The sequence below is a fragment of the Adiantum capillus-veneris genome, chromosome 19, assembly GCF_014529385.1.
Source record: "Adiantum capillus-veneris isolate H3 chromosome 19, ASM1452938v2, whole genome shotgun sequence".
Taxonomy (NCBI): Eukaryota; Viridiplantae; Streptophyta; class Polypodiopsida; order Polypodiales; family Pteridaceae; genus Adiantum; species Adiantum capillus-veneris.
Window position 1 is genome coordinate 103,437,403 of NC_140949.1, and position 144,179 is coordinate 103,581,581.

At 43.1% G+C, this 144,179-nt stretch overlaps 2 protein-coding genes across 3 annotated transcripts in view; one reads left to right on the forward strand and one right to left on the reverse strand.

Moving 5' to 3' along the window:
* Window positions 1-9,703, forward strand: part of LOC147434577 (ABC transporter G family member 1-like) — a 9,819-nt gene extending 116 nt beyond the window's left edge. The window contains exons 1-12 of the mRNA XM_086491037.1: window positions 1-293; window positions 4,298-4,377; window positions 4,465-4,614; window positions 4,679-4,818; window positions 5,157-5,328; window positions 5,933-6,019; window positions 6,560-6,700; window positions 7,470-7,664; window positions 7,757-7,843; window positions 7,957-8,229; window positions 8,332-8,439; window positions 8,838-9,703. The exon at window positions 1-293 is cut by the window's left edge and continues 116 nt beyond it. Coding sequence (XP_086347163.1) covers window positions 101-293; window positions 4,298-4,377; window positions 4,465-4,614; window positions 4,679-4,818; window positions 5,157-5,328; window positions 5,933-6,019; window positions 6,560-6,700; window positions 7,470-7,664; window positions 7,757-7,843; window positions 7,957-8,229; window positions 8,332-8,439; window positions 8,838-9,251 — 2,040 coding nt within the window. The 5' untranslated portion in view covers window positions 1-100 and the 3' untranslated portion in view covers window positions 9,252-9,703. The remainder of the gene's footprint in view (window positions 294-4,297; window positions 4,378-4,464; window positions 4,615-4,678; window positions 4,819-5,156; window positions 5,329-5,932; window positions 6,020-6,559; window positions 6,701-7,469; window positions 7,665-7,756; window positions 7,844-7,956; window positions 8,230-8,331; window positions 8,440-8,837) is intronic.
* A 37,330-nt stretch (window positions 9,704-47,033) lies between these two features.
* LOC147434578 (protein MANNAN SYNTHESIS-RELATED 1-like) lies at window positions 47,034-94,321 on the reverse strand. Of its 2 annotated transcripts, none has more exons than XM_086491039.1 (6): window positions 93,998-94,321; window positions 93,758-93,889; window positions 93,561-93,631; window positions 48,528-48,613; window positions 47,853-48,435; window positions 47,034-47,633 (listed from the first exon to the last, which is right to left on the reverse strand). In XM_086491039.1, the coding sequence occupies exons 2-6, from the start codon at window positions 93,870-93,872 to the stop codon at window positions 47,325-47,327; spliced, it is 1,164 nt and encodes a 387-aa protein (XP_086347165.1). In that variant the 5' UTR covers window positions 93,873-93,889; window positions 93,998-94,321; the 3' UTR covers window positions 47,034-47,324. The 2 variants fall into 2 exon arrangements, with proteins under 2 accessions (XP_086347165.1, XP_086347164.1); XM_086491038.1 differs by having other exon boundaries at window positions 93,758-93,908; window positions 93,998-94,319.
* Between the last annotated feature and the right edge of the window lie 49,858 nt (window positions 94,322-144,179).

The following is a 144,179-nucleotide window of genomic DNA, read 5'->3' on the forward strand; positions in this document are numbered from 1 at the left end:
AACGTGCAGGTTTTTAGGTGATAGAGGAGTGGAGAGAGAGAGAGAGAGAGAGAGGCGGTGTTTTTGCGTGTGTCTTTGTGCATTGAGAGGAAGAGGAGTAATGGAGGAGGAGGAGGCGAAGTGGGCGCGCGTGTTTCTGAGCTGGAGGGATGTGAGTGTGAAGGTGAAGGTGGCGCTGGGCAACTCGCGCTTCCTGCTGCAGGACGTGAGTGGCTACGCTGACCCCGGCTCCCTCGTCGCCATCATGGGCTCCTCTGGTTGCGGCAAAACCACCCTCCTCAATACTCTTGCAGGTAAACCCCTCCGCGCCCCCCCTTTTTCCTTACTTCCTTCCTTCTCTCTCTCTCTCTCTCTCTCACTCTCTCACACACACACACACACCTTGAATTTTAATTGCTAGCTGTGAGCACATTTGTGACCACAATGTTAAATTTTTAGGGCTAGTGCTTGCGTAGCACTAGTGATTGCCTTTGATCTTTTGAAAGGCAAGCACTAGTGCCCCGCAAGCACTAACGCTAGAAAAATATCATCTTCCCAATTGTCGTTGTATTGGCTAACCACTCTTTGCTAGTGGTTTGTCGATCCCTGTGCCTACTTGGTGTCCCGTTCGTAGCATTGGCCATAGAGAAGCCCATTTTTAGCAATACTAGTATGGCTTTAGGTCGCCCCCCCCCCCTCTCTCTCTCTCTCTCTCTCTCTCTCTGTGTGCAATCGCTGTCCTTTTCTCTTTGAGCGCACTCAGCTGCAGACCACACTGCTGGAGGTGGTCGGATGAAGCCACGTGTGTTGGGGGGGGGGGGGGGGGGGGGAGAAAACTTTTTTTTTTTTGCAAGTTGCTTCTAGAGTTTGCCTTGGGGAATTCATTTGTAAAAAATAAGAAGATGTCTCATGCATGCACCAATTTCCCCTCTACCGCCCAATTTTACAAGACTATGCCTTGTAATTTGCCATCACTTTTGTGAACACAATAATTGGGTTGCCAAAAGTTGGCAATTCACTGTGGCTATAGATAAATAGTTTCCTCTTCATTTGAGTGTCAAATGCATGAAAGTAGGACTTCTTATGCACATGAACACGACAGGAAGAACTTTATCTTTAATGGCTTATTGAGCATGCTAATAACCAGCAAAAATGCCCTATTGTCCTGTTGGTGCGCCCACTTCTAATTCCTTAGGCGCTTGATACTTTGGTTGAGATATGGAGATAAATACTCACACGTTGCACAATCAATTGAATTCATCAATCAGCTCTCCTTGGGAAGCAAGGGAGCATCGCAAAGATTATCTAAGGAAGTGGGCTAGAGTTTCAATGTTCTTAGATAATCAATGCCACATTACATGATGCTATGCACCTCCTCAATGGTTTACGTTGCCAAGGAAGTAGTTTTCAACAAAGGTGAAGAGGGAAAATGCTCGTATGAAATTAAGAAGGTATAAGTCCCATTATAGTTTCCTTTTATCTAATTTTGAGTCAATCAATTTATGACTTCAACAAGCTTTACTTTGACAGCTATGCCGATTGCATGTGCCACAGTAAGGGCCTCACACATGTACGTACAATCACCCACTCCCATCTTTGAGAGAAAGTGAACTTGAAGTCCATTGGGATGCCCAACAATTTGAAGATTTTTCTATCTTCTAACACCTGACATCCAGCTACAACAATTATTTGAGGTGTGGGTTATAAAGATACCTTTTATCCAGTTTTGATATGATTGGTAGTAGACCCACTGGCCAAGTAGAATATGTAAAGACATTCCCAGAACTTGTGAACTGATCGACTGTTCTTAGAAAGAATTGCATTGGTATCATCTGCAAACTGTAGGACTACAAGATTTTTAGTTGCACCTAGAATTTGAATTCCCAGTATACTGCCACAATTAATAACATCTTAGATAAACCAGCCCAAAGCATTTGAACATAGCATATAATAGAGGGAAAATTGGACAACCTTGCCTGATAAATCTTCTCAGAGGGAAAGGGCTAGTCAGATCCCCATTAACATATATTTTAGCAAAGGCATTGCCAAACAAAATGTGTACATACTTTATGATTTTTTTTTCCAAATCCAATGCCATGCAAAGATTGGAATATAAAATCCCATTCTATTATATCATATGCTTTATCAAAATCTATTTTAAAGAAGACAAATTCTTACTCACTTTCCTGTGCATAATCCATAGCTTCCCACAAGGAAATTATTGCATCCAAAATAAATCTGCCCCTGATGAAACCTTTCTGCTCTGGTAATATAATCATGTGCATTATTGGGTTAATCCTTTTGGCTAGAGAGAGAGGGCAAAAGTTCTGTAATCAGAAGTCGGACAAGAAATGGGCCTCCAATTGTCTATGTCCTCCTTTACCCCCCTCTTATGTATCAGTTTGATAACTCCAGTTGACAGAGGTTGGAAGAGCTCCTATTCTAAGTGCCTCTTTCCATATATATGGCCAAGAGATATGGGGCCAGAAAATCCTTATATTCATGAAAGGACTCATTAGGCAGTCCATCCAAACCAGGAAATTTTCCTTTTATTAAAGAAGAAATAGCATCCTTGAGTTCCCCCTCAGATAAGGGTTGATCCAACACTTTAGCTAACTGAGCAGGAACACTTTGTTTCCTTATTCTTGCAATAGTTGCTCTAGCTTTTGTGTGATCGGCTCCTCTCAGAGGAGGGGCCTCAAAGATATCAAATAAGTATTCTTTAACAGTTTCCATGCTTTCTTTATGGCTTGCAGCCATTGAGCCATCTTTCTTTTTGAGGCAAGGGATGAAGTCCTTAACCATTTTTCTTTTAGGGAGAGAAAACATGTTTTTATCTGGTCTATCTAACTTTGTAGCCAAATTCCCTAGTCCATAGGATAGAGGTCTTAGTAAAAAGGAGCTCTTCCTTCGTAAGTCTTGTTTTCAGCTCAATGAGAGCAGGGTCAAGAGGACTAGAAGGGTCAATAGAAGCCCCAAGCTCAAATATTTTCTTTTGTATCATCATTCTTCTGTTTACTCAAATCTCTCTAGCCTTCTTTTTGTAGTCATTCATTAATCTTTCAACATCTTTGACTGCAATATCCCAAGCTTTGAAGGTGAAATCAAAAGAATTGAAAGATTTAACAAATGTATCCATGACCTTCTCTTTTATTACTTGAATAGGAATAGGGGATCTAGGTGAAGCTAACCAGACTTAAACATACATTCTTTTTGTAACTCAAAAACCACAGGAGAATGATCTGAGAGTAACATAGATGCATCTTTGCTACAATTAACAAGTCAAAAATTTGATAACAACCTTGAGTTCATGGAAACCCTGTTAAGCCTGGATGATTTGTAACACTCACCGTACTGTTTATTGCTCCAACTGAAACCAGTGTTTGCAGAAATGTCAAGCAGCTGTAGCTTATTTGCCATCTGATCCCAAGCCTTTTTTTTAATCCAGAAATTATTTGACCCAAGTGATTCCATCTATCAGAAATGTCCTCAACCATGTTGAAGTCTCCTGAGACAACACAAGGGTTAGAGAGCATAGACATCTCTTCCCATATTTGAGTCCTTTCAGAGAAAGAATTAGGAGCATATCCAGAGACTACTGTGTAGCTGAATGGAATGTCCAAAGTTACTGGAACCCCGCATCCTTTAGTTAATAAATGTACTTTACTCACCAAATGACTGTAATTTTGAGATACCACTAGCATCTCCACCTTTTCCTGGACTGTGGTTAGTAGTAAACCATTTGTAGTCTAAGCCTAGTCTGCGCAAGTTAGAGTGAAGGGAGTTGCCTGCTGTTTTGATTTCCGGTCTATCAAATTTCTCCATCCCTTTCAATATCCCTCATGCACAAGTTTACATATCCACATGTTAGAGTGCCTTATTGGGTAGCATTGAGCAGCCTCATTTTCAGCACTTTTGTCCTTTTTTTTGGAAACTCACAGGACACTCACATGTATGTGCTTTGTCTCATAGGTTGACTTTGCACTTTAGAAGACGTTAACAAAGCGCTCTCTCTCTCTCTCTCTCTCTCTCTCTCTCTCTCTCACACACACACACACACACACACACACACATATATATATATATATATATATATATATATAGAGAGAGAGAGAGAGAGAGAGAGCTCTCACACACACACACACACACACATATATATATATATATATATATAGAGAGAGAGAGAGAGAGAGACATTGAATATTCTCTTCTTTTTCTTTTCTCTCTCTCTCCCCGCCTTTCCTAAATAAAATTTTAAAAAAAACAATAGAGGGTGATAATTTTGAATATGGGTGATTATTTGTGCAATATTTGATAGGGCGTCTGGGGAATGCAAGTCTGGTGAGGGGTGAGATTCTGGCTAACGGCAGGCGGCAGCGGCTGGCCTATGGAAACTTGGTTGGCAACTCTTCTTTGTTTTATTTTACTATATTTCCATTACCTTTGATTTTTTTCAAATGATGACGTGGGGTGGTGTGCATGCAGGCGTACGTGACACAGGATGAGTCGCTGATTCCGACGCTAAGCGTTTTTGAGACGATGATGTATGCTGCGCATTTGCAGCTGCCTTCCTCCATGTCGTCCTACGACAAGCAGGTCCAGGTCCACCGAGTCATCCGCGAGATGGGCTTGCAGGTCATTCTCTCTCTCTCTCTCTCTCTCTCTCTCTTATGATAATGCATTTCTTGCTTTGCTACAGGGATGTGTGAATACACGTGTGGGAGGTTGGTACACACAGGGCCTTAGTGGAGGCGAAAAGAGGCGGCTTAGCATTGCCATTGAGACTATCAAACAGCCTCCTTTGCTCTTCTTGGATGAACCTACCAGCGGCCTTGACAGGTAGCTCATTATAAATTGCATCAGAGGACATGAACTTCTTCATCTGATGAAGCAGAAAGTTAGCTTATCTTGTCTTCTTCATAAATAGGAAATAAAGGATGACTTATTTCATCAAAGTGTAGTCACTGTGGGCTTGCATGTCTACATTTTCTAGTAGGGGTGGCTTGCTAATGGCATTCTTGCTACTGCTTTTTTTTTAATCATGTTTTATGTACTAGGTAATTTGCAATATATTGCTTTTTTTATTATAACTTCATGCTTAGGATTCATCAATTCATGTTTATGTACTAAACTAATGGAAGCTGGAGACCATTTAATTGAACCCCTTTTTTATGCAGTGCTGCTTCCATTCATGTGATGAAGAGGCTTAAAGCCCTCGCAAAGACGGGGAGGACGGTCATTATCTCCATTCATCAGCCAAGCAGTGAGTCATTTGAGTTGATAGACTTGCTTGCTTTGCTCTATCGCGGACGAACAGTGTTTTTCGGTGCAAGGGCAGAAACAAAAAGGGTTAGCCTCCTCTTACCTTTTTGTAAAACCAGGAAAAATCTAATGTAATTTTTGTACAATCACTTGTTTTCTGTTGTGCCACACAAATATACATGCTTGTAGTTGATCACATGTACATTTCACAGGCGTGTTTTCTACTCGTCTATTCATAGCATTTGAAGACAGCATTTGCTGTGAGGCTGACCAATAGTTATGGGAAGCAGGAAAAATAGAAACAGTAATGGGAATGGAAATGGGACAATGTAAATAGGCCATATATTTTTCATGGACTAAGATTTATGATTGTTATTTGGGTTTTTAAAATGGAACTTTATTTAAGGCAAGTAGGGAAATGGAAGTGGCAATAGTATTGGGAATGGAAAAATGGGAAAAAGTAGAGGTTTGGGAGTTTCAGGTTACCATTCAAGCTCTTTGGGATTTCCCTCTGAGATGACATTACTAGAGGTTTCAAAGGGTACCAATGCTAACGATCCGATGCTTTTTTCCATTTCCATGGTATCGCCATGACATCACGTTCGTTTCTTGATAAAGATATTGTTACTATTTATAATTGCCTAGAGTTTATCTCAATATTCCTGCCCTGACAATTATGAATGGCATGCAGTTTTACGAGACTGCAGGCTTTCCGTGTCCAACTTTCAGGAATCCGTCAGATCATTTTCTTTGGGTCATCAATTCTGATTTTGATCAGGTAACAGCTGATATCACATGTATATTGATAAGCTCCGAGTTTGAGATGAAGCAAAGGGACATTCCTCTTTTATGTTACTAATAACCTCATTGAATGCTTGTGAGTAACATTGCAATATAATGAGTGATGTCCCACCCAAAGAGCGTAGCTCGGTTGCTTGAGCCTTCTTGATGTAACCCCAAGGTTGAGGGTTCGAGGCTCATGGGCTACGGTTGGGGATGGGTGTTACCAACTTCTCCATTGGGGAAGTCGTTCCCACGGTATGGTCCCTTGTGGGTGTGAGTGCATATAGCAAGTCTGGTTGTAAATACATAGATATTTTACAAAAAAGTTCTCCCTACTACTTTCCGCCAGGCTGGTGGGGGAAAAAAAAAGAGTGAAGTCCCAAGTAGTTTTTCTTGTTCTAGGTCGTATGTTGCAATAGCTCAAGCATGAGGGGCAGATTTTATGTATGTTTGGGGTCATATTGAGTACATTTTCTGCATTGTTTTTGCATTTCTTTCTGAAACTTGATGTCTGACTCAATTGATGAATTTCCAGCAACATTATCAAGATCCAGACGGTGAAGAGAGCTCCACAGCTCCAAATAGAGCACAGAATGCTCAAACTCTCATCAAATGCTATAAGGAGTCGAATTCTCATACTTTCGTTAATGCCAAACTACGGCATGCTTTGGGAAAGGTGAAAATTTTCTTCACCAGCTTTTGCTACCAATCAAATCTGCATCTCTATTTTCTTGATGCATTCTACACCTGGTGTGCCAATTAGGTGTTGGCTTCCCTTTAGTTTGTGTAATTTCATTGCCTTGATCACATCTCAGGTGTACGAATGTGAGAGTAGTTATGACTAAAGCATACCCAACTGATCCTGGTTCTTTAGAGCAGTTACATTGCATATTATTGATAGTAGAGTTGTATACTGTGAAAGTCATTTCTAAAAAAGAAGCTAGGTTTAGGGTAATCCCACCTACAACCTAGGCCTCTTGACATCCTGTGTGGCCATCTGGCCCTCTTTTGGACTCCACCTTCAAGCTCTATGCACCGGCTGCAGTGTGCTCTACGCACTCTATTTGCGTATGCCATGTGTGCTCCATGCGCTCCTACGGATGATGTAGCAAACCCTCTAAGAACAACATTAAAAGGCCACAAAAAATCCAGAATCCCTCAACTCCCAAAGAGAAGGCGAAAACAAGAGATAACCTTCCAAACTCTCAATAGCGGGAGTAAAGCCTGAGGATATGGGACCACAGATGCAGTATATATCTAGCAGCACCAGGGAATGAGATCGCAGTAACACCTCTCATAGGCAAGGTTTGCTTCCGGGCACGAGGAGGACTCCTACCGCCTCTCTATTTATAGCTTTGACATACCTGTAATATGCGAGTGCTTTGCGAATTTAGCTAATTCAAATAAAGGAAAAGCTGAGGTAGAAGTGTGTTGTGCAATGGCAGGAATCTGAGGTACTAAGATGCTCAAGTAGAGGACCTGACTTCTGGACACAAGCATATTATCTAACATCTAGATCGTTCAAGCACATGTGCCGGGACTTGACGTACTACTGGTTCAGGCTGTGTGTCTATGTGATGCTCTCCATTGTTTTAGGGACTATTTATTTCAAGGTCGGCTTAACCTACAATGCAATTCAGGTAAAATCTCATCATTCATACACCCTTGTCCATTCTCCAAAAGCTACTGCATGCCAAAATTATTGATGCATGTTTTTTATGTTTCGACGCAGGCAAGGGCTGCCCTTCTTATGTTTCTCACTGCCTTTTTAAGTCTCATGGGAGTGATGAGCTTTCCTTCCTTCATAGAGGACATGAAGGTAATAGAGTAGCGGCTCATCAAAGTGTACAAGCCTCTTTTATCAATCTAATGAAGTTTTTTCAAGCCCTAACTGTGTGAATCATATGGTGATATTTTTGAACATGTACAAAGATTTTCACGCGCGAAAGGCTGAACGGTCACTACGGAGTTGCGGCATTTGCTGTTGCAAACACATTGTCATCCTTTCCGTTCATTGTTCTTATCTCTCTTCTCCCAGGCTCATTAGTATACGTGCTTGCGGGATTACATCCGGGGCTGGACCACTTCATTTTCTTTTTTGCCTCATTGCTGGCTTGTCTCGGGGCTACTGAGGGCCTCCTCATGTCGGTTGCTAGCCTAGTACCGGATTATCTCTCTGGGATGATGGCAGGGTGTGGCATTATGGTAAGCAAGAAGTAGGTTGCCCCAAAGGTGTCTCTTTTGCCTTAAATTAAGCAACTCAAATATATCATAAGCTTATGTACCGAGTTCATTTTGTTATGGCAGGGCATTTATTCTCTCACTGGCGGCTTCTTCCGCTTTCATGATGAGTTGCCCAAGCCTATTTGGCGTTACCCAGTGTCATACATCTCTTTCAACACATGGTCCAACAGAGTAAGGGAACATTTATATGCCTCTGATTGTCCTTTTTTATATGTTCACTTTCATAGCAGTGTGCTTGAGCTTAATGGCCACTTTAATAGCAGTGTGCTTGAGCTTAATGGCCACTTTAAACTTGTGGGGGCTTTTACAAGGTGATTCCTATTTGTGGAGGAGATATACCACAATAGTAGGAATCACTGTTGATTTTTGCTATGTGTGTACACGGTGATGTATGACATTAAAGGAATCTGAGCTTTTCTTTGGACAGCTATGTACTCTCAAAGTTCTCGGTCGTGAGACTATTACTATTGATTGGGGATGCCGATCAGTGGCTCCAAGTGCATGTCCTTATTAGGATTTTGTGTGTGTATGTGTGTGGAATAACATGTTTGTGTCCTCAACTTGTCCAGGCTCTCTACAACAATGACTTCCATGGTCTTTACTTTGATAACGTTGTGGCCGGAGCCCCCCTGATCCCAGGGGATGAGATTGTCCAAATCAGGTTTCACATGGGCATTTCTTATTCAAAGTGGTGGGCAACATTTGTGCTGGCCTGCATGGCAGTATTCTATAGGGTCCTTTTCTTCTTTGCAATGAAGCTAAGAGAGAATCTACCAAGAATAAGGCATAAGCTGAGGCATCGGAAAGTGGTGGTGATGACGGAGAAGGCATTTTCAGGTAGGCTGGTGGCATTCTCCGGGATTTTGGTACCCTTTTCAGGGAAAATTGTGACGCCGAGTGATGCTGAATGTGAGGCAGATGATGTTGAAATGGTGAGTAGCACATCAATTTGTGGGTCAGCAGCAGGAGATCAGAAAGCCTGAGACAATGGCATGAGTTTTCCACATAATTCTCGAGCAAGCCGAAGCCGAGAGTTTGTATTGTAGTTGGAAGGCACCTATCATGTACTAGAAAGTTTTGTGGTATATGACTATGCAGCCTGGCTTCTATGTCGCAATAGCACTGACCCGGTCGTCCAAGACCTATGATCAGAATTCAGTGGAATTGCACATTACAAGCTTAGCCCAACAAGCACAGATAGAATTACATTGAGATCACTGTACAGCAATATCCGCGTCCGCAGCACCGCACCGAAGGCAAAATATTATCTACATTTGTCATCCATGACTTGCAGTATCAGAGCCCCTTCCATATTTTATGCAGTGATATAATGCATGGTTGGAGCATCTCTTATCGAACAGCAATTCAACGACGCAATAGATGAGCTTTATCTTGTACATTCTACCTCAGTATAACCCCTTATTTGCATTCTCTACCCTTTCCTCTCAGCTGATCTCTCTCTCTCTCTCTCTCTCTCTCTCTCTCTCACACACACACACACACACAAAGGGCTTGTATCCTTGATGATATAACCACTTCCAAGGTTAAACCAGTCGTGACAAAAAACCCTCAAGTTCTATGGGAAGCAGAGAGGTAAGGACATGAATCAACAAGAAAAAAAAAAAAGTAGTATATATGATGGGGAGGATAGAAATCTGAAGAAGAAAATAACTTTCGGATAGGGTGACCTACCTCTCTCTCTCTCTCTCTCTCTCTCTCTCTTGTTTTTCAACGCACAAGAGGGCCCACAAGGCGAGGTGTTTATCCCTTCCAACTTCCAAGTGTTAGACATGAAACATGGTCAGGCAAGGTCCGCGTACCATCGGGCAATAGCCACACGTAGGAATCACCATGGCACCTAATTGATGCACCACGGTTGAAATCTCAAGAAGAATATAACTTTTGGATAGGGTGACATCTCTCTCTCTCTCTCTCTCTCTCACACACACACACACACATGTGCATACGCACACCCCCTTGCATGCACACACTTTTTTTGGCCTGCCCAAACGTCAAGGCTATAGTGACGCATTCTCTTTTTTATGATTAAAATAGAGAATCAATTGAGTTATATTTTCAAGCGATTTTTTGATAGATTAAATAAGATGATTGGTTGAAATAAGAAATCAGACACTCATTTAAATGAAGAAAATGTAAATCTAATGACACAAATGTCTTGGGTTTTGAAATATGAATGAATGCTCATTTATTAAGGCAAGGATTTTGGGCTACCTTAGAAAGCATGAAACGTTGAGAGCCTTAGAGGTTAAATGATAAAGCCTTAGAGGTGTTAGTGCCCGATTTATCAAGGCAGTCAGGCTATTACTTTTTGAACTATAACTAAAGACCTTTAACTTTTGAACCTTAGGGAAATGTGGACATTAGTACTTATATTTTTGGGTAGTTGTGAATGTGTCTCGTGGTGTCTCAGGACGAGGGGCAGTTATGGGCATTCCTGTCGATGCAGTTCTCTCTCTCTCCTGATCTCGTATTACTGATTACTCTCTGTAATTGGGTGATGATGATGAAGATAATCTGATGGCAGTCTCTCTTCCTCTTCTTTATGGTGTTCTTTACTTATTTACTTTGCAGTATTGTGTATGAATACTCAGTGTATTGTTCCTGTTTCCTGAATAACTGCATGTTACTTGCATTGAATACCTGTTAGGGCTGTGTGCCCCTAACATTTGGCGATCCTGCAATTGGTTCGAATTTCGCCTAAAACCATATGGGTGCTAAGGAATGAATCACAGCGGCGACCTGTTCCCTGATAGTGACCATTTGCGAGATTTTGCGAATTGGAAAACACAGGGGGAAGAGTCTTAGGAGTATGCAGCAGACTTCTTGAAAGAATTCTACCCACAACTGCCCAGCGAAGTCAGAATTCTCATTCTCGAAAAAGGTAGTTACAAAACTGTTACCCTTTGGAGCCTGTAATTTACCTTCAAACTACAATGTGCATAATCAAAGAATGCTAGTACAATATTCTAGACAAGGGAGAAGCAGCAATGCATGAGTGAATCAGGGCAGGGATCCTATGTACCACAAAATTCATATGGAACAAGGCTTATATTAAGAAGGGAGTTCTCTGCAAGAGGAAGACGAGGAGAAGAGTCAGGTAATGATGACCAAGAAGAACCAGTAGGAGAACTTACTGCAGGGGCAGAAATTGTTGGGGAGGGGACTGAACTGCATGAACCTGAAAACAAGCTGCAGGAAACCCTACCTGCAAACCAAGAAGGCAAACAAACAACTCATCCCACATCAGACTCACTTTTGGGACCATTGGTCAATGTATTGTTAGCCCAAACAGTTTTGAAGTCTCTGTATAGTTTCTGTGCAAATTATGTGCAGTTTGTTGCAGAATTCAGTTTCAATTTTTCAATTTACAGAATACAGTTTCAGGTATTTCAATTTGCAATGCAGTTTAAGCAGTTTCAGGGTTTAAAGAGGTACAAATGCTCTCTATTCTTTTGATGGGTGATTAATGGCAAAGAAGAAGAAGAAAAAGTGTACTATTTGTCAAAAAGATGGGCACTCTGCAAAGCAATGTCCTTACGTGTGCAAGCCTTGTCAAAAGGAAGATGTATGTGTCAAATACTGTATGCATAAACTGTGCAAGAAGTTGTATCGAATTGCCAGATCTTTTCGAGATGCATCAGATCATGAGGAACTATGTGATGCACAAGAGGATTTGGATGATTTTTCTAATCTTCTTGACAAGCCAGAAGACTCGCATGAAGGTCGTGAAGGAAAAAGAAGAAAGTCGTGCTCTAGTATGCGTAGGATACAGGTGTTACAAGAAGCAATTGAAGTCTTGACAGAGAAGTATGAAGATCAGTTTCAGGAGGAAGACGAAAGTGATGATGACTGGGGAGTTACAACACCAATGTTCCCCTTGGTTGGGAACAATCAGGTACAATCATGTTTAACTTCTCCAAATGCACTTGTTGAAAGTCCCAAATCAATGAAAGAAGCTCAAGCACAAAGCCAACCTGAAGAAGTCAAGAAGGTGATGTTGGAAAGGGCAGAAGAAAAGGAGCATCCTGAGAGCCAAAGAAGCCAAAAGGAGCACTTAGTATCCCAAAACCACACTCCAAATAAACTCAAGGGTTTGCACAATGTTGATGTACCAACAATTTTTCAGGCACCTGTTGTTTCAAAAACTGAAGTTTCAAAGCCTGAATTTGAATTTTCAGCACCTGAAGTTTTTCAACCTGATTTTGATGTTCTTGAATATGGGATCAAAGTTGTAGATACTCAGATTATTGAAGAGAAGAAGTTGATTCAGGAAGGAGAGTTTGTTCAATGCAAGGGAGATATAGTCCAAAAGATGATGAAGGAAGAAGGAGGAAGCCAGGAGCAACTCATGAGCCAAAGGAGCCAAGAGGATTGCCAGCTATCCCCAAACCTCACATCGAAGAGACTCACCTCTTTGCAGGAAGAGAAGGACAGTTGCCCAAAAGAAGAATTATTGGTTGAAAAGAAGGGAATACAAGTGGGAGTGAGCGAGAGAAGCCACCAATATCCCATACAAACCCATATACCAACATTTGACATCAATCTTGAAGATGTTGAAATTCAGGGAGACATCAGATTTCAGTGTAATGCAGTGGAAGATCCGAAGATACATAAAGACATAATGTGTGCTACTGATGAGGATGATGTGATGAATCAGTTTTTGATGAATCTTGATGAGGAATATTCGACAGGTGACAGTTCGAAAGGTGTTTGTGTTGATGGAAAAGAGTTTTTTGGAGTTTTGAAGAGTGAAAGCCAATTTCCGAGAGTGGATATGAATTATTCAGGTTGTGAAGACAAGGATCTTCGATTTCAAATCCCTGAATTACCAGTTTTGATACCAAAGGTTCCTGATTTGCAAAGTTTCAGAATTCAGGTTCATGATCCGCAGATTCTTGATTTGCAAAGAAGTTATGTACCTGAACTTGCTGAATTTCAAAGTCTTTTTCTTTCTCAAGTGAAGATGATCAATAATCTCTCATTAGAGCTAGAGAATGAGAGGCATTCAAGTATGGTTGCAGCAAATGAAGCGTTTTTCAAAATCAGTCAACTGCAAGAAGAGAAGGCATCATTGATGGTGGAGATTTCTCAGGTTCAATCTGAAGCCGACTTGCATATTTCTTACTGTTATGAAGTTCATGATGCTCTTAAGCAAGTTGTTTTGAACAAGGATAATCAAATTGAGGACTTGAAGCTTCAACTTACTCAAATCAAGAATGTGGAGTTTTCTTCAAATCTTGATGTTACATAAGGTTTCTTGAATGATAATGTTGTTATCAATTATCTGTATGATGTTGGTTCTTTTACAAATTCAGTCAAGAATATTGGAAGTTCATCTGTTTTCAAGGAAGTTCACTTTCTTGATGATTTATACCAAGTTTCTGATGTCAATGGTTTTGTTGATGCTGAGGAGATGGTTTAGACTGATGATTATGCAAGTTTTTTGGAAGTTCTTGATGCTGGTGAAGTGGATTTTCTTGGAGATTGTTCTACATTTCTATGTGATGTTGTTGATGGAAGAGATGATGTTGATATTCTTATATCTCATTGGTTTTATATCTTCATGCTTTATGACATAAGGGAAGTTTTTCAAGGAGCAGAAGTCAAAAGTTTTCAGTTTCAGGGAGATATCACTGATTGGACAGTTTTGCAGCTACAAAGTGGATTTCTTTATGTTTTTGATAAGGAATGTGAGGAAGCCATCTTGGTGGTGTTTTCTATGTGTAAAGAAGAGTTCACTTTGTTATTTTTAAGCCTTGAATCAAATCAGTTTGATGAAGAAGCAGATCAATTTTGGTTTTTCTTGAATCAAGATTTTCAAGGAAATCAATTGATTTGGCATGCGGAGTCTAAATCAGGTCTTCGAGTGTTGCATCTACATGCAGAGATATTGGATGTGTTCAAGAGACAGTGTCTAATGGTTGCAAAGTTTGCATCCTACCTTGAATCTTTCTTCATTCTTCTTGAAGGGAAACCTGAACCTAAACCTAACCCTAACCCTACTACTGAATTTGGATATTCACTTGAATATGAAAATGGGCCTAAAGACCTGAAATCACTTGAAGAAGAGGAGATTTTTCTACTTTGTAGAAGGTATCTCAATTCAACAGTTGTGGAGAAAATGAAGACTGAAGTGATGGAGTACATGAAGAGAGTTTGGGAGAAAATGAAAGTCATGGTGTATGATGTGGTGAGTAAACCATATCAGATGTTTGCAGAGGAGGAGATGAAGGAGGAAAACTTGTTTATGGTGAAGCAGAATGTTGAACTGAAGCAGCAGTATACTGGCCTGAAAGAGCAGTTTGAGGATCTGAAGATGCAGTTGCAGCAACAAGAAGGCCAACAATCTGAGCAGGTGTTTGTTAAAAAGAATTCTGAAGTGTTTGCAGGAACTGATGTGGCAGCAGAAGTGCAGGAGCATATTACTGAAGACACAAGGAAAGGTGCAGTTGCAGGACAGGCTAAAGATGTTGCAGAGGAGGACACAGAAGCTGTAGGAGGAATTCACAACTTAGATGATCCAGTGCAAATGATTGTGGATGAGAAACTCTGTCAGGAGACTGAAAGTACTAAGGAGACAGTTACAGTTCAAGTGGATGCAGAGGTTGAAGAGTTTGACAAGGAAACTCCAACTACAACAGCAGTTTCACAACAAACTGAATTCAAGGTTCAGCTGGTGGATGAATTTTTTGATCAAGGGATATTGTGGGTTCTCACAAGGTTTGAGAAACCTTGCCCACCAGGTGTGCCAGGTGTTAGTGCCTGATTTATCAGGGCTTTCAGGGTAGTCAGGCTATTACTTTTTGAACTATAACTAAAGACCTTTAACTTTTGAACCTTAGGGATATGTGGACATTAGTACTTATATTTTTGGGTAGTTGTGAATGTGTCTCGTGGTGTCTCAAGACGAGGGGCAGTTATGGGCATTCCTGTCGATGCAGTTCTCTCTCTCCTGATCTCGTACTACTGTTTACTCTCTGTAATTGGGTGATGATGATGAAGATAATCTAATGGCAGTCTCTCTTCCTCTTCCTTATGGTGTTCTTTACTTATTTACTTTGCAGTATTGTGTATGAATACTCAGTGTACTGTTCCTGTTTCCTGAATAATTGCATGTTACTGGCATTGAATACCTGTTAGGGCTGTGTGTCCCTAACAAGAGGCTCCACAAATCCCAAGAGTCACCTTTTCATTTTGAAAAGTTCTTTAGGGGCTTGAAACTTGAGGTGATACACTAAAGTTATCATTTTTGTGAGTTCAAACTTTAAAAAAGCATCTCTCCTCTAGAGCTTTAATATGTAGAGATTTTTTATTTTTATTTCTAGAGATTTTAAAGCTAAGTCTAGAACTCAAGGATGTAGAACTTTTAAAGTAAGGTCTTCAATGATCCAATGAGGACCTATATTTTTTTTAAAAGAAGGTAAAACTTTGCATTAAAAAAAGTGAAGGTTACATGGACCACATGTAGGACCACGTATAGGGGGAGGGTCACTCTCAAACATTAGAGTTTTAGGACTTAGAACTTTAGATCTATTAAAAAAAGTGAAGGTTACATGGACCACGTGTAGGACCACGTATAGGGGGAGGCTTACTCTCAGACTTTAGAGTTTTAGGACTTAGAACTTTAGATCTATTAAAGTGAGATTTACAGCTTATAGATCTAAAGTTTTAAATTTGTAAAAAGGGTTCTAGAGCTTAAAGATGTAGAATTTTTAAAGTGGGATTTAAAGCATAGGGCTCTAAAGCTTAGGTTGTAGTGCTTGAGGGTGCTTTTTTAATTCAATTCTCTGTGTTTATGTTTTTTTAAGAGAAAAGCTTAGAGATTTTGAGATTTTAAAGTGGAATCTAGACTCAGAACAAGGCTTGAAATTGACGCCTATTTTTTTTGTCAAGGGCTATTAGGTCTCCCCAATCTCCAAAAAAATAAAATAAAATTCTTTCAAAACATATCAAATCCATAAGTAAAAGGTGAGTTTATGAAATGAAAAGACAAATGAAGCTCGAAAGTCAAAAGACAATTGAAGGTGGAAACTCAAAAGACATTTTGTGTCCATATAAATAGGTGTTTCTCTTCTCATTCATTTTTCCTTTGACGTTTTCTTCTCTTCTATACTAGATATAATTGAGCTTAAAATTTTTAAAGAAGGAGAGGGTATCCATGTGTCACTCTCTTCTTCATTTCAAGACCTTAAAAAACATTTGGTTTAAAGAAATCATTTGGTTTAAAATGTAAAAGTGAATGGTAAGTAGCAAGTACATTGATATTAAAAACCGAAAAGACTTAGTTTTGACTTCTAAGTTTGTCAAAAAGTCACAATACTTAATATTATATGTATATCTTCTATACTCTTTATAATGGAGCTTAAAATTTTTGAGCTAAGGAGAACGCATCCACATGTCACACTCTGCTGCATTTTCAAAGGAAACCTTAAGAAATGCAAAAATGAAAGGTAAAAAATGACAAGACTTATGAGTCCTAAAAATGTAAAGTATAAAACTTAGTACTTTGTCTATATTTATAATAGTTTTAGTTCTTAGGAAGGCCATGGAATTTCACTTAGGCAGTGACTACTTTTGCTTTTTAAAGCCATTTGAAGAGTGGGTTTACTTTGCATTTTTAAAGAACTTCCTTCCATGTGTCATGTAAGGCTATGGTCATGCGAAGCTTAGTGGTTTGTTACATCAGCCGAAAATTTTTATTAGTGTGTAGACTTTTATCGGCTTACTATGCCTAATAGAGCATAATTTTCAAACTACGTCGGTTTCTTGCCGATCAATCCTCTTTTTCCCTCTCTATTGTTTATGTCTCACTCTCCCTCGCTACTTGCTGCTACCCGTGACGTTTTGGACTATCGAGCCTGTCTTAGTTAAAATTTTTGAGGCTTATAGACAACTAAGCTTTGTGTGGCCATGTCCTAATGAACCTCCCTTTGTAGGATTGCACAAACCTTCCATGTCATAAATGATCCCTCTCTAGCCTTACTGCTCAAAGCTCAATAGTTGCATTCATGTATCTGTGTTTTGTGTGTGTGTGTGTGTGTGTGTGTGTGAGAGAGAGAGAGAGAGAGAGAGAGAGAGAGACCCGTTGCCTTTGTGTGTGTGTGTGTGTGTGTGTGTGTGTGTGTGTGTGTGTGTGTGTGTGTGAGAGAGAGAGAGAGAGAGAGAGAGACAGAGTTGACATGCCATTTCGTTGAGGTGTTGGAGCGTTACAAGAAGGCCTTCCACATTTGCATTGCAATACTGAAGTGCAGCGAGCTCAATGATTCAACAATAGGAGTCGAATGATTTTTTGTGGATGTCTAGCATGCATTGTGTGTGTGTGTGTGTGTGTGTATGAGAGAGAGAGAGAGAGAGGGAGAGAGAGAATGCAACGTTATTGATTGCAAGATTTTGTGTGTGCTCAGAAATAGAGAATGGTCCATGTGATTCATCATGTGTGTGTGTGTGTGTGTGTGTGTGTGTGTGTGTGTGAGAGAGAGAGAGAGAGAGAGAGAGAGAGAGAGAGAGAGGCTATCACACCAGCATGAGAGAGAGAGGGGGAGGGAGAATAAGTATTGGTCTTACAATTAGCAATTAACAAAGTGACGATCAACAGAATCCACAATCAAGAATCATGAATCAACATTGATATCTACAAAATAGAGAAGTAACGTAATTGAAAAATTTTGATCTGACAAGTCCAAGGCAGAAGGCGTGTAAGCCCAAGGCAAGAGCGGACCTCAACAGATAGCAAAGGCGGACAACAAGAGACAACTCTGAAAAATCTTGGCTATTTTTGAGGTCTTTATGCTAGATTTCTTGCTCTTGCCGTGGATTGACTTAAAATTCAAAGGTGAATCTCAAAAGTCATAGGTGGGATTGCATAAGCTTAGGTTTTTGCAAGTGCTTAAAGACAAATTAGGTTTTTTGAAGCAAATCTCAAAAATTTGTAAGGGAGGTTGCACTAAATCAAGGTGAGGCACAATACTTTCTCCCAAAAAACTCAAAAAGCTTACATATGAGAAATTTTAGGGGCAACTTTATTATATTTGAAGGCTATTACACTCAATTTCTTTACTTTGTAGGTTTTCTCACCTTCAAATCTAAAATTTAGAGATAAATTTCAAAATCTGTAGGCGGGATTACACTAAAGCGAGGACTTTTCAATCATTCAGCTATACTATGTTTTTTCCAAAAACTTTACAAGCAAATTTACTATATTTTATGGCTATTGCACTAACCTTCTTTGTAGCTTCTCTAAACTTTAATTTAGGTTCTTTGAACTTTGGAGATATTCTCACCTTGAATTTAAAATTTAAAGTTGTGATGTTACTTTGTTAGCCTTTTTGCATCCGTGGCTTTTTTGGAGCATGGGGATGTTGTATATTTTATGTTTCTAATTCATTATAACTCACTTTGACAAGTGATAAGTGAGTGCTGGAAAAAAAAATGTTTTAAAAAAAATTAGAGGTAATTTGTAGGTGGGATTATACTAAACCTATGTTTTTTCCTCCAATTGTTGTGGGTGTCCTAACCTTCAAATTATATCTTACGAGTGGATGGACACATAGACACACACACACACACACACACACACACACACACACACACACACACATACCCTTTTCTTTGCGTCCGATCCACTCTCTTTCTTGCTTTGTCTTGGTCTCCAACTCTCATCCCCTCGAAGCCCTTTCCTTATGTCACGTTGCAGGGGCCTCCAAGGTGTATTAGATATAGTCAAGGAATTTGTAGGTGGGATGACACTAAACCTAGGTTTTTCTCGAGCACTTCCGTACGCCATAGTTTTGTGCTATTATTCAATAGTCCATTGTCTATAATCTTTATAATGGAGCTTGAAAAATTAGAGGAAGGTGAGGGTCTCCACGTCACCTTTTGGTTGATTTGCACGGCATGTTGGATCAACACCAAAATTGAGTTGTTGAGTCCCTATTGGTTGTCCTCCTTGCTATAGACACATTAAAGAGCCTTCAAAAATTACATGAAGTACTCCAGGTTCAATGCAAATTAATTCTTTCCCACACGGTGATGGTCACAGACACACACAGTGCACACACGTATGCGTACACACACACGCAAGCTGTGAGGTGTACAATTTTGGGTACTATAGTTTGCACGTTATTGAAAAATGGTGGATTTGCTCTCTCTCTCTCTCTCTCTCTCACACACACACACACACAAGTTAACACGATGTCAGGTGCACGATTATGACTATTTCAAATTTGTAGGTGGGATTACACTAAACCTAGGTTTTTCTCAAGCCCTTGTATACACAATAATTTTTTGCTATTATTCAATAGTCCATTATCTATACTCTTTATAATGGAGCTTGAAAAATTAGACGAAGGTGAGGATCTCCACATGTCGCTTTCTGGTTGATTTGCACGGCATGTTGGATCAACACCGAAATTGAGTTGTTAAGTCCCTGTTGGTTGTCCTCCTTTTTATAGACACATTAAAGAGCCTTCAAAACTTACATGAAATACTCCAAATTCAATGCAAATCAATTCTTTCCCAATGGCTTGAAATAGTCAAAATTGTACACCTGACATTGTGTTAACCTGTGTGTGTATATGTGTGTGTGTGTGTGTGTGTGTGTGTGAGAGAGAGAGAGAGAGAGAGAGAGAGAGAGTGAGTGAAAATCCACCATTTTTCAACAACGTGCAAACTATAGTACCCAAAATTGTACGCCTGACAACTTGTGTGTGTGTATACACGTGTGCGTGCGTGTGTGTGTGCGCGTGTCACCATCACCGTGTGTGTCAAAGATACACGCGCACACACACAGCACTCTACCACTAGCAACTAAACAAAGAAAGAGAAAGAATGAGGTGGGTCACCAAAATTAGAACCAAGACCTTGATTAGGGTAGCTGCTGGTGATCACATATAGGTACGATAGGCCAAGCAGTGGTGTTGCGATATTTAGCAACAATAACTTGGTTGTGAAGCAGAGTTGAATAGGGGAGAGGCATTGCTTTCTTGTGGGGAACGCTTGGTAGTAGCAAATGGGTGCTCAAGGCAATGGGTGTCCATGGGTTTGCTCAAGACACTGAGTGTTTGGGCTGAGGAAAAAGAGTTGATGGCTTAGGTGGGAGCACCTGCAGCCATGACTCGACATACTATATGTGTGTGTGTGTCACCATCACCGTGTGGGAAAGAATTGATTTGCATTGAATTTGGAGTACTTCATGTAATTTGGTTTTTCTCAAGCCCTTGCATACACAATAATTTTTTGCTATTATTCAATAGTCCATTATCTATACTCTTTATAATGGAGCTTGAAAAATTAGACGAAGGTAAGAGTCTCCACATGTCGCTTTCTGGTTGATTTACACGGCATGTTGGATCAACACCGAAATTGAGTTGTTAAGTCCCTGCTGGTTGTCCTTCTTTCTATAGACACATTAAAGAGCCTTCAAAACTTACATGAAGTACTCCAAATTCAATGCAAATCAATTCTTTTCCAATGGCTTGAAATAGTCAAAATTGTACACGTGACATTGTGTTAACCTGTGTGTGTGTATGTGTGTGTGTGTGTGTGTGTGTGTGTGTGTGTGTGTGTGTGTGTGTGTGTGAGAGAGAGAGAGAGAGAGAGAGAGAGAGTGAAAATCCACCATTTTTCAACAACGTGCAAACTATAGTACCCAAAATTGTACGCCTGACAACTTGCATGTGTGTATACGCGTGTGCGTATGTGTGTGTGTGTGCGCGCGTCACCATCACCGTGTGTGTCAGAGATACACACACGCACGCACACACACACAGCACTTTGCCACTAGCAACTAGACAAAGAAAGAGAAAGAATGAGGTGGGTCACCAAAATTAGAACCAAGACCTTGATTAGGGTAGCTGCTGGAGATCACATATAGGTACGATAGGCCAAGTAGTGGTGTTGTGATATTTAACAGCAATAACTTGGTTGTGAAGCAAAGTTGAATAGGGGAGAGGCACTGCTTTCTTGTGGGGAACGCTTGGTAGTAGCAAATGGGTGCTCAAGGCAATGGGTGTCCATGGGTTTGCTCAAAACACTCAGTGTTTGGGCTGAGAAAAAAGAGTTGATGGCTTAGGTGGGAGCACCTGCAGCCATGACTCGACATACTATGTGTGTGTGTGTGTGTGTGTGTGTGTGTGTGTGTGTGTGTGTGTGTGTGTGTGTGTGTGTGTGTGTGTGTGGGGGTGTGTGTGTGTGTGTGTGTGTGTGTGTGTGTGTGTGTGAGAGAGAGAGAGAGAGAGAGACTATGTGTGTGTACGATGTGCGTGCGTGTGTGTGTGTGTGTGTGTGTGTGTGTGTGTGTGTGTGTGTGAGAGAGAGAGAGAGAGAGAGGGGGACTTTCCTTGGTAACCTGGTAGCCCTTCAAAAGTGGCCCCAGAGCGTGGCACCAACCAAAACTTATCTTGCTTTACCAATAGAGGGTCATGAAAAGCATGTTTATTGGCAAGTCATGGTTTTGATAGCATGGCACAACAAAATCAAGCTAGTAGAAATATGATATGTTGTTGTTGGTTGATTAGCAAGGAGATATGGGCACTTTGAATTTATTAGAATTTGTGTGAAGAATGAGTCACTGGCAATGAGTCGCTCGCAACCATTTGACTAAAAATACTCCATGTGCTCATTACGAGACAGAGAGAGAGAGAGAGAGAGAGAGAGAGAGAGAGAGAGAGAGAGAGCTCTATCCAGTCCTCAAATCAAAAGAATTGAGAAAGGGAGAAAAGGTGGAAAAAGAGATAGCAGAGATCTACTCGATGAATCTTGATCTCAAGATCTAATATGAGAGAGAGAGAGAGAGAGAGAGAGAGAGAGAGAGAGAGAGAGAGAGAGAGAGAGAAGGCATAGCTATGCATTGTTATCTTGCTAGAGTGATTCCAAGGACTATAGTTCCATTCTCCTCACACGTGGGCGAGCACACACACACACACACCTACCTATATATGTCCCCGTGTGTGTGTGTGTGTGTGTGTGTGTGTGTGTGTGTGTGTGGGCGAGCGCACACACACACACATACCTACCTATATATGTCCATGTGTGTGTGTGTGTGTGTGAGTGAGAGAGAGAGAGAGAGCACACACACTCACATACTTATATGTCTTCGTGTGTGTGTGTGTGTGTGAGAGAGAGAGAGAGAGAGAGAGTGTAATGGAATTTGCCTATTCAATTTGAGAATAGCGGAATTTAATGAGAGTACTTTCAAGAAATGATTTTGTGAGCATAGCGGGTAGACATAATTGAAGATAGCAACATAATCATAGCAATTAGTTAACTTGGCATAGACAATACTTTTGCAAGAGAGAGAGTTTAGAGAACATGACAACAATTGAGGACCGGATTTATGTGGAGCCGGTCCCCCCTCCAATAGGCATTTGTATTATGATTTCTCCCATAAAGAGAGACTTGTTACAATACAGTCTTTGTGTTCCTTGTGACCTAGGTGATGCCATGAAGATGGAAGGCTTCATGCACCACAAACATAACATAAACTTGAAGAAAGCTTTAACTATCCCAAGCCTCAGTCCCAAGACCTCAAACACCTTCGAAGGTGGAGAGAGAGCTAGCAGGGAATGAGGGTAGGGAAGAGGAAGAAGAAACATTTCGTAGGAGAAAGAATTAGTTCCTCACTTATCATACTCTTGTTGCTAGCATACATAATAGCATAGTAATGAAGAAGAAGGATATGGAAAGCTTAAGCATTGAAGCATGGCTCTTGGTTGGATTTGCACTCCATAGCCAAGAGTGTTGGTGTAGGCTCTCAACCTCTACTTGCTTGGAGAGGGAGCTCTTGCACTTTGCATATCACACAATGAGAGTGCTTGTGAGTGTGTGTGGGTGAGTATACCCCCTAGGCACCCCCCTAGCTTGCTTGGGTCGACCCCCCCTTGTAGCTCATGCCTGAAGCTCATTGGACCCTTCCAGGCCTAGCCAATCACAAGCAAGAGCCATTACAAGCAACATGGGTAGCCTTGGGACAAGTGTCCCCCTTTCCCCTTTGAGAGAGAGGACTTGATAAATGCTAAAACAATTAGATAATTCATGTAATTTATCATTGGACCCCTTTCAAGCCTAGCCAATAGGCTTCAAGCAACACATGAAGGTAACATGGGTAGGGGCCTGACATGTGTCCTTGCTGCCTCTTCAAGTTGGGCTTCCCTTGTGTGTGTGAGTGGGTGTTCTCTCTCTAGCCCCTAGGAAAAGGGCTCGCCCCCCCTCTTGTAGGAATGCTTTTGACTTTTAGGTGATCAAGCACCTTACTCACCAAGCATGACAAAGCACTTGAACTAGGGGGTGTTCCCACAAGCATCTCAGGCAAGCTTCTCAAGGCACCTCAAGTACTTTAATCATGCAGCAAGTCAAGCACCTCAAGCATGGAGCCAGTCAAGCACCTCAAGCATCTTAATCAAGCACCTCAAGCATGAAAAACACCTCAAGCATGACAAGCACCTCAAGCATGACAAGCACCTCGAGCTTGGGCCGGGTTCCCACCTCAAGCTCAGCCCTAGCTTACTTAAGGTCAAAGGACTTTTACACACATTTATTGGAGGTCTTCAATGAAGCTAACCCTAAGGTCTTATGCTCCATTGGTTAGCCTTGCTCTTTGATAGACCATCTCCCTTTTGGGCCCCTTTACCATTGGCCCCGTGTTGAGATAGATCTATAAGCACATACCTATATCTTAACACTTGTTCCCGTTTATTCTCCCACATTAAGTGATCAATTTAATATGAGAAAATCATTTGGGTTAGTTAGATATTAGATTTTATGACATTACCTCTCTCTTGAAATCATAGTCGTCCTCGACTATGAGGTAGAAAAGATAAAGTCTTAGTCATTAGTCAATCGTACTTAGTGGGTAAAGGATCCCTTTTTACCCTATGACATCTTTCCAAGATGGATGACTAATCCATTTGGTGCTTGGGAGACATAGCTGCCGCAAGCATGTCTGCTCTTTAGTCCATTTTATTCTCCAAAAGTAGAGTGACAAATTCTACTTGGTGTTTGAGAGACGTCGTCATTACAAACATGATTCTAAGCATGCATACTAGTTAAATTTTGTGCACAATTAAAAAGAGGACTAGTCATATAAGACAAAAACATGAGTTATTTAAAAGAAATTTGTACATTTGCTTACTCTAATGTAGCATTGTAAGCATTGACAAGGTTCATACTATCCTTAAGTTGTACTCCTTGCATCCATTTAGCATCTTCAAAAGGATAATTTTTGAACTTAATAAGATACCGTCGGATAATCTTACCATGTCGTAGTACCTTGTCTTCATGCCGAAGGATAGCTTCGGGTTGTAGCACCTCTTCTTGGTCTTCAACTTCGGGAGGGTCTTCAATAATTGGTTCAATTGGTGGCTCTCCTTTGTAGGGCTTAAGTAAGCTTACATGAAAGGCATTGTGTATAAGCCAATGGTTGGGCAACTTGAGTTGATAAGCCGTCTCATTGATAGGCTTCAAGATTTGGAAAGGACCATAGTATCTTTTTGCTAGTTTAGCATAATACTTTTGATGGCCCGTAGGATTTTTGCCCGTCGTTTGCCTTAATCGAGCCTTAGGAAACTTGAGTAAGACCCAATCATTTTCTTTGAACATTAAGGCTCTTCTGTGCTTATCAACAACAGCTTTTTTCCTTTGTTGATAGATGGCTATAGCCTCCCTAATCTTTTGAAAAGATTCTTGTAGGTCACGGCTATACTCATCGGAGGCGAAGATTTTCCCATGTACTTTCAGTAGCAAGGGACTTTTAGGTCTTCCTTCTATGATCTCGAAAGGTGCTTTGCCCGTAGAAGTATGTACAGTATTATTGTAGGCATACTCTACTAGCGGTAAATACTTTTCCCATTGTGAGCGTTGATCTACTTCGGTAACATAAGTCTTGAGTAGATCGAGTATCGTAAGATTGGCTATCTCACTTTGGCCATCCGTTTGTGGGTGATAGGCCGAAGAGAAATTCAATCTTGTTCCTAGATTTTCAAAGAGACCTTTCCAGAAATTACTGGTCATTCTAGGATCTCTATCTGACACGATGGATGTGGGTAATCCATGGTGTTTGAAAATCTGAGATATGAAGAGAGTTGCCATTTGATGTGCCTTAATAGTCTTTTTGACAGGAATAAAATGTGCTTGCTTGCTAAACCTGTCGACTATTGTCCATATTCCTGTATTCCCATGGATAGACTTGGGTAATCCAAAGATGAAATCCATGGATATACTCTCCCATGGTGAATTTGGAATAGGCAATGGCTGGAGTAATCCAGGTTGCTTCCCTCTATCATACTTGGTCTTTTGGCATACTACACATTTTGAAACATACTCTTGTATGTCCACTTTCATGGTAGGCCAATAGAAATACGTCTCTACTCCTCGGAGAGTAGGTTGAATACCTCTATGCCCTGCATATGGAGGAGCATGGGATTCATACATAACCTTCTCACGAAGGGAATGGGTAACACATAGCCTATTGCCGTGAAGAAGATAACCATCCTGCAAGGTGAATGGTTCCTCTTTCTTCCCCAAAGCAAGGGCTGACATTATGTCTCTAAAGTCAGGGTTAGTAGCATACTCATCTATCATAGAGGATAGATCATTGTGAGTAGCTATAGACACCGCATTAACTTTTGGTCGTTGTGAAAGTGCATCGGCAACTTGATTGTGCTTACCAGCTATGTGAGCAATATGAAAATTAAATTGCGAAAGAAAATTTGCCCACTTCATTTGTTTGTCAGAAAGCTTGGTTTGCGTCATGAAATACTTGAGACTTTGGTGGTCGGTTCGTAGGATAAATGGAGTCCCCAATAGGTAGTGCTTCCATGTGTCTAGGGCATGTAGAATAGCTAAAAGCTCTTTCTCATAAATGCCCAAGACTCGTTCATCACCATTGAGCCTTCGGCTCTCATATGCTATGGCATGCCCTTCTTGAAGCAAAACCGCTCCAAGGCAATCACCACAAGCATCACATTGGACCTCAAAGGGCTTTGAGAGATCCGGAAGCACGAGGACTGGTTGGGAAGTAAGCTTCTCTTTGAGTTTTTCAAAAGCATTTTGCTCCTTAGCAGTCCATACAAACTTAACGTTCTTCTTGGTTAAGTCGTGTAGTGGTCCTGCCACTTGAGAGAATTTTGCTATGAAGCGTCTATAGTATGCACACATACCAATAAAGCTTCTTAGCTCATGTAGATTCCTTCGGTTAGGCCATGATTTTATTACCTCTAACTTTGATGGATCCATACGAATACCATCGTGAGAGATAATATGGCCTAGATATTGAATCTCTTGAAGGAAGAATTCACTTTTCTTTTGGTTGAGAAAAAGTTTGTTCTCCCTCAAGGCTTGAAAAATCACTTGGAGATGTTGCTTATGTTCCTCCAAAGACTTGGAGTAGATGATGATATCATCGAAGAACACTCCAGTGAATTTTTTATATGGTCTAAAAATTTTCTTCATCAAACGATTGAACGTAGCTGGTGCATTAGTCAAGCCAAAAGGCATGACTAGATATTCATAAAGACCAAATGTTGTGCGAAACGCGGTCTTTAAGATATCCTCATCCACTATCCTTATTTGATGATAGCCACTCTTAAGGTCAATCCTACTGAAGTAGGTAGAGCCTTGTAGCTTATCAAATAGATCTTCTACCCGAGGTACAGGAAATCTGTTTTTAATAGTGATATGGTTTAGTGCTCGATAGTCCACACACATACGGTATGTACCATCTTTCTTTTGCACTAAAAGGACTGGAGAACAAAAGGGAGAGGAACTAGGCCTCACCATCCCTTTGTCTACCAGCTCTTGTACTTGCCTCATGATCTCCTCTTGTTGAGCTTGTGAGACTCGATAAGGAGGTTTGTTAGGCGGTGAGCTTCCTGGAAGGAGCTCAATACGATGGTCATCATCCCCTCGTTTTGGAGGTAGGTCCATAGGGATATCATCGATGAACACATCTTGGAATCCTTTTAGAAAAGTAGACAAGTCTAACTCTTCTTGATTCCTATCATTTTCATTTGATGAAACATTATTAGCTTTTAGAGACTCTTTGACATAAATCATGTACGCAGAAACTGAGCTCTTCATTGATTTATCAAAAGAAAGAGGATTTACAAGTGGAATAGTGCGACCACGCTCACTAGCATCTACATACATGTTCTTTCCCCTGTAGGTGAAGTAAATTCTCCTTTCAGGGAACTTCATGTTGGCAGCCATGCGATCAAACCATGGTGCCCCTAGGATAACATCCTGATGTTGGAGGGGAGAGATGAAGAAATCTTCTTTGTCGACATAGCTTTGGACATGAAGCCTCAACTTCCCAATCAAGGGAGTAACGGAGGCTTGTTGTCCCTTGAAAGCTGCATCAGCTGTTACTATATCTCCCATCTCAAAAGCTTGAATGCCCAACTTGGTGGCCAACTCTATTGATATGAAGTTGAGAGTAGAGCCAGGGTCAAACAAGATGAAGGCATCATGCTCTCGTACCTTTCCCCAAGCATAGGAGAGTGATGATCCTTTGCAATGAGCATCCTCTTTTGGAGCTTCGATGGTGGAAGCCCTAGGAGTCTCATTGCGAGTATTCTTCTTGGGGCAAGAACGATAGCCATGTCCTTGCTCCCCACACTTGAAACACTTATGGTCCTTGCGAAAAGCTTCAAGCTCTTCAGGAGAGAGTTTGTTTTTACCTTTGTAAACTCCCTTCTCCTTGGACCGATTGTTGTTGTTGTTGTTGGAAGTGCCTTGGGAATTATTTTGAGCATTGGATTTCCCCTTTGCATCATTTTTATCTTTGTTTTCCATGGGCTTTGACATTACGTCTAGCCCCTTGATGGAAATTGATGCGTGAAGCAACCATGGTGTGGTGGATTACTTCGGTAATAGTACCGGGCCGTTGAGAGTTGATATATTCGGCCATCTCTTCAGGTAATCCCGCACAGAATTGCTGTCTTTGCTCGGCAAAGTCTATCTTTTGAAAGACAGTAGCTTTGAGATGTAAATCCCAAAACTTATCTACATACTTGTTGATAGACTCATGAGAGAGGAGCTTCAAGCCGCGCCATTCGGTAAGAACTTTATCTTTAGTATCGCTTGGAAGAAATTGCTTCATGATGGAAACTCGTAGAGTTTTCCATGTCTTTGGGGCTTCTCCATTGCCACGAAGGCTAGCCCACCATTGACGAGCTGATTTTTGGAAGTGCATAGCTACATGGCGTAGCTTGGAGGACTCTGTGAAGCCCTCGTCCCCAAAGGCCGCATCAAATTGCTGGATGAAGGCCAACACTTTGTCGGTAGCACCAAAGGTGCCATCGTAGGTGAGAAAAGAGATACTCTTTCCTCCCTCCTTGAACTTCTTTAGCTTTTGTGACCTTCGCCATGCAGGAAATGATTTGCGATGCCCTCCCCTCTTGTATTCTCTAGGAGAATAGCCATAACTTTCATCGGAAGAGAAGGAAGGTGAAGAAGAAGGAGAAGAGGGTGACCTCTTCCTAGCCCTTTTCTTCCTTTGTTTCCTCTCTTGCCTTTGAGAGTGATGAAGAGAAGGACTATGGGTTGTTCTTTTCCTCTTGGGAGGAGTAGGCGATCGTCTAGACCGCCTTCTTCGTGGAGCCACATCTTCAGAAGAACTTAGACTTTCATTGCTTTCTTTCTCTTTGGATTCCTCCTCTCGAATGGGAGAGAGTCTTCTTTTGGGGGTCTCTTCAAGAGGCCTCCTAAGCTCTCTCTCCTCTTGGAGAGGAAGGGAAATTCCATAGGCACGAAGTTGTTGAGTAACTTCGGCTTGCAAGGTAGGGTTGCCCATAGCTTGTTGCAACCTAGTCACAAGATAATTCACAAACATGGGAGCATCATCATTAGCACCTTCATGTGCAAAATCAAAGCTATCAATGTTCATTCTACTCTCTTGATTATTGTCAGCCATGTTAACAAAATTTTATGTATGTACTTAGTGTATGCTTTGGCAATTCAAAACCTTAGTTGCCACTCCTCTTAGCCTTTGAAAATCGGCTCTTAAGTATCTACACCCACGGCTCAAAGTGGTTAATTATAGAGAGTAGAGGAGTAGGTCTAACATAGCAGAGTTGCCAAGGGCTAGCTCCTTTCGGACTTCTTATGGCTCAATAATGGTAAAGCCGTAGGCAAGTCTAAAAAGACTCCATTATTAAGTCCAAAGCTCCCGAGGTGTGCACCATCCCCCACATAGTGGGCTTAACAAAACCAGTATTAGATCCCAGTTCCACTTACTCTATTATAATTAACAACATCAACCATTTATAGGCTACTTAAGGACCTCTCTTCTTAAGCAAGAAAAGAGAAACCAAATGCTCTGATACCAATGTAATGGAATTTCCCTATTCAATTTGAGAATAGCGGAATTTAATGAGAGTACTTTCAAGAAATGATTTTGTGAGCATAGCGGGTAGACATAATTGAAGATAGCAACATAATCATAGCAATTAGTTAACTTGGCATAGACAATACTTTTGCAAGAGAGAGAGTTTAGAGAACATGACAACAATTGAGGACCGGATTTATGTGGAGCCGGTCCCCCCTCCAATAGGCATTTGTATTATGATTTCTCCCATAAAGAGAGACTTGTTACAATACAGTCTTTGTGTTCCTTGTGACCTAGGTGATGCCATGAAGATGGAAGGCTTCATGCACCACAAACATAACATAAACTTGAAGAAAGCTTTAACTATCCCAAGCCTCAGTCCCAAGACCTCAAACACCTTCGAAGGTGGAGAGAGAGCTAGCAGGGAATGAGGGTAGGGAAGAGGAAGAAGAAACATTTCGTAGGAGAAAGAATTAGTTCCTCACTTATCATACTCTTGTTGCTAGCATACATAATAGCATAGTAATGAAGAAGAAGGATATGGAAAGCTTAAGCATTGAAGCATGGCTCTTGGTTGGATTTGCACTCCATAGCCAAGAGTGTTGGTGTAGGCTCTCAACCTCTACTTGCTTGGAGAGGGAGCTCTTGCACTTTGCATATCACACAATGAGAGTGCTTGTGAGTGTGTGTGGGTGAGTATACCCCCTAGGCACCCCCCTAGCTTGCTTGGGTCGACCCCCCCTTGTAGCTCATGCCTGAAGCTCATTGGACCCTTCCAGGCCTAGCCAATCACAAGCAAGAGCCATTACAAGCAACATGGGTAGCCTTGGGACAAGTGTCCCCCTTTCCCCTTTGAGAGAGAGGACTTGATAAATGCTAAAACAATTAGATAATTCATGTAATTTATCATTGGACCCCTTTCAAGCCTAGCCAATAGGCTTCAAGCAACACATGAAGGTAACATGGGTAGGGGCCTGACATGTGTCCTTGCTGCCTCTTCAAGTTGGGCTTCCCTTGTGTGTGTGAGTGGGTGTTCTCTCTCTAGCCCCTAGGAAAAGGGCTCGCCCCCCCTCTTGTAGGAATGCTTTTGACTTTTAGGTGATCAAGCACCTTACTCACCAAGCATGACAAAGCACTTGAACTAGGGGGTGTTCCCACAAGCATCTTAGGCAAGCTTCTCAAGGCACCTCAAGTACTTTAATCATGCAGCAAGTCAAGCACCTCAAGCATGGAGCCAGTCAAGCACCTCAAGCATCTTAATCAAGCACCTCAAGCATGAAAAACACCTCAAGCATGACAAGCACCTCAAGCATGACAAGCACCTCGAGCTTGGGCCGGGTTCCCACCTCAAGCTCAGCCCTAGCTTACTTAAGGTCAAAGGACTTTTACACACATTTATTGGAGGTCTTCAATGAAGCTAACCCTAAGGTCTTATGCTCCATTGGTTAGCCTTGCTCTTTGATAGACCATCTCCCTTTTGGGCCCCTTTACCATTGGCCCCGTGTTGAGATAGATCTATAAGCACATACCTATATCTTAACACTTGTTCCCGTTTATTCTCCCACATTAAGTGATCAATTTAATATGAGAAAATCATTTGGGTTAGTTAGATATTAGATTTTATGACAGAGAGAGAGAGAGAGCACACACACTCACATACTTATATGTCTTCGTGTGTGTGTGTGTGTGTGTGTGTGTGTGTGTGTGTGTGTGTGTGTGTGTGAGAGAGAGAGAGAGAGAGAGAGAGAGAGAGATCTCCAATTTCCATGATTTTCTTGGCCGCAGCAACGTGTGGGTCACATACTAGTCTCTTTAATGTTTCTCTCTCTCTCTCTCTCTCTCTCTCTCTCTCTCTCTCTCTCTCTCTCTCTCTCTCTCTCCCCATTCGTTTTTCTCGTGCAATGTTGCATCCGTCCTTCCTAGCTATTATTGTTGCAAATCTATATGCTTCGTCATTGCTTGTTGCTTGCTATAAACTAACACATCATTTTTATTTTTATTTTTACAAAGCTCACAATTGTGAGTTGATAGTATTAACACATCGTTTTTCTTATTGTTAAAGGGAATCTTTGAGCTAGGAATACCTTTTAATTTTTTTTGTCAAGGACTATTTTGCCTATCAAAACAAGTGCTTAGAAAAACCTCAGGTCATTTGACATGCTAGAATCTCAAAATTGCCTATCATTTTTTGTGTTTATACCCTTGAGTTAACGTTATATATGGAAAATTATATAAGTTGATCGCATTACACAAAGCATATGAAAGGGGCTAAAAAATTTACATGTCAACAAAAAGAAATTTTTGCTATGTCTGGCAGGCTTGGTAATTTTATCACTTGTTTTTCAACACACCAGAGGGCCTACAGGGAGAGGTGCTTATTCCTTCCAAATATCAGCCATGAAACATGGTCGGGCAAGAGCCACATACCATCGGGCAAGAGCCATGTGTAAGGATCACCATGACCACTTAATTGATGCACCATTTGTTGGGAACTATGGAGAGAACTAATAGCAACCAACTAGGAACTTCCTCCTTTGGTAACCCACCCAGGAGGAGGATGCAACCGAGTGTCCAAGGGCAAGAGCCCTAGCAACGTGAACACCAGGTGAGGAAAAGGTGTCCCTCAAGAGGTGACCCAACAGAGAATTTGAACCCTTGACCCATAGGTTGAGAGGCCAAAGCTTTATTTAATCCAAAGGTGTAACATTATGTATTGGGTAATGTAAAGGTGCAAACCCTGTACACGTGCATGCGCGCACACACAACATATTTTAAAGTAGGGCTTGCACCTTTACATTACACATTACATTACGTTACAATGATGCTAACTCTGCCAAAGGTTGGGTAAGAAGAAGTGAAGGGAAGTAGGTCGCCAAAACGACTTTTTCATTTCTTCATTAGCAAGAATCTATCTTTGAGAATTACTATTGCAGATAAAGCTACGTGCAATGGTTTCACATCAAAGAACCTCTAGGTATAAATTTCTCCACAAACCCTTGGTCACATTACCCAACACACTGGTTGAGACATTGTGCATTGTCATGGCAAGGATCTTATGGGTTGAACTAAATTGGAATGGCAAAATTTCTACACATGTTAGAGCTCCTACGTCTAACGAGGGCAGGACTCTTCGCTCCATAGTTATGGAAACTTATGGTTATTGACACATGTCTTAGAGTGTTTACACCTTGTGAGGTAGGCCTCTCCGCTTTGCAATATTGTTAAGGAAATTTATGGATGTCGATACATGTATACTAGACTGCCTATGCCTGGTAAGGCAGGACTCTCCGTGGTTACATTATATGTGGAACTAGCCCACCACATTTGGTATGGATTGATATGATGACTTGGTGAGCAAGGTGGAAGGTAACAGATGGTGGTCTATGTGGAACAACATTTCTAAAAAATCTTGCACTCCGCACCTCCGCACATTTACTTCATGCACTCCCATCAGACAATCCACATGTTACACATTTTTTTTGCACTTTTAAAATGCTTCCTACTAATCATTGCTACTCTTTGGTTTTCAGTTACTCATTGTGCTATGCAGGCATGAACCTAGCGTCTTGTACCTCGCACTCGACTCCACCACTTATGTACCTTGCAACTAAGGGTAGTTGCTTTTTCAATCGTGGAGTATGTTATGAATAAGGGATATGTACATTTAGTACTCAAGTGCTCATTACGAGCTATGGTCATTTGTGTCGTCCAGCCAATGTGTACTCATTTTGAGCATTGAAGAAAATATAAATAAAATGCGTCCAAGAGGGAAATGCACACTCTTACACGGGGGGAGATTGCACCCAGTGTCTGCATCTTTCTTCTCTCGTCTCCTCCCTCGTCTCTCGTCGTGCCGATGTAGCACTCCACTCTAGGAGGTGCGCCTGCACGTTCTCGCTTGCACTCTCCCGCTCTCTACCTCTCTCTACACGCTTATAGATTGATTATGGTTCGTACGATTCTCTAGGTATACAATTTTGTCGATCCATGGCTTGCAATATGTTGTTTTTTCATTGTGCAGGGACACTGCACATGCGTTTGTAGCAAGATCTCTCTTTGTCTCCATTGTCACTAGAGCTCTTTGTTCTTTAGTTTTCTTTTGTTGCTTTTCTAAATCAGTCGTCTACTTCTTGGTTGCTTCCACCCCGCTAAATTTTATTAAAGTATTTGTGACATTGATATGCACCAGTATGCAAGTTGCACAAAATAGAAATTTCCCGACATACCATGCTTTGAACAAATTTTGGTTTGTTTTTTTTGGGGTCTGCCACTATCAAAGAGTATGGAGCTTAGATTGATTGCTTGTTAAGTATTCCTTGTTTGGACCAATAGCATACCGAAAATCTTTTCAGATACATATGTGGGATTGTTTTTCAAACTGATGCCCTCAACAGAAAACTTATATGCTGCTTTGAAATCTGGCTTGTTGTGTTTCTTTGATGCTTTGTTGATCTAGAGTTATATAGCTTGATCTTGGTCCCACTATAGACCCCTAACATTAGTAGTCTAGATAAGTCTTTGAGTCTGATTTTTCCATTTGAGAATACACAATCTAACTCATATGGTCCCCACCATGCTATTTTAAGGTTAGGTATCTTTGGGAATACCCAATCCACCTCATATGGTCCCAACCATGCTATTTGTAGATAAGGTTTCTTTGGGCCTAACTTTGAATTGTATAGCAAGAACAAGTCTCCTTTCTTAAATTTTATAATCCTCAGCTTGTTGTCATGCCAGAACTTCGTGTATTAGCATTGCCCTCTTTCTAATTTCATCCAGTTTCAAAAGCTCATCCAGCATATTCTTCAATGTGGAATTAAATTCCATGTCTTGTTCAATTGCCATCCTGAGGCTGGGAACAACGAACTCTAGTGGTACTACTACCTCCGTGTTGTACACCATTCAAAATGGAGTCATTCCAATTGGGATCTTCTTAGCTCTTCTATAGGCCCACAATGCCATTCAAAGCTTTTTATCCCAAATGATGGGGCTCCCTCTGTACTATCTTAGTGGGAATGGTCTTGATAGTTTTATTGTTGCTTTTGGCTTGTCCATTGCATCTGGGATAATACTTAGTGTATTTTCAATGCTTGATCAAGAAGATTTTAGTCTAGATCTAGTGTTTCTATTGGAGTTCGCATTAAAAATCTTCCATAAGCCGGGGAAGACTCGCTATGGTGCAGATTTATTGTCCAAAAACATAGAGGGAATTTTAGAAACATCGGTAAGGATGAGCGAGTGGACATTGAGTTATTCTAGAGCATGGGAATGGCCCAGACCAGATCCATAGATGTAGGATCTATATCACTTCCTACAGTTTGGAGGCTTTTTAGAGGATTTCTTCTAGTCTAGTAAGAAGGCACTAATCATTAAGAGTTTGAAGTTCATTATCAGAGGTGGATCATTGTACCAAATTGGAATTGATGGAGCACTTAGAAGAAGTGCTCCTATGCAAGGAAGGATGCAGGCCATTACAAAGGCTCACAATGGGAACTTAAGAGGACATTTTTCCACTGAAATCACTTACAAGCAAATCTTACAAGCAAGGTTATGGTGGCAAAGTATGATGGTAGATGTGAGGATCTTTTACAAAACTTGTGATATTTGCCAGCAAATAGGAAGGCCCACAATAGTAGATATGATTCCATTAACCACCATACAACCTTTGGGGATCTTCATGAAGTGGGGTCTGGACTTCATGGGTTCATTGATCAAGGTAACACCAAGAAGAACATGTATAAAGTAATGGCCACATGCTATGTTAGCAAATGGATAGAGACCAAAGCATTGCCAACATCACAGCAAAGTCAACAATGTGATTCTTGTATGAACACATAGTTTGCAGATTTGGCTATCCAATCGAGATAGTTTTATATATGAAACTCATTTCATCAATGCTAATTAATTGGCCATGAATCACTGCCTTGTTAATAAAAAAGAGAAGTTCTTGATGGTTAACATAAAAGTGGAACAACTTTCTCAATAGATATTGTCTAAACTTGGTTCTGTTGAATACCATTCTTAGTGCTTCTCTTTCAATTGTTGAATGTCTACGGTAAACCTACAAGACTGGCAAAGTAGATCGGGAAGTCTATCTTCCCATCAGGCTAGGCCAATATTGCTCCCATCACCATACAATCTGCATCTACGTGAACATGAAATATTATTTCCTAGTATGGATGTCGAAAGATTGGCTTCCTACTAATCGCTTCCTTTAGGTACTAGAAACTAGCCTCACATTCCTAGGTCCATATGATCTTCACTCCTTTCTAGGCCATTTTATATAATGGAAGGGCCCTTGTTGCAAACATATGAATGATCTTCTATAGAAATTGATGTACCCTAGGAATGAGCTTAACTCAGACACAATCATTGGTGCTCTAGCCTGCTGCACACACTAGACTTTGTCTTCGGCCATCTCAAAGCCATTTCTAGATACAATATGACCTAGAAGCTACCCCTTCCAAACCATAAAGAGCAATTTAAATGGATTCAAACAAATTTGTATCTTTTTGTATCTGTGGATATCCTCCATTGAAAACATTATGAAATCATCCACAAAAATGTCCGCAAATTTATGAAGAAACCCACTGATATTTTCATCATTCATCGTTAAAATGTAATTTTGGAGCTCACATAATCCAAACAACATGACAAAGTACATGAATGGTCCTCCATTCAATTATGAACGTCGTTTTTTCTTTGCCCTTTGGTGCTATTCTCAACTAATTGTAGCCATTGTCTCCATCCATAAAACTGTACATTTCATGGCCAACAATCTTGTCCAACATCATGTCACTAAATGGAAGTAAAAATGGGTTTTTGATAGTCTGGGCCTTTAAATTCCACAATCCACACATACTCTTCGCTTCCCATACTTCTTTGGAACCACTACTATAAAAAATAGCCAGTCATTGCTTGCCAATTCAGTGATGAATCTTGCTTTCAGTAAGTTGTCGATTTCCTTTGTTACCTTCTTGGCATAATTAGGATTCATTGTGTATCTTTGGAGCCTTATTGGTCTCATGCATCTAGTTTCAACGATATCCTATTTGATAGATTTTTGGTTTAAGCGATATCTTATGTTGGCAGACCTCTAGATCTACCCATTTCACATCTTTATACTTCTAAAATAGCTGCTTGGCCTTTTCTGTTATCTCCGGTTTCAAAGGTTTGTTTATTTTTACCATCTTTGGGTTTTTATCTGAATCGAGATTCCATTCTGTAATTTCTTGATAATCTAGTAGTAGCCAATTTGGTCCAGACCCTTTCCTTTTTTCTAGTGATTCCACTTTCTTATCTGTCCGTATCCCTATTGCATATTCATTTAATGGATTTCCTAGTTCATCCAAACCAGCTTCCATGTCCACTTGTTCAGTATCCCAATACTCACCATGTGTGTTGGCTTGCATGTACCCCTCCTCTGACCGGAGATCTTTAGTTGACGCATCTGACTCTTTTGGAGTCCTTCTATCCAGAGTTATTGGTCTCTCCCCTGGGTTAGACTCACTGAAGTTTTTTGGGTATTATTGCCTTTCTGTTTTTTCTTGTTCCTAATCGAGCATTACCAAGAAAGACTCACTAATTGGGAATGAGCCAAAAGACAGAGGGAAAATTAGAAAATAGGTTCATTGATGAGAGGGTGCTTTTTGAAATGGAGGATCTGCCCCCCAAATGACTATCTTTGTAGTGCCATGCCTCTTCTTGCCTTCTGTGTCTACTATCTAATTGACCCTTTGGTGAGGAATCAGATTGCTTCCCAATATTTTTCATCCCTAGGTCTATTTTCTCAGCCCCTCGATCAAGTCTAGTCTTACTTGATGTACCTCTTCTTCCGTGCACTTCTTTGAGCCCTTGACTACTACTTCCTTCTCACTTTCCTCCTTACAAGATGCTCTTTCTTAAGGCTTGGCTTCTTGATTTTCAAAAATTTGTGGCGATAGCCTTTAGATGGTTCTATCATCTGAGAACTCTGATTGCTCCGATGTCTTCTTAGCCAGAACCTTTGTGATCTTGGCTAATAAAGTTCTTTGCTTGTGCCACTCATCAACCTCCTTAGATTTCCCCTTAGCCTTTCAAGTAGCTTTGTGCTTCTCCCATCTCTAAGCCTCTTCAACTTTTTCCTTGGTTCATTTGGTAAGTCCTTGATCATGAATCCAACACTCCTAGTGAATACTCTCACCAGAATTGGCTCTACTATTTTCGCCTCAGACACCTCAAACTTCACACCATCTCAATACTGAGCTGCAAATTTTCCATACTTCCCAAAATTTTTCCTTCCAAAACTAGCCCTAACCTTCCCTCTACCATTGGTGCCCTAATACCTTCTTCTCCCAGGCCCATTTCTGGTATTGGTCTCATTGTCTCTTATCCCTGGCGTTCCATCTAGGTTTGATACTTCAAGGTTCCTCAGTGCAATCATTGAAGCATCTTTTTTTTCCCCTTAAAATGATGCATCTAGATCTTACAATTATTCCATAAATGACCAAATACTTTGTAGTATGTGCATTGACAACACTCGTCAAAAATTGTGATCTTCTGACTTTCATTTTGTACACCAGGTCTCTCCCTTGTCCTACTGAAGGTATGAATTTTGACATCTCAGTAATTTGTTTATAGCCTCAATTTTCTTTTCCATGAACCTTTCTTCTTGGCCTTTGCCTTATCATCTAACTCATTCTCATATTATCTTGAATTGGAGTTGGACTATGACTCCTCCATTGACGACACTGTCACTCAAGTCCCTTCGCCCCTTGTAGACCTTCTCCTACTTTGTTTGTTTGTTTCTCTAGCTTCAATGCCCTTTGCACCATTTCTTTGTTGGTGTTGGCACCTCCTCGTCCTTGAGCTTTTTACTTTTGAACCCACTCAAAAACCAAGCTCTCATTTATTTTTCTAAGGGGGTTTCATTCAGCTCCCTAGTAAGCTCCTTTATCTTCTCAACATAACTTTTGATTGATAGCTTACCTTGCATGATTTTATCCAGTTCACAGAATATGTCTTCATTTCCTCTATTATTTGTGTTTTTCAAACAAAATTCCTTGACTAATTTGCTATACGCCCTCAACTTGCAAGCTGGGTATTGGTAATACCACTTCCTTGCTCCATCCTTCAATATTTGTGGAAAATATTATCCCCAATCATCGTCATCGATGTCCTTCATATTGCTCTGCATATTGCTTGAATGCATGTATGTGGATATCAATATCATCTTTCTTCCCACCCTTCAAGATTGAAAAAGCAATTTTCAAGTCATTTGATTGCTTGCCATGTCTAGATCTATGTTGGTGTGCTTCATGATCCCTATGGATTTTTCCTTACGGCCTAACTTCTGCTCTCTGGTTCTATGTTCACTGTAATGATTAGTGTCTGCATACCACCTATCATTGTACTTGTTATCTATCTCGCTCACTATGTCTTCATCCTTTTTATCCAACTTTTGATGTGTTGTTTTTTGGCTTCATCTGTTACATCACTTTCATTCGTCTAATCCTTCCCTTTGCCCTTCTTCTCATCCTTGTGAGACCCTTGTGAGCAAGAGCGTCTTCAAACCTTTTTGAATGTCTTCTTTGTGATTGAGTAGAGTGCCAAGAAATACCAAGCCCCTCAACATCCATCTGACCATGGTTGACATCCATCTCCTCGTTCTCAAAATCAAGCCCACCATCAAAATCTTGCTCCGACTCTTCATCCATGGTGCTGATATGGTCGTGTCCCTCTACAAATACTGTGGTAGGTCTCCTTCCTCTTCCAGATCATCTGGGTAGCATTTCTAACTCCAAATTCCTTTGGGAGATAGGTTCCATGTCACCCATGATCTCCAAAATAGAATGCGCAGGCCAGTTTGGACAATTATTCTAGGTTAGAGACTTGAGTTAATTATTAAATCAAATAGTATAGAAACTAGTTTAGATTTCAAATAGTACAAAAATCAATAGGAATTGGAATGAAAGTACAAAGAGATTATCTAGACAAGGAAATTGGAATTGGTATATTCATATGCTGAAAATAGTACAATTGGCACCAAATTTATAAGATGGTGCAATGATTGCTGAGAGAAACTGATCAGTGATACAAGGGTTTGCTCTAATCTTTGGATTCACATTGAGGTGCTTTGTAGTCTATAACCAGAAGCAGGGCTTCTACCCCATGCCCATTCCCTATTCGTTGAGTTAGGATCGATGATAAGGCACCAAGGGCTAAGGAATTGGCATTCTGGAGATACAACTTTACATTTTACACATGACAATGTCAAATCGTGTTGTATCAACACTAGTTCTGGATAGTGCAAGGCACTTACGAGTATTGGCTAAAACCATTGAGGCAATCATTGTAGCCAAGGGATTATCAATCTATTTCTATGGGCTGCATGTAATTCATGCCAGTTAGTTGGACTTAAGAGTATTGGCTAAAACCATTGAGGCAATCATTGTAGCCAAGGGATTATCAATCTATTTCTATGGGCTGCATGTAATTCATGCCAGTTAGTTGGACTTCATTCCACCTAAGCAATTTTTACGCTTCCACCAACAACGTAGGATACTCTATCAAGCATATACTTTGAGATGCATGTGTATGGACTTCATGTGCTACACATGTTAGAGATGACGAGTTCTCAAATTAAGGTGCTCTTCGTGTGTACTAGAGTCGCAGGATTACTTTAGGATAGGTAACATCTTCTTTGTTTACTTTAGAATTTCAGTGTAAAAATTGTCGAATATCTACTAAGACTTGTTTATATAACAAGTATTGTAACAATATAAACAGAAGGCTGTTTTAGCTTTTTATGCTACAATTTTGCATGCCTATGGCACACATAGAAAGGCTATGTCAGGTTAATGAAAATATGTCCTTATTTATACCTAGATGCGGTTTATGCTATTATGGTTCAAATCTTTTAGCAGGGCTACGTAGTGATTGCTCCGTATAGCCTTTCATGAGAGCTATTTACATTTCTATTCCCTCAAATTTCATGAATTCTATGATCCATGAGCATTAGCAAGCACAAACCACTCCAATCATGGAAATGCACGCTCGGATAAGTTTTTGCTAATGCATGCACATTAGGTGTTATGGGCCCTAGTGGTTAGCAAAAGACATATCTGTAGTGGTATGTAAATTCATGCATTTAACAACTTATGTTAGAAGGTATATATGTAGTGGCGTGTAAATTCATGCATTTAACAGCTTATGAATCTTTTCAATCGCAACAAGTGTCATCTCTCTGTGGATTTTATTGTGGGTCTACCAACCACCATTTTATTGTGGGTCTGCCAACCACCATATGAGAACATGACTCATTATGGGTGATTATATATACGTTGACTATGTTGAGATGCAGAGATAGAGCAGATATAAAGACAACCAAGACACCATATATGAACCCAAAGATTGAATCATACTAATCAAAAGCTATGTATATATAGATGAGACCTAGTCTGGATAGGGCGAACTATATATAGCTCCAACACCCCCATTCAAACAAAGGTCTCTAGCTGATGTGGAGGAAAAAACCCTTAGGGAGGAGGACGAGGAAAAAACCCAAACCTACCTATATACAAACATGTACAATGATAACTAAGAAGATTTATAGTGCATGTGTAAAGTGAATATACATATATACAAAGTGACCAAGAAGGTCAAAGTGTAAATGTGCATGTATGAGGTGTATAGTGCCTAGAAAATTAAAGAGTGAGGCTGAGGAAATCCCACGATCCAAATGTAGGAGAGTGAATGGTGATTTATTGTCCCTTGATATATACAAGCATCTGATCACTAGGACAATGTTCAATGATGATTGTGCCTTTTTTAACTTCATAGTGCGCATAATGATAATGTACTGCAATATTTTTTGACTTGATGTGTTGGGCATATCCTTTAACAAGATTGATGGCACCTTGATTATCACATCAAGGTGCCATCAGTTTTGAGTACATCACATCAAAGTGATGTACTCGATAGTGGAGGATGACCAATATCTACAAGCATTTATTGCGGCCATAATAACTCTCAAGGTGCTAAAGATGCAGCTACATATTTAGCCTTTGAAATGGAAATTGTTACATATCGTTGCTTCTTGTTGGTCCAAGAAACAAGATATCCATTGATAAAGTAACAATTTCCACTTGCATAGTACATAGATAAGTGAGAACTTGCTCAATCTACATCTGTATATCCAAAAGATGAAGTGCTCACAGAATTGGAGTTTTGTTGGCATCAATAAACCAATCCAAAATCTACAGTGCCTTTCAAGTACTTCAAAACTCGCTTCGTTGCAGATGAATGCTTGAGATGGAGAAGCAAGATGTTGTCCAAGGAAAGTTGCAACAAAGTGAATGTCATGACAATTATTTAATCCAAAAAATTGGAGATATCCAACAAGGTTAGCATAAAATTAATGTGATGCCAATCCTCCATCTTGTTGCACAAATTGAGGTTTTTTGGTGAAACTCACAAGACGAGGAGTATTAGCAATGTGTGGAGGCCATGTCAAATTTTTAATAACTTTATGAATCAAATTTGTATGATGGGAGTATCAAAACACCCTTCTCACAATAGCGTTGAATTTGAATACCAAGACATGAGTATATGTCTCCCAGATCCACCATGTCAAATGCAGAAGACAAAACCTTCTTTTCTTGTTGAAGAAAATTGAGATTGCTGGAAATAAGTATGGTGTTTTCCACATATAGATCAAGAATAACAAAACTATCATTTTGCCATTTGATAAAGAAATTAGGATTTGAGGAACAAGAGATAAAACTTTTAGATGTGAGAAACTAAATCCTTCTTACCTTTGACTATAAAACCTATAGGTTTCTCTCTATATATCTTTCTCTTGAGGTCTTTATTAAGAAAGTAATTTTTGACATCCATTTCAAATCAAACTCCATAAGAAATACCAATAAAACCCGAATACTAGTAAAAAATGCGAACATGTGAAAAACTCTTGTGATAATCAACTCCTGCAATTTGTGAAAAAACTTCGCCAACCAACCGAGCTTTGAATTTTTTTAAAGATCCATCCGCTTTGGTTTTGGTCTTGTAAACCGAATTGCATTTAATGGAAGTATGTTTAGGTGGTAGCTCTATAAGAGCTCAAGTGCCTTCGGAGAGAAGAGACTCATGTTTAGCTTCCATAGCCTCTTGGCATTGATCCTTTTGTGGAGACAACATTTCATTGTTGTAACTCATAAGGTCGCATATAGTGAGAGCATTATCAAGAAGATCATCATCATAAACATGACAAGTACCATGCTTGATATCAATTAGAAGCTCAATCTAAATGTCAACACCTACATCATCTTCAGTCAAAATAGTTGTTTGTTGTGTAATAGTATTTGAACAATCAATATTATCTTCTTAAGAAAACTCAACATCACATAAAAAGGAAAAAACTGTGAGTAATGACATGGCTTCATCAAAATCATCTTTACACTATGTCCTTGTGGCATTCTCTATAGACCATGTGTTGCCCATGAGTTGTTCACTAAAAATGGCATCTGGACTTACCATTACCTTCTTTGAAGCAAGATCATGAAATTTGATCCCTTAGAAATATCCGAATATCCGATAAAAATAACTTTTAAACCAGGGAGATCCAACTTTCTGCGAGTCTCTTTAGGCACATGGATATAAGCATTACACCCAAAAGTACAAATATGTGAGAGAGAAGGAGTTTTTCCTATCCAAACAATAATTGGTATTTTACTAAAAGAAGCAATTTTGGGAAGATATTTTTTTGTACAAATAATACAGTCAAAAGTGCTTCAGCCCAAAAACATTGAGACAGTCAAAAGTGAATGAGCTTACATCTTATGACATTAAGGATAGTTTTATTCTTGCATTCTGCAACTCTATTTTATTGAGAAGAATATGGAAACATATGCTCATAATGATAAATGTCTTGATCAATACACTATTCATCAAACTTATAAGAAACATATTCTCCACCATTATCAATGCAAAGTTTCTTGATATATTGACCAGTGTAAAGTTCTACAGCCTTTTGATACTGCTTGAAAATTGATAAAGTCTCTGATTTATGTCGCAGAGTAAAAAGAATGGTGAATCTTGAGAAATCATCAATGAAATTCATGAAATATCAATAATGAGATTTAGATAGAGAAAAGGGTCCACAAATGTTTGCATAGATGAGGTCAAGCTTTGGAATGAATTGTAGTAGAAACTGATAAAGGCTTTTGAGAATGTTTCCCAAGTGCATACAACTCACATATCCCCATATGAGGACGACCTTTGAACTCCATACCTGGTACAAGATCACTCCGATAAAGATCACCTAATTTAGAAAAATCTGAGGGCGCAAAATGATGATGCCATATGTGAGATTTAAGAGTCCCTAGAGTTGTAACAATATTCCGAACATCTTTATTCAAAGATAGTTTGAACAGATTACCATTTTGGGAAGCAAAAACTATACTTTCTTGATGCGACACATTGTGTAGTCAAAGCCAACAAAGACGTCAAGATCAACAAGCCTTGCAACCAAACGAAGATTCCTCTTAAGATTTGGAACATGTAAAATGCCTCGAAAAATTTTGGTTGAAAAAAGAGTATCAAGATATAAATCACCATGCCTTTAACTTGACAAGTTTTATCATTAGTGAGAAGGGTGTAACCTTTTACTATTGAAGAGGCGACATGCTTTCCATTCAATTAAAAACTCATTAAATTAACTTATGCTATTCTAGAGCCGTTTTTGCCACCATATTGCAAGCCACTACCACATGCCAAAACTCTTGAGACCATTTGGCAATGGAGAAAACTGCAAACCTTGAATGATCTAGTGGTTCAACTCTGAGAAGGAACTTTGCTATGAAAAGGCACCCTTTTTTATAGTTTTTGAACCTAAGGCACCCAACAAATAGATGATATCTCAACTCTAGGAAGAGGTCCACAGTTAGTTTCATGGAGAGAAAAAGGTAAATCCTCCTCCTCTTTCAACCATAGCACCTCCTCCAGAATGGGATGATGAATCTAAAATTAGGGCATCTACGAGTGTTTGGGGAAAAGGTAGTAGCAAGACAAATAGCCAAATAGTGTTGCAAACCTTGCCAAGCTACACTTGAGAGTTTGAGACCAAAATATAAATGTATGCATATCCCAACTTTGGCCCAACCTCCTCAATCCCCTACAACCATAGAAAAGGGACCTCATAACTCCCAAGCTATATTGGAAGCTCATCACATGTGTTCTTCCCTTGAAAGATTTGCTTAAAATCCAACCAGCCTTGTGGTAGGAGATAACGAAAGCAAGTCCAATGAAGGACTTGCATGAAGCATGGATTGAATCAAGATTTCCTTAAGCACACACTTAGGAGAAAATAAAAACGCATGCCGGTCCACAAGATTTCCCATCAAGACGATGATGACACAAAGGGTAATGCCACCTTGCTTATTGAGTACAGAAACCACAAATTTATGTGGCTATCTCGAATACGAGAGCAGGAGTGAGCATATCACCAAAAACAAAATGGGAAAGATGGGGAAGAGTGGTTCTCAAAAAAGCTCGAATGGTCCTCCAACTAGCAGATGAAAGACTTGAGACACCTACTACAGTCACCACTTGCAGGGTGGAGTATATGCATACCTTTGTAATAGAGGGATTTGGGAGAGACCCAATTACCTTTTGATATTATGGCATCCTTTCATGAGACAGCTCATGGTGATATAGGAGTGGGGCTCGATTACATTCACATGAAACATGAGGGAGTTACAACCGAGGTAAACCTCGCCACCCATGATTATAGGACATTCCGTGCATACCAGTGATGGACTTTGAGTTGGGTACTACATTGGCCAAAAGTAAGGAGAGGAAAATTTATTATGCATCCAAGAGGAGGTCAGTGACCTTCTAGCCATCCAAGTGGCAAAATTTGATGTTATGATTTCCACGGACGATGACTATGTGTATCAAGATTTCTCTGTGGATGCACATTTTAGCCACTATGGATATTGATGCCCTAGATCCACAAACAAAGTTCTGCAATAAGGATGATTATGATGTAGTCCCTATCAAAAGGGTGTCTTTTTTTGAAGATTTGGTGGAGTTGGAAATGGAAGAAAACTTGTGCCATCGTGTTGTACAAAACCATTTTGTAAAAGGCTTTGTAGTTTATATATAAGCCTTTGAAAAAATGGACACTAGTATGCTCTAAGGCACTGTGTCCTATCCTATGTGAATTGTGAGCATGAGATGGGAGTGTTAGCAATTGAGGACCCACGAGTACTATGACTATAGATCTCGATAGTAGCTAGCAAAGCAATGAACCACCTTTGGCCATGCATACTAAGACTACAAGCAAAAAGTGGCCCATCAAATAGGTGGCCGCCATGTCATTAGCTCAGGAGCATCCCTATTGAGGCATCAATTGCACGTGAGGCATACGCGGCATACCAACAATCTCCACCATGTCATTGAGGCCTAATTGGGCATGGTACGAGTTGCTCGACTGCTACCAAAATCCAAGCCATGTACAAAGGCCCCACCATGCCAGGCTTTTCCTTAAAAGCCTTAAAGAAGGTGCCTCTTCAAAATTTGAAACTCCATGCCTTCCTAATTTAACCTCCGAAGTCTCCACCTTTTCTATAAGTATTAAACTAGTCATATTCTCCACCTTTTCAACAAGTGTTAAAACTAGTCATATTCTGCTTCTTTATTATATTCACAAGGAATCTCCAAGAGATCCCTCTACCTTACCTTCATTCCCAAGGTTATCCTTATGCAACACAGAACTCAACAACACCACAGAAGGGAGGTGGGTGTGATTTGAGCCCAACCAATGTAGAGAGCATGAGATCATATGTTATCAATTACCATAAACTGCTAGGGCAAGCACAAGTGTGTCAGAAGCACAACTCAACCTATAATCATTAAAAAATTTGCTATCTTGGATGCACTACGGCTACCTGCCTGTGTTTTCCCTTGCTTCCACCCGCCTCCAGCATCTTGGATCTCCCACCTACTGCCTGCCGGAAGTCTCATCTGCCTGCCTCGTATGGTTGTCACCTCTCATCGCTAAACTTTTGTAACAAAACTCTTGGTGCGCTTCAATCTACCCATTGAAATTGTTAATGATCATGGGTTCTTAAAGCTTGTCCTTAACCAGGTGGTTCTTGAAGCTTGTCCTTAACCGGACGCCGGAGTACAAGGACAAACTCTGGATAAAGTGGAAGGTTGTCCCTATTAGGTAATCACGCAGTAGGAGTAAGAAGCGGATTGTATTGATCATCATGAGGCTCACACAGACAAAGGAAATCATATTAAGAGAATGCAGCCTTATGCAAGCAATGATTATACACAAATTGTTAAGATAATTAAGTAAACACTCGCAATATAACCACACCATGAGTTCATTGAATGACACAATATAACCCGATAGAGCGAACGAAGGTTGCGGCATGTCTGCACCTCAAAAGACGAAGCAATTTCATTCATTAGAACCCTGCCTTACGTTATGGTGCATTGCACGTTGTGTCGTACATCATGGATCAAACCATTTCATGTTTCTCATCTAATTCCACATATTCCAATTTGAAAGTGAGCTGTGGCATCTGAACTCGAAAGAATACTGACTTTAATGGAAGATCTTTCAAGTTGTAGTAGGGAAAGGCCCACATGTCTTGTCAGAATGGAATTGTCTCTGCATCCTTTTTGTTGAAGAATTGCAACACTCAAGAATCTACAGTGCCCTTCTTTATTCCTTGTTTGCAGCTGATGAAGACTTGCAAAAACAGGAATAGGCCGGGTGATCTTTTTTGGTCACAAATTTTGAAAGAGCTGCAGAGACCTTGATTTTTGAAGCATCTTCTGATAGAGTAGGCACAAACATCTGTGTTTTACCAAGGGCAATTCGTCCTCCCGCAATGCTCACATAAGAAAGTCCTGAAATAGCTGGTACAAACACATCGCTATGTGTACATACATAAAAATCTATGGCCTTCTCGAACTGCGTGGTACCGGAATACAAGATCTGCTTTTCCTCGTTGAAGGGCATGCTGTACTCCTAGAGAAAATCAAAAGCAAAAAAAAACATTGTCAAGGCATGTAGACATTCTTGCACCAGCACAACCGACAGCTAAGAGAAACCCTAAACCCTAAACACAATTTATGCTCACCAGATTGCATACATCACATGTATGAAACCAGTTCCTTTGAGAGTTGCATCATTCTAAGGCTAACAAGATAGATATATTAAAACATTAAAACGGGGGCAAGAAACTACCTTAGTGTAGACATTTGGGAAGACCTCCTTCAGTGCATCAAGGCTTGGATCCCATCTTGATTGAGTGAGATAAATTGCTGTTTCAGAAGAAAACCCTAGTCTTTTCAAAAAGCTAGCCACTTCCTGACCATTGAAGCATTTCTTGCTCTTCCCGTTTCCTGATTGAACACAACCCTTCTGTTTCAACACATCCACTCGCAAATCAACTGCAATAAACCGGCCACCAGATGCCTCACCGCCTTCTCTTACCCTGCTAATTACCCGTTCTCCCAGCTTCTGTACTTGTGAATGAAACCGCAGTGCACCATAGGTCACTAGGCAGCGAATTGCTTGTACTTCTTCATCAGATGTGTCCTTGGCCCTTAGACTTGCTGCTGAGAATACTGTAATTAACTGAATAATTACATTTTGCTTGAATACAGGTTGCACATTCTCTTCAATATACTCTGAGGTTACTTTATAAGGAACCTTCACAATTGTAGGTTCAATGCCACGAACATCTTCTGGCAATCGCCCCACCACTCGCACAACATCTTTGAGGCTCGATATGAAATTATTCACATCATAAATCTTGTCGAATTCACTGCAGGGCATATCACAGGACAATTTACAAAAAAATTTTACAGGATGACAAAAGGCAATTATCGCTACTGGAGTCTGGCATAGAAAGCATACCTGTTAGGTTCCTTAGGGGCTTCTTTTATCATTGGGAGCAACAAAGTTGCTCCAAGGTTTCGAGCTACAATCACCGCATCTGCAACCTGAGAAGTAAGGGCCAATATCAGTCCTTGCAGCCTTCAAATGACCAAAGTAAGGAAAGCTGTGGAAATTTGTTAAAAGATAATGGCAAGCAATTAATGGACAATTAAGAGGAACAAATCACAGCCCATTATGTTTACTATCACACATACGCTGAATTGATATGCAAAAGTGACGGATCAACTTAAACTTTAACAGTAAACACTGTTCGGGAGTCAAATCCCCCATGAACAAAACCAGAATACTTAATCATTATCCAGATGAATCAGATATAATCAAGTGAACGTTCTTGAATAAGCATATAAGCTGAGAGGCAAAACCGTACAGAAAGGAGCATGCTACCTGTAACAGATTGAAGATCCAGGAAGAAATCAACTGTTGTTGCTAGTATTGTAACATTCAGTCAGACTGCTACAATCAACAGATATGCAAAAAGTAGTGACTGAGCCAAGAGAGGACATTGTGATGCGCTTGTCAGAGCTGCTTTGAATGCAAATAAGCCAAGAGAACTTTAATGCTGAGTATAGCATTGAATAAGCAAAGAGAAGACATTGTCGTAGACTTTGCGACTTGGAGGAAATATCACACAAAACAATACCTAACATTAAAGCTATGGCCAAGAAGCAGTTTGGATGTTATATGAGGTGCGTTAGGACTAAGAGAAGTGGAGAATACGAGCTGCATCCATTCCATACCTAACCGAGAGGGCACAACTTCCCAGGAGGTTAACCATCCCAAACTGCTCTACCACATGTGCCCTCAACTGCAAGATTTTCACAAACTGTTCTAGCCATGTAGACCCCAAAATCTTTAGGTGCTAAGGACCTCCTGTCTGGACGGTTTATGCAAGCCGTATAGTAACTTGTAAGGCACCTCTTATAGGTCACAAGTTGGGCTTCCCAACTACCCCGGGGCCTCACTCTACAGAGCATCTGGACACAGAGTCTGAGAGCAGAGGTTCCCTCGAGAGTTGTACTTTGCTCAAGCCTTAATATAAAAATAAATACCGAAAGGGGCACCAAATTTTGGGGCCAATACTTCTGAGCACGGAACTACGTCGGGTTGTGTCGACTCAAATTTTAAAGTTGTGAAGTATTTTAAGTGGCTCTCTCTTGTGTCATGCCAGATTCCCGACTTGGGGTGCCCAAGTGACAGAAATCCGTACAGCTTGCCACGTGGCACCAGCAACGCAAAATGCGAAACATCGTACGGCCTGCCACGTCAATGTGTCAGCGCGATTTACGAAAATCTCTCGCAAAGTCCAAGCTTTTGTCTTTTAGGGGTTTTGGGCCCCACGGCCAGTGCTTGTAAGTTCTTCAAGGCGGTCGGTTCAATTTCTCTTGTCCACTTGGCCATTTCTCTTCCAGTTGGTCATGCCACATCATCACTTTGTGACATTCCCCCTCTTGAAAGAATTGTAATCGTTCTCGATTGCCCCTGCAAAAACAGTCAAAGGACAGAAAATTTCTTCACTAGACACTCATTCTATGTACTCATGCACCACATTCCACCAATCAAGCACTTCTACAAAGACATCGGTCACTGATCAATCACATTTCTGTCGAGGATCTCAAATACAAATCCTGATCATTGTAACCATTTAGCAATCATATCCATACCACGTTGATCTTTTAACGGATGTCTTGATCTAGTTACTATCAAATTCATATCTTTCATTTCACATTTCAATCAAGCAAACCATGCCCATCACCATCCCCACAAGACAGTACATCCACATAGCATGCAGTCCACAAAATCAGACACTTAGTTCACACTGAACACAATGTTTGAATCATTCAATCTAGCCATCTCATTCTGTCTAGAACTCTTGATGCACCTAGATCACTGTGCAACCACCTCATCCTCCCGAAACTCTTGATGCACTCACAATAGTATCTAGTCATCTTATCCATATAGACATCTTGGTGCACTAGAATCTCATTCAGTTCACATTCACCTAGGCATCACATCTAGTTTGCATTCAAGGAACACTCAATGTTTGACAATTATTGATCGTTTCAGCAAGTTTTGCATGTTGATTCCTTGTAAGGCCACAGTCACCGCACAAGATGTAGCACGGTTGTTCATAAAGCATTGGTATCCCCTCTATGGTTTGCCAAAATCCATTGTTTCAGATAGGGATGTTAAGTTCACGTCCAATATTTGGCGCGCACTCTTTGAAAATTTTGGCACAAAGTTGAATTTTTCATTGGCTTTTCACCCACAGTCAGATGGTCAGACAGAGATTTACAATCAGTTGGCTTTTGATGTTTTAAAGTCATATGTGCATGATCAACAGACTCATTGGGAGCTCTATTTCCCATTGGTTCAGGCTATTTTGAATGACTCTTTTTCCTCTGCCATTGGTCGAACTCCGTATGAGGCAGCTTTTGGTCATCCGTTCCAGTCACCCTTGACTCGCTTGGTCAATCAAAAGTCTGATGCCAATGCTGAAAGTCAGTCGTTGGATGAGATTTCTCAGAGTGTGAAGCTTCGGCTAAGCAAGGCTGATGAGTCTTACTCACGACATGCCAACAAGCATCGTCATGATGTTTCGATCAAGGAAGGGGATTGGATTTATTTAAGAATCATGAAGCAACCTCTTAAGCAAGTTGGAAAGAAGTGTCCAAAGTTGTCTTTCAGAATGTATGGTCCATTTTCTGTCATTAAAAAGATAAATGAGGTTTTAATGAGATTGCAATTGTCTAACTCATGGTCAATGCACAACGTTTTCCATGTTTCTTGGTTGAAAGTGTTTTAGGGAACACCTCTGAAGAACATTTCCGAAGGAGGAGGACCGGAGATCATCGATGAAGTTGAAGTCATGGAGCCGGAGCAAGTGTTGTTGCATTGGTTTCGCCATGGTTCAAAGAAGCAAGTAAAACAGTACTTTTGAAGTTCAAGGATCGAGGAACCCACGAGGCAGTGTGGGTCGATGAAGAGTTTTTCAAAGATTATCCCAAATTGTTGGGAGCCTACAAGGACGCCATGCAGATCGGTACCAGTACCTCACATTAAAAAGGAGGGGATGTCACGTGCACATCCAACCCTATGTACATGTAGACAAGCTACTTCATGTTCAAGGTTTAGGTCACAGCTTAGGCAATGTTCTGGCACCTTTGTGAGTCTGTTCACAGGCCGTGCATGTCCAGGGACTTAGAATAGTTACATTTCCTCTGGTTGCACACAGCATGATCATCAATATTTCAATCAGTAGCCATCATGAGCATTTTACAGTGCACAGGACCCATTTTCCCTATTTTAGCCATTTTTCACTTATTATTAATAAGTCACTTTGTTGGGAAACTGGGTAGGGCAAATTTGCTAAGTTAATATAAAAGAAACCTGGCAGTCACTCAATAGAGCAGAAGAAACCAAGAGAGCACGGACAGAACCTACAGCAGGCCCTCTAGTGTTCCTCCTCAGCAAGAACTCATCAAGACCAACGTTTTCTACAAGTTTCCTTAGCCTACCACCAGAGACTCCTACAGCCAGCGTTAGCAGATCAACAAGCCTAGAGTTTGCACATCAGCAACATCAGTGTTTTACATCAGCAACCATAGCATTTTTCAGCCTAGTGAACCAGCGATTTCAGCCTACTGTACCAGCATTTTTCAGCCTGTCAAACCAACGTTCTTCAGCATGTCAAACCAACATTTTTCAGCATGTCAAATCAGTGTTTACAGCAGCAGATACAGCAGCGTTTGGAGCCATCAAATCAGCGCTTCCAGCCAACAATCATTAGCGTCGTCATCGCCCTTGTCGCCGCCGCCGTCGTCTCTGACTTAGATCCTCATTGCATCATAGCATCAAGAACTTGCAACAGCACCATTGTACCAAATTTGTGCAATCAATAGCATAGACACCTCTCGCCATAGAGAGGGGAGCCCTTGGAGGAGGGTTTGACAACATTCTGGTGTTGTATTCTTCTCTCTCTATCTCTCAATCTCAACACCTTCATGCACTGTGTCTACCCACTTTGTTTGTGATCATTTGCACTCTCTCACTAAGGACACAGAAGGCTCTCCCTTCCATAGGTAAAAGGAACCCTTGAGCACAGTTTGGAGCACTCATCTTGAGCAAAGTTCAAGATTCACTTCCGCAAAGTTCAACGTTCACTTCCGCGAAAGCCTCAATGGCTGCTTCGGGGAAATCCACGCGCTGTCGGCGAGTCTTTACCCCTTTCAAAACATCTGTCATGGGTGCGGCAATGCGTGCAAAGTTCTCTATGTGCGAACTATATGCTTGACATAAACCAAGAAAAGAACGCAATTCATATGCAGTTTTGGGCAAATCCCAATAACGGACCTGTTCCACCTTCGCGGGGTCTAGCTTGACGCCTTTTGCAGAAATGATATAACCCAGATAAGTAACTTCAGCAAGAAAAGACTCAGATTTCTTAGCTGCAATGTACAACTGACACTCATCCAAACCGGTTAGTACCCTTTCTATCCTTTTCATGTTGTTCACACGATGCAAAAAAATGAGAAATATCATCAAGAAAGATGAACACATACACCAACCATATCGCCAAAACGGCCTACCATGGGACGGTTAAATGTACCCACTGTCAATCCAAAAGGCATGACTGCATACTCCCATTGCCCTCGCTCTGTGCGAATGTCTCCTTTGAATACCCTTACGTGATGGTATCCACTTTTGAGATCGACCTTACTGAAGATCTTTGCCCCATTGAGCCTATCAAGGATATACTCAATGCAAGGGTCTTGTTCAATGCCCTATAATCAACACACAAACGAGACGAACCATCTTTCTTGCAGACAAACAAAATAGTAGCAGCAAAAGGACTTAAACTAGGACGTATGAATCCTCTGGCCACCAGCTCCATGAGTTCCCGCTCTAACTCTTCTTCCTGTGTCTTGTTTTAACGGTAGGGAGCCTTACTGACAGGCTGTGCCCCCTCCGTAAGCTCGATACGATGGTCCTCCGGCCGCTCGGGTGGGAGACGGGGTGGAAGATCGTCCTGCAAGAAGAGATGCTTAAACTTGGTAAACAAAGTTGAATACCTATCTGGAGTTTGAATGCTCTGGGTAACTGGAGAGGCATAGATGAATGCCACTTGTGCTCCTCATTGTAATTCACGCTTTGCCTGCACATGAGAAATGAGAGGCAAAGAACGCAGACCCTCCTCACCACGAATGATCATGGGAGAGTCACTTTTGCCATTTAATATGAGAGTATTGTCCGCCAATCAATGAGAGGGTTATGCTCACGAAACCATCTAATGCCCAAAAGCATGTCACATCCTGAAAGAGGAGACACGAGAAATTTCCTATGGAAGACAGCTTGTTGAACTGTAAACAATACATCAAGGCACTCTTGCGTGATGAGAGAGTCCATACCGGGAGCGAAGCCAGACACCTCGAGAGGAGATGTCTGACTGACCTCTAGGCGGGCTCTCTCTACAAGAGAGGCACTTATCACATCATGCATACTGTCTGGATCAAACAATATGACAAAACGATGATCCTTCACATGACCATAACACTTCATGAGAGACTCATCAATGTGTGTGTCAGAAATATATGAAGATCTCATACTGGTTCATTAAAGTGCTTGTGGTAGCTACGGGTGCCTTAGGTTCTTTAGGTGGGGCTGTCTTAGGACAAGCCGCTTTAATGTGACCCTGGACGTGACATTGATAACAACACCTTCCTTAATATAAATTACTTGTTCTTTTGCCGTTATGTATCCCTTTTGCGACTTTTTCATATGGGGTTAGCTTAGGTTTAGCAGGTGTTTTAGCTCTACCCTTAGATTCATTTTGTGAGTTATTTTCCGAAGGATTAGAGGAAGATTGGCTAGAAGAGTTACCGTTCTTACCATTCTTACCGTTCTAAGGGTTCTAAGGATTCTATGAGGTACTTTAAGAAGTCTTGTTCTCCTTAGGCTTTCCCTTATTGTGCTTTATCTCCTGTGTGAGAGCAATCGCTACCGCCTTGTTGAGATCTACGGGGTTGAGGACTTCGACATCAAACCTGATATAGTCGTCCAACCCGAACATAAAAGCCTCTTTGCGCTTCGCATCCGATTTACGTAATTGGGTGCCAAGCTACAAAACACGGTTAGAAAAAGACATGCTAGAGTACCATTTTCCTTAAGATTGCGCCAATCTTCTTATAATCGCGCTAGGTACTGAGGTGGCAAGAACCGCGCCTTGAGCTTGTCTTGGAAGTCGGCCCAACTTAAAGAAAGGGGCACGCCCTACTCGGCTTCCTCTAGGTGCGCGGCCAATTGCTCCTCTTGCTATGCTTGATACCAATTAATGGCATCACCGGCAAGATACATGGCTGCCGTCAAAACTTTGTTATTCCCTAGCTTCTTAGTTGTCGCAAAATAAGCATTGAATTGATGCAACCAAGAATGAATAGCATTAGCATCCATCTTACCGTCATACTTACTAAATGTCAAACTTCTAAGTGACGGGGTTGTTGGAGTCCGCCCGAATCTCGACTTGAGCCACTGGAAGAACCACTAACATCTTTGACCGGCTCGGGTTTCAAGGTGAGTACCTGTAGGACCAACTCTTGCATGCGTTGGTCTCTCTGCACCTCACGCTCTAACTCCAAGGCCGCTCGTCTATCTTCGACCACCAAGCGCGCTTGCTTACGCTCACGCTCCAAGGCCGCCAAGCACGCTTGCTCACGCACACGCTCCAAGGCTAACCGTCTTTCTTCGCGCTCGCGTTCCAATTCTGCCTTTCTTTCTTTGCGCTCGCGATCCAATTATGCCTTTCTTTCTTCGCGCTCGCGCTCCAAGGTGGCGTGTTGTGCTTCTTGTTGTAACATCATGTCCATCATCGTCTTGACCAAAGCCTCCACAGGATTTGGTGTAATCCTTGGCATAGATGGCAAAAGGGGGAGGGTCGGAAAAACCTCCTAATGGGGAAAATTCTTCTTCGCCACTTCCACGCTCATCACCTCCATGCGAACTATCCATTCTGCTTCGGGTGATGACCATACACTGAGATCTTGGGTTCTTAAGTTCACGAGGAACTTGGGTTCTGATGGTTCTTGAGTCCTTGAGTTCTTGAGGTTCTTGAGGTGCTTCTTTAGCTTGCAATCTGTGTTAGAGAAGGCTCTTCTCTTACCCGAGCTCTACTCTTCCCTGCGGACGCACCCCTTGGCAACCTTGCGCTCACACCAAGGTTGCTTTTTCCCACCTCACGTCGATTGGCAGGCCGCTAAGTGCACGGTCCGCTCTCAATGAGTGAAAAGAGGAACAAGGGGAGGCCGGACAAGCCCTTCTTTCTTGGGTTACCTGTCACTCTTCAACAACACGATTAGGAATCGACACGCCGAAGTCGACTTGGGTTACGTGCGACCGCAACAAGCAAAAAAAAAAAATTATGTGGTTCTTTCCTTGAGTGATGCAAACACTATCAAAGCTCTGATACCAATGTGAGGTGCAGCGGAAGTGAATGTTGAACTTTGCTCAAGATGAGTGCTCCGAACTGTGCTCAAGGATTCCTTTTACTTATGGAAGGGAGAGCCTTCTGTGTCCTTAGTGAGAGAGTGCAAATGATTACAAACGAAGTGGGTAAACACAGTGCATGAAGGTGTTGAGACTGAGAGATAGAGAGAGAAGAATACAACACCAGAATGTTGTCAAACCCCCCTCCAAGGGCCCCACTCTCTATGGCGAGAGAGGTCTATGCTATTAATTGCACAAATCTGGTACAATGGTGCTGATGCAAGTTCTTGATGCTATGATGCAATGAGGATCTAACTCGGAGACGACGGCGGCGACAAGGGCGACGATGACTCTAATGATTGCTGGCTAGAAACGCTGATTTGATGGCTGCAAATGCTGCTTTATCTGCTGCTGTAAACGCTGATTTGACATGCTGAAAAACGTTGGTTTGACATGCTGAAAAACGCTGCTTTGACAGGCTGAAAAACGCTGGTAATTAGGCTGAAATCGCTGGTTCAGTAGGCTGAAAAACGCTATGGTTTCTGATGTAAAACGCTAATGTTGTTGATGTGCAAACGCCAAGCTTGTTGATCTACTAACACAGCTGCAGAAGTCTCTGGCGCTAGGCTGAGGAAACTTGCAAAAAACATTGGTCTTGATGAGTTCTTGCTGAGGAGGAACACTAGAGAGCCTGCAGGTTTTGTATGTGCTCTCTTGGTTTCTTCTGCTCTATTGAGTGACTGCCAAATTTCTTTTATATTAACTTAGCAAATTTGCCCTACCCAGTTTCCCAACAAAGTCACTTATTAATAATAAGTGAAAAATGGCTAAAATAGTGAAAATGGGTCATGTGCACTGTAAAATGTTCATGATGGCTACTGACTGAAATATTGATGATCCTGCTGTGTGCAACCAGAGGAAATGCAACTACTCTAAGTGTAAGGTGCAGCGGAATGAATGTTGTATTTTCTCAAGATTAGTGATCCTTATTGCTCAAGGTTCCTTTTAGTTCTTAGGGAAGGAGAGAGCCTTCCGTCTTATGGAGAGTGCTATGATCACGAACAAAGTGAGTGGATTGTGAGTGCAAGTGAATGAGACTGAGAGAAGGAGAGAGAAGAGATACGACACCCGAGAGCTTGTAAAACCCTCCTCCGAAGGCCCCACTCTCGTCGGCGAGAGTGGTCTACTTTGATTGCACAAAGGTGTACAATGCGTATGCAATGGACTGATGCAATTTGGACTATGCCGATGACGACGACGGTAATGACGACGACGACTTGATGGCTGAAATCTGTGATCTTTTAATCGCTGAATTCGGGACTGTTTCGGTGGCTGAAAATGACTGTTTTGGCTGCGTTTTCAAGATGGGGGAACATCTGCAACCAACTTGGGGCTGTTTTGCTGCGATTCGTATGCTGAAAACCTGCGTTTCTTCAAGGCTGAAATCTGCGTGTATCTACTACGGGTTAAGGCTGAAAACAAAAACGCTGATGGTTCCTGCTGCTAGCCAAAAACGCTGGGCTGATCTGACTCTGTAAATCCAAAAACGCTGATTGGGCTGTTTTAGGAAAACGCTAGGAAAGCTGGTGAATTCCTGGCGATGGCAACCATCTGCTAACGCTAGGGTGCTGAAGGTCGATGGCGATGTCCTGTTGTGGAAGAAAACGCCAGGCTGGGGTGTAGATGCAAAAACGCCAAGGATGGGTGAAGATGCAAAAACGCCAGGGACTGAGGGGGTACTGCTGAGAAGTTGCCTGTTGAGCGGGAAGCTCTTGCTGCCTCTTCTACCAAAAAGTACTAACTTGGGTTTGCTTATATATTAACTTAGCAAAATTGCCCTACCTACTTTTGTTGGAAAGTCACTTAAAAATAATAAGTGAAAATAACCAATAAATAGGAAAATAGGCTAAATGCACTGGAAAATTCCCCTAACTGATGCTAATGGATTCTGATGAGAATTCCGATGACCATGTTGTGTGCAACCGGAGGATATGCATCTATGCTAAGTGACTGGGCATGCACGGTCTACGAATAGACTCACAAAAGTGCCACATCACTGCTAATCTAAACTGACTTGACTGACGGGAACCCTGCTATGGTGTAGCTTGTCCACGGACACATAGGGTTGGGATGTGTCACGTGACAACTAAGTGCCAAGACATGTACGGCCTGCGAACAGACTCACAAAGGTGTCAGAACACTGCCTAAGCTGACCTGAACACTGAACACGAAGTAGCTTGTCCACATACACATAGGGTTGGATATGCACGTGACACTAGACCCCGTGAAGGTGGAACACGACGTAATTGGGATTTGCCCAAAACTGCATATGATGTGCGTTCTTTTCTTGGTTTATGTAAGCATATAATTTGCACATAGAGAATTTTGCACGCATTGCCGCACCCATAACAGATGTTTTGAAAGGGGTAACGACTCACCGACAGCGCGTGGATTTACCCAAAGCAGCCATTGAGGCTTTCGCGGCTCTCAAGCTTGCGGTGACAGAAGCGTCGTGTCTTATTCTTGCCTCTTGGGATGACCCCTTTGAGGTATGGACAGATGCGAGCAATGTCGCCATCGGCGCTATGCTTCAGCAACATGGTCGTCCAGTTGCTTTCCTTAGTCGAAAGCTCAATAGTGCAAAAAATAACTATTCAGTTTATGATAAAGAATTGTTGTCTGTCATTCACTCTCTTAAGCATTGGAAGCATTTTCTGTATGGTAGATGATGAGCGCGCGGCGGTGTGTGCAAGTGGAGCACGCGAAGATGTGCAGGCCTTGAGGCTTGAAGCGGAGGCACTGTGCTGCAGAAGGGAAGCGCTAGCTAAACGAAGAGGGAGAGAGAGAGAGAGAGAGAGAGAGAGAGAGAGAGAGCTCACGTTTTTGGGGAAAACTCAATAAGTGAGTTTTGGGATTTCCCACTTTTATTATAAGTGACCTTTAAAAAATATGTCCAGGTTCAATATGAACCTAGACAAAGTATAAAAATGTACAAAAAGGGGTTATTTAGGCCTTTAACCCAACAACCTCCCACTTAAAAGGCATAAATGGCGCCTTTAAGTTAACCAACTCCCACTAGTGGTATGCAATGCTCATGTTGAGCCTTAGCAAGACTCTTGGTGAGAACATCTGCAGGGTTATCCTGTGTATGGATCTTAGTCAAGCTGACTAGACCATCCTCCAATACCTGTCGTATGAAGTGGTACCGCACATCTATGTGTTTGGTACGCGCATGAAACATGGCATTTTTGGCTAAATAGACAGCACTCTGGCTATCACAACCCAACACGGATGTATGAGCAGGCATGCCAAGTTCTTTTGCAAGTCTGCCCAACCAAATGGCCTCTTTTGAAGCCTCTGTGGCTGAAATATATTCAGTAACCTAGAACACCAAGAGACTGCACCACCAGCAATGGCAAATACATATCCACTGGTAGATTTCCTGGTATCCATGTCACCTGCCATGTCTATTTCATAATATCCCTGCAACTTTAAGTCACTTTTGCCATAACAGAAACACTTTGATTGTGTACCTTCCAAATATCTCAGAATGCATTTGACAGCTTCCCAATGCGCTTTGCCAGGATTCGACAATTATCGACTTATAACTCCCACTGCATAAGCAATGTCGGGACGAGTGGCAACCATAGCATACATAAGAGAACCACAAGCTGATGCATAAGGGATTCCCTTCATTGCTTTCAATGTTACCTCATCCTTTGGGCAATCTGCTTTGCTAAGCTTAGTGTATGGAGATAAAGGTACTCCAAGAGGCTTAGCATCAGCCATATTAAACCTATCAAGTACTTTTGCAATGTACCTTTCTTGAGATAAAAACAGCAATTTCAGCTTTCTCTCTCTTTTAATACGCATGCCCAAAATATGCTCTGCATCACCCAAATCCTTCATAGCAAATGTTGAATTTAGCTTACGTTTCAGAGCATCAAGACTAGTCTTATGTTTCCCAGCAAGCAACATGTCATCAACATAGAGAACAAGTATGATGGGACTACCATCTTCATCCCTTTTCGTATACAAACAATGATCTACATGGCTGCGTTAAAAGCCTTGAGACAGCATAAAAGTGTCAAACTTCTTATACCATTGCCGTGATGATTGTCTCAAACCATTAAGAGCCCTTTTCAGTTTGCATACAAGTTCCTCACGTGTAGGAACTACAAAACCTTCAGGTTGTTTCATGTATATGTCCTCTTCAATGTCACCGTGCAAAAACGTTGTCTTTATTCAATTCCAAATCAAGCACAACAACGAGAGCAAAAAGGACACGTAAAGTTGTAAGCTTTACAATGGGAGAAAAGATTTCTTGAAAATCAATTCCTTCTTTCTGTGCATATCCTTTTGCAACCAATCTTGCCTTGTACTTGGGTTTTTCATCCACAATCTTAATCTTGTATACCCATTTGTTAGGAAGAGCCTTTCTCCCTTTAGGCAACGTCACAAGATCCCAAGTATCATTTGCATACAAGGATTTCATTTCCTCTTGGATTGCAAGCTCCCACTTACTGCTTGACTCACATGTCTTTGCCTCTTTATACGTAAGAGGCTCTCCCTCATCTGTCAACATAACATGATGCAAAGAGGGCTCAAAGCGCTGTATCAACCTTTTGACACGAGTAACCTGCGTACCCAATGATCTACATTCTCAGGCACAGGTTCTACATCAGGAGGCAACTCATTTTCAGCATGCTCATGCTGCTGAAAATCATTTTCAGCCATGACAAGTGGCTGTCCGTCCTCATTTGGAGCATGTAAATCATGTCCTACCTCTTCTTGCTCAAGATTAACCGGCTGATTATCAATTTCAGCTTGCGGTAATGCATCCTGAGGCTCTTTTTCAACATCAATAGGTAAGAGAGGCTGAAATTTAACCGATTTCTTGTCAATTTCAGAAGATGTAGCATTTTTCAACAATTTAGCCTCATTGAACACTATATCTCGACTCCTTACTACCCTCTTAAACTGAGGCAACCATATCCTGTAGCCCATTTCACCCTCTTCCCCATAACCTAGGAAGAGTCCTTGGATGGACTTGGCATCTAGCTTTGTCCTCAAGTCATTACGAACATGGACAAAAGCCTCGCAGCCAAACACTCTCAAATGATCATAAGAGGCAGGTTTGCCAGACCAAACCTTCTCTGGAATGTCATTTTTCAACGTACTGTTAGGAGAGCGATTGCATACATGAACTGCAGTTTTCAAAGCCTCTCCCCAAAACCCAGGAGGGAGATTAGCCGTGGACAACATGCAACGCACTCTCACATAAAGTACGGTTATACCTCTCAGCCACACCATTAGAAGATGGATTATAAGGGGCTGTCAACTCCCTTTTAATCCCATATTCTTCGCAATAACGTTGAAATTCAGCAGACGTGTACTCCCCCCCATTGTCAGATCTCAGACATTTAAGCTTACTACCCTTTTGCGTGGTCACAAAAGTATGAAACCTCTTAAATGCATTAAATGTCTCACTCTTATTCTTTAACAAATATGCCCAGCCTTTCCTAGTGCAATCATCAATGAATGTAACAAAGTGTAATGCACCACCAAAAGACTTAACAGGCATTGTACATACATCGGAGTGAATTAAATCAAGAGCATTAGCTTTGCACAAGACACCAGAATAATAAGAAGACTTCTTTTGTTTACCATACAAACAATCATTACAGAAATCTAACTTGGTGCCCTTTACATCAACCCTCTTCAAAGAGGAGAGCACATCAAGTCCCTTCTGGCTCATATGGCCAAGTCTTTTGTGCCACAACTCCAAATGAGAAGCAACTTCAGCCACTGCAAGAAACATGCCAGGCAAACCTTTGCCATGTAAATAGTACAATGTACCACTCTTGCATCCCTTGACAATGAGCATTGATCCCTTAAGAAACTTCCATGAACCCCCAGCAAAAATGGTTGTATAACCCTGTGCATCCATCTGGCCAACAGACAATAGACTCTTCTTGACGCCTGGTACATACCTGACATCTTTAAGCATAAACTCTTGGCCATTGTTTAATGCCAAGCGCACAGTGCCCATTCCTTCAATGTCACAAGCATGGTTATCCCCAAGGTAAACCTTGCCATACTTGCCTGCATGATAAGAAGCAAAACACTCCACAGATGGAGTCACATGAAATGAGGCACCCGAGTCTACTATCCAAGACTGTGTAAGGCCATCATTTGCACTTAGCAATGCATCAATGACATCTCTACGTGAGATAAGCATGTCTTCTGCATTTGCTACAACAAAATCTGAGGGGCATGAAGCTGCAACCAAGATCTCTTCACTATCGGATAACTCTGTGATAACCACACTAGAGGATACATTGACAGTCTCCGAATCCTTGGAGGAGGTACCTACTGATTTTTCCCCTTTCTTATCCTCTGTCTTCTTCTTCTCTTGTGATTCCTTCTTTCTTTCCTGCTCTTTCTTGAAATACCTGCAATCTAGCTTCTTATGGCCTTTTCTGCCACACTGATAACAAGTCCATCCATATCCCTAGACTTGCTTTTGCTCCTGTTTTGAGTCTTGGTACCTGTATTTTGCTTTTGACTTCTGCCTCTCGCATTATAAGCAGAACTACCACCTTCCCCACCACTAGACTTGCGTCTAATTTCCTCATTTAAGATGGAGCCTCGCACTCCATCATATATGAGGTTGGGACTATTACTCAAAGAAACCACAAGCGTTTCCCAAGAGTCTGGCAAAGTCATCAACAAAAATATGGCTTTCAACTTGTCATCAAAAGGTTGAAGCCCAGTATCCTGTAGCTGACTCATAACACTAGTGAAAGCACTTAAGTGCTCAGAAGCCGACTTGGCTTCGTCAAGCATCATGTTGACCAGTTTGCGCATCAAATGCACCTGATTCACAGGGGTGGCATTCTCATAAGTGGCCTTCGACTTATGCCAAATTGCATGTGCACTGTCCAAGCCCTTTATGTCCACCAGAATGTCATCGATCACAACCATTTTGATGTAGGCCTTTGCCCTCTTATTGAGCTTGGCCCAATCCTCATCCGGCATATCCTCAAGCTTTACAGCCAAAAGGGCATCCTCACAATCCTTGAGAAACAAAATCCCCTGCATCCTGTCCTGCCATAGGTCGAAACCTGTACTGTCAAATCGCTTGATTTCCATCAAGCTCTTGGCATCAAACGACGAGGAAGTAGAGGCCATTTGCACGGATAAAAATGCAACAGAAAGTGTCCACAAAATCTGAAAATTTCCAGTGATCACAATGTACCGCACGTTGCATACAATATGCTGAAAATTTCAGCAATTAACAAGTATCCCCAATGCGTACTTGCATAAACCCACAAAAGGCGTACATAAACCTCAATTTGTGTACATAAAAACAGTCCAATTCTGAATTTTTTACTGTTTTGGCGCATAATTTGCATCAAATGGACCTGTTTTGAGTGGGAAAAGCAAGGGGCATTCACGGGAATCGATTTAGAACACCTGCGTTTTGCTGTTTTGACCTGTAATTTTCTGGTTTTTACCTGTTTTGACCTGATTTCAGTCTGTTTTAGGCTGTTTTGGGAACCCTAATCACCCTAGGTGACACCGGAAGCAAGGGGCTTCGCGATGAAAGCGAAAATTTGACGCGAGAGAAGCCTTTTGCCTGCTGTCCAGCCACCTGCGCAAAGCTTCTAAAACCCTAATCTGGCTCTCATACCAGTTGATGAGAGCACAGCGGTGTGTGCAAGTGATAGAGCACGCGAAGATGTGCAGGCCTTGAGGCTTGAAGCGGAGGCACTGTGCTGCAGAAGGGAAGCGCTAGCAGAACGAAGAGGAAGAGAGAGAGAGCTCACGTTTTTGGGGAAAACTCAATAAGTGAGTTTTGGGTTTTCCCACTTTTATTATAAGTGACCTTTAAAAAATGTGTCCAGGTTCAATATGAACCTGATATTGAACCTGGACAAAGTATAAAAATGTACAAAAAGGGGTTATTTAGGCCTTTAACCCAACAATAGAGAGTTCACAGTTCGCACAGATCACCAAGCCCTCAAGTAGCTCTAGTCTATGCCTACTGTACATTGGAGTGATCGCTTAGCATGGTGGTCACAATTTTTTTAGCAATTTGGAGGTTTGATTGAGTATGTGCCTGGAAAAGCTAACCTTGTTGCAAATGCGTTAAGTCGCAAGGACAGTGTCACAAAGTGATGACGTATCTGCCCGAGAGCATGCGGGAAACCCTAACCCTCATTGCTGCTGAAAACCCTAATTTTGCAAACCCTAACCCTAAAACTTGCAAACCCTAAAATCTGTCAAAACCCTAACCCTAACCCTAACCCTAAAACGTGTCCTAAACCCTAACCCTAACCCTAAAAAGAAGCAGATGATTTCCGGATAATGCGCTGGAATGCCGACGTGGCACCATACAGAAAAAGCGAAAATTACGACGCTGAAATCTCAGCTTTTGGCGACGCATATTGGACATGAGAGAGAGAGAGAGAGAGAGAGAGAGAGAGAGAGAGAGAGAGAGAGAGAGAGAGAGAAGATGAATTGCTTTATTTTAATAAAACTCTCTTGTGAGAGAGAGAGAGAGAGAGAGAGAGAGAGAGAGAGAGAGAGAGAGAGAGAGAGAATTTCTGCTTTTGGATTCTGAAGCTTTTGGGGCTCTGCTTTTGGCATCCATTGTAAAAACTTTAAGTGGTTTTGGGTTCACTCTGCAGAGCATCTGGACCCAGAGTCTGAGAGTGAAACCCTAACCGCTCTCTTGTACTTTGACATTGATTAATACATAAAGAAATACTGAAAGAGGTGCCAGTCTTTGGGGCCAATATCTCTAGGCACGGAACTCCGCCGGGCTAGTGCAAATCTATTGTGATCTGTGAATTGTTCTGAAGTGGTTATTTGGTACTGTCGTGATTGATTCTTGACTTGGAGTGTCCAAGTCTGTTACAGTAGTATCAGAGCAAGAACAACAGAAAAAGCCAACGGATCGCCATCGTCGCGACTTGAAATTGAAGGAGGATGATTGGGTGCTCTTACGTTTTGAGAAGGCACGCCTGAGAAAGAAAAAGGGAAAGGAGAGGCTTTTTCAAAAGCTTAGTATGCGATACTACGGACCTTTCCAGATCACTGAAAAGATAAATGATGTCTCCTTCTGATTGAAACTGCCAAATACTTGGAGGATTCACAATGCATTTCATGTGAGTCTCTTGAAACCTTTTAAAGGTGATGTGCCTGATGATGGAGAGCCTGATGAGTAACCCGAAGTGGAAGAAAACGAGGAGATCCTTGTTCCTGAACAGATTTTGGCACATAAGGATACAAAGAATAAAGGTAAAGTCCGAAGGCGGTTCTTGGTTAAGTTCAAGAACTATCCTGCATTGGATAAAAGTGGATGGAGGAGGAGGACCTAGCAGATACTCCTCAAATTGTGAAACTTTACCTCGATGCTTTTGGTTTAGCATAGTCTACTCCAAATGGAACCCAGAATTCAACTTGACCGGAGATCTGGCGCAGTGGGATGCACAAGAGAGGAGTCACTCGGCTCCTTTGTCAACAGATGCCTTGATTTAGATACTAGAGTCACTGATGTCTCTTTGAGCTTCAAGTATACTGAAAAGCTGACAGTATTCTGTTGTATGACTTTATGAAATGGAATTCCTCATTATGATACTCATTTGTTCTTGACTTTTTTAAGTGTAGGAACTGATAGACGAAATGACTGCAGCATTTTGATCTAATTGATCTCGAATAGACATGGTTGCAATAGGGGTTAGTCAATCGGACATCGATGAGGTCCCGATTGGATCTCGATGCGATTGCTAACTACATTGCCGATAAATCATGATCTAAGATCCGAATGAATGTTGAATGTCAAGTGATGTCCTGTGATGTCCTGTGATGTGATTGTCGATTGGTACATGTGCTCGATGTGTGTTCCTAGTACGTAGGTACTAACAATCAGTGTCTGCTAAGACGGTTTATGGCTTCTGTCTGTTTTGCAAGCGTAATCGAGGGCGATTACAATGCTTTCAAGAGGGGGGTATGTCACAAAGTGATGACGTGTCTGCCCTAGAGCATGTGGGAAACCCTAACCCTGATTGCTGCTGAAAACCCTAATTCTGCAAACCCTAACCCTAAAACCTACAAACCCTAAAATCTGCCGGAAACCCTAACCCTAACCCTAAAACCTGTCCTAAACCCTAACCCTAACCCTAACCCTAAAAAGCAGCAGATGATTTCCGGATAATGCGTTGGAATGCTGACGTGGCACCGTACGGAAAAAGCGAAAATTACGGCGCTGAAATCTCAGCTTTTGGCGACGCATATTGGACATAAGAGAGAGAGAGAAGATGAATTGCTTTATTTTAATAAAACTCTCTTGTGCGAGAGAGAGATTCGGGAAAAGGAGACTCTCTCGGTCTCTTCTTCTCCTCAACAAGACACACAAGAATTGAATGACAATGACAAGCATGAAGCATTGCATGACAATGACAAGCATGATGATTTGCATGATCAAGATGTGACTTCTCACAAGCATGATGATTATATGATCAAGACGTGATTGTTCACAAGGATGATGTGTTAGTTGATACTTTCTCTATTGAAGAGTGAAGCTAACCTCATTGCAGATTCGATCATTCACGAAGAACCGATCTTGGCTCTTGAGTCGAGGTCCACAAAACCCCCACAGGAAGATTCGATCTAACATGAAGAACCGATCTTGGCTCTCGAGCCTAGGTCCAAAGAACCCTCACAAGAAGTATTATGTGTTCGCATGATTAGTCGGCACGCATTGTACGAGTGTTTCATTCGTGATCGTTTCCTGTATTTTAGTCAGCGTCTTTATGTGATCCCTTTTCCTAGGCATGACATATTGTACGTTGAGCACGTTTCACTCATAAATGAGCACGGATGTATGCGGATTGTTCATGAAAAGCTGAAAAGTATGCATTCAAGGAAGTCACCTTCCATGTCTCTTCCTTGGCACGACACAATTGTAGAAAGAGCACATGAAAGTATGAGCACCAAGCATGGGCATTTCCATTGTGTTTTGCCACAGCTGATTGATTTAGATCAGCACGACAAGATTTGATCTCATTGTTTGAGTGTGTGTGGTGAACGGCATGGCACTCCGTCTCTTTGTTCATCTACATTGCATGCATAGTCTTTGCGGAAGACAAGATTTTTTCCAGTCACTTTACATGGAATAGGTATGTTCATGTTTTTGTGTTGGAAGTGGTTTCAAGAATTTTCAGCCATGGAGATTCTTGAAGAAGGAAGAAGCACGACTCTAGACGAAGTTAAAGCATCGAAGGAGCCACATAAGACTTTGTGTCGCTTTCGGCGCAGCCCAAAGAAGCAAGCGTTGCAGACCTTTATGAAGTTCAAGTATCGCAGGACCCACGCATCAGAGTGGGCCGGCGAAGAGTCCTTTCCAGGATTCCAGACCCTGTTGGCGATCTCCTTCGACGCCATACAGTTCAGTACAAGTACCTCTTTTTGAAAAGGAGCAGATGTCACGTGACACATCCAACCCTATGTGTCTGTGGACAAGCTACAACATGACAAGGGTTCAGTTCAGTCAAGTCAAGCTAGAATAGGAAGTGATCTGGCACTTTTGTGAGTTTGTTCGCAGACCGTGCATGACCAGTCACTTAGATTAGATGCATATCCTCAGGTTGCACACAGTAGGATCATCAGCATTCCCATCAGAATTCATCAGAATCCATTAGGGGAGTTTTCCAGTGCATTAAACCTATTTTCCCTATTTTTCACATTTTTCACTTATTATTTATAAGTGACTTGTGTTGGAAAGTAGGTAGGGAAATTTTGCTAAGTTTGTATATAAGCAAACCTAGCGCTAGCACTTTCTAGCAGAAGAGGCAACAGGAACCAAGGTTCAACAGGCACCTTCTCAGCAAGACCTCAAAGACACCTAGCGTTTTTGGCAACAAGACCCCTAGCGTTTTCATCCACAGCATCAACCTAGTGTTTTGGTTTGCAGAGCAACTTGGCGATAGCAGAGTTAGCATATCTCCTAGCGTTTTTGCAGAATGAACCCAGATCAGCCCTAGCGTTTGGAGCAGCACAACAACCCTAGCGTTTTGCAGTTCCACCGCGACAAGACCCCAAGAAGCATCAACGTTTTCAGTTTTCAGCAGTCAGATCCCGCAATAGAAGTCCCAAACATCGCAGATCTCACTTCCCGCAACAGATCCTCGCCGCACAATCAGATTCCACGAAGTTTGCAGTTTCAGCCCGGAAAACGCAGATTTCAGCATCTGCGTTTTTCAGCGCGTCGTCGTTGCATTGTTGCCATGGACATCGTCGCCGACATAGAGTCAGAATTCAGCAGATAAAGATTTGCAGATTTCAGCCCTTATCATTCTTAGATTTCAACCCGTCTCGTCGTCGTCCTCATCATCGTCGACATCGTCGGCAAGTCCAAGCATTGTAGAGATTTGTGCAATCAATAGTAGACCACTCTCGCCATCGAGAGTGGGGTCCTTGGAGGAGGGTTTTACGTCTCTGGTGTCGTATTCTGTTCTCTATCTCTCAGTCTCATGCACTTCCATTCACAATGTCCATTCACTTTGTTTGTGTCCATGGCACTCTCTCACTAAAGGAACGGAAGGCTCTCCCTTCCATAAGTAAAAGGAACCTTGAGCACAGTTCGGAGCACTCATCTTGAGCAAAGTTCAACATTCATTCCGCTGCGACCTTACACAAGAGCTTTCAACCATTGCTTACCAAACTCGGAATTTGCGGACTGGTTCTTCATGTTGTCGAAAGACACACCTTGAAGAGAAACTGTGGATCTTGACTCAAGAGCCAAGATCTGTCTGTAACTGACTTGGACACTCCAAGTCAAGAATCAATCACGACAGCACCAAATAACCACTTCAAAACAATTCACAGATCACAATAGATTTGCGCTGGCCCGGTGGAGTTCCGTGCCTAGAGATATTGGCCCCAAAGACTGGCGCCCCTTTCGGTATTTCTTTATGTATTAATCAATGTCAAAGTACAAGAGAGCGGTTAGGGTTTCACTCTCAGACTCTGCGTCCAGATGCTTTGCAGAGTGAACCCAAGACCACTTACTTAAAGTTTTTACAAGGGATGCCAAAAGCAGAGCCCCAAAAAGCTTCAAAATCCAAAAGCAAAATTCTTTTTCTCTGCATCTGTGCCTGAACTTGAGAAAAGAGTCGCAACATCTCTTGCATTCTTGCTTTGTTCTCGCGATCAAATCTTGCTAGTCTTTCTTTGTTCTCGCGCACGTGCTCACGCTTTATGGATTCCATTTTTGCGTCGTATTCACGATCTATGGCTGCCATACTTTCTTCGTAGGCCTTTCTTTCTGCTTCTCTTGCTTCGCGTTCGAACTTGTTGTCCATAAACAACTTGTTGTTCATAGGAGTTAGTGCAATCCTTGGCGTAGATGGGAAAGGGGGAGGGTCGGAAAAACCTATTGGTGGGGAAAATTCTTCTTCGCCTCTCTCATGCTCATCACCTCCAAGCGAAGTATCTATTCCGCTTCGTCTGATGACCATCCACTGAAGTCTTGGGTTCATGTGGGTTCTTGTGGTCTTGGGTTCTTAAGTTCACGAGGAACTTGGGTTCTTGGGGGTCTTGGTTCTTGGTTCTTGGGGTTCTTGAGTTCTTGAGGTTCTTGCGGGTCTTGAGGTTCTTGAGGTTCTTCTTTCGCTTGCAATCTGTCTTAGAGAAGGATCTTCTCTTCCCCCGAGTTCTGCCCTTTTCCGCAGGCGCACCCCTTGGCGGCCTTGCGCTCACACCAAGGTTTCTTTTTCCCACCTCACGTCGATTGGCCGGCCGCTAAGTGCACGGTCCGCTCTCAATGAGTGAAAAGAGGCACAAGGGGAGGCCGGACAAGCCCTTCTTTCTTGGGATCTTGTCACTCTTCAAAAACATGATTAAGAATCGACACGCCCAAGTGAACTTGCGTTCGTGCGACCTCAACAAGCAAAAAAAATTATGTGGTTCTTTCCTTGAGTGATACAGAACACTGCTAAAGCTCTGATACCAATGTAAGGTGCAACGGAATGAATGTTGAACTTTGCTCAAGATAGTGCTCCGAACTGTGCTCAAGGTTCCTTTTACTTATGGAAGGGAGAGCCTTCCGTTCCTTTAGTGAGAGAGTGCCATGGACACAAACAAAGTGAATGGACATTGTGAATGGAAGTGCATGAGACTGAGAGATAGAGAAGAGAATACAACACCAGAGACGATGTAAAACCCTCCTCCAAGGACCCCACTCTCGATGGCGAGAGTGGTCTACTATTGATTGCACAAATCTCTACAATGCTTGGACTTGCCGACGATGTCAACGACGATGAGGACGGCGACGAGACGGGCTGAAATCTGAGAATGCTAAGGGCTGAAATCTTTATCTGCTGAATTCTGACTCTATGTCGGTGACAATGTCGATGGCGACGATGCGACGACGACGCGCTGAAAAATGCAGATGCTGAAATCTGCGTTTTCCGGGCTGAAATTGCAAACTTCGCGGAATCTGATTGTGCGGCAAGGATCTGTTGCGGGAAGGTGAGATTTGCGAGGTTTGGGACGTCTATTGCAGGATCTGGCTGCTGAAAACTGAAAACGCTGATGCTTCTTGGGGTCTTGTCGCGGTGGAACTGCAAAACGCTAGGGTTGTTGTGCTGCTCCAAACGCTAGGGCTGATCTGGGTTCATTCTGCAAAAACGCTAGGAGATCTGCTAACTCTGCTGTCGCCAGGTTGCTCTGCAAACCAAAACGCTTAGCTGATGCTGTGGATGAAAACGCCAGGGGTCTTGTTGCCAAAAACGCTAGGTGTCTTTGGGGTCTTGCTGAGAAGGTGCTTGTTGAACCTTGGTTCCTGTTGCCTCTTCTGCTAGAAAGTGCTAGCGCTAGGTTTGCTTATATACAAACTTAGCAAAATTGCCCTACCTACTTTCCAACACAAGTCACTTATAAATAATAAGTGAAAAAAGTCAAAAATAGGGAAAATAGGTTTAATGAACTGGAAAATTCCCTTAATGAATTCTGATGAATTCTGATGGGAATGCTAATGATCCTGCTGTGTGCAACCGGAGGATATGCATCTAATCTAAGTGACTGGTCATGCACGGTCTGCGAACAAACTCACAAAAGTGCCATATCACTTCCTATTCTAGACTGACTTGACTGAACTGAATCCTTGTCGTGTTGTAGCTTGTCCACGGACACATAGGGTTGGATGTGTCACGTGACATCTTGCTTCCCAAGGGCCTAGCAACTATCTCATTCGTGATGGTTTGTAATATTTTCATCACCGTTTGTTATGTCACACAATGCACTATTTGTCAAAAGGCAAAAGCTCCTCGGGGTAAGCAGCAAGGCCTCTTGCTTCCATTGCCTATTCTCGATGGACCTTTTCAGGATATTTCCATGGATTTTGTGACTAACCTTCCACCTAGTTTGCATTCAAGGAACACACAATGTTTGACAAATTGTTTATCGTTTCAACAAGTTTTGCATGTTGATTCCTTGTAAGGCCATAGTCACCGCACAAGATGTAGCACGGTTGTTCATAAAGCATTGGTACCCCCTCTGTGGTTTGCCAAAATCGATTGTTTCAGATAAGGATGTTAAGTTTACGTCCAATTTTTGGCACGCACTCTTTGAAAATTTTGGCATTAAGTTGAATTTTTCATCGGCTTTTCACCCACAGACAGAGATTTACAAACAGTTTGCTTTTGATGTTTTAAAGTCATATGTGCATGATCAGCACTCTCATTGGGAGCTCTATCTCCCATTGGTTTAGGCTATTTTTAATGAATCTTTTTCGTCCACCATTGGTTGAACTCCGTATGAAGCAGCTTTTGGCCGTCCGTTCTAGTCACTTTTGACTCGCTCGGTCAGTCAAATGCCTGATGCCAATGCTGAAAGTCAATCGTTGGATGAGATTTCTCAGAGTGTGAAGCTTCGGCTAAGCAAGGCTCACAAGCATCGTCGTGATGTTTCGATCAAGGAAGGGGATTGGGTTTATTTAAGAATCATGAAGCAACGTCTTAAGCAAGTTGGAAAGAAATGTCCTAAGTTGTCTTTCAGAATGTATGGTCCATTTCCTGTCATTAAAAAGATATGTGAGGTTTCAATGAAATTGCAATTGCCTAACTCAAGGTAAATATACAACGTTTTCCATGTTTCTTGCTTGAAAGTGTCTCAGGGAACATCTTCGAAGGACATTTCCAAAGAAGAAGAACTGGAGATCATCGATGAAGCTGAAGTCATGGAGCCGGAGCAAGTATTGTTGCATCAATTTCGCCATGGTTCAAAGAAGCAAGTGAGACAGTACTTTTTGAAGTTCAAGGATCGAGGAACCCGCGAGGCAGTGTGGGTCGATAAAGAATTTCTCAAGGATTATCCCGAATTGTGGGGAGCCTACAAGGAAGCCATCCAGATCGGTACCAGTACCTCACTTTAAAAAGGAGGGGATGTCACGTGCATATCTAACCCTATGTGCATGTGGATAAGCTACTTCATGACTAGGGTTCATATCAGCTTAGGAAGTGTTCTGGCACCTTTGTGAGCCTGTGCGCAGGTCGTGCATGTCCAGGCACTGGCACTCCCTTTCACTATTGACTTTACCAGACTTGCAAAAGCCCTTTGACATTTATTGTGATGCATGTGGTCGTAGTTTGGGAGTAGCCTTGATGCAAGAAGGCCATGTCATAGCTTACGAGAATCTTTTAACATCCTAAGTTGGTTGCACAGATTTATGAAAAAGAGCTTTCGACAATTATCCATGCTCTTAAGCAATGGCAACACTATCTACTCGAAGCTGACTTTATAGTCTTTACAGACCATCAAAGTTTACGCGCTACTTCTTGTTTGCAGAAGCAGCTTTCGGGAAAGCAAATGAGGTGGGCTAACATCTTGTCACAGTTCCACTTCTAGATAGTGCATGTGTTGATTCAGAAAGGGGTTCCTTCTACTAGGAGACACTCAGAGATTGCAACCTTTCAAACTCTCAAGGAAAAGTTGACAACCGAAACAATATTGACTTTACTAGACTTGCAAAAACTGTTTGACGTTTATTGCGATGCATGTGGTCGCAGTTTGGGAGCAACCTTAATGCAAAAAGGCCATGTCATCATAGTTACACGGAATGGGAACGGGGGGCTCCGAGACGTTTCCAAAACGGGGGACTGTAACAGACTTGGACACTCCAAGTCAAGAATCTACCGCGACAGCACCAAATAACCACTTCAAAACAATTCACAGTTCACAATTTATTCGACACTGGTCCGGCGGAGTTCCGTGCCTAGAGATATTAGCCCCAAAGACTGGCACCCCTTTCGGTATTTCTTTTTGTATTAATCTGAGTTCAAAGTACAAGAGTGCCAGCAAGCGCTCACACTCAGACTCTGCGTCCAGATGCTCTGAGTTATGAGAGTCCAACCCGAGTATTTAAAGATTACAAGGGATGCTAAAAGCAGAGCCCCAAAAGCTGAAAATCAAAAGCTCTGTGGAAAATAAAGCAAAGGCTCTTTCTCTCTCTTTCTCTTTTATGCTTTAATAAAATAAAGCAAAAGGCTTTCTCTCTTTCTCTTTTATGCTTTAATAAAGCAAAAGGCTTTCTCTCTCTCCCAACATGCGTAGCCAAAAAGCATGCCAAAAAGCATGCCAAGAAGCAGATTTGCCGCAGCTGCAGCCTCCGCAAATTCCGTCGCAATTTGCGGGCTGCCACGTCATCAGTTGTACGGAGTTTGCCACGTCAGCATTTTCTGTCCCGCAGCCAACCAGCCAAGTCAGCAGCCACGTCACCTTTTCAGCCCGCCCAAAGGGGTCCTTGCCAGGGGTGTGTGTGTGTACTAGGCAGCCATGTCACCAGTTTGTGACAGGGACCCTCGAGGTGGCGGAACGGGAACGGGAACGGGAACAGAGGCCGGAACGGTAGCCTTGAGGGAAAGGCAGAGAGAGAGGGAGAGAGAGAGAGCCTTGAGGGAGAGGGTGAGGTAGAGAGCTTGAGAGAGAGAAGGTTTAAAGCCCTTCTTTATATAGGAGAGGATGGAAATAACACCCCCCCCCCCCCCCCCCAAAAGTTTAAAAAACCTGCCCCAAACTGTCATTTTTTAAAACTTTGGTGTTCCGAATTTGCCGTTCCGGGCCCCGTTCCGGCTATGCCTTGGAAGGGAACGGCGTTTCGGTCCCGTTCCCGTTTCGAGGAATCGCCGGTCTTGGGAACGCGTTCCGGGAACGGGAGGGTCCCGTTCCACCCGTTCCCTATTACACTGCATGTCATAGCTTACGAGAGCAGGATCTTTTTATATGTTGAGTTGGTTGCACAGACTTATGAAAAAGTGTAAGGTGCAGCGGAATGAATGTTGTATTTTCTCAAGATTAGTGATCTTTATTGCTCAAGGTTCCTTTTAGTTCTTAGGAAAAGAGAGAGATTTCCGTCTTATGGAGAGTGCTATGATCACGAACAAAGTGAGTGGATATTGTGCGTGCAAGTGAATGAGACTGAGAGAAAGAGAGAAAAGAGATACGACACCCGAGAGGTTGTAAAACCCTCCTCCGAAGGCCCCACTCTCGTCGGCGAGAGTGGTCTATTCTTTGATTGCACAAAGGTGTACAATGCGTATGCAATGGACTATGCAACTTGGTCTATGCCGATGACGACGACGATGACGACGACGACGATGGCTGAAATCTGAGATCTTCTAATCGCTGAATTTCGGGACTGTTTCAGTGGCTGAAAATGACTGTTTTGGCTGCGTTTTCTTGGCTGAAAAATGAGGTTTCTTAGGGCTGAAAACTGATGGTCTTTACGGGCTGAATCTGCTACACTTTAGGTGAATAATGCCGGTCTTAATTTGCTGCTGAAATCCAAAAACGCCAGGGGCTGAAATTGGTCGTTCTGTCGCCGGGGTTTTGCAAATGCAAAAACGCTAGTCTGATCTGCTGTGTCGTGATGACGCCGGGGCTGATCTGCTGTGCACAAATCGCCAAGGCTGATCTGATGCAAAAACACTAGGTCTTCTGTGGAGAAAACGCCAGAGTAGTCGCAGGGGTTGGTCTTGCTGAGAAGTTGCCTGTTGAGCAAGGTGCTCCTGCTGCCTCTTCTACCAGAAAGTGTGAACTTTGGTTTGCTTATATATTAACTTAGCAAAATTGCCCTACCTACTTTTGTAGGAAAGTCACTTGAAAATAATAAGTGAAAATCCCAATAAATAGGAAAATAGGCTAAATGCACTGGAAAATTCCCCTAACTGATGCTAATGGATTCTGATGGGAATTCCGATGATCATGCTGTGTGCAACCGGAGGATATGCATCTATGCTAAGTGACTGGGCATGCACGGTCTACGAATAGACTCACAAAAGTGCCAGATCAATTCTAATCTAGACTGACTGGACTAACTGAACCCTGCTGTGGTGTAGCTTGTCCACGGACACATAGGGTTGGGATGTGTCACGTGACAAAAAGAGCTTTTGGCAGTTATTCATGCTCTTATGCAATGGCCACATTATCTACTCCGAGCTGACTTTACAATCTTTACAGGTCATCAGAGTTTACGCTACTTCTTGAAGCAGAAGCAACTTTCGGGAAAGTAAATGAGGTGGGCTAACATCTAATCACAATTCCACTTCCATATAGTCCATGATCATGGACAGAAGAAAGTAGTGGCAGATGCATCGTCTAGAAAGCCCTTAGTTCTGGCTATTTCCGCGATACATCATCGAAGCTTCGAGGATATGGTAGATCAGTACGTTGCAAATCCTGATTTTGCAAATATCTTTCACCAGATTCAAAGTGGAGAGACAGTTTCAGGCTATTCCATACGGGACGGCTACAGCCTTTGAGGGAAAAGGTTTTGACAGAGTGCCATTGTCTACCTTTTTCCGGCCACCGCAACATAGATACCACCTTGGAGGGTGTTGACCGTTACTTTAACTCGTTGAGGCTCAGAAAGGATGTGGACGCGTTTGTTGGCAGTTGCTTAGTATGCCAAAAGGTCAAGTTTGACAGGCATAAGGCACTAGGATTTCTACAACCTTTACCCATACCCTACCGTCCCTTGGAAAGCATTGCCATGGATTTTATTTTTTATCTTCCCAAGACTCAAAGTGGGCATGATGACATTTGGACAGTCATCAACAAATTCAGTAGGCAGGCCCACTTCATTCCGGTAAAGAAGACACTTAAGCCCGATTATTTGGTGAAATTGTTTCTCACACAGATTTTCCGAATATATGGCATGTCTGAGTCCATTGCTTCGGACAGAGATCCCCGGTTTACTGGCTTGTTTTGGAGAGCAATCTGGGAGAACATTGGCACGTGGTTGCAGTTCTCGTCCTTGTTCCACCTGCAGACAAATGGGCAATTTGAGATAGCCAATTCAATGGTTTTGGATTTGTTGAAGTCTTATAATTCAGATTAGAAGACTTAATGGGAAAAGTATTTGCCCTTGGTGGAGTTTGCCTACACCACCACACGGGGAAGGAGCCATTTGAAGTATTTGAGGATGCTAAGAAGGTTCCTCGATTTCTAAGCACCCAAGACAAGATTTTTTGAAGCAAATTTTTGAAAAAGTCTAGAGGGCATGGAAGGCCATCTAGAAGTTCAGAGGAGGAGAGCTCCTCCTCTTTTGACAGTGACCAGATCAACAAGAAAACCAAGGAGTTCAAGGAAGAGAGTCAGGCCGTCAGGATTGAAACGCTTTTAGGCTACCAGGACACCCATTGAACCCTTGAGTTTGTACAACAGTTTGACGTTGCCTTCTCTGTGAGGTGCCAGCCGACAAGGAGCCTAAGGAGCAACCTGAAGTAGAAGAGAGCGAAGAGATTCTCGTTCCAGAACAGATACTGGCTCACAAGGAAAGGAAAGAGAAAGGTAAAGTGAACGGCAGTTCTTAATCAAGAACTATCCGGCATTGAATGTGAAGTGGATGGAGGAGGACCTAGCAAATACTCCTCAAATATTGGAACTTTACCTTGAGATTTTGGTCTAACTTTGACTATCCCGAGAGATCCCAGAGATCAACAGGGTTGAATCTACTGCACACAGGACCGCACAAGAGGGGAGTTGTCACCAGGAGGTGTATTTTTTCCTGTTGCCTTCCGTAAATAAGTATTAGATATATTTATTTTATTTTTACTTGTTTGTCCCAAAACCCTTGAAAAGGTACAAGTGGACATTGCATGGCCACTGTGAAACTGCTGCAGCCAAATGGGTTTCTCACATCGGGGATCTAGGTCGGTCAGACAGGGACTGCCCGGGCCAGTTAGCACTGAATTCTGATGAGTATGGAAGCTCGTGTGCGCCAAACTGGAATTTGGGCCACTCGTCAAGTCACTGCAACTTTATAAGTTGAAAGGGGCCAGTAAATTAACCCACATTGTAGATGTTGGTCAAATGGTAGTCTTCAATGATGGTCACGAGACCGATAGGGACGCCATGGAAGCATCTCCTAAAATTTAGGGAACTGCTATTTTTGACCGGAAAATGTGTTCGCGTCATTAGCTCTAGAATGACAAGGGGAACATTTTATTGCTCTGCTGCCAAGTCAACTGACGCACCAGTTGAGATGTTTTTAGCAGGGAAAGCCCAAACTCGGAAACTGGGCGACGTGTCAGCCTATGAGCGATTCTGCCACTCTGGGAGGCAAAAACGAGCTGCATATCAACAAAGGGGGCACCATTTTCAGCCTCAGGTGGATTGTAGCAGGTACAGAAGCTATGGAATGCTTACCTTGCCCTCTATGCACAGTATGGTGACGGGAGTGATGCCTTGCAGGCTACATACTGCTCTCTTTCTCCCCTACGTACAGTATGTTATGCCCCACTAGTGGGCTTCTCATTTGACCTATGTACAGTTCTGGGGGTTTATGCCATAGTTACAAGGGACGGGGGGGACGGGCCCTAGGGCCGGGGAACAGCCGTAACCGGGCCGGGAACGGCTGGGAACGCCGAGGGACGGACGGAAAACGGGCCAGACGGGCGGGTCGCAGGGGGGACGGACCGGGGACGGCCGGGGCCGGACCGGGGTCAGACGGACCGGACGGGGACGGCAGGGGTCGGCCGGGGTCGGATTCAAAAAAGTGACCGTTTTTTACCGTTTGCAACGGCTCTGTGCAGCCCCAACTGCCATATTTTTTAAGCCTTGGCCCTTGGGAGGCTATAAAAGGCTCCCTTGGGCCTCTTAATACTCATAGTCTCAATGCTCAATGCTCATTCCATTTCCCTCAAGCTCAAGGCTCAAGCTCATTCCATTTCCCTCAAGCTCAAGGCTCAAGTTTGAACTTTGAAGCTCTCCTCTCCCTCTTCTACCCACTTTGCTCTTCTACCCACTTTGAAGCTCTCCTTTACTCTCTCTCCACACAAGCTCTCCTCTAACCCTTCTAACTTCTAAGCTCTACTCTCTCGAGTCTCTCCACCATCATGTCATCTCAAGCCAACTCCACTTCTCAAGCCACTTCTTCTCGAAGGAGGCCCGCCGTGCAAACGTGGTCGTGGTGGGATGAAGTCGACTTTAGCTCGCGTGGCAAAGGTGGCGGTGCAAGACCATGGACGTGCAAGCTATGTCCATACAAGAGATCGGGTGGTTCAAACAAAGTGCGAGCCCATCTTCTTCATGAACCCGGTCACGAGGTGAAGTTTTGCCCTCATGTAGCTCCCGAGAAGAGGTTGGATCTTCTTGAGAAACTCACGGTGTATGAGGTTGCGGAAGCGGCCAAGAGGGGCCGTTTTGTTGCCGTTGATCCCTCCGCCACGGCGACACCGCGAGAGCAAAGGGAAGCCAACCTTGACGACATCTCTCGAACCTTCAAGAGCCATGGATCTACACCGTCCTCTTCCCTTCCGCATCGCCAAACCACTCTCAACGAAAATTGGAATACTAAATTGAAGGAAGAGGTAGATAGGTCGGTTGCCCGATTCTTCTTCCACGACCACATTGCCTTCCATGCTTCGCGGTGAGTTTCCCTTGGCATATGCACATTGCAATCTTCCATTTTGTATTCATAATGGGTTATAATTTCTCGACTCTCCATACTAACGCAACATGCTCTATTTTGTGTGGATAGGTCTCCATACTTTCGAACCATGGTTACGAAAATAGGGGAATATGGCTCCTCTTGTGTGCCACCTTCATCGGAGAGGCTTCGCACCACCCTTCTTGACAAAGAGAAGCTTGCCGTGGAGCAAGCGGCCCAAGCAACAAAGGATTTGTGGGAGACCAATGGCGTCTCTCTTCTTGTAGATGGATGGAGCGACACCCGCAAGCGGTCCATCCACGGGGTGGTGGCCTACTCTCGGGGGGAGATGTACTTTGTGGAGTCACATGATGCATCCGATAGTGGCAAGGCCGCCGAGATGCTTGCTGCAGAGTGGACAAGCACCATAGAGATCACCGGCCCGGAGAATGTCCTTTGTATGGTTGCAGATGGAGAGGCGTCAAATAGGGCAGCCGGAGCTATCATTGAGGGCATGTATCCCAGCATCCATGTCACATTTTGCATGGCGCATTGCCTCAATAACCTCCTCAAGGACATAGGGAACTTGTCATGGATTTCACCCACCATTGGTGACGCCTCTCAAATTGTCTCCTTTGTGCTCAACCATCAAAAAGTGCGCCATGAATTCTCAAAGAGGAGCCAATTGTCTTTGCTCAAATATTCAGAGACAAAGAGGAGCCAGTTGTCTTTGCTCAAATTGTCTCCTTTGTGCTCAACCATCAAAAAGTGCGCCATGAATTCTCAAAGAGGAGCCAGTTGTCTTTGCTCAAATATTCAGAGACAAGATTTGCATTCAATTGGCTTATGCTAGGCCGCTTGTCTACATGTGGCGGAGCCTTAAGGGGCCTCTTTCTCAGTGATGAGTTCTAGGCCATGCCGGAGTCTACATCAGCAGTAGGATTGAAATGCCGAGAATGGGCCGACGACGCCGCTTGGTGGAAGGAGGTGAAGACTCTTGACGCCATGGTCAAGCCTATTCTACACCTACTTCGAGTGGTGGATGGCTTGCAGCCATGCATTGGCAAAGTCTACGAAGCCATGGATCGGATGATAGAGGCACTTGAGAAGCTTGTGCCTGACCCTGTTCAGTATGCGGAGATTCATGGCTTGTGTGAGTCGAGGTGGAATGGATACTACTCTCCACTTCATGCGGCAGCTTATGTGCTTGACCCTGAGTTTCAAGGAAGGCGTCAAGAGACCGACAAGGAGGTGAGCAAAGGATGGCGGCTTGCATTGGAGCGCCTTGAGCCTAGCAGTGACATTAGGCGCAAGATTAGAGACGAGCTACTCAACTACAGGCAAAAGAAGGGCTCCTATGGATGTGTAGATGCACAGCTTGATCGCAACAAGATTGGCTCGGTTTTGTGGTGGGAGGACTATGGAGGAGATGGTCCACATTTGCAGCGCTTGGCTGTTCGTGTCCTTAGCCAAGCATGTACCACTAGTTGCTTGGAGCAACTATGGAGTGTGTACAGCATTGCCTCTAAGAAGAGGAATCGCCTTGGCGTTCAGAGGGCCAATGATTTGGTGTTTGTGAGCGCTAACTTGCGCATGCTTGCCAAGAGCATCACACACAAGGCAGATCCTTTCACTGAGTGGGAGATGGCACAAGAGAATCCATCTATGGCCGATACTCTTTTGGAGGAGCTAGAGGAGGATTTCGAGCCTCAATGCGAGCCTCCCGAGCCGGAGCCCTCATACGTTGCTGACGACCTCGACTACGACGACGATGTGGAGATTCAGCAGGCGAGCACTTCTTGAGTTTGATGATCATTGATCACTCGACTCTCTAGTCTAGACTCTTGAGTCTACGACTCTACCTACTACATAGCCCTTTGTACTTTTTGTTATCCTTGAGGCCTCAGGCTTGTCCTAAGTCCTTTAGGCTTTTTGACTCTTGAGCCCTTGTGGCATGCACTTCTCATTTTGTATCCATCGATCATCGATGTTTTATTAGCACATTTCAGCCTATATGACTCGTGTTCTTTGGTCTATTTAGTGTAAATTTATGGTCAAAGTGATGCTCTATGTGTGTGGCATGTGTGTAGGTCAAAAAATGCCAAAAAAACTCTCTTTTTTTTTTGGTCGTTCCGACCCCCGTCCCCGTTTCCTGACTTTTGCCGTCCCGACCCCGTTCCCGACCCCGACCCGCCGTCCCATGTAACTATGGTTTATGCGCGTTTGCCAAGGCAAGAGCCTTCTGAACAGGAACCGGATTAGCTAATTGCTAATCCCCCACAGGCACACACAGTTCCATCACGAAAGATTGCGAGTTTGGAGAGTTTTCTCGCGTGAAAACTCGTCCAATTCACAGGGGAACTGTCCCATTGCGTGCGGGAGCCCTTGGGACACGCGTAGGCGTGTTCGCTCCGCTAAAAACGATCCGAAACAGGGAATTACAGCCTGCTGTGTTTTTCTGCAGGTTTAGGGTTTCGCACCTAAACTGCAAGGGAACATCGGGGGAGCCTCATGAGAGCCTTGGGATGCGTGTACAGGCTTTTGGGCTCCTGACAGTGAAAAATAGAGAATTACAGCCCGTTGAATTTCTGGGACAGCTCACCAGAAAGCTTCCAGATATCCAGGGAATCCGTCCTAGACAGGTGTTTTTGACCTACAAGGATTTTTGCGCCGTTATGCTGTCGAAATCCGGTCAAAAACCTGCGTTTTCAGCCCTCGCCAGGTTTGGACAGCTTTGTGGAAGCTTGTGCTAAGTGGTCGGATCGTCTACCTTAATTTGAATAAAGAAATACCGAAAGGGGCGCCAGTCTTTGGGGCCTACAGGGTGTCGGTCTCGTGTGCGCAGTGACATTCTAGTCGCTGGACGCAACTGTGTTCTCTTCCCTTCTCAGTGCTCTGTGTAAAGTTAACAGGTAATTGAAATAGTACCACCCTCTACGTTGTATAGGCCGGTTACATGGTTCCATCGACAGGATAGTCACTTTTTCTTCAAAAAGTGCAGCGTGGATTGTTGTGGGTGAAAGCAACACAGAGCTCGTCGATATGGCAGAGAAGAGAGACCAAGTACCTGAAGAGGGATCTTCCTCACATGGCACAGAGAAAATTCCTTCAACTCTTCAAGAAGAGGACAGGTTGTTTAGAACTCAACTGCGTTGTTGCATGGACATGTTTCAGCAGTTGGCTAACAACCCAAGGATGCAGGAATTCTTACAGGCTCCGACACAGGGTTTTCAGCCTCCTACACAGGGCATGATTGAGCCGTTGCAGGAAAAGGAGATTTCCAATGCGCAGAGGACTCATGATGCTCGAGGGAAAGCCCATGTGGTTGAGCAACTAGCGGTGTCCAATGATCCAAAGCAACTTGCTTTAGCTGGACAGGAACCGTTTGTGAATGGTCAAGGGAGCAATGAACAGGCTATGCGTCAGACCCTTCCATTACCTATTACTTATCCTGGTTATTTTGGAGGTGGTTCAATGTTTCAAGCTATGGCTGGACCTTCCACAGGTTATATGCCAGGGAATGTGTTCGGGACAATGCAAACAGGCATGGGTAACCCTATGTACGCGAACATGGGTGTCCAACCAGGTTTTCAGGGTGCCTATGGCCAGTTTCGAGTGCCTGGAACACAATTTGGTATGGCTGGTTTTTCGCAACCATACGTACAAAATGCAGATATGACAGGGAAAACAGTTGATGCGAGTGCTGGAATGAACACTCATGGAGCACCACTGCTACAGGCACCTGTTTATGATAATGTGGCTCCTTTGAGTCAGCCTAAGGATTACAAGGAAGGTGGGCAAGGAGTGAAGTTTGAAACTTTCAGAGGAACTGAGGACCAATTAAAGGCTTTGACCTTCATACAGCAGTTCGATGCAGCTTATGTTGGAGGAAACTTCACGGAATCTTCAAAGATACGCAAGGCTGCCACTTTCTTGAAAGGGAATGCGCTCCAATGGTGGACCGCATTGTTGAACCAGGGTCAAGCCCCAACAATGTGGGTCCAATTCAAACAACTCTTTGCGCCTACATGGTTGACAAACACTTTTGAAGTGGATGTAATGACGGAATGGCACGAGTTGAATGCTAAACAGTGTGCGGATCTGGAAGAGTACAATAAACGGTTTTGGGCCGCACTGTTGCCAGTCACCTCTGACAGGTTTGTGCCTTTGTCAGAACAAATTGAGAAGTACTGTTGCGGATTGCCCAAGAAAATCAGGGACTACTGCACAAAGACTACTATCATGAATATGTTTCAATTGATAGAGAATGCAAGAGTGGCCAACAATCTGTCGAAGGAGATTCCGATGGATTTAATAGCCACAAGAAAGGGGCCCAGGGCAAACAGTTTTCAGCCAAGGGCAATGTTGCAGCAAAGCCTTCTGAGTCTCCTGCAAAGAAGCCCTCCACTCAAGAAGCTGATACGTCCAAGAAGCAGTCTAAATCTTCTTCGGAACGAGGACAAGGACAAAAAAGGCATTTTTCTGGCAAAACTTTTCAAGAAAGGAAAGCTCTTAGGGAGGATAAGAAATGCTACATTTGTGAACAGGAAGGACACTTTGCAAATGAGTGCCCACAGAAGAAGTCACAGGATAAGGATGACAAGTCAGACCATAAAGGGAAGAAGCCAAAGCCGAGTGCAGGACTTGTTCCAGATTTGGTTGGAGATCAGCCAAACACAGATGCCACGGAGCTGTGCAGAGCTTGGGGCAAAGTTAGAGACCAGACAGTGCTGGTTTTCTTTGATCCAGGAGCCCGTGCAAATTTCATATCACCAGAATTGGCATCAAAGTTGGGCATTCGTGCAGAGGAGATGGGTATGACAGGCGAAGCAGGTTTGGCATGCCCAGGACATTCAGAGCCTGTTACTCCCATTCTGGGAAAGCTTCGTCTGCACATTCAGAGCTATGTGGATGCGGAAGAATTTCATATTTAGCCGCTTGAGGGCTGTGATGTGTTATTGGGTATCCCATGGTGTTACAGGTTGCATGCTATGGTGGATACTTACAACAAAAAGATTACCCTTGTACATAGAGGAAAGACTCATGTCCTTGATGTAAAGCTTAAAGGCGAGTCTGTTCCAGTTGTTTCTGCTTCTGCTATTTCATCTGTAATAAAGAATCATCTTTCTGCGTACTTGATCTTTGCAAAAGAAGTACCTCAAGTTGTATCTAATTTGTCTACCTTAGATAAAGACAGGTCAACTTTTTTGAGTGGTTTCAATGATTGTTTTTCGGACTCTTTGCCAGGGGAGTTACCTCCTGAGAGACCTGAGGATCATACTATAGATCTTGTGCCAGGTTCTAGTCCACCGAATAGACCACCATACAGGGTTAGTGCAACCAAGCAGAAAGAGATTATGGGTCAGGTCAACGAGCTTTTAGAGAAGGGGCTGATTCAGCCCAATTCATCCCCTTTTTGTTCGCCTGTACTCTTAGTGCAGAAGAAGGATGGTTCATGGCGCATGTGCATTGACTATCGCGCCTTGAATAAGAATACCATCAAGAACAGGTTCCCCATACCGAGGATAGATGACATTCTTGATCGGCTTGAGGGAGCGTCATTGTTTACAAGAATAGACCTAAAGAGCGGGTATCATCAGATACGCATTAGACCAGAAGATGTCCATAAGACTGCGTTCAGAACAACATTTGGTCTCTATGAGTTTCTTGTCATGCCATTTGGTCTCACAAATGCTCCTGCCACATTTAATAGAATGATGGACAGAATTTTTAGACCACATAGAAACTTCGTGGGTACCTTCTTTGATGACATGATTGTCTACTCAAAGTCTGATGAGGAGCATAGGGATCACTTGACCGCAGTTTTCAATGAGCTACGCAAGAATAGGCTACTCATTAATGCGAAGAAAAGTGAGTTCTTTTTGCAAGAGATTCACTTCCTTGGGCACATTGTTTCAAAGGATGGGGTACGCATGGATCCCGCTAAAGTGGAAGCAATTAGGTCATGGCCAGACTTGAAGTCCGTACATGACATTCGAAGCTTTCTAGGCTTATGTTCCTATTACAGGAGGTTCATCTGAAATTTTGCTAAGATTGCTTCTCCACTCCATGCACTGCAAGGAAAAGGAGTTACTTTCAAGTGGACAGCCAAGGAAATTTTAGCGTTCAAACACTTGAAAGAGAAGCTGACTTCAGATCCGGTAATTATTTTGCCAGATCTTTCTAAACCTTTTGTGGTTCAATGTGATGCGTGTGGCCATAGTCTTGGTGCAGTTCTAATGCAGAATGGCCGAGTAGTCGCATGAGAGCAGAATTCTTTTGAAGACTGAAAGGAACTTGCAAGTCTACGAGAAAGAATTGCTGGCAGTAATTCATGCTCTCACTAGTTGGAAACACTATCTGCTCGGGGCTGATTTTGTTGTCCAAACGGATCATCAAACCTTGCGATATTTTCTCACACAGACGAAGTTGTCTGAGAAGCACATGCGATGGGCAAACATCTTGTCAATGTTCCATTTTCAGATTGTGCATGTGCAAGGGAAAAAGAACGTGGTGGCTGATGCGTTGTCACGAAAGCCCCAAATTTCAGCAGTGTCAATTCCGTACCATTGTGAACTAGACGAAATGAAGACACAATATGCTGAAGATTCAGATTTTGCAAGGATCTATGACCAGCTTGTTGATGGGCAACATCATGAGCACTATATGCTTAAGAATGACTTTCTCATGATGCATGGAAGTTATGCGTTACTAAACAGTTACGGCCAAAGATTTTGATGGAAAGTCGTGCTCCACCTTATGCTGGGCATCGTGGAATTGATGCGACAGTGAAAGGGGTTGAGGCATTCTTCTATTGGCCAGCTTTGCGTCAAGATGTTGACACATTTGTAAGATCATGCTTAGTATGCCAAAAAGTCAAATTTGACAGACAAAAGCAATCGGGATTGTTGCAGCCATTGCCGATCCCAGATAGGCCATGGGAAAGCATAGCAATGGACTTTATCTTTGATCTTCCAAGGACGCAAACAGGAAATGATGGGATTTGGACTATCATTTGTAGGTTCAGTAAACAGGCCCATTTCATTCCTGTTAGGAAGAAGATAAAGCCAGAACATATGGTCAAGATATTCATGAGCAATATCTTTAAATATCATGGGATGCCTCAGTCAATTGTCAGTGACAGGGATCCACGTATGACGAGTCTTTTCTGGAAGGCATTGTTTGAGAACATGGGCACTACGCTCAAGTTCTCTTCTTCGTTTCATCCGCAAACCGATGGACAGTCACAAGAGGCAAATTCTACTGTCTTGGACCTGCTCAAATGTTATGTCTCAGAGCACAAGGCAACTTGGGAACACCATCTCCCATTGGTTGAATATGCTTACAATAACATTGTGCATACATCAACAGGTAAGGCACCATTTGAGATAGTGGAAGGAGGAAAGAAAGTCCCACCCATTTTGCAGACTAAGGACAAGATATTTGAGGCAGACAAGTATGTGCAAGATATGGATGAAACATACAGGAAGATAAAGATTGCTCTTGAGAAGACTCAGGCTAAGCAAAAGAAAGCTGCTGATCGTCACCGTCATGAACTTGTATTTTCACTTGGTGATTTGGTACTTCTGCCCTTTGAAAAGGCCAGGTTAAGGAAAAGGAAAGGCAAGGAACGCTTGTTTCCTAAGCTCAGTATGCGATATTATGGTCCTTTTCAGATTTCAGAAAAGATCAGCGATGTAGCTTACAGGTTAAAGCTACCAGAAGGCTGGAAAATACATAATGCTTTTCATGTCAGCCTTCTAAGGCCCTTTGTTGGTGATGTGCCAGAGAATATGCTTGATGAGGAACAACACGAAGTGGAAGAATTGGATGAAATCCTTATTCCTGAACAGATATTGGCACATAAAGAAAGAAAGGTTAGAGGAAAGGTTGCAAGACGCTATTTGGTGAAGTTCAAGAACTATCCATCATTAGATGCCAAATGGATGGAAGAGTCTGAATTGCTTGATTCACCTCAGCTATTGCAATTGTATCTTGAAGCCTTTCAAATGGAACCCACAGTGACTTGATGCAGCCTTTTTGAAGCAAGGCAAGAGCATGGTTCATGATGCTCAAGAGAGTAGTTAAGCAATTGTATCTACTCTTTCCATACAGAATTTAGCTAGAGAAGTTTGTGCTCAAGAGTACACTAGAAGACTTCTATGCTTGATATATGTGTCGTAGCCAGGTTGGTGGGATTGTTTAATAGTCCAACGCTACATTTCCGGAAGCATGTATATCTTGGATTCCCATCATAGAATATATGTGATATCAGGAGATATCTGCATGTATTATTGGCATGCAAGCGAGGTCGCTTGCAGTATTTCAAGGGTGGGGTGTGTCACCAGGAGGTGTATTTTTTCCTGTTGCCTTCCGTAAATAAGTATTAGATATATTTATTTTATTTTTACTTGTTTGTCCCAAAACCCTTGAAAAGGTACAAGTGGACATTGCATGACCAGTGTGAAACGGCTGCAGCCAAATGGGTTTCTCACATCGAGGATCAAGGTCGGTCAGACAGGGACTGCCCGGGCCAGTTAGCACTGAATTCTGATGAGTATGGAAGCTCGTGTGCACCAAACTGGAATTTGGGCCACTCGTCAAGTCACTGCAACTTTATAAGTTGAAAGGGGCCAGTAAATTAACCCACATTGTAGATGTTGGTCAAATGGTAGTCTTCAATGATGGTCAGGAGACCGATAGGGACGCCATGGAAGCATCTCCTAAAATTTAGGGAACTGCTATTTTTGATCGGAAAATGTGTTCGCGTCATTAGCTCTAGAATGACAAGGGGAACATTTTATTGCTCTGCTGCCAAGTCAACTGACGCACCAGTTGAGATATTTTTAGCAGGGAAAGCCCAAACTCGGAAACTGGGCGACGTGTCAGCCTATGAGCGATTCTGCCACTCTGGGAGGCAAAAACGAGCTGCATATCAACAAAGGGGGCACCATTTTCAGCCTCAGGTGGATTGTAGCAGGTACAGAAGCTATGGAATGCTTACCTTGCCCTCTATGCACAGTATGGTGACGGGAGTGATGCCCCGCAGGCTACATACTGCTCTCTTTCTCCCCTACGTACAGTATGTTATGCCCCACTAGTGGGCTTCTCATTTGACCTATGTACAGTTCTGGGGGTTCATGCGCGTTTGCCAAGGCAAGAGCCTTCTGAACAGGAACCGGATTAGCTAATTGCTAATCCCCCACAGGTACGCACAGTTCCATCACGAAAGATTGCGAGTTTGGAGAGTTTTCTCGCGTGAAAACTCGTCCAATTCACAGGGAAACTGTCCCATTGCGTGCAGGAGCCCTTGGGACACGCGTAGGCGTGTTCGCTCCGCTAAAAACGATCCGAAACAGGGAATTACAGCCTGCTGTGTTTTTCTGCAGGTTTAGGGTTTCGCACCTAAACTGCAAGGGAACATCGGGGGAGCCTCATGAGAGCCTTGGGATGCGTGTACAGGCTTTTGGGCTCCTGACAGTGAAAAATAGAGAATTACAGTCCGTTGAATTTCTGGGACAGCTCACCAGAAAGCTTCCAGATATCCAGGGAATCCGTCCTAGACAGGTGTTTTTGACCTACAAGGGTTTTTGCGCCGTTATGCTGTCGAAATCCGGTCAAAAACCTGCGTTTTCAGCCCTCGCCAGGTTTGGACAGCTTTGTGGAAGCTTGTGCTAAGTGGTCGGATCGTCTACCTTAATTTGAATAAAGAAATACCGAAAGGGGCGCCAGTCTTTGGGGCCTACAGGGTGTCGGTCTCGTGTGCGCAGTGACATTCTAGTCGCTGGACACAACTGTGTTCTCTTCCCTTCTCAGTGCTCTGTGTAAAGTTGACAGGTAATTGAAATAGTACCACCCTCTACGTTGTATAGGCCAGTTATAGGAGTCACTCCGCTCCTTTGTCACAGATTACCCAGATAGAATAAAGTCACTGATTTTCCTTTGGACTTCAGGGATACTGATGTGCCGACAGTATTTTCCTGAATGACTTTATGAAAGAAGTACTTCAAAATGGGAATTCCCGCAAATGAATCTAATTTTAGTGTGCTCACTCATGTGACTGTGTTTTGAGTGCAGGTTTGAAGACGAAATGACTGCAGCATTTCGGTCTTGAGATTCTATGGACATGATCGCAATAAGAATTAGTTAATCCAACATCAGTGAGATCCGGTGTAGATCTAAATCTCGATAGATTCTATGTGATTTGATGTTCAATGATTGTCGTCTTTGTACAAGTGCTAGATTTGTGTCGTCTAGTGCGTCGGCACTTAAGAGTCGATGTCTATTGAACTAGTTTGTGGCTTGTGTCTGTAAGTGTAATCAAGGGCAATTACAATTCTTTCAAGAGGGGGGTATGTCACAAAATGATGACATGGCATGACCAGATGGATAAAATGACTAATTTATAAGTTGTTCCCAACTTATGGGGTCCCATCTGATGGGACCCCTGTAGGAGACACATAGGCAAAGAAAAAAAAAGAAAGAAGAAGAAAATCGCGTGGGACTGTTGACGTGGCTACTGTATGGAAATTCCGTGTTTTCCGCTAGCTGTGCCACGTACCCAACTCTACAGAATTCCGCGATTTGCGCTAATAGCATTTGGCGCCAGTTTTTGGACCTGATGCTTTTGGAACTTGTAACTTTTCATGTGAATGATTTGGGGCTCTGCTTTTGGGCATCCCTCGTAAGAATAAAAGAGCCCTTGGGGCCTCACTCTACAGAGCATCTGGACGCAGAGTCTGAGAGCAGAGGTCCCTCGAGAGTTGTACTTTGCAAGGATTGATGATAAAGAAATACCGAAAGGGCCACCAGACATTGGGGCCAATACCTCTCGGCACAGAACTCCACCGGGACGTGTTGACTCTCTCTCTCTCTCTCTCTCTCTCTCTCTCTCTCTCTCTCTCTCTCTCTCTCTCTCTCTCTCTCTCTCTCTCTCTCTCTCTCTATATATATATATATATATATATATATATATATATATATATATATATATATATATATATATAAAGTCAGTGATTTTGAAGTTTTCGTTTGTGTTGCTATTAATTTCACATTTGGAGTGTCCAAGCTTGTCACACTACGCCGGGCCGTGTCGACTAAATTGAACTGTGATTTAAAGTTGTGAGGTGTTTTAAGTGATTCTCTCATGTGTCGTGCCCGATTTCCGACTTAGGGTGCCCAGGTTTGTGACATTATGCGTGCTATGTCCAACTTATATTAGAGGGGATCTAGTCTAAGGCACCGTCGGGATAAGCGTCCTGTGTCCGACGAACGTAGTGTGAGCCCGGTCAGTGTGACCGGCCACTATTATAAAAGAGAGGACAAGGCTTCATTTGTAGTTATCGACTCCCACTGACAGAGTGCTAGTGGTTAGTCCGTGAGGCTAGGAGTGCGCAAGGTCACCTCAAGGAAGTGAGGCCAGGTGGTATGGGGCGCTTGGTCTTACAGGTGCACGCCTACATCATCGGACGTTGGCCCCAGCACGGGGGTGCTATCGGATAGTGGCTACGGTCAGATGGCTCGTCCGACGCGTGTCTCTAGGTAGTCCATGTAGCCAAGAGATCCTCTCCGAGTGTTCATTTCATGGTATCAAAGCTTGCTTGGCTGCAGGAAGGACCACGTGCACACCTATGGATCGGTTCGAGTCGGATAACCTCAGTTTGGTCTAATTCTTGATGACTAACTGCTGAAATTATTTGTTTTTCTTCTCGTGAGCATGTGTGCAGGTGAAAATTAACATTATGTTGCTGATTTTTTATTTTAAAAAAACAATTTGATAGATTGGAATGCTAAAAATCAGAGGTCTCTTATTGATTTTGTTGATTATTGTTGAAAATCAGTGAATTAGGTCTCCCCGATTTCAAAAAAATAGAAGTTCTTTCAAAACATATTAAGTGCTTAAGTGAAGGGTGAGTTTAGGAAATGAAAAGACAAATGAAGGTGGAAAGTCAAAAGACAGATGAAGGCAAAAAGTCAAAGGACATATGAAGGTGAAAAGTCAAAAGAGGTAGTCGACTTCACATAGGTATATTTGTGTTTCTCTTCTCCTTTATTTTCCCTTTAGCGTTTTCTTCTCTTTAAAGTCTCTCTCTCTCTCTCTCTCTCTCTCTCTCTCTCTCTCTCTCTCTCTCTCTATGTTGTATCCGTCCTTCCCAACCGATACTGTTGCAAATCTACATGCTTCATCATTGCCCGTTGCTATGTGCTATAAACTAGCACATCGTTTTTGTTGTTGTTGAGGAAATCTTTGAATCAGGAATACCTTTTAATTTTTTTGAAGCCATTAGAATACCTTTTAATTTTTAATGTATTTATTAATTTGATGATTTTGCAGTAAATTCAGCATATAGTCTCTTATTTGATATTTCTTTGCTCTCTTTCTCTATGTGAAGCATAAAGAGAGAGAGAGAGAGAGAGAGAGAGTATCGATCCTCTCTGTGAGACTTCTCTTTGCTACCGCCTCTAGTGTGAAGCAAAGACAGAGTTGTAGCGTTGGAAGAGAGAGATCAAAAAGCAGATGCTCACATGGAGAGAACTATGCACCACTAGCTTATGCATGGCCTTTTCTTCGTGTGTTGGGCACCAAAGGGACACGCACTCAGCAAAATCTTCTCTCTTCACGCATCTCTCTCCACGCGTTCGCAGCCTCCTCGATTTCCCTTCGTCAAAATTTTATGCTAAGTCCTCTTTCTTTTTTGCGTTGCATTAATTTAAGTGTCCTTTTTTTAAAAAAAACATGCCAAGATACTTTGAACCTTTTTGAAGTAAAGTATGAAACCTAGAGTTTATTGATTGGCTTTCAAAGACTTGCAGAAAATTAGAGAAACTCTTTTTTTTCAACTCTTGCTTCTCTCTTGACGCTCCTCTCTCTCATCTGCTCGAGCTCCCGCCATCACCTGCCCGCCTCCGGACGCTTATGCCGATGTACCGAGCTTCCCAAAGTTCGACTTTTCACGACCGAAAAGTGCGAAAAAGGTCGGTTTCCATGTGAAATTCCCAATTTTTTACCGAATTTTGTCATGGATTCTTCCAGCTCGGATGCACAACGTGAAGATGCACCATTCATAATTGCGTTCACAAATACCTGTACACATGAATCACGGATACTTTCCAGCCTATATCTGCTCTTGGAAAACGCAAATGTTCATGCGAACATTTGCTTGTCGTCTCTCGAAGGGGCCGTGCGAGGGTTTAATGCTTGTCTTGCTGCTCTCGAAAATATGCCTCAATCGACGATTGTGCGTATTTTCAAGAACGATACCCATCTCCAATAATTGCGGACACAAATTACTGTTTTTGGGCGCTCCCAGGGCAGTCCTACTGCCACGATTCAGTACAAAACCACCAATTTCTCTGAGGAAGAAAAGGAGTGTACGGGACTAAGCCGTAAATAATTAGCTTCATCAGTGGACCACATATTTTGATCTCCATGGAGAGCATGATGAACGGAGGATTCAGACGATTCCTCTCTATTTGCGCAATAAGACACTTACCTGGTGGCGCGACATGACTGAGAAGCCTACAACGTGTGCTGACTTTTGTACGAAATTCAAGAAGGATTTTGCAAACATGGACCCTTTGAAAGCCTATGCAAAATTGTAGAGCCTTTCGATAAAAACTCTGTCTTTAGATAAGTATATGACGACTTTCAAAGAAACGCTCACCTTCGGCAAGGTGGATTCCACGCATGTTGTGCACATGTACCTGCTAGGTTTGCATGAAGACTATCGTTGGGCCTTGATCAAAAGATAAAGCCCCGACTAACGTCGAAGATGTTGTGGCAAAGGCCAGGACGTCCCATTCAATAAATGGGACAAATTATGAGAAGAAAAGAAGTCGATATCACCAATCCAGCAACGGCACTTCGAGGAAGTGACCTCGATTTCAACAAAGGTCCAAATCACCGTCGAAGCCTTCTCAAGAGAAGAAGAAAGCCAAGGATGCTGCTATCATTGATGCAGTGAAAAAGGGGGTTTGCTTCGGATGTGACCAGATGGACCACCAAATTAAAGATTGCCCCAACAAGAAGTCCAAGAAAACGAAAGGCCCGAACTTTGATTCAAATTCACGAGATCTCAAGTAACTCTGATGTTATTCAAGTTGAAATCCATCACTTAACGCATAGTTCATACATAAATTGTATTTTTATTACCAAAGTGTGTGTGTATGTATATATATATATATATATATATATATATATATATATATATATATATATATGTGTGTGTGTGTGTGTGTGTGTGTAATAGGGTCCCCCAATTTCGAAAATAGAAAAATCCTTTCAAAACATCTCAAATAAATAAGTGAAGGGTGAGTTTACGAAATGAAAAATCGCATGACACTGAAAAGTCAAAAGACTTTTCACCTCTCACCTCATGTGTGTGTGTGTGTGTGTGAACTCGCAAAGATAGGCATAGCCACAATAGAAGGCCTCTCACTATGATGCTCTATCTCTGTGTTCAGACTTCAAACTATGGCCCACACATGCACAAATATGTTAATTGCAGATAGATAGCAGGTGTGGCTAAGGTGTCCCAATAGTGAAAGCACATTACATAAAAAAGTTAAACTCCAACCTGCAAAGCGTGGTATTGAGGACCATTCGATAATTTCACCATGACATATCCCCATGTCCTACCTTGCCGGCCTGCAAAGAATCAAACTGAAATTTGGTAAACATCTGATATAGATGGAACCCAGCTTCCACTCTACAAAAATAAAGCAGATCTTTTGTTATACTGGCTGTAGAGAATGAAAATGCACAGGGGCCAACCAGTTATGTACTTATTCCAGCATGGTTGAAGGAAGGGCCTCTGTTTGCCCCACAGCTCCTTTGGTGTGTCATCGCGACGAGAACTCTTAACAACTGTCCCCATTGATTCACTCATGACTTCTGGGTCACCCGCTGCCATCAATGCCGTTTCCTTCACTCAGAGAAGGAGGGGAAAAGCATAAAGAGAAGTCAAGAGGGGCACACACACAAACACATAAGCAAAAAACAGGCGCTACTTACCTCTGGTGAGGAAAACTTCAGTGGCCCGTTTCCTATCATATTAACGAGCATGACGAACATGCCCACTGTCAGAGCCCCTGCAACAGCTTGCTTCGCATCAAATTGCATGGTCGAGAAGCGCAGAAGCCCAAGTGGATCTGAAAAATGCAATGACAAAGCGGAGGGCTCTGCGTAGAATGTATGTGGGCGACTGGGGGGGGTGAGCTCCAGGTAGCCAACTCTTACAGTTGCGCTTTGTTTGGCCTTATTCTCAAGCTGGACTTGTCAGCAGCTCCTTGAAAGAGTCGACTCACCCACCAACATGTGCATGCTGCCTCCCAGTCGCTTTCTTGGTTGTTCACTCTTTCAAGTGTTTAGAGGCTTAGAGCGCCCTTTCCCGTAATGGATGTGATTGTCTACTCCGAGCCTAGCATATTGGCCACGTCATAAAGGTCAAGCTAAGTTTGCCTGGTCGCGCACATCTCAGCATGCAAATCAATGCAAATGGCATGTGCATCAGACTCGACGTGAAGACTAGGATGAATTTGATCATATAATTATAAGTCGGGTAGTTTCCAAGCACACTTCTTCAATGACTCTGCAATACATCTGAACTAGTAACATGTGACCATTAAGATGTCTATGAGAAGGACCAGCAGGGTATCTAGTATGCTAAGGCCAAGCGTTTGATCCAAGAATCGCTTCCGTATGTGCAAGCTAGCCATTGTGTTCACAAACTCGTTCGAGACAAAAACACCAACATAATCGACAAGATCACGGACATGATGGATCTCACAAATAGCAACACAAAAGAAGAGGCGAGCATGCCTTTAAGAGGGATCTCAAGTTTTGAGATAGAAGAAGCTCTTGGTGATCATGAATATGCAACAAGTTTGAGTGGAGCGACACAAGCATTATATAATTATGTGTTATATGCTTTTCGGAGTTCATGCGCGTCTTCACTAAAGTTGCATGTAGTGTGGCCCAACGATTGTTCGTGAAGGGTGCTCAAGCAACACCTCCAGCTCACTCACAACACAATGCTTGAAACAAGGGATGATGCTAGAAAGATGCTATGCAATATGGGTAAAATCTTATAACTCCACACATGCATGCCCAATTGATTGCATTCTATGTCAAGGTGATTATATTGTGGTGATACATGTGTGCCCAATGTGTGGTGTAGATAGATATTGCAAAGACCTTCAATGATGGACCATGCTACAAAAAGGTTCAAGACTCTTTTTTATGTGTGTCTCATATCATGCAACATTTCTTTCTATGAGAATCACAAGAAACCCTTGCATATATCTGCTCTACAGATTATTTGCAGTGAATGGTTATAGATGGTCGTGCATGGAAGTACATTGATTACTCCTTTGCAAAGCTTGCAAAGGAGCTAAAGAATTTGTGGCTAAAGACTTGGCAATGGACAATGTCAACTCATAGTATCTGGCACATCATTGTTGTCAGCTATCACATTTTGAAGGGATCCGTGAATGTGGTGCGTGTGCGGGAGAGAGAGAGAGAGAGAGAGAGAGAGAGAGAGAGAGAGAGAGAGAGAGAGCAGAGTGGGGTGGAGTAGAGTGGCATAAAGCAACACTCACTCCTTATTCTTTTATGTATATAAAGAATAAGTGAGTGGGTTAGTGAGGTCAGTGGATGGCAGTCACTAGACGTTTGTCTTGGAGTAAGGCACATGTTGTCTTTACCCCAACAACCTCCCACTTAAAGGCAAATGTGTCGATAAGTGGGTCCTACTAGTTAAACTATCAATATGTACAAGAAATATGTTAGAGACTCTCTCAGCATATGCCCACTGGCTCGCTTACTCGTTCTTCATGCAATTGTATCGGCTCTAGTGATAGGCGAGCGTATGTATCCATGCTAGCCTGCATGCAAATCTCGCAGACATCTCTGTATGGTCTACATAGCTCCACAATGCATCATGCTAGTGTTAGTCATCGTATGATTGACAATCCCTGCTACAAATGCTCCCACTGCAGCTGTTAGGTCGGGCCTGGACACTAGTAGGTCATACATAAGATGCTCAAACGCTAACAAAATTTGTACAAACTTGGTTGTACTAGCCTTCTCAATGCTATTTGTATACACTACATCATCATAACTACTCATCACGTATGGATGTGTCATCGTCGACACTAGGATGGCTACGTCGCTCTCATCCATAGAGGGAACTATGTGTCTTGCCATGAACTCATCATCCTCGAACATGAGCATATCGAAGAACTCCACATCTATCATCTCTTCCTAAGTTTGATCTCAGTGAGACAACTAGCAGATTGTGGGTGTCAGATATTGCTTAGAGAGCAGTCTTTTCATATGCATGGAAAATCACTAGCTATTGTCAGGGGAGCTCGGAGAGGTTTGGTCTACCCTATGCATGTATGTGAAATACAAGACTGCATGGTCTCGATTTTGTTGTTGGCATGCATTGAGCGAGATACGAGACGTGTCTCCTTCACGAGTGAGCTCCAGTATGCTCAGGAGACAGAGCATATAGCTCTGTAAGACATGTCGGTAGACTCTGTAGAGATAGAGGTAGAGCGACAGTACTCTAGTGAGGCACAGTAGGTGTCATCAAAGTCTATGTAGACAGAGGTAGAGTAGGTCTACTCCCTCGAGACACAAGCAGAGATGACAGACATGGAGTTCTTTGATATGCCCATGCTAGAGGTTGATGAGTAGATGCTAGGACACATAGTTCCACCTATGGATGAGAGGGATGTAGCCATCCCTTTGTCGATGAGGCCACATCTATACATGATGAGTGCCAGGTTTGGGCAAATTTCATCAACATTTGGGCATCTCATGTACGACCTACTCGTGTCGAGGTTCGACCTAGTAGTTATAGTGGGAGAATTTGCAGCAAGGATGGTCATTCGTATGATTAGTGACACTAGCATGATGCATTGTGGAGGTATGTAGACCATATAGAGATCCCTATGGGATTTGCATGCAGGCTCTAGCGCGGACGCGCATGCTTGCCTATCACTAGAGCCGGTACTGCTACATGTAGATCAAGTGGGTGACCTAGTGGACATAGGTTAGGAGAGTCTCACACCTATTTCTTGCATAGGGTAGACCAAGCCACTCCCGGCTCCCCTAGCAATCACTGAGATCAAACTTTGTCTTAGTTGCTAACTATCTCATTGAGATCAAACTTTGTCTCAACTGAGGAACATATCACACACAACATATAGGATGCACCACTGGGTAATGACAAGCAAATATCTCCTGCACCTATAATGTCAAACGCCAAACCATTGGCCAAGTGCACATGACCAAAGCGCTCAATAGAGAAAGTGTTAAACCACTTACCATGTAGTGTGACATGGAAAATTGCATCCTCATCTAGCAACCAAGGAGGAGAAGTGCACTCAGCTTTGAGCACCAATTGTGCTTTCAAAAGTGCATCATACTCGCACATTGCACGAAACAAAAAACCTAAAATTTCATGTATATAGTCATTTTGAGCTGAATATCAGCAAAATGGTGAGGAATTTGCAAAAAGTTTCTTTTGCAAAGTTGTAGACCACATCAAAATGGAACATCGGCTAGAATTTTTAGATCTGTAATCTACAAGGAGAAAAACGATATGCAAAGCAATGTTGTTGTGCACACACAGTTTTTAGGGCACCTTCACCTACACAGTATCTTCCACATTGTCTTCTAAGCTTCCACAAGAGCATACATCACTCTCAGTTGAGCTCACTAGATCCCATTGCGTTCTCACAATGATTCCAAGCTTTCTTCATCTCTCCACCGGCGAGACCAAGCAAGCTATCGCCTCAGAGCTCTCAACACCTCCATACTCCCCATTATCGCCAAGTCGTAGCTTTGATACCAATTGAAGTGGTGTACAAATGCGGTGTACGAATGTGATGTGTGTGTATAGAGAGAGAGAAAGAGAGAGAGAGAGAGAGAGAGAGAGAGAGAGAGAGAGAGAGAGAGAGAGGCCTAAAGAAGTACTCACTCCTTACTCTTTTATGTATATAAAGAATAAGTGAGTGGGTTAGTGAGCTCAGTGGCGGCGCACACTTGACGTCCGTCCTAAGGTAAGGCACATGCCGACTTTACCCCAACATATTCCACCAAAGAGGGGGATTTCTTGTTCCTAAGCCTACAAGCTATAAGTATGAGCTAGTGTGAAGGTTGGTGTACTACTATTATCAAACACAATACTTACATTGGGGGTAGTAAGGACGAGCTAACTTGTGTGGAATTTCTAGCTTTTGCATTAAGTATCTTGTAACATCTTTTGAAAACCCAACCTTGATTACTCACTATCTCCATCGAGATACCAAACCTACAACAATGTCTTCAAATAGAAACTTACATACTTCCTTGGTGGTTGTACCTTTTGTAGCTCTTGCCTCAAACCACTTTGTCATGTGATCCACTATATTGATGGTGTAGTACTTCCCATTCTTAGTACCTCACACAGGACCGATTATGTTAACACGCCAAGTGTGCTTTTCCTCTATATGATTATATTTTAGATTGCTTACAATTGAGGATATGGCATACACATTTATCATGAAGGAGTTTCTGGTGACCAAATTAAGAGTCAAAAGAACAATTCTAATCCATCATGCACAAATTTATGACCTATGCAGGTGTCGATGACATGCCTCCAACCACCATTGGAGCTCCAAAGTAACTCAGTAAAGGTAAAAATTGAAATAGAGTGGGTTGATTGGGAAGCCACCAACCTAGAGCACATGATGATTGGCTACCACAAACCAAGGTCCTACAAGGAAATCATGACAAAGGATATCTCGGCAAGGCTATAGCTAAAATGCCAAAAGATTGGTTCTAAAAGCACAATGATACCAAGTATATTTATTATGACTTACCAAGGGAATTGAGAATGGATCTAACCATATTATCCCTGTGAAATATGTTCCTCTTAAGAGTCACATCAACAAGATGTGTAGACCTAGCCGCTCCTAATAATAAACTTACTAGCCATCCTAGCAATGTCTCAGGAGAGATACCACCAGTCAAGAACCTTGGACAATGCTCAAACTATCAAAGGGTGGTAGAAATAGGATTCATTTGGATCCTAGTGTAGCCAATGCTTTTAGATGCCCATCTACTGCAATGCAAGAGTACATAGAGCATCATTGGTTCACAGATAACAACCCAATTGTCTCAAGGCATGGCACTTCAAAGCTTTATGAAAGTGTATAAAGACATTCAATGGTAGAATTGCTAGCTCACAAGATGACATGCCAAAGGAGATTCATACTTCGCATTGAGTTATTAGAGATATTTAGCAACAGATGAAGAAACTAAGGTAAGAGCAAGAATGACAATCTATTAACCTTACCTAGATTGTGTGGCCACCAAGAGCTTCATATGTGCCATATCAAAGGGAGAAATTAAGCAGAAAAGGTGGATTGGATTTACATCGGCTGCCACCCCTACAAGAGTAGGAAAAGAACGAAGAGCCCCCAAGAAAGATAATCTTATGAAGAAAATGGTGCCTAAATACTAGACAATGGTTCAACAAAGGGGAAGTTGTGTGGTCACAAGGCACACATGGAGCTAAAAGGACTCGAGAGGTCACAAGAAGCTAAGTGGGCCACACAAATGTTGGTCTTTTTGCCATTTTTGGAGCCTAATAGTGTTGGGGTTAAAAGCGGATGTACCTTTACCCCGGGCCAAACATTGCATCCGATCGTCCACTCTTCTCCTTATTCATTGTACATATACAAGAATAAGGAGCACTCTTGTATAGTTTTGTTAAGAGGTCTCTCCACCCACTATGTGCCCCCCCCCCCCCCCCCCCCCCCCTCTCTCTCTCTCTCTCTCTCTCTCTCTCTCTCTCTCTCTCTCTCTCGTGCGCACGCGCGCCCCTTTAATTGGTAACAAAACGCATGATGATGACAGGGAGCATGGAGGAATTAAGAGCTCCAAGGCGATAGCTTACTTGTTCTCAATGGTGGAGGGATCAAGGAAGCTTGGAAGATTTGTGAGAATGCAGTGGGAGCTCAATTGAGAGTGATGTATGATCTTGTGGAAGCTTATAAGAAAGTGTTGAAGATAATGTGTAGGTGAAGGTTCCCTAAAAATTGTGTGCGTAGTAGCACTGTTTTCGAGATCGATTTTCTTCTTGTAGGTTGTAGATTTGAAAATTCTGTCTATATTACCCTCTATTTCAATGTGGTCTACAACTTTCCAATTTTTTTGGCAGATTTCTCATCGTTTTTCTGATATTCTGCTCAGATTAACTATATATAGAAAAATTCATGTTTTTTGTTTCACCTAGTGTGCGAGCATGATGCACTTTTGAAAGCACGATACATGCTCAAAGTTTGGTGCATAAATTTTGAGGTTGAAGATGCAATTTAAGCTTGTGTAGAGATTGAGGTTTGAGGTTTTTTTTTGTAGATTTGGGTAAAGAAGAATTGGGTTGATTTGGTAGATTGCAACATTTTAGACTACAATATTTGTTGGAATTAGGGTTGCAAGAAAACACACACAGCTTGGAGAAGACTAAGGAAGCTCAAGGCACACAACAGAGAGTGTATTACTTAGTGTGCAACGGAAAGATAGATAACCCTAGAAAGAATGGGCATATATACAATGCACAGGGGAAAAAACCTCCTAGTGAGGGAACAAACGCCGCGGCCATCCTAAGTGTGTTCACACACATCACTACCACATGTATATGGTAACAAATCCCCCCTGAAGTGATGCGGTGAATGAGAGCTGGCACATGAGTAAAGGGAAGTGCCATGCCTTGAGGACATGATCAATCCACAAAGGGGAGTAAGGCCAAATCTTTGCGGAAAGCTTCAAACTTCTCATGAGAGAATGCCTTTGTGAAAAGATCTGCAAGGTTGTCCTGTGTTGGCACATAAGCCAAGATGATCTCTCCTGCTGAGAGCCTCTCCCTAACATAGTGGTAATGCACCTCAATGTGCTTTGTGCGAGCATGAAAAACTGGGTTCCTCGCAACTGCCAATGCGCTTTGACTGTCAGTGTAGATAGTGTTGGTAGTGTCTTGTCCAACACCCAAATCAGCCATAAGGTGTCTGAGCCATACACACTTAATCGTAGCTGTGAAGATTGCCCTTTACCCAGCCTCACAACAAGAAGTGGCCACAGTAGGTTGCCATGCTTCATATGGAGTAATAGACTGCAAAGCTTTCGTAGGACACATGTTTATTACATAAGTGGCACACATGATGGCCTCAAGCCAAAACCAATGTGGCAAAGCTTGACTTTTGACCATACATCGTGCCATTTCTGGAAGTGACCTATTTTTCCTCTTAGCAACACCATTTTGTTGAGACGTATAAGGCACTGTACATTGGTGTTTTTTCCCACGACTAGCCAGAAATGCATTAAATTCATGAGAATTATACTCCCCCCTCAATCGGAACTGAGGGTGCCCATAGTACATTTTGAGACATTTTCAGCCATAGCCATTGTTTGAAGCACATAAAAACTTCTGACTTCTCTTTAAGCAGAAATACCCATGCATGCCTGAGTAATCACCAATGAATGTCACGAAGTAAAGGTGATTGCCCAAGGACGCAGTTTGCATGGGCCCACAAACATCACTATGCATAAGTTGCAACCTGCATGTGGCCCTAATTGAACCATCCTTTGGAAACTTTGAACACTACATCTTACCCAAAATAAAGCCTTCACAAACATGTTTGAGAGGTGCTTCAAGAGGCGGCAAAGAAGCAACCATATCAGATTTCTGCAAACGCAACAAACTGGCAAAATTCAGATGACCAAAACTGCATGCCAAAGTTTTGCATCTGAAATAGCCTTTCATTTGCAAAATCCTGCCCACAGTTGTCATACAAAGTGAGCTTATACAGCCCACTGCATAAAATGCCAGATGCAACAATTTCATCATTGTACTGTATATCTGTCATCTACAAATTTGACTACAAGACCAAGTCTAGCAAGTGCAGATATAGACAAAAGATTTGAACTTCCATTTGCAGTAGTAAGCACAATCTTTCCAACTCCCTGAACCGGATAAGAGGCATTGTTGGCACAAGTAACTGAATTCCCTTGAGGGACAGACTCAAGAGAGGTGAAAAAATCACGATGTGAGGTAATGTGCTTTGTAGCACCACTGTCAAAATACCACACATGTGAAATCTGCAGCAACTGACATGCATGCATCATGGACAACAGGATTATAGGTACACTTTGTACTAAAAGACCATTCTGCATCAACATCAGCATCACAACCCCCTCCTTTCATAAAAGACTCAACAATAGCTGCATTTGTAGTAGATCCAGCATTTGAAGTGGACCTCTTTGGCCTTCACCTTAGGACATTGCTTGATCAAGTGATCATTAGCTTTACAATAATGGCAACGCATCTTCTTTTTGCCCTTATCACCAGAATTTCCAGACGAATTGCTGCTAGCAGAAGCATTAGGAACAAGTGATTTTCCACTCACAAAAGAACCGTAAGAAGTGGCTGCATTGTTGTTACCACACTTTTTTTGAGCAATAATAAAAGCATGTTCAACTGCACACTGTCTAGTCCTGTTTTTTTTTAAAGTGACTCTTGCAACAACAATTTGCACAATGCATCAAACTCGACAACTTCAGGATTTCCTTGGGTCATAAGTCTCCAAGTACTAGCAAAAGTCTGGTAGAGTCTGGCAATGCATCAAGGACAATCTGCACAAGGGAGCTTTCTGAAATGACTTCATCTGTAGAAACAAGTTGCTCATTGATATCCTTGACACCAGCAAGGAAAGTGTCCATATCATCTTCCTCATGCATAATCTTCGACTCCAGCTCTTTACGCAGCAATGCAATTTTTGCCTCATTGCGGCTATAAAGACCAGCCAAAATATCCAAAGTGTGTTTTGCAGATTTCACTGAACAAATATGAGAAGTAATGGTGCGCTTCATAGACAATGCAATCATTGCATGAGTATGCGCATCCTTTACATCCCAACGAGCTTGTTCTGTCGTCATAGGCAAAACAACTCTAACAGCAATAGTCCTTGCAGCAAAGACGTGCAACATCCTCAACATTGCCTGTATCTTCAGAACAAGGACATACATCAATGCCCTGCACAATGTTCCAAATGCCCTTTGACACAAGAACATGTTGCATCATATAAGCCCACATAGGGTAATTGTCCCCATCCAATCTGTCCTCAACACCAAACATCTTGAACACATCTGTGTTGTTGTCAGCCATGGTAACACCTGATATGAAAACTTCCTGAAAAGAGGAGAAGGAAAGCGGGAACAACACGTGCTATAGCACAAACCATAGAAGACCGTAAGGACCTGTTATGCAAAAAACGGCTCGCACAAAATGACAAAATAGTATGTGTAGTACTACCTGTAGTGGAAACGGAGGCCAAAATGAGTGCAAATCAAAAATCTGAGTAGACTAAGCTCTTCGAATCTACCTGAAATTTTTGTTGACCTACAAACACTCACCAAATCTCACAGAAATCGGAGAAAGTGAGCAGGCGTGTGCTGGAGCTGCTGGCGACTAAGCCCGAGAGGACGTAACCTGCTTTGATACCAATTGTTGGAATTAGGGTTGCAGGAAAATACACACAACTTGGAGAAGATGAAGGAAGCTCAAGGCACACAACAGAGAGTGTATTACTTAGTGTGCAATGGAAAGATAGATAGCTCTAGAAAGAATGGGCGTATATACAATGCACGGGGGGGTAAAACCTCCTAGTGAGGGAAAAAATTCCTCAACAATCCTAAGTGTGTTCACACACATCAATACCACATGTACATGGTAACAATATTAACTTCCCAACGATGAGACCTCCATCTGGCAACGGAGGCACGACATTGACGGTTCAAAATAGACATCAACGTCGCTATAGGTTGTGCTCTCATACATGAACTCAAACGCGTTCATCGCACCCTCACAATGAATGGCCTCTTGAGAGATGTGGTTTCTCGGGCACACACTTGCTTGCAGCTAGAATCTTCTACATTGACAACACAGGTGGGAAGCATTGGAGTTCTGACTAAGGATCACTTTTTGACTAAGGTTTTCTACTGACCGCTTGCACTTTTTCGGCTGCACATTATGCGGCATAGCTATTGTGCTCATGTATGACATTGTGCTTATTCTTTCCTCTCTTCTCAAATTTATTCTCTCTCCTGGTCCTCCGTTGATCTCTCTCTCTCTCTCTATTTTTTCCTTGGTAACACACATCGATCCCACATCGTCGTCACCATCACTTTTGCTCCTTTTTTGTCTCCCTTGACCCTCTGTCGGCCTCAGCCTCTCTCTCTCTCTCTCTCTCTCTCTCTCTCTCTCTCTCTCTCTCTCTCTCTCTCTCTCTCTGTTTTTTTTCCTTGGTAAACACACCTCGATCCCACATCGTCATCACTATTGCTTTTGCTCCTTTTTTGTCTCCCTTGATCCTCTGTCGGCCTCAACCTCTCTCTCTCTCTCTCTCTCTCTCTCTCTCTCTCTCTCTCTCTCTCTCTCTCTCTCTCTCTGATTTTTTCCTTGGTAAACACACCTCGATCCCACATCGTCCTATCTCCCTCTCTCTATCTCTCTCCCTCTCTCTCTCTCTCTATCCCCTAACCCGTCCGTCTCTCTCTCTCTCTCTCTCTCTCTCTTCCCTCCCCTTCTCTCTCTTCTCTCTCTCTCTCTCTCTCACACACACACACACACAAGGAGAAGTATACACCTAAATCAATTTACATCATGATTAGTGTTAACAAAAAGAGAGATTAAAAGTTTAATAACACAAGATAATCAAAAACGTCTTTGCCAAAGGTCCAATTCCTACCCAATCTATATCAACTTCACCAGCTACAATATATGGCGGAAAATGTGTCACAAAATTGTACAATCTTGGGCTTCACTCTAAGTTTGGATATGTGCGTTCACAGCTGAGAGCATTGTAGACATGTGCTTTGCTTAGAAAGGATTGATTTATGAACATGTTTTCATTTTGGCTCAATCCAAGAACTCTCAAGAAAATGAAGTACAAGTGCTGGCAAGCCAAATAAGATTTTTTCTTGGCCTCCCTATCGGTGAAATGAGGGCTTGTGCAATAGGGCTCATCCTTGATCTACACCTCATACAGCCCCACATGTCCATCTACTGCGTGATGCTCAACCTCGAAGACTTCATGTGCTTTGTCTACAATGCATTTCTCTTCAATCACCTTAGCCTTTAAACAAAGAGCGAGATCAATTTTCTTAGTTGTCTCCTCTAAAATGGAAGTCCAAAATTTGACTCTTATGTCATTTCTTAGTATTGAACCACTGCTACTTGCTTTTGTTGAAGCGAAATAGGAATCACCTCCACCCCTAGGAGGATTTCGCATGGTTGTTGCAGTCTCTCGATCTCTTCTAATTGTCTCCACTTGAAATCCTCCTTCAAGTAGTGCCTTAACTTCTTCATATGTGAGATTTGTTCCTAGATCGACCGACCAAGTTGTTGAAGGAGGATTCTCACTCCCATCTACTACCCTTGAATCTTCCGTGAAAATGATCTTCCTTGGCCTTTCGTGTGTTGTGTGGTCTCATGTTTTTGCACTGCACTCTGGCCTATGTGTTGATTCATCCTCAACATCAATCACAATCGATGACCCTTGCTTTTGCCGAATGGTTTGTTTGTCTCCTTCAAGCGGGATACGAGTCTTATACATGGGTGTTCCAGATGTAGCCTCATTTACTACTCTTATCACTTGTGTTGGACTAGAGGAAACTCTTTCCTTGAGCCTCTCTAGTGAAGGACGCTTTCCAATATGTTTACCTTGAGAGTAAGAAACTGCCTTCATGCTTTGCAGTATTGCATTTGTCATATCTGAAGTACATGCGTCATACAATGAGATTTTGCTTTTGAGCCCTTCGCCTGCAAGCCAGCTACCATGCTTGCTCTCGGCCAAGTTGGTTCTTGGAATGTTTGCCCCATCAACACTTCTCTCTATTTCTTACATGATGCTCCCTCAATGTGCAATACGCACCTCCCACCAACTCAACCAAGAGTCCATTGCAAGGATGTTTTTATCCATGCATTCTCCATTTTGCCACCATTGTCGAAGTAGACGAGACTCCGCTGAAGCTGCCTCTTTAGAGGGATCTAGATGCCACTTTTCACACATGTCTTTGTGAGTTTGTTGAGATGAAGGGACAATGTACTTTGTGGTGTGTGCCACCATGCTTTGTTTTCAATGAAAAAGGCAAGATCGCTTTCGATGTTGTAGACCATTGTCTTTACCACCATTGAACACTGTGCAAAATGCATTCCAGTTGGTTTGAGCGTCCACCATGAATCCATGGAAATCCGCTCTCTCACATCCATGACCCTCCATAACTTCATTTATGCACTACCAAAAAATAATTTGTGCTTCCATGTCTTCCTCTCTCATCTCACAAGTTGCAATAGTGAGGAGATCCTACATGCTGCAACATAAGAAAATCACATTAGTAAACATGTTGCTGGTTGTATCTTAAGATATACCAAACTTTTGAAATATGTTCCTAAGACAACAAACCCTGGATCATAAATGTGGCATGCCATGGTCACCCAATTCACCACTCGGTGAGTGTGATCAAGCTGCACCCAAGCATGCCAAAGATCTCTAGGTCCACTTCATCGCATTTGATTAACCAAATCCAATCTAGATGCAAGACCAACTGTAGACATCTTGAACACAAAGCACCGCTCTCCTTCCGCTCCTTGCTTGGGGAACCTTCTTTTGTGGAAAAAATCATATGTGCAATCTCTTTTTAGCCGCATCAAGGAGTCAACACCAAAGCTCTCCTTTGTTGCCCCATTCCTAGTTGCAGCCACGGACCTTCAAAACCTGTATTTCAAAGTTAAATTACTTTGGAATATTATGTCCAAACAAGAGAAACATGAAAGCATCCTCACCAATTGTCCTCCACCAAGGGAACCATGGCCTCCCTCTTGCATCAAAGTTGTTGTCACAATTTCATTTGTCACACACATTTGTACCTTTCTTGCGCCAGCATGTCTATCTACACTGAGAACTTGTGCAACTATTTCTTTGGTTTTATCGGTGAGCCCTTTTGACGACTCATCCCGTATGTCATGTTGGTGACTTCCTTGATGTACCATTAATCTGCTCATGCTCTCATCCCTTGGCATGATATAATATACGAAGCAATCACATGTATGCAAACAAATGGGTGAATGATCGCAATAGTGGCAAGTAAGCTTGCCACCAAGTCCGTCGCAAAACTTGTCCATGCAAGGTAATTTTTAGCATGCTGTCATTGAAATGCGTTGTGTTTGATTTCCCAAAATTAACCAATTTGGGACCACTTTCATTGAGACATTTTAAAGCACATGCACACTGACTTTTGTGACACACTCCAAGAAACGCGATATTTGAGGTTTGCAGTTTGGTCCAATGGTGTGGATCATACTTATGTTCCATAGCATCCATTGGATGGACCTTTCCTAAGGTCGGTGGAAACTCAAACACCATGTTACCATTGTACAACTTTGGTATTTCCGACACTTGTTTGATTTTCACTATCTTTGAAAAAAGCTTCATCAAAGTGTTGGGCTTCGTCATTGCATTAAGTAATGACAAAATACTATTTGTACTCTTACCTTGATGGAGTTTTGCAATGCTTGCTCTCCAAAGATTTTTTCCTTTCTTGCACTATGTAGGGAACATCCACCAATGGAGCAGCCATGCCACTAGAATTTGAGACAGTGTCATCTTCGACTAGCACCACAAACTTTGTAGAAAGAGATTTGTCCACAACATAAAACTCCTCTCCCAAGTGATTGCTTGTTCTCTCCATTGGCACTGTCAACTCTTCACTCCCAACCATGACAATAGCATGCAAAGCAGAAAAAGTTTGTGGAGAAATATGCTCCTGTAGATATTTAACCCCTAAGATAACCTTCCCATTGGTAAAGGGAAAAGCCCTTTCGAAAGAAGGTAAGACTATAGTGCATGGCATGATAGTCAAGTAGAAAAGATAAGCAGGAGATTGAAAAGAGGAGACTTAAAGTGTTTAGCTGTGTTTAGAGGTTTTAAGAGCATTTTATATTGATCTAAGTAGTTATTATTAGTAATATTTAATACTTTTTGGAATCCATATTGAAACTATTCCTAAAAAATGCATTGCCCTCTCTCTCTCTCTCTCTCTCTCTCTCTCTCTCTGGGGGTGGTAGGGCAACGGGGGCAGCAAGAGGACGCAGGGGGCGTGCATTGCAAGGGGTGGCGGGGGGACGCAAGGCGGCACAGGGTGACGGGGGGCACGCATGGCGGTAGGGGATGTAGGGCGACGAATGGGGTTTGGGGGCAAGGGGATCGACGACGAGGGGCGTAGGAGACAGAGGACAGCACGCACAGGAGGGGGAAGGGGAGACCGACGGGGCGACCCGGGGGGGGGGGGGGGGTGTGCAGGGAACAGGTGGGCGCTGAGGAATCCACGTGGCAGTCCATGTGGACCCTGTAGCACCCGCCTCATCGACGTCTCCTTGTCACCTTTGCCCCGTCGCCTCCCTTCCCCATCTCGTCCTGTTGCACTGCGCCCCATCGTTCCTTATCGTGAGCACCCCCTGCCCTCTACCGCCATGCACCCCGTCCCTTCCCATGCTCGTCCCCTACCGTGTGCGTCCCCAACTACCTCTTGCCGCCTTACCCCCCTTCCACCCTCTGCCCCATCCCTTTTCGTGTGCGCTCCCCTTCCTCCTCTTGTGCGTGTCTCCACCTGTCCCCTATCGCCCTGCGTCCCACCCCACCCCTTCTCGTACGTGCCCCCTTATGTCCCCTACCCCCCTTTCGCCCTGCGCCTCGTCCCTTCATATGCGCTTCCCCCTGCTCCTTGCCGTGCGCTCCTCCACCTGCCCCTAGCGCCCGCCCTGCCATTCCCCTCCCCCTCCCCCCACGCACCGCTGTCCCTGCCCCTACACGCCCCCTGCACCGATCAAACCCCCCCCCCCCCCCCCCCCCCCCCCCCCCTTGAAATGCCTAGAAAAGCTTATTTATTTTTTGTCATAGTTCTACTCTTCCTTAAGCGTTAGTGATCTCTATCTTTTAGAAAAGCAATTTTTGGGCTTTCTAAAGAAAGTCTTAGAGGAGAGTAGAGTCAGACATACTTTCAATGTTTCAGTGAGTGATGATTAAGACTTACCTTAAATGTTATTTGGTTTTGAAATTTTAAATGGATCTTTTTATTTCACCTTTCATTTCACATCCTTACATGGCTTGACTTCTCTTGAATTCTATTTGTTTAAAATGCTGAAGTGGACCTTCACCTTGCATAATTCTAGTAAATTCTATACAAACACAATGGCATTTTGTGCGCGATAATGGAACTCGATATTGTTGAATTTTCAAAGATAGTAGCGGCGGGTAAAATAGCCGAAATGGAGTTAGCCGTGCCGATGGATGAAGGCGACAGCTCGGTCTTGAGACCGTTGGATGATGCGACAATGTCGAGCCCCAATTCGCCAAAAGCTTCAACCACAAAAGAGGACAAAACTGTCTCGATCGAAAAATTTCCCTATGAGGAAACAAGATAGAAAATGGGCTCAGCTCAAGGGTTCAAATTCGAGGTAAAAACCCTCAAAGACGGGGTTCCTTAGGGTCCCATCTGTACGAATGTTAATAAGGCATCAAGTGCATTTGCAGCTCGCTGGCCAGGCATCTCGTTTGCTAGCATACTCAAGGGACCTAACTCTAAGGATTATGGAAAAGGCTCATCAGAAGGGTTGTCGAGTGAAGGAGATATCGAAAAAGTGTAGAATACAAGAGCTAGACTACAACAAGAGCTCAAGGAAGTCAAAAAAATGATTGAGTCCGGCCCTAACAACAACAAAAGAACTTACTCCCAAACAGAAGGGTTGTCGAGTGAAGGAGATATCGGAAAAGTGTAGAATACAAGAGCTAGACTACAACAAGAGCTCAAGGAAGTCAAAAAAATGATTGAGTCCGGCCCTAACAACAACAAAAGAACTTACTCCCAAACAGATTACAGTGGGCTGGTTGAAGACGAGTTGGCAGATCGGGCCTATTTTGCTTTAAGAAAGTCTTTGCCATAGCAAGAGGAGGTTGCCAAGGCTATTACTATAGCGATTCCACCAACACTTATCAAAAAACAGTTAGCCATGCAAGCTCAGCTAACGTTGGTATTTGGGTTCAGTGGAAGAATCCCGAATAGGTTTGAGATGATTCAATGGCTTCAGGGACCTCAAATTCTTGGTCATGGAGGATTAGTTGAACGTACTTTTTACCTAGCTAAAGGGTTTTGCTCAGTGAGATTCAAAGAGGCCTCCGATGTGGAAAAGATCCTCAACAAAGGGCCCCTAGTATTTAATAGGACTACGGTCTGTGTGGTGCCTTGGGAGCCACCGTTCGACTCAGTTGAGACTCTACAAGGGTTACATCCGGTTTGGGTTGAGTTTGTGGGACTGCCTAGGTGGCTCTGGGATAATCTAAGGATGCTCGCTAGTCAACTGGGCACTCCCTTATTTATACCTAGCAAAAGAGGGTTTGGCAGAATCTCAAACAAGGTTTGTATAGGCTGGGATGTGTCTAAAACGCCACCTAAAAATATGGTAATCAATGTCGGTGAGCTGGGCTTGTTACTATTCCGCTCAACTTTGGAACATACTTTGGAGCATGTTTTGAATGCAACAACTTTGGACACTTCGCCAAGGATTGCCCCTTGAAGTCTAATGGTACTGCAGCTCCGGGAGCAATACCCCCCAGTGAAATGGAAACCCAGATGGAAGGGTTGGAGAAGCAAGGAGGCAGTAACGAAGGGGAAAATGCAGGGAAGGATAAAGAAGGTATGATGGATATAAAAAAAATAATAATAAGATCATTACTCCCATTGCTACCCCGAAATTTATACCTAGCAAAAGAGGGTTTGGCAGAATCTCAAACAAGGTTTGTATAGGTTGGGATGTGTCTAAAACGCCACCTAAAAATATGGTAATCAATGTCGGTGAGCTGGGCTTGTTACTATTCCGCTCAACTTTGGAACATACTTTGGAGCATGTTTTGAATGCAACAACTTTGGACACTTCGCCAAGGATTGCCCCTTGAAGTCTAATGGTACTGCAGCTCCGGGAGCAAAAGCCCCCAGTGAAATGGAAACCCAGATGGAAGGGTTGGAGAAGCAAGGAGGCAGTAACGAAGGGGAAAATGCAAGGAAGGATAAAGAAGGTATGATGGATATAAAAATGCAGGAAAAGATTGTGGAGGAATTGATTCCCATACAACAAATTTCTGAAGGTGCATGCAATAATAATAAGATCATTACTCCCACTGCTACCCCGAAATTTATGACAATGACAACGATGACGGCTGTTCAAGTCCCTGGTTTGAAAAGATCTAAAAGGGTGAAGGCAGTGGGAAGAGACTCCAAAGTGCTTCAAGTCGTGAGAACATTTGAGGTGAAAGGTTCTAGTCCGTCCTCTACCCCATTGAAAGGAGGGGAGTTCACTGTCCCACTGCACAATCCTTTTGCAGCATTGCAAGAAACGAAATCCCCTGACTTAGAACCCCCGGATTCTCCTGAATCCAAGGAGGGGGGGGGGGGGGGGGGATGATTCGGATGCTGAAGAATTCATTCCTCTTTCCCAATGAACCCCTCATTAATGATGGAGTCTCTCACTATCCAATTGGAACGTAAAGGGGTTGAAAACCCGTAAGAAGAGTACCCTATTCTGGGAGGAAATAAGAAAGGAGAAGGCAATCAACTGATGGGCCATCCAGGAACACCACTTATATGCCCATAGTAAGAGAAAGCAGGCACTACGAAAGAAACTAGTATTCTATGGAGAAGGAAGTAATGATTTCAGTGGCGTCCTCAGCATTGTGGACAGAGAATTGGAGCCAAAGTTGGTTCTAAACCACCCATCCGACAGAATCCTGGGGATTAGAATCAAATGGGAAGGGCATCCCTTAACCATTGTGAATGTGTGTGGCCCTTGCAATGCAAAAGACAGAGCTAAACTATGGATGCATCTTGGAGATACTCCTATTGAAGGTGAGTGGTTGTTGGTTGGCGACTTAATATGGTAGAAAAGAGCAGGGATAGAACACGATCCTCCAATATGCTGGTTGGCTTGGAAATGTCTAAATGGCAAAGTTTGTGCGAAAAATGGGTGATGATCAACTTATGGGAAATCGACCCATGGAACAGCACGCATGGTTTCACCTACACAAGCGTCCAGTATGCCCGCACTGCCTCCAGGCTGGACATATGCTATTGCTCACACTAAGCTGACTGGATACCGTCGTTGGAGATGAAGGTAGTCCCAACAATAGCCTTTCGGATCACATACCTCTGCACATAAATTTTAAGAAGAATACAAGGGAGGAGCAGACCCCAAGAGGTGGGAAAAAACTGTTAGTAACACAGGCACACCTATTCAGAGACCCTCTTTTCAGGAATCTAACCAAGAAAGCACTGGGTAAGCTCAAAAAAGATGTCGACGTCAACAAACACAATGCGTGGGACCTCTTTGCTCGGAGCATCCAAAAAGCAATCAAAACCTCGGGCCCCCGAATCAAGAAAGTGAGGGAGGTACACCTTCTGCATCTTACATCGGAGGTACAATTGCTTACCTCCAAAAAAGCCAAAGGACTTGCTACTGAGGATGAGCACAAACGATGGCTTGAAGACAAATCTAACCTTGCTAATGAGCAGTTAGAAGATATCAGGAAGGCAAGGCTTCTCTCCAGGGAGACTTTCCTTCAACTTGAAGCCTCCAATCAAGCTCAATTTTTTAGGTCTTTAAAAATCAAGAAGAGCCGAGGCTACGTCCGCTCGCTCTATGATGAGAAAGGGATGGTACTTCATAACCAGGATGAGATGGCTGGTCTGATGCCGAGCTATCTTAGTCAAATCATTGGACGACAAGAGATCTAGTCCCAAGAAGTGGAAGAAGCCAGAGGGACCTTACTTCAGAGTGTCAAGAAGAAGATTCCCCACTCAGAAGAGCCATTTTCTTGGAAAGGGCATATTCCGAAGATGAATGTTCACTAGCATTGCAAGCCCTTGGCAAGGAAAAGTCCCCTGGTTGGGATGGGATGACGGTGGAATTCTATAGAGAATTTTGGGACGATCTCAAGGTCCCAATCACAAGGTTGGCCAATAAATCCATTATCGAAGGGTTGTTGGAGATAAGTGTAAAGAGAGGGCTTATCAATCCCATCCCAAAACAGATCTGTTGTTCTCAACTGAAACATTGGCACCCTATAACGATGATGTCTGTAGCCTACAAAATCATTGCTAAAGCTGTAGCCCTCAGACCGGCCCCCTTACTAACCAAGATCATCTCTCCCCATCAACATGGGTTCATCAAAGGAAGGTCCATTTACGATAACATCTTGGCAGCAATGGTGGGCATCGAGTACGCAATTGTCACAAAGCAAGAGTGTGTTCTGCTACAGTTGGACCTGGATAAGGCTTATGACAAATTAACATGGACATGCCGTCATGGAAGCTCTGGGCTTTGAGCCTCGCCTATGTCATCTGGTAAGTGTACTGGGAGCTGGAAGCCAGTCAGAGCTCCTATTCAACAATAGAATTGTGGGCTCTTTTGAGGTCAAAAGGTCTATTAAGCAGGGATGCCCTCTGGCCCCCCTGCTTTTTGCCACAGGATCACATCCTTTAATCACGACGCTCAAAGCTAGTGCGGAACGAGGGGAGTTGCAAGGCCTGGCTTTACCAGGAAATAGCCAACTCCTAGCAAAACTTTTTGCAGACGATTCTCTCCTCTTCTTGAAGGCATGCCCTAGGTCATCAGGAAAGCTCTGGAGATTGTACAATTATTCTCAGTAGCTTCGGGGTCCCAATGTAATATAGAGAAGTCAAGGCTGATCTCCCTTTCGAAAAATGACTCATTTGACCCTTCTGGCTGGTCGAGGGAGATTGTCACAATAGGGATTATCTTCAGACATGTGGGAGCCCCCTTGGGGGTGGACGTAACTCACAAGCAAAGATTTGAGTGGGTGCTTGAAAAAATCAAAACAAAAATGAGTACGTGGGAGTATGCTCTTCTCCCATTCCCAAGTCGGATAAAAGTGATAAATGCCTTTATGATTCCTTGTATTGCCTTCACTAGCCCGCTTCTCAAGATGGCTAAGTGTCACTGGAAAGAGTTCTTAACACCATTAAAAAAGGTCTTTATGAAAAAACAACACGAAATCCTCCAGGCCATGGCAATGGGCCCATTGGGAATCAGCTGCTCAGTTGGCGAATCAAGGAGGCCTCGGAATTTTGAACCCTGTGGCCCATGCAGAAGCTTGTTGTGCCAAATTTGTTGTTTCCCTGGCTAAACAAGATCAAGTTTGGACTGTCATGATCAAAGATATGATAGAAGCAGCTAAACTTGGCTCGAAAGGTGGAAAGTGGAGAGGGGTGGAGGTTCATGACAAGCTATTAGCCCCAACGTGGTGCAGCTCAAGAGAATTGGTAAGAAAATGCAATAGAGCAGCAGGAGTCTTAAAGTGGGGGAAGAAAACCAGATACTTCAAGAACTCCATTTTGCATTGGTCCCCCTAGCTTTCCAAAGTTGTAGATCTGCCACAAATTCCCTATTGGATAGAGATAGCCAAGAAGCTGAATAATAAGGGTCTGAATAGACTGGGGCACTTCTGGGACAGTGACAACAAGAGTTGGAAAACCATTGACCTTCTGATTACCCAGTACCAACTGAATAGATTGGAGGTCTTGCTGGTCCACAAAGTGATGAAAGAGCTTGACAATATAGTGATGCCTATTTGTTATTCGGAGTTTGACTGGAATGCCTGGAAATGGCCCGGAAGCAGTCTCTTATGGAAACCCCATCCTAAAGACATTTATCATACAATGGTGCATAAGAAGAATTGGCCTAGCCCCCTTAACAAGATATGGAAAAAACAATGGCTGGAGGAAAGGTGGGAGCAAGTAATGGAGAACATCTGGAAGCCAAAGGTTCTACAACACATGAAGGTATTTTTATGGAAGGTAATTTGGGGTGCTCTACCAACGGGGGTGAAGATTCAGGAAAGAGGGATTGGGTCGATGCTTGGGGTATAGGTTGGCTAGTGAAGATCTGGCCCACCTCTTCATGGATTGCCCAACTATCAAAGGCCTCACAGGGAAAATATGCAAGTGGGTCCAAAGAACATGGAAAATTGGTTTTTACAAGATTGATCTATTCCTTGGAGGGAATAATTCAGGTGGTCCTGCCCTCCTCATCAACACTCAAATTGTCAGATACTTCTTCTTACATATTGTGTGGCAGACAAGGAACCGCCGTGTGTTTGAAGGAGGTCTTGAGGTGGCAAGTTTCGCAGAAATTATACAAGAAAGCAAAGTACTAATATGGACGCTCGGGTGCAAGCGACACTCAGAGGATTGGTCTAGGACTACTTGTGCCTTGTTGTCAGCCGAGGGCATGCCTAGGACGGGGGAAAATCTTGGCCATCGGTAAGTAAAAGATCTTAGAAGAACATGATAATGGACCTTATGTATCAAGGATGAGGGGTCGAGTTGGTAGGGATGGGTGCACTGATAGCTGATGTAATTATGGTCCCTGGATGATTCATGGCTCAACTCGAGCATGACAAGACCGTGTAATTATTTGGGTTGATTAATATAATTCACTCATGATTGTGAGTTTTGCAAAAAAAAAAGAAAACAAGATGCTAATTTTAACAAGAAAACAGTCCAAAGACGTGGACCACCAAGAAGAAATGACGATTCAAATCACCCAAGAAAAAAATCCTCTGCACACCACCTCAAGAGAGCGGTTCCATGGTTCGAGCGTTCGTTTTGATGATGATGCAAGTGCCTCCTTTGACGAGTGTAGTCACGTCGACGACCATCCTTGCGAAAAACGCGGATAATGATCCTCTTACCGATTTCTTTGGATCCTGGTTGATAGCCACATCTCATCGGGTTGGATTGAAAAAAAATGGTCTATAAAACGGATTTGACTAGCATGTATGGACTTTCTTTGCAGCACATAATTAAAATAGCAGGCGCCGGTGTCAGTCCCAGAGACTCATATTCTCCACTTATGGAATATGTCTCAACTAAGGATGTCTAAAAAAAGAACATCCTTCAAGTACAAGATGTACTTGTGTGTGGAGGTAACTGCAAACACGATGCAACGTGTGTGAGAGGGACCCTCATAACCTTACCCCACGTTGGCTAAACCGAACTCCTTTAGTTCCTAGACCAAGTTGTATCGCATGTGACAATATTTGCCAAATCAAACCTTACAAATGGGTCTATAAATTGCGTAATGTAAAAGTGTACTTTGGACACTACAACCCAAAATTCTTGGCTCTTACATGACCTTGTCATCTCTCTGAAGAGCAAAAATGGATGAAAGCATTCAAACTCATTCATCCAACTTGAAAAATTCAAGCAAATCATATGCACAAATGGAACCAAATCATATGCATACGTAGAGGTTGAACATAACATTCACCTACCTGTAATTACGTACACTTTGCAACTCGAAAATATACAACTGGAAAGGTGAGTTACCATAAAACCAGCCATGAAGATGTAGTTATCAATTACCTGTTAAGCACTTAAAGGAAAGATTAGTGAAAAACAAGCAATTGGAATTGGTAACCTTGGGTGTTGCCTATGCAATCCAAACCCCTTGGTTAGCTTTTAGGTCTTGCCTTTGCAATCCAAACCCCTTGGTTATCTTCTAGGTGTTGCGTTTGCAATCCAGACCCCTTGGTTAGCTTTTGGGTGTTGCCATTGCAATCCAAACCCCTTGGTTAGCTTTGTGGTAAAAAATGTTTGAAATCAACTAAGAAAGTTGAATTTGTCCACTACCCCTTGGTAGATTGTGGACTTACTTCCTTGAAAGTACAACTGTGCGAGCTTAAATCCTGACTCTCAACATGTTATGTAATTGATATTTACCCATTTGTTGCAGCTGACAGGTAGCAAAAGCATCAGCAGATAATGGATTATGTAGAAGGATATTACATTTTATGTATATTGATTATTCAAGTGCTCTTTATGAGCTTTGGCCATTTATGTCCGATCGGCCAATTTGTACTCATTTTTGGGCATTCAAGAAATTTATAATAAATACGTGCAAGAGGAAAATGCTCACTCTTGCATGGGGGGAGATTGCACCCAGTGTTAGTGTCTTTCTTCTCCCTTCTCCTCTTCTCTTTCTCACCGTGCCGGTGTAGCACTCCGCTTTAGGAGGTGCGCCTGCATGCTTCTTTTCTCTCTCTACCGGTCTATGTCTCTCTTTGTTCGAGTAGGGAATTGCATACGCACTATGGGTTGTGCCAGGTATGACAATTTGTGCTTTTCATGGATTGCAACGTGTTATTTGCGTATTTTGCAAGGCAACCGCGCCTTTCGTTTGTAGCAGTGGTATCAGAGCATTGGACACTCTTCTCATCAAGAAGAGTATATACAAAGATAAGTGTAAATTATGGTCTAAACCTGCATAATTTTGTTTGAGTAGTTGCTTAATATTTTCATCTAATCATCCATCATATTTGCTAATCAAGCCTTAGTTATATGTCTTGTCATAGGAGCATACTAGGCATAGGATTAGTAGGTAAAATATGTCTGTATAGAGAATTACTTAGTGAATGTAATTGATTATAATACTCGTACAGTGAGGAGTCTAATGGTTGTGACTTTAATGCAACAAACCAATTAGAATTCATGCCTAACAGGACGAAAACTACACTATTTTTATCATAAAACTTTAATTTTCTTTTCATAATTATTACACACATGATTCTACTTCTTGCTAATGCATAGCACCTTGCTCGATGACGGCCTTATCAAATTCCTCTAGCGGTCTTACTATGTATCTACTAATGAATACACTGTGAGAAATAGGAGACGTGTTAGACTCGTAGTATACATATAAGGGAATTCGTGGTATAAGACACGGAAGATGAAGAAGTAGAGGATTTTTACATAATAGGGACAATCCCAAGAGACATTTCCACTCTCTTGTGTCAAGCTGCAAGAATAGCGCCAGTAGAGCTGTTTGACATGCTGATTGTCACTACATCATCGACTACCGTCCGTGCTGGTAACGACACCCTTCATCACTTCACGATGCCAACATGTCTGTTGGGACACGTCCCAGGCAATCGACAACTGCAGGTACGCCACCATGCCAGTCCCTGATCACGCGCATGGCCAACCTACCTTTTCTCTCTCACACACACACAATCACTTTTGTCCATTATTTTATTATTAATTATTTAAATTTTCGTGTTATGCATGGCGTCGGCCAACATCAACCAACCAAGTAGTTTCTCTCTCTCTCTCTCTCTCTCTCTCTCTCTCTCTCTCTCTCTCTATCTCTCATCAGCTGGCGGCCCCTTGAGCCTCTCTTCCCATGCATCAACTATTCACACAATATGCACACCGCCTACCTCTCTCTATCTACAGAGTACCTGCCCCGAGATCTCCCTCAACTCCTACCTGCATTGACATCGCCGAACCCTCCCTCTACCAATCAACTAGAGCCGCAAATCACTTACTATGAATGGTGGGCTACCCACCACCTCTGCATGCACATTCTGAACCCAAACGACAGCCACCCAAGCCACCAACACAACCTTTGTCTCTCGGTGCAGCCCACCATGCACAACTGGAGCACCTTGATCCTGGTTCTGCAAAAACGACTGGCGCGTGTCATCCACTCTGAGAGCCGCAAAGCATCACCAAATTTTTTTCCCTCACCTCTCTCTCTCTCTCTCTCTCTCTCTCTCTCACAAACACACACACACACACACACAGCAACATGCAGTCTCTCACAGACTACAGTCTTCAAATTGTTGATAATAGACCCCCCTCTCTCCAGCTGCGCATGCGGCACTGTACACTAACCGTCCAGGCATGGCGGAGTAATCAGGTTCCACATACAGTTTGCAGTAAACCTCGCCAATTAAGTTCATCAAGGGGTAGTGGTCCTAGTGACCTCTGATCTTTCTACCAACCATATCTAGTAAAGTGTGAGCTTTGTCCTAAAGTGTGAGTCAAGGAGAGGAGAGTGGATTTATCCCACATACTGTGGAGAAAGGATGTAGAGCTGTATAAAGCTCATTTTCATGAATGAACAACACAACTCTATTTTGCACTACATGCTTGTCTATGGTGAGCTTGTGCTAAGCCAAGTCAATACTCAAGATTGTGTTTATGAGTCCAAGCTAATTCTATCTTGGAACCTAATTCACTTGAGTGATAACCTTGCTTACACACACACTCACACATTGACGCTATGTTTCTCTTTCATCCACCATAGCTAGCACGATCCCATTCCCAACAACTGGTATCAGAGCTATGGTGTACTAGCTAGGCTATTTACTACGCATTTAGTCTGGATTAGTATCTCCCAATCTCATTAGATCCTTATTTTAGCATGACTAATGAAGATTAGTGCTTCTCTAGTTAATGTGAGCATGTTCTTGGGTTCTTCCCCTTGAGCCACTGACGGGAGCAAAGCGAACCCCGAACCCTGACGGCCTCTAAAACGCCGGGGACCCAATGGCATGCCTCGAGGCTGTCACGGTAAAGCGAACAGGGGGTACCACCTAGCTTTGAGCGGCTAGGATGCAAACCACGATGATATGAACACCGCAAACTTACACACACACACACACACACACACACACACACAGAGAGAGAGAGAGAGAGAGAGAGAGAGAGAGAGAGAGAGAGAGAGAGAGATTGAGATTTGCAAATGATGAAAACCCTCGAGGGTGTGAGAGAAAATTATTTATGCAGTATTTACAACGACCTTCCTTTCAGCGAGGCAGCACACCGTGGTGATAGAGAGGTAGGGAGAAAAGATGGTGCAAACCACTTGGTGCGTTCTCTAAGACGACTCAATGATTGTGAAGCTTGCTACCAAGAGCGTGTATACGTGTGTGCATCGACCATTGGAGTCGAGAGGTGGGCGTGGCTCCCTTCCCATGGTGCAATTCCCAAGGCAAACCAACACCCAAGCCCCCTCCTCGTGATGCCAATTAGTGTCAACTCTTCCCACTACACTCTACCAAGTGCTGACCTCTCATGTACTGCCCCCCCCCATAGTGACCTCTTAGTGCCAATTTATAGGTGTTGGCTGCTTGGATTATGGTAATCCCGGTGTGATTAGGGTAAGCTAATCAGGGAGACAAAGCAAGTGGTGGGCCCGATGTGGTTGACCCTTGATTTGTTTTGGGAGGTTATTAAAAGATGAGAATCTCTAGGTGGGCGTTTGTGACCATCACCTAGAGAGAGGGAATTTACAAAGTGGGAATTTTACAATGGCTTGGGTGAAAACTGAAGAAATGATGAAAATAACCTATAAATTACTGAAAATGGCATCGTGGTTGCGTGTTGCCGACGAATGGTGTGTTGCCGGTGCATCGGTGCAGCATGTACTTCTTTTCGAGGTTGGCCGGGGCATGCCTTCGATGCATTTCTCCTTTTTTTGTTGTTGGCGGCGCGTGATTTGGGTGTTCTCCTTCTTTTGTTGATGACGATGGCGTGGAATCCTTTGGTTTTTCTTGTGTTTTATCATGTGTGTGCATTTGTGCGTGTGTGTACGTATGGGTGGGTGTGGGCGGACGTCCGTGTGTATGTGTGAGTGCATAAGCGTGAGTGTATGTATGTATGTGTGTGTATTTGTATAAGTGTGTGCAAGCGTGCATGGGAACGTGGCTATATGTATATAATATATATATTAAATAAATAAATAAATATTTTCGGCTTTGTTGACGGCGGCCTGCTACGCGAGGATGAGGGGTGGGGGGGGGATGGTGTGTGTGTGTGTGTGTGTGTGTGTGTGTATAGAGGGAGAGAGAGAGAGAGAATTTTCTGTTGCGCCGTTACATGCTGAGAGAGAGAGAGAGAGAGAGAGAGAGAGAGAGAGAGAGAGAGAGAGAGAGAGAGAGAGAGAGAGAGAGAGAGAGAGAGCGTGCGGGCGGGTTGGAGCGGTGTGCAGAGCGCGAGGGAGAGAAGGGGATGAGTGGGGAGAGAGTGTGTGTGTGTCTGTGTGTGTAGATAGGGGGGGAGAAACTCCCGTTCTTTGCGCGCCTTCACAGGCTAGAGAGAGAGAGAGAGAGAGAGAGAGAGAGAGAGAGAGAGAGAGAGAGAGAGAGAGAGAGAGAGAGAGAGAGAGAGAGAGAGAGAGAGAGAGAGCCTATGGGTGGGTTGGACGCCAGAGAGAGAGAGAGAGAGAGGATGGGTAGGTGGGAGGGTGTGTGGCGCTGGAGCCTTCGGGCTGGGTCCGGGAGAAGGAGAGGGGAGGTGGTGGCGTGGCAACAAAGGGTGATGAGGGGGGGGGGGGGGGGGGTTAGTCAACGGGCATTGTGGGAGTTATAGAGAGAGAGTGTGTGAGGGTGTGGGGTGGTGATAGGGAATGGGTGAGAGAGGATAGGGTGTGTGTGTGTGTGTGAATGAGAAGGGAAGAGAGAGAGAGAGAGATTCCTTCCATGGTCCGCAGGGCCACTCTCCCAAGAGAGAGAGAGGATGGGTAGGTCTAGGTGAAGATGGGGGGGGGGGGGGGGGGGAATATGGCCGAAGGGGGTGTGGACGAGAGGAGAGGTAGGGGTAGCGAGCCAAGGGAGGGAGAATGAGGCCGAGGGGAGGGTGAGGCGAGCGGGTGGGGGAGAGAGAGGGAATATTTTCGGGTTACCGGCTAGAGAGCAAGGGGGGGGGGATGGTGTGTGTGTGTGTAGAGGGAGAGAGAGAGAGAGAATTTTCTGTTGCGCCGTTACATGCTGAGAGAGAGAGAGAGAGAGAGAGAGAGAGAGAGAGAGAGAGAGAGAGAGAGAGAGAGAGAGAGAGAGAGAGAGAGAGAGAGAGAGAGAGAGAGAGAGAGAGAGAGAGAGAGAGAGAGAGAGAGAGAGAGAGCGTGCGGGCGGGTTGGAGCGGTGTGCAGAGCGCGAGGGAGAGAAGGGGATGAGTGGGGAGAGAGTGTGTGTGTGTCTGTGTGTGTAGATAGGGGGGGAGAAACTCCCGTTCTTTGCGCGCCTTCACAGGCGAGAGAGAGAGAGAGAGAGAGAGAGAGAGAGAGAGAGAGAGAGAGAGAGAGAGAGAGAGAGAGAGAGAGAGAGAGAGAGAGAGAGAGAGAGAGAGAGAGGAGCCTACGGGTGGGTTGGATGCCAGAGAGAGAGAGAGAGGATGGGTAGGTGGGAGGGTGTGTGGCGCTGGAGCCTTCGGGCTGGGTCTGGGAGAAGGAGAGGGGAGGTGGCGGCGTGGCAACAGAGGGTGATGAGGGGGGGGGGGGTTTAGTCAACGGGCATTGTGGGAGTTATAGAGAGAGAGTGTGTGAGGGTGTGGGGTGGTGATAGGGAATGGGTGAGAGAGGATAGGGGGTGTGTGTGTGTGTGAATGAGAAGGGAAGAGAGAGAGAGAGAGAGAGATTCCTTCCATGGTCCGCGGGGCCACTCTCCCAAGAGAGAGAGAGGATGGGTAGGTCTAGGTGAAGATGGGGGGGGGGGGGGAATATGGACGAAGGGGGTGTGGACGAGAGGAGAGGTAGGGGTAGCGAGCCAAGGGAGGGAGAATGAGGCCGAGGGGAGGGTGAGGCGAGCGGGTGGGGGAGAGAGAGGGAATATTTTCGGGTTACCGGCTAGAGCGCAAGAGAGAAAGCAAGAGAAGGGGGTGGGTTTCGGGGCCGCTCCTGGCCGAGGGTGTCCGGTGAGGGGGGGTTATTGGGGGTCAAAGGGGTGTGGGTAACAGAGAGAGAGAGAATATTAGAGAGAGAAGTACGTAGGGAAAATGAGAGAGAGAGAGAGAGATATCTCAGTCGATGCCCGCCGGGGGAATAAAACTACAGGGAGAGGGAGAGAAGGGGTAGTGAAACCGAGGGCGGCCTACTGTAGGGCATAGATGGGCGGGGGCATGAGGCTGGTAAGGTCGGCCAATCGAAGGGGGGGGGGGGTAACCCTATGCCCGTAAAAGCGTCGTGAGGTTGACAAGGCGTTGCCGAGCCTTCCAACAGTGTCGCTAAGGCTTCGGCAAGGGAAAAATAAGTTTTTTTTTTCTCTTTTTCTTTGATTTTCAAAAATCGGCCATCATTAGCCCTCTCCTTTTGGCTAGAGGCATTCATGCTTCTAGCCCTTCCTCTATATCTTTAGTTGTGGAGTTAGAGGGTTCTCCCTCCTCTGGAATGTCTAGCATGAATTCTGGATCAAAGCTAAGAAAATACCTTTTCAGTTTCCATCCATTGACCCTAGTTTTGTGAATTCTCCCATCTGCTTCCATCAGCTTATAGCTGCCGTTCTCATAGCGTTTCTTGATGATGAATGGCCCTTCCCATCTGGGTTGAAATTTCTTGTCCTTCCTGGTGCCAAATCTGTTGTCGTACCTCAGCACTAACATACCTTTTTCCAGTCCCTTTTCTTTAAGCCCTTGATTGAAAGTGAGTTGTCGTCGTTCTGCCTGTGTTGCATAGTGATTGATTGCTTCTTTCCTATCTAGTTGGAGTCTCTCTAGATCCAAGATATGGTTTCTAAGATTTACAATTGGACGCTACATCTGGCTAGCCAAAACTCGTAAGCTGGCTATCTGTACCTCAATGGGTAGAATTGCCTCCTTTCCATAAACTAGATGGAAAGGGGTGAAACCTAATGATGTTCGGAACGTTGTTCAGTAGGCCCAAAGAGCTGCCATGAGATGTTTATTCCAGTCCCCTGTGTGATTGTTCACCTGCTTTGTGATGATTTTGCAAATCATTCTGTTTACCTTCTCTACCAGACCATTGCATTGTGGATAGTATGGTGTGGAATGTCGACGTGTGATGCCTAACTTCTTCATCAGTTCTCCCACCAAATCACCTCTGAATCCTGATCCTCTATCTGATATTATCTCAAGAGGAGTGCCAAAACGGCAACTGATATGTTAAAAAATGAACTTTGCTACCTCTTGGGCTGTAATGCGGGTGGTGGCTGTTGCTTCTGCCAATCGATTCATGTAGTCTACACCCACTATGATGTACAGTTTACCTGATTGGGCCTTGGGTAAAGGACCGATTGCATCTATTCCCCATTTCTCAAATGGACCATATGAAATGATAGGAGTTTGTGGCTTGTAGGTTAATGTGCGATCACTGGCCACTTGACAAGCCTTGCATGTTTTACACCAATGGTGTACATCCCTGTTCAAGCTAGGCCAAGAGTATCCTGCCTGTAGAATCTTCCTACTGGTGATATCTAGAGCAAAATGACCGCCACAGACGCCATCATGGCAACTTGAAATTACCTCTGTGATCTCACTGGAGGTTGGCACCCGCCTGAGAATTTGATCTTTGCCCTTACAATACAAGTGGTCGTTTACAAGGCGGTACCTAGTAGCCTTCCTCACCAGCCACTGTTTCTGGCCTTTGGTGTATCCTTCCGAACATTCTCCTGTATCTAAAAATCTGACGACATCAGGCATAGCATCACTACCTTGAAAGAGGGGTAGCTTCAGTTTGATGTCTCCTACGGGAACGTCTTGTATTCTTTCTTTAGCTAGAGCATCTGCCTCCTGATTTTCTGCTCTGGGACATGAAATAGTTTCACTGTTTCAAACTTCCTTAGAAGATCCTTAACTTGGCCTAGTTGACCAAGTAAAACGTGATTCTTACAAACCCAGGTGCCATTTATCTGCCTTATCAAAAGCAAAGCATCGCCAAACACATTTAGGCGTTGAATTCCTAGTGAAATACATTGTTCCAACCCAAGAATTAGGGCTGCATACTCTGCTTCATTGTTGGAGTGGGAGTGTAATAACTGCCCAATGGAGAATACTCTTTCTTGTTGCTCGTTGAAAATGACTATGCCAGCTCTGCAGACTGGTCCATTTTTCTCTTGTATGCTCCGTCAAAGAAAAGAGAGTGAGCTCTTTCCAGCCTAGGACTCTCTACCATTGGTGTTTCTTCCTTCCCTTCCGTGTTGACCTTTAGCTTCTTCTCATAATGGCGATGGGTGAGAATTCCCTCTAAACTAGCCCTGGTGGAGTTTTCTACTTGCATGGTGTAGTCAAACTCTTGTAATCTAATTAACCACTTTGAAATCCTAGATGAGACATCCATGTGTCGCATTACATATGGGAAAACCTCTTCCATTGTCAGGATTACAAAGGGTCTAGGCAGGAGATAGGAGCGGAACTTTGTGGTAGCAAACATTAGTGCTAGAACCATGTGTTCTACTTCGGTAAATCCTTTTTCTGACGGGGTCATGACACGACTGGAGAAGTAAATAGGATGCATGAAAGAAGTTTGGGGGTCCTTTTGCATTAGCACGGCTCCGAGTGTATCACTTCCTACACTAGGGTTCACATAAAATGGTTCGTCCCACTTAGGAGGTGAAATAGTGGGAAGCTTAGCTAGGATATGCTTTACCTCAGTAAACTGCTGCTCATTCTCTTCACTCCATGAGAAGACATCCCTCTGGGTGAGTTTTTGTAGGGGAAGGACCACTTGAGATAGCAAGTGAATGAACCTGCTTAAGTATCTTACCTTCTGAAGGAAAGAAACCAGCTGCTTAGCGGTGGTGGGTGACGACAAAGATACCAGGGCCTGGATTTTGCTAGGGTCGGCCTCAATCCCTTTTGCTGATATTACATGGCCAAGGAGAGTGACTTTGATTTCACTAATGTGACACTTATCCACGTTGAGCTGGCCACCCAAGGTCTGCAGCTTGGTTAAGCCATCATAAACTTTGCTTAAATGAAGGGCTCGTGAACTATAGATGCAAAAATCATCTATGAAAACCCGTATTGATGTTCCAAAGTAGGGTTGGAAAACAAAGGTCACATAGCGCTGAAATGTGGCCGGGACGTTAGTGAGGCCAAACGGCATCACTCTGTAAGCAAAGCATCCCCACGTGTGATGAAGGTTGTCTTCTTCTGATCTTCTTCCGCAATGCTAATCTGGAAGTATCCTGAGTAGCCGTCGCACACTGTGTATTGTTCGTGACCTACCACTTCATTGAGAATTTCATCCTGGAATGGGAGGGGAAAGTGATCCCTCTTCGTGGCTGCATTGAGAGGTTTATAGTCCACACAGACTCTCCACTTACCATTTTTTTTTGGTGTGACTACTACTGGGGAGACCCACTCTGAGTCTTCGATAGGGTAGATGAAACCTGCTTGTAGCAAACTTCTCACTTCTTTAAGTAGTGCCTCTTGCTGGATTACTCCAAGTCTTCTGAGCTTTTGCACTACGGGTTTACTGCCTTCCTTGAGTTTTATGTGGTGTTTCACTACTGTAATTCCTGTGATCTTATCATAGCCATCAATGAACAAAGTAGTGAAGTTACTTAGCATGGAGACATACTCCTTCCTTTCTTCATTTGTTAACTCATTTGAGAGCATTTTTTGTAACTTACCTGCATCCTCCAAGGACTGCGTACCTGATGATCCCTCTTGGTTTGTCGGGGGTGTTTCAGATTGTGTCAATCTTTTTGGGTCTTTAAGAATGACCCCCATCACCTCGATGCTACTGTCACTTCCGTCGGTGGTGGTTGTCTCTTCTCCTGAGGTAGACAAATAGTCGCTGGTGGACTCATCTTTTGAAGCCTCCAAGATCATGTTGCGCTGCTTTCTAGTCCTCATGTCGTGGAATATGGACTTCCCTTTAGCGTCCTTCATCTGAGTCATTCCGGTGCTCCAGTCTTGTTTAGCTTCCATAGCCATAAGCCAAGGCCTCCCAAGAATGATGGGGTAGCCCTCCCCTTTGTGTGGCATGACAAAGATGTCTACCTCCACTTCTGTATTGAATGCTTTTACTTTGACCGCATTCACAATGCCCACGCATTTCACTCTTACATTGTTTGCTATCTTGGCTCGGCAGGGTGACGGCCTACTTACCTCTAGACCTAGATGGTGCATCATCTTTTCACTCATGACGCATATTTGCGCGCCACCATCTATGTAGAAGTTTGAGATTCATTGCCCCTTGATGTGAGCATCCATGTTTGGTAGGATGTCGTTGAGATCCCTTCCAAAGATAGCGCCGGCTATCCTAGGTCTTGATTTCCTGGTACTTACCATTTTTGTCCATTGCCTCCTCATCCTTGGTGCAAGGTGGAGTAATTGGGGCCAAGTTATCTTCGGGCCCTGCATTAACACATCCTGAACTAAGTCATAGGGTTTTGCATACTCACCTAGTGAGAAGTCCACGATGTCTATCTTCCATCGTGGTTTAGTTGCTTGCTTGCTAGACTCGGCCTTCCCTTTCATCTTCTCTCTCTTTGAGATGCTTCCTCGTGCCTGGCACGCTTCACTCCCATAGCATCCACTTCTTCTACCTTTGCTTTCCCTTTGTGCTTCTCTCGGACTGATTCTTCTACCTTTGCCTTCCCTTTAGCTTCCAAGCTAATAACACTCACCGCTTGGTTCACAGGAGGTGGTGGGGGTAGTGGTGGAATGAGAGGTTGGGGTGGTGGTTGCTGTTGTACAGGTGGCCGAAGGATTTGGACCGGTGGGATCGGCCCCGGTTGCCTAGGTGGTGGTGGTTTTGCTCTTGGCGGAGAGATCTGATTCTGTCTCCCCCCTCTATTGAAATTCTGCCTCCTTGGGTGTGAGCAGTAGTACATCCCATGGCCGTCTTTCCCACAGTTGTAACAGTGGTACTCTTGGTCCTGTCTTCGTTGTCCTCTTCCTTGTTTTGGATTCCTGATAGGTGCATGCCCTTGCTGCACTAGATGCACAGATAAACTCTCTAGTTGGGTGGTGATGCGACTCAGCAGGTCTTGCTGCTCTTCTGATGCCTCTTGCGGTTGGGCTCTATGACTGGCTGTTGCAGTCACTGGGGTTGGTCGGGCCGATCTTGTTTCCTCTGACTCATTTACTCTTGCTTGCATGCGCAGCTTCTTGTCTTTAAGGCGGGCTACTTCGACTGCCAACTCATATGTTGCAGGAAACCTTCCCTTCACATTCTCTCTAAGCGGCGACCATAGACCAGCAATGAAACAATCCTTCTTTAGGAAATTAGGCACTCCTTCGCCTTCCTCCAGTGAGGCAACCCATCTCTCCCATAAGTCCACAAATTTGGACTCGTAGGTGGCATACTCTAGCAAACTTCCTTGCTTCAATTCTGTCAGTAGCTGCCATAGCTTCTTTGAGGTTGTGCCTCCACCAAACCTCTTTATAAAAACAACCCTTAACACTTCCCATGCATTCTTGGTGGCATGGGGAAATGCATTATACCAGGACTTGGCCTCTACTTTCATCAGTAGAGGAAAAATTCTAAGTCGTGAAGCGTCATCATCTTTGTTGGAGATGACACAAGCAATGTCGAAATCATCCAAAAAGTCGGTGGTGATATCTTCTCCCTTCTTTCCACTGAACGTGGGGAAAGAAACACTTGCCATGGTAGTGACTCAGGAAATTACAAACCTTTTTATATATATATATATATATATTAATACATTAACAACAATAGCGGCTCATAGCGGCTTTTTACAGGGTTGGGTGGATAGGTTGAAACGGGATAAATATAGATCACAAAGCTAGAACAGAATAAAGATGCTTACATCAAAAGAGTGGTAGTAATCCAGGAGGGGCAAGATGATGGGGCGTGGAGATCTCATGATTTCATCAAGCATCTCGGCTCCGAATAAGAAGACAATCTTTTGCTGGTAGAACACCTTCCTATAATATACACGTTTACATGCACGTGCTGCAAGAAACGGAAGGGAAATACTTCTGGCCTATTGTTATTATCCATGCTGGGTGTAGGGCAAGGATCTTGACCACTAGGGTTGTGTACCTCGGGTGTTGACGAGGTGACACCTTCACCACATGGTCCTACCTCTTGTATTAGTCCGCACAATCCTCCACATTAGGTTCAAAACAGACTGGGCGAGAAGAGTCTACCTCCATCGGCTTTCCATTCTGCATGCGGCGACGGCGCTTGGGTGGTCGAACTTCATTTGAACTTTCCAGGCCTAGAGAGAGTGTAGGTCCACTTGCGTCCACCAAATGCTTCAGGATTTTGGACGTAGACTTTGTGGTTGATGTAGTTGACGACCCCTCTCGAAGCATTAGAGAGAAAACACTTGGTGCTCTTGAATACCGACGACACTGCAGCCTGTCAGTAGTACTTCAATGAAGGCGGCTAGCGCCTCCTTAGTCTCCTCTTCTTCCGTCCTCCAGTTAGAAAATTCCTTCAACCATTTGTCCATGATTGATAGTGGACGTCACTTTCAACATTGTAAACCGAAGGGTCTTAGAAGCCCTCCTCAGTGGGGGCACCAAATGACGGGAGCAAAGCGAACCCCGAACCTCGACGGCCTTTAAAACGTCGGGGACCGAATGGCGTGCCTCGAGCCTGTTCACAGTAAAGCGAACAGGGGGCACCACCTAGCTTTGAGCGGCTAGGATGCAAACCACGATGATATGAACATCGCAAACTTACACACAGAGGGGGGGGGGGGAGAGAGAGAGAGAGAGAGAGAGAGAGAGAGAGAGAGAGAGAGAGATTGAGATTTGCAAATGATGAAAACCCTCGGGGGTGTGAGGGAGAATTATTTCTGCAGTATTTACAACGACCTTCCTTTCGGCGAGGCGGCACACAGTGGTGATAGAGAGGTAGGGAGAAAAGATGGTGCAAACCACTTGGTGCATTCTCTAAGACGACTCAATGATTGTGAAGCTTGCTACCAAGAGCGTGTATACGTGTGTGCATCGACCATTGGAGTCGAGAGGTGGGCGTGGCTCCCTTCCCATGGTGCAATTCCCAAGGCAAACCAACACCCAAGCCCCCTCCTCGCGATGCCAATTAGTGTCAACTCTTCCCAATACACTCTACCAAGTGCTGACCTCTCATGTACTGCCCCCCCCCCCCCCATAGTGACCTCTCAGTGCCAATTTATAGGTGTTGGCTGCTTGGATTATGGTAATCCCGATGTGATTAGGTGTTGGCTGCTTGGATTATGGTAATCTCGATGTGATTAGGGTAAGCTAATCGGGAGACAAAGCAAGTGGTGGGCCCGGTGTGGTTGACCCTTGCTTTGTTTTGGGAGGTTATTAAAAGATGAGAATCTCTAGGTGGGCCTTTGTGACCATCACCTAGAGAGAGGAAATTTACAAAGTGGGAATTTTACAATGGCTTGGGTGAAAACTGAAGAAATGATGAAAATAACCTATAAATTACTGAAAATGGCATCGTGGTTGCGTGTTGCCGGCGAATGGTGTGTTGCCGGTGCATCAGTGTAGCGCGTACTTCTTTTCGGGTTGGCTGGGGCATGCCTTCGACACATTTCTCCTTTTTTGTTGTTGGCGGCGCGTGATTTGGGTGTTCTCCTTCTTTTGTTGATGACGATGGCGTGGAATCCTTTGGTTTTTCTTGTGTTTTATCATGTGTGTGCGTTTGTGCATGTGTGTGTACGTATGGGTGGGTGTGGGCGGACGTGGGTGTGTATGTGTGAGTGCGTAAGTATGAGTGTATGTATGTATGTGTGTGTATTTGTATAAGTGTGCGCAAGAGTGCGTGGGAATGGGGCTATATGTGTGTGTGTGTATATATATATATATATTCGGCTCTGTTGACGGCGGCCTGCTACGCGAGGATGAGGGGTGGGGGGGGGGGGGGGGGATGGTGTGTGTGTGTGTATAGAGGGAGAGAGAGAGAGAATTTTTTGCTGCGCCGTTACAGGCCGAGAGAAGGAGAGAGAGAGAGAGAGAGAGAGAGAGAGAGAGAGAGAGAGAGGAGAGAGAGAGAGAGAGAGAGAGAGAGAGAGAGAGAGAGAGAGAGAGAGAGAGAGAGAGAGAGAGAGAGAGTGCGGGCGGGTTGGAGCTGTGTGCAGAGCACGAGGGAGAGAAGGGGATGAGTGGGGAGAGAGAGAGTGTGTGGGTGGTGTGTGTGTAGATAGGGGGGGAGAAACTCCCGTTCTTTGCGTGCCTTCACTCTCCCAAGAGAGAGAGAGGATGGGTAGGTCTAGGTGAAGATAGGGGCGACGGGGTATAAAGCTGGTGTTCCGCCAGGGTTGGGGAAGAAAACAGAGGGGGGGGGGGGGGATATGGCCGAAGGGGGTGTGGACGAGAGGTGCGATAGGGGTAGCGGGCCAAGGGAGGGAGAATGAGGCCGAGGGGAGGGTGAGGCGAGTGGGTGGGGAGAGAGAGGGAATATTTTTGAGTTACCGGCTAGAGAGCAAGGGAGGGAGTTGTTCTATGGGCTCGACACAGTGGGAGCGCGAGAGAAGGGGGTGGGTTTCGGGGCCGCTCCTAGCTGAGGGTGGCTTGTGAGGGGGGGGGGGGGGGGGGGGGGGGGGGGGGGGGGGGGGTTATTGGGGGTCAAAGGGGTGCGAGTAAGAGAGAGAGAGAGAGAATATTAGAGAGAGAGGTACGTAGGGAAAATGAGAGAGAGAGAGAGAGAGATATCTTAGTCGATGCCTGTCGGGGGAATAAAACTACAGGGAGAGAGAGAGAGAAGGGGTAGTGAAACCAAGGGCGGCCTACTGTAGGCCATAGATGGGCGGGGGCATGAGGCTGGTAAGGTCGGCCAATCGAAGGGGGGGGGGGGGGGGGGGGGGGGTAACCCTATGCCCGTAAAAGCATCGTGAGGTTGACCAGGCGTTGCCGAGCCTTCCAACAGTGTCGCCAAGGCTTAGGTAAGGGAAAAATAAGTTTTTTTTTCTTTTTTTTTTCTTTTTTTTTTCTTTGAGTTTAAAGAATCGGCCATCACCACTACTCTTGTGGCTAGTAGAGGGATTAATACTTGATTAGTGATCGTCATTTGGTTCTTATTGTCTTGCATTCAATACAATTTTTGGATCATTTCCTTTTGTTTTCACCTTTTCTGTATCAACAATAATTTGATTCTCCTTGCCTAAATCTCTGCAATTAGTTGTGTGTGGAAAAAGGACTAGTCGAGAGCTTTCCATTGAGCCCAAGATTGTTGCATTCCGATTGTTCTTCTTCATGCTCCAAGCTTAGTTTTTCACTATCATTCTCTAAAATTTCTGCAGAATAGAGCCACAGAGGCACTTTGTGTGTGTGGGGAGGAGAAGCATTTCATGAATATACCCATTGTTGGGTTTTGAGATAGGGTCAGTGGGACCATTGCCTAAATAAGGCCAAAAGGAATGGGGGGCGCTGCTATCGTGAGCACGTGCGTGGACCTCCGTCTCTGGAAACCTGAAAAAGCTGCCAGCTGGCCCGCGCTTGCCCGCGCTTTCCCGGGAGTGCTGCGTGCCGCCCAACTTGCCCCGGCCTGCTCGATGTCTTGCCCGGTTGCCCGATCTGCCCGAACCACAAAAAAAGCTCTTCCCGCGCCCAAGAAGCCAAAGTACAAGCTCCCACAAGGGGGTGCTCCCACCCTGTGCATTGGCTCCAAGGAGCTGCCCAATAGGGGCCAAGTCCTGCTGCGTGCCCTCCTCTGGTGGACTTTCACACCCAAAATCAGAGCTTCGACTGACAACTAAGAAAATCTCCCACAAGCAAAAGAAGTTATCAAACAAGGCCTCAATTTTTTGAACTTCAAATAATATCCGCGTCCAAGGGGATCTTTACATCGAGCATCCAATTTTACAAGCATTTCATCAGAGGTTTCCACACCAAAGCATTCAAAAGGCTTCATCGAGCTTCCAAGCAATTTGCGGGAGGGTGAAGCTTCATTACGGCCACTCAAAACCTTCACCGAGCACTCCAAGGGTTACCAAAGAGGCCATTCTCATTGACTGTGGCATTGCAACAATTCAAAGAAGTTTATTACCAAGCTTCAAGGAGGGGTTTCTTTCGGGCATCAAAAGCAAAAACAAAGAGTCATTTCCCCTATCTGTGAAGAGGGGCTTCACCGATGGTGAAGAGGAGCTTCACAAAAGGGAGTAAAGCTTTACTAAAGAAAATTTCCCTCTCATTCTCTCTGTCTCTTAACTTGCAATGAAATGAACCCAGCCGAGCACAACTTCAAATAAATTTTTCAAATTCTTGTGCACCGTGTAAAGAGGTAGAAACTGGCTAGGAGAGTCTCCTAAGCTAAGACCCCTCTATTAGCACAAATGGGGGACAAGGGAATAGAAAAATTCAACGAGGAAGGGTTTCACACCTGGCAAACGAAGTTAAGAGGTTACCTTATGAAAAAATGTTTGTGGTCTATCATCAACACTACCTTAGAGCAACAAGCTGAACCCGATGGAGTGCACACTAGGGCATCTACACTCATAACAAGTGCACATAATTTTGCCAAAGACGAACAAGCGTTAGGAATCATCATCACCTCCTTGTATGAAAACTACATGCATTTCATAGATGAATGTAAGCATGCACATGATGCCTGGCATGTCCTAGAAAGTAATTTTGGAGCCAGGGCCAAAGGAAGCAAAGTTAGTCTTAAAAGACAGCTTTACAAAATTACTATGATTGAAGAGGAGGACATTGCTAGCCTAGTGAATAGGCTTAAGAGCATTGTCACGCAGCTCACTTACATCCAGGTTGAAGTACCAGAAGATGATAAAGCGGCCATACTATTAAGTGCACTTCCACCTTCTTATGACCGCTAAGTCACAATTCTTGAAGAAAAAGAACCAGCGCCACCATTCCAAGATTTCATCAACTCAGTCCAAGCAGAAGAAAGAAAGGAAAGAGGTTCACTAACCTCATCAGGAGGATTTTTTATCGCAACATCCTCAAGATTATATTCGCCATCAACATCGACAAATGGAAGAAAGTGTTAGGAATGTGGAAGAATGGGACACGTAGCGAAAGACTGCTACACAAATAAACCTTGCAACAAATGTGGTAAGAAGGGACACCCTCCTTCTCGGTGCTACTCAAATGGAGGCAGTAGCAGTGGAGAAAGTAGTAGTAGTAGAAGCAGCAATAGAAGTCACGAAGGGAAGAGACCTATCAAAGGATCAGCTCACATGGTAGAAGACAAAGAAGAAGAAGACGAGAGCAACATTCTCTTTTATGAAGACCCATTTTGAAGATGCAGCCTCTCTACTTGTAGGGGAGGACTTCTATTTTCCTGTGTTGATTTTATCATCCTGTGTGGATATCACCATCCTTTGTGGATTTTTCCTGTGTGGATATCACCATCCTTTGTGGATTTTGTTAACCTGTGTGGGTATTACCATCATGTGTGGATAGCAACTTATCATCCTGTGTGGATTCTACATCTTTAGTACCTTGTCATAGTCCAAACCTCAAGGGGAGGATTGTAAAGTGTGAGCTTTGTCCTAAAGTGTGAGTCAAGGAGAGGAGAGTGGATTTATCCCACATACTGTGGAGCAAGGATGTAGAGCTATATAAAGCTCATTTTCATGAATGAACAACACAATTCTATTTTGCACTACATGCTTGTCTATGGTGAGCTTGTGCTAAGCTAAGTCAATACTCAAGATTGTGTTTATGAGTCCGAGCTAATTCTATCTTGGAACCTAATTCACTTGAGTGATAACCTTGCTTACACACACACTCACACATTGATGCTATGTTTCTCTTTCATCCACCATAGCTAGCACGATCCCATTCCTAACATTTCCTGCCACCAAGTGTCTGCCCGCCCTGCATGAGGAATCATCATGCTTCGTAATCAAAGCTGCAGTTCCCTTGACTATTCGTCGGTGCTTCCAGCGAGACGATTGACTCATGTAATAAGGAGGATTGAGATTTCGATAGGTTGGATGCCCCCAGCATGCTTTTCCTGGCATCAATTTTTGCTGAGGTGGTTACAACGACCTCATTAGACATCGCAACATTTTCTGTCATGATATTTTTTGATATTTTGGGTGTGCCATAGAAACATCTGTCTTCGCTAAAAAGGTCACCTGATTGGAATCTCATGTTTAAATCGGGAAGTCTTCTTCGTATCTAAGTTGACTCGTCGATACAGGCATTGGACTTCCTTATCATTTTGTTGTCATGCTCTTCTTTATGTTGAGCCTGCACTTGCCTTGCTGCATCCAAACCTAAGAAATCATAATAATGAGAATCGTGTGATTTCAAGGGGCAGTCAAGACACTGCAAATGCTTGCAAATATTTTGCCTTGCACAATTATGTTTTGGGAGGCAACAGTTTCTCTTTAAATGGTTTTGTGAGCAGTCACAATGTCTTGTATACCCTCTGTATTGTGCACACTTTCTCTTGGCTAGTACAACATTGACGAAATCCCTTGTGGTAATTCATTTCTGGACACAAAATTATCGACATGCACCCTCTTCTCAAATACCTGCTCTCTGATGCCCCTACTTTTGGTAAGCTAACAAAAAAAAGGGGCTTGTCTCCCATGAACTAGGAACCTCATGCAGAGTTTACCTTCACCCTTGCGATGCAACATTATTTGGTCTTCATACTTACCCTCAGTTACAATTGCCTATGGACAGGCAAGTGCTTCTCAAAAGGAGATTCCGCCCCTTTATGTCTTGACTCGGGTGTTCTACCAAGTTCAATATGCTATTTTAGTTCAACTGTGGTATTGTTCCTACTCTCTCTACCTTCCCCCTCCCAGTACGGCTACTTACAAAAGGGGACATCGGCGACGCTCTTCAACAACTTCTGGAATACTTTCTCCGACAACAGCCACGGCCTAGCATCCTCCAGCATTGACGACGACGATGATGTTGATTTTAGTCTTTTAGGTTTCGTTTCACAATTTACTTCATTCTATTTTCATATGAAGACATTGTATTCAATCCATAAGAATTGTATGCATTTGGTCCCATAGGAAGATGGTCAAGATTTGTTGTGTATGGAGGTTCGCTTACACGCACTTCTTTAAAATGGCCAGGTCACTCCTCCCTCATACACTCACAATCCATGTTCTGTCTCTTGCCACGCATGTTGAGAATTCAAAACAGAGGACCAATTTGAATGATACTTTGTTGCATCTGTGGATACTACAAAAAAAATAAAATTAGTTGAGCTACCAAATCATGGACTATTCATTAGTCGAATAATATCTCGTACTCCACACAAAGTGTCAACAATTTTCAATTGTTTGTAGTTTTCAATTGTCTACATCTGATGATACTCGTAAAATACATGAATAAATATTAATTTTTCACTCATGGGCATTTTGGTCTATAGTTAACGTCCCATTCTCCTGTTATCTATAGCTCATGATAGTAGATGATGGTTTAACCATGAAGAATAATGGTAAAATTTCTATTAGATGTTAGCTAATGTTTCATGGCACATATGGTATATATGGTAAATAATCGATTTTCCCTTCGATCTTGGACCTTTAACCTTAGCCTTCTCGTGACCTGGGTGCTAGAAGCCCAACATCTGATCCTAGTATGAGCCTCCTCCTAGCGCAAAATGTGGCTTTAAGGCACTTCATATGATTCTACCTTCTGTTATTTTACGTGGTAACCATAGTTAATAAGGGCGCTGCTACAAATTATTTCTCTTTGCAAAAAGGAATTCTCATACTAAGCACCACATGTCTTCCATACATTTTGGGTAGGTAGGATTATTGATGCATAAGATTTTAAAAATGAGACTACTATTCTACACTTGGACTAGCTTAACTTGGAAAATAATGATAATAAATAAACAATAATTGAACAATAAATAAATAAAATCTCTCAGGTATCTACGTAGCCATTGTGACAGGATCTTATTGATCCTTTTACATTCTTGTTCCTTTCTTATTGATTGCGATTTATCATGGAATGATGTTTACGATCCTTTTTAGTATGCAACATACATTCCAAAATCCCTCCCTCAATTTATAATTTTGTCAATACTATATTTTAAGTTGATTAATATTTATTTCATTAGGACATGTAGTTAACACTTCAAACCTTTTTCTAATCTTCCTTGAAAGTGTTCTCTTTGTACATATATTTAAGGAAACGCAGTCAAGCAGTTTGCGACATGGATAATATCATTAGACTATTTAAAAGCAAAAAGATATTTTTCTTCTTTACATGGCATGTGAAATTAACCATCCTAAGATTGTGGAGTTCCCTTAGACTAAATGTAATTTCTATTGACATGATTTGTCATTAAGCTATGTAGCTGCTTATATGAGTTAAGGTACTGTGGGATAGTGAACAACGGTTTGTAAGTACCCTCCTACTCAACCATGCTCCACATTGGTCTCACACATGTGATAAATGTTATATTTTTATGCCTCGCCTAGTCCATTGGTCACGCACACACAGATTGGCTGATCTAGGCAATGTGTAGATACTTATCTTGGTGCAGATCCGGTGATTTAGGCAGCACATTGATTAACTTCATATTTATGATTTTTAAACAATATCTAATGTAGATCTGCTGATTTAGGCAGTATTAGTGCAGATTCGCCAATTTAGGCAGCACGCTTTATTGGTGTAGACTCACCGGATGAGGAAACACCGATCACAAAATCATGCTGCAATGGCTGGCTACCACTATAACTGGTGTGATTTTGTTTATCGGGTATACAAAATGAAAGATATTTGGATTTGGATTTGAAATGGGCAGATATTTGGAATTAGATTTGAAATGAGTATATGATGTTTTTTTTGTCCCGACATGGACTTGAGATTGATGAAAATTGGTTATTCAATGATGAGTGTGACCAATGATATCCTGATTCATTAGGGTATGACATATACTCCTTATTCTAGTGGTATGGGACACTAGAATAGGTAGTATGTTGATGACGAAGGGCATAATCAATGTTGTTCACTTTCATTTTTTCTTTTACTATGTGATATTTATGATAAATATTTTTAATCCCTATTTTTGACAAGTATCATTTGCAGATTTCTTATCTTTGCAACTGAGGACAATTGCTTTTCAACGGAGAGGTATGTTATGTAATTCATATTTACCCATTTGTTGCAGTTGACAGGTAGCAAAAGCATTAGTAGATAATGGATTATGCAGAAGGATATTACATTTTATGTATATTTGATTATTCAAGTGCTCTTTATGAGCTTTGGCCATTTATGTCCGGCCGGCCAATTTGTACTCATTTTTGGGCATTCAAGAAATCTATAAATAAATACATGCAAGAGGAAAATGCTCACTCTTGCACGGGGGGAGATTGCACCCAGTGTTTGTGTCTTTTTTCTCCCTTCTCCTCTTCTCTTTCTCACCATGCCGACGTAGCACTCCGCTTTAGGAGGTGCGCCTGCAGGCTTCTTTTCTCTCTCTATCGATCTATATCTCTCTCTGTTCGAGTATGGCGTTGCATACGTGCTATGGGTTGTGCCACGTATGACAATTTTTTCTTTTCATGGATTGCAACGTGTTATTTGCGTATTTTGCAGGGCAACCGCGCCTTCCGTTTGTAGCACAACACCTATGGAGTGATTGTGTATTAGCGAAGTCATACTCCTGAAAAAATCACTCCTAGAGACATACTCAATGATGTAAGTAAGCAACAAAACTTTTGCAGTTGGAATCTTATTCACAACTAAGTCATGATAGAATCTTCTCCCTCTATGAACCGAGGAGAAAGATGTCAAATACCCCCGAAGAAAAATAGTAATACTAGATTTTCTCAGGTGTTTACAGAAGACACTACCTACGTAGAGGCTCTCTTAATGTATTCATGTCATTCCATGAATTACTTACTTGATAATGATCTCAAGCCTACGTAGTATCCTCAATATTGGTTGCACCTTGTGCATAAAGCCAATGATATAAAGTGCTCACTACTCTTAGCCATTTCAAAATTATTCAATCTTGAAAGCAATCACTGAGGGATTAGAAACAAATGGCTCTTAGCCATTCCAAAATAGTTGGATCTTAGCCCTTCGAAAATAGATGGCTCTTAGCCCTTCCTGTTACCATATTGACATAGAAAGAAGTTAATGAAATCGTGCCTAAATTCACCTTTCCCATAGAGAATAAGGAAGGGGAGACAGAGAGAGAGAGAGAGAGAGAGAGAGAGAGAGAGAGAGAGAGAGAGAGAGAGAGAGAGAGAGAGAGAGAATTTTGGACTGATAAAAATCCCTTATTTTACTGTATCGTATGCCCCCTAATATGCCTCTGTGCAGACAATAGCTGCGTGGTAGCTTATCCTATGAGCATACAACAATGTGTTTGTACAATACTCTCATAGAGAGAGGTAGTAGAAGTCACATCTTGACCTACTTGATAGAGTAGTTAGTGCTATAGTGGAAGCGTATAAGCCCTTGGTTTCAATGACAATCTCAATCATGTGAGCCTCAGGTATATGTGCATTGCACGATTACACTAGCATGGATACATCACATTGCATCATTGCATAAACTGTGAGCTTATATCCATGTAGTGCCAAAGATGTGTGCCATTATTGTTGATCTGAAGTCACTCGATAATACCTTGGCACATAAGAGAAGCCTTGTTTCACGTGAAGTCTGGCAAAGCACTTTGCTTTGCACAATTGAGAGATATTTTTCAAATAAAAGGTTAAATTACAAAAGAAACAAGTAAAACTTGAAACTTACTAACCTTGCCGCCCGCTTGTGGCCAGGTTTTTGGTAATTCGCTCGAACCTGGCTCCTAACCATATGTACTGCGCGAGTGAGTTAGTGTATGTATCATATACACCCTCGTGGGATGTAAAAACCGGCAGACATCTTAGTAAGTTTCCCCAAGTTAGTATGCTAATAGCATATTCCAAACCGTGGAAACCGCGATGTCAAATGCCAAAAGGTAAGCCTTGCTTCACATAAGTACTCATGGAGTTCTGGTGCTCATAGCTAACATATACTCTTGTTTTTGACACACATGTGTCCAAGTAGAGAAGAATCGACCTTGTCAAAATTTCATAGAGAATCGGCCTTGCCAAATTGTGCAGCTTATTGAGAATCATGAGGCTACCCAATATTGATAGAGATAGCATCTATAACTTAGCTATCAAGTGCCATATATTGCCAAACATGACTGCCCTTGGCATCGAAAGTCATAGCATCCCACATGTGTGGTGGTTGACCTTGGATTCAGCTCCAACTGTGGATGTCATCATAATTTCCAACGTGCTTCATGTACTTATGTTGCTTGCTTTTGGCAAGCTACATGACTTTGAAGTGATCATGCATTCGATGTATGGAGCCGTGCTCCTGAAAGCCTTGCTTTTCCCCTCCTCTAGGTAGCACAAGGAGAAGATATAAAAATTATAATAGCTAACGTAATACACAAGTCAGTTTATTGAGTGTTGGTATATGGATCCTTGCTCCCGTAATGCATTGGTAGATTAAATAAAGCTAAAAGAAAATTAACCTCGTCAATTATTGACCTTGTCAAATAGTAGGCTACATTTGAAGCATAAAAATATGGACAATACTTGCATAAACAAAGCGTATGTGCCCAATACTGTATTGTACAGACCTTTTGCCAAGTATCTTTGAAAACTCGTCGGATCACGCTTTTTGACAATGGGTGGATTATATCCTTGTCTGAGTGCATCACTGGCAAACAACTTGCCTAGGAATAATGTCCTAGCAAACTTACTTGATAGTGTCTTGGAATTGTAGTTAATAGTCGGCCTTGCCGAGTATCACCAAGAAATCACTTGATTCATAAAAAATTTGATTCCAAAAGTTTACCAAAATCACTTATAGGCGACAGGCATGGATGTTTTCCAATAACCCCCTCGCTTATGATTAGTTATGTTGTCCAATAACCACTTCGAATATTGCCCGAAGGCACCGAATTCAGACGGTCACATAAATCCTCAAGCCGTAAGTAAAGACTTGGAAGAATTTTATCCAACAATTTTTTTTGCAATCTCAAAAAATACTGAGATATTGGTTGCGGTAGGTATCTCCGTCTTCCCCGAAGTCGCCACAACACCTCCGTGAGTCTGTAGCAAAGGAGTGCAGCCTATCATAGAAGAGAGGACATAGAGAGATACTGCGCGAGGATTGCACCCATTGGAGATGGCGACGCAACGAGAGTTGCTCCCCTTGTCCTCGCAACCCCAGCGACTCCGGTCTTGCCCACTGTCGAGTTTGTCCACCCGTCCTCTCCCCGACTAAGGGCGCTTGCCCACGATCCTCAACCCGCCTCCCTTCTCCTGCTAAGCAGCCATGCCCGCTTGTGAGATATCTTTGGCCCTCCTTGCTTGCATGAACATGCAAAAGCAAGAGAGTGGCTCCACACCCTTGGTCCCAAAATTAGAAGCTTTGATATCAGTGTGAAGACTAGAGATTGGAACATGCTCATCTCCACTCAGCCATGCCCTATATAGGCCGTTGGCATGCTAAACATAGGGATAGCTGATTGCATGTCCGTCCTGGTCCTGCCCGGTCCTACCCTTGACATGACACGTACAGTTTTGGAGACATGATCTCCGTGACACAACTGCTCCAACAAATACGAAAACATAGCCAGATGTGGACTATGTAGAATCCACACAACACGCATAATCGGCATCTGTGTAACCCACAATTGATGCATCATTGTCAGGGATTGCATTAATGTAATCACGATCGTGTGATTACATCAATAACTCTAGTATTTACACAAGAAAATCACGTGATCACGTTAATTGTTAACGTGACTTTGATTATGACCCGCAAAAACCCATAGAGCAGGTTAGCCCTTCGGGGTTTATATTTTTCCAGGCGGGGCCTGCCAGGCTTTTGCAGATACCCGGCGGGAAAATAAAAAAGCCCGGCGGGAGTAATTATATATAGTAAACAGTGTGCAAACAACGGTCTTTTAGCTAGGCAAATCCTTGGGAAGTGTATCCGAGTGCCGGGTATAGTCATCTCCTTGACCTAAGGTTATAGAGTCACAGGTCCTTTTTTTGGGCTGAACGTGATTTTTGATTCGATAACCACTTCTAAATTTTTTTATTTCATTTACCGACATGAAGGTACAAAACCAAAACGACTAAAAACTTAGATAGTCATTCTCATTGCGAAGAAGCCATTGGTCCAAATGAGGATTGTAATTGATTTTAGAAGATAAGCATATGTAAATGACGAGTCGATAGTCAAGGGTCAGATGTCCTGTACTAGTGTATTGGGCATATAAAGATCCTTGAAGTCTTGCATTTTTCACCATCATAGATTTGAATTGATTTACACTTGTCACTCCACAATATAAGAGCTATAATCCTTAATTGGGTTGAAATAGCTTTTATATATTGAATTGGTTGCATGGTGGGGCTACAATCCTTCACTGGGTACAAGTAGTCCTCGATTAAGTGATTATATTGAAGATTTATTTGCGTTTGCTCATGCATTGGTTTATACAGAGAGTGCATTATGTATTATGATAGATTATTAGTGCATGAAATGACCAATCATATATTTTATTGCTTTCGTTTGTTATTAGTAGCAATTGAAATTAGATGTGTCTTATTGTTTGCAAATCAAATAGGACATATAAATAATCATTATAACAATAATTGCATTGAGAGATTCATAGAATTGTTGTAGTTATTATGCCGTGCATAGACTGTATTGCAATGTGTATGTTTGCTCACAATATAGGTGATCGATATGTGGATTGAATAGCGTGCATTGAAAATATCATATCGTGCATCATGGTTACTTTCATATTGAATGGTTTTTTAATTTTAATATATATAAAAAACAAGAAAAATATTTCGAAAACTGAACATCTGGTTCTTTTGTCTTTAATTTTAATTTAAAAGCAATGGAGCAAAATGTGGACACAAGTGGTACGAAGAAGCCAAAGAATTAAAAAGCTCCTGGCAAAGAGTAAAATTATGCTCACAACATATGCGATCGATATATGGAGTAGCAATGTAAATTTTGTCACACAAAAAAATCAAACGGTGCACCATGTATTAGGGATCATTTTCTGGGTAGTGTTAAAAAGAGTTGTAAGAAATGTGAACATCCTTAGGCATCTGCAGTTGCAAAGAGTTTGAGAGAAGAGCTCGCCAAAAAGGGTGGCAAGAGACAATAGATATATAGCTCTGAGGCTTTGAGTCAAGAGTTGTTAGAGCCAAATATTAACTCCGCAGATCCTGTAGTGAAGCCAGCTAACCTTGGAGAACAACCTACACAGGGAGAGGAAATTCCAGGCAATGTTCCCTTTAAGCGTCACAATGAAGGTGGACTTAGTCAAATGCATCAAAAATCATTACATCAAAGTTTTCGAGTGTAGTCTCTAGAAGAAGCACAAACTGCACTCGCCAAAGAAATACTCTTTACTGGAAGTGCTTTGTTCATGGTAGACAACAATCATTGGAAGGCTGCTTGGAAGAAAATTCGTGAGTTTGGCCCAGGATTTTCAGCTCCTTTTAATTATCACACGATACGAAATGTCTTTTTGGACAAATGTTACATCGAAGTCAAAGAGCCTGTTGGCAAAAATAATACTTGGGAATATTTTGCTTTTAGGATGTACTATTGTTAGTGATGGCTGGTAAAAAATATTCAAAGAAGACCGCTGATCAATGTAATGATGGTTTGTCCAATGGGAGAAACATTTATAAAGGCGATTGATAGTTATGGTGCAATTAAAAGTGGCAAATACATTTCTGAGGTCTTGATTAATGTAATTAAAGAAATTGGTGCTGAACATGTCGTTCAAGTAGTCATTTTCCACACATTTTTACCAATGGCTGCCATACGCACAGTTTAAACTTGGTGCTAAAAGATTGGTACACTAGTGAAGAAACCACATGGTTCGCCAAAATAATTGATACAGCATGTCAGGTTGTGAAATTTATCTTGAAACGACAAAGAGTGCTCGATTTGTATAGGATGCGCATGTCAGTGATGTTGAAGCTTCTTGCTGAAACTCAGTTTTGCACACACTTTTATACCTTGGAATCACTTCTCCACAATAAATGCACTATGATTGACACATTCAATTGCGCGCGCGGCCTTTGATAAATGGTAGCTTGAGCATAAAGAAAAAGTGAAAGATAGAATTACATGTCTACGTGGCAATGTAAACAAGGCTGCTTGGCGGAGGAGTGAAATGGATGCATACCATGTAATGATGCCCGTTATGTTTGCACTCCGCATTCTTAAACAAAGGACGCCAAACTTGGGCAAAGTGTGGATGACATGGTGGTCAGTCCAACAGAGTCTTGAAAATCCCGAAGAGCTAAAAGAGTCTATAGTAGAGGAGTGGCGACTACCATTGTTTGGCAAACAACGAAAAATTTTAGCCAAGTATTTTCACGCAAGGTGGAAGAGTGCTCATAGTCCACTCCATAGTGTTGCTTACATGCTCGATCCAGAGTATTGGAATTTAGATATGATGTCCAATACAGAGGTGGTAAGCAATTTCTACACGTGGTCAACATGTTCTACTCCAACGTTCAAGACCAAATTGATTGCATCAAAGAAATGAGTGCATTTATATTAAAAGAAGGTCCTTTTGCAAATGATT

Coding starts and splice junctions, on each gene's coding strand:
- LOC147434578 (XM_086491038.1), bottom strand. CDS start 94,105: ATGCAATTTGATGCGAAGCAAGCTGTTGCAGGGGCTCTGACAGTGGGC. Junction 93,632..93,757: donor CTGGAATAAGTACATAACTG/GTTGGCCCCTGT, acceptor GATTCTTTGCAG/GCCGGCAAGGTAGGACATGG. Junction 48,614..93,560: donor CTCAATACCACGCTTTGCAG/GTTGGAGTTTAA, acceptor CTTACTTCTCAG/GTTGCAGATGCGGTGATTGT.